The 144,179-nt window shown below is 39.9% G+C and overlaps 1 protein-coding gene across 8 annotated transcripts; it reads left to right on the forward strand.

The window, feature by feature from the left end:
* Positions 1-16,857: 16,857 nt before the first annotated feature.
* USP25 (ubiquitin specific peptidase 25) lies at positions 16,858-105,058 on the forward strand. 8 transcript variants are annotated; one of them, XM_083855400.1, is made up of 27 exons: positions 16,858-16,927; positions 37,377-37,454; positions 38,542-38,686; positions 47,689-47,812; positions 53,790-53,952; positions 59,146-59,250; positions 66,592-66,678; positions 71,139-71,276; positions 72,142-72,218; positions 72,943-73,016; positions 74,474-74,622; positions 76,851-76,978; positions 77,729-77,824; positions 78,112-78,273; positions 80,671-80,879; positions 81,093-81,163; positions 84,637-84,865; positions 86,135-86,332; positions 87,219-87,358; positions 90,112-90,225; positions 92,030-92,125; positions 95,605-95,783; positions 96,529-96,607; positions 98,373-98,452; positions 103,021-103,144; positions 103,824-104,019; positions 104,462-105,058. In XM_083855400.1, exons 1-27 carry the CDS (start codon positions 16,883-16,885, stop codon positions 104,632-104,634), a joined length of 3,459 nt encoding a protein of 1,152 aa, XP_083711526.1. In that variant the 5' UTR covers positions 16,858-16,882; the 3' UTR covers positions 104,635-105,058. The 8 variants fall into 8 exon arrangements, with proteins under 8 accessions (XP_083711526.1, XP_083711529.1, XP_083711531.1 ...); XM_083855401.1 differs by lacking the exon at positions 16,858-16,927 and adding an exon at positions 19,623-19,641; XM_083855399.1 differs by lacking the exon at positions 16,858-16,927 and adding an exon at positions 23,811-23,943.
* Positions 105,059-144,179: the final 39,121 nt, after the last annotated feature.

Genomic DNA, 144,179 nt, shown 5'->3' on the forward strand with positions numbered 1-144,179 from the left:
ACTGCCTTACCATCATAGTTTTGCTTTTTTTAGTAAACTTCATTTGACTTATAACCTCTCCCAAACAGATATGATACCCTTTTCTTGCATCTACATGCATACAATGGAGTATCTACAACCCAAATATTAAAGAATAGATTTAATTAATTATTAATAGCTTTAAATATTTTTTTAAACCATTTTATTAAAAGCAGCAGAGATAATTATTAACTGAAGAGATACAGCGTCACCACAAAATTCCAGAAGTGACCATAAGTTGTAGTTTAACTTGGGGGTTTGGGCTTGCTTCTGCCTTTCATTCCTATTAATAGAAGATTGTTTCTCAATGTTTTTGGAAATTATGTAAATGTATCTGGCTGAATATCAAATACTGATTTATTAGAATTTTTTTTTTTTTTTAAACTTTAGGAAATTGTCTACTTTGCCCAAGGGAAATGCTTTGAGGTAAGGATAAGGACTTCAGTTTCCCTAGCTGTGGGTCACTAATTTTGGTCAACAAAATTAAGATTTTAGTTTCCAAGGACTCCCTCTTAATCCACAGGGTGGAAGTGGATTTCACAGGGAATTCCTAAAGTCTATCTCAGATATTCTGTGCCACCCTTCAGGGGAGGCTTGTGGAGGAGAGGAGAGAGAAAATTGTCTAGACACCTTCTGCAGCATGTGAGGGGTGGACGTGCCTCGTGCCTCGGTGGTCCCAGTTTTTCAGTGCTGGAGGCTGGTTGGGTGCTCTCCTGACAGGCTGCCATGCACAGATGAAGAGGGAGGTGCTAGTTTCCACCTGCTCTTGTTTCTTGTCTCCTCCAGAGCTGCTGCAGAAGGGATGGTGAGTTGGAATATTTTGCGAGCCTAATACCTGAATTGTGGGCCACAAGTTCACAGCCACCTTTTCTTTGGAGTACCAGTCCATCCTTTCTCTTCTCTTACAGTTTCTCTGTTAACACCTGTCTTTTGTTTTTGAAAATTATTGTAGATTAAGTATCTGCCATTCTGGGGCAAGATCTTCTTGCTCATGCTTACAGTAAGCAAATTACATGACATTAAGTTCTGACTAATGCTTTGTTCCAGTTGTGGTTGTCAGCTGCAGGTGATAACGTCTGCATTCAGAAATCACTGCCTCTGCCTTTGCACAGAAAGAGTGGTCTCAGGAACATGCTCCAGCACTGCAGCCCCTCTGCACTGCCACATGCTGTCCCCACAACTGTCTCAGGCTGCCCATGAGGAGCCTGCTCACTTGTATCTATGACAGTGGAGCTGCTCAGCTGTTTGAAGTTGTGGGTGCATATTCACCTGTATCCAGGATTCAGATATTCAGAACATCAGTTTTGCATCTACCCAAATGGTTCCCCAAAATTCCTATTCAGGGGAATCACCAAGAGACTTCGAGGTGTACTGGCTGATTTAGACAGTTCTCAAAGTGGGCATTGACCTCCTGCATCTTTGTGATGAAAATCCTGAAATTTGATGTTCTTTTACATTGCACTGCTCCATCTTCTTAGTTTTTATTAAACTTTTATTCAAACAGAATGCTTTAAGTATCTGGATTCTGAAATTCATTGCTAGATTCTATTCTGTAGTATTCATCATTCTCATCCAATAAAATTGCTCAGCTCTTCTACAGAAATTGAGGCATATAAAACTTCCTTGATTTTGAAACTTTGGTGGGTTCAGAAGTCAGAAGGATAGTGTATTTTTTGACTGTAATTGCTGTGCTGATGTTTTTGCTGTCAGCAGTGTCTATTTATTTTTATTAATAGATACTACTTTGTTTTGTTCTCATTTAGCCTGGTAGCCTAACATTTAAAGTAGCAGAGAGATTTTACCTAAAGCACATTTCATTTATTGAAGGCTATTTGAAATCACTGGTTTAATGAATGTATTGCAACTTAGCCAATAACCAACAACCTCACCTTCTTTCTGTGCAATTCCAGTTCTGCATAACAAAGAGAGGGCCATATGTATCCAGGGGAAACTGAATCACTTAAGCAGAAAATAAAGTCTGTCAAAACACTATATAAATCCTGTACATGCATCTTTTTTAACTGAGTTGGGTAAGTTGAGAGATTTCCAGTGTATTCTGAATGTCTAATCCCTGGACCAAGTCAAAAAAAGATCTGCCACTCCTCAGGCTAAAATACATGTCATGAGTCAAACAATTAGTCCTTTAAAGAAACAGTGGATATGTGTGAATTGGTGGTGGTTTTAGAGCTCCTTGATTCAAGTCATCTCATGAATTTAGTTTATTAAGAAATGCTGCATCAGAAGCTTCACTGCCACCCTCCCCACAGAGATGAAAACTAATGTGCTGAAGTACAGGCTGACATGGAAGGAATTTGAAGTTTACAGAGCTAACCAGAGATGTGCCTGTATCGAAGAGTCGCTCTTATAGTAACTTCGCTCAGCACATGCAAAAGACCTCCAATATTTCTATCCTGTAATGAGGGCTTTAAAAACCTCTTCTCATGAAGAAAATACTTGAAGGGAGGGGAAGAAGCTTCTTAATGATTCCTTTCAGTGGGTCACTGCTCTGCAGTGGCTCTCTAAGCTGCTGTGGGTTTTAACATTTTCTTGAGCACAGCTGGGCTTTCTTTTTCCCTGGCATTTTTCATTCAGATATAAATAGCTACTAGACCAATATTACCAAGAATATCTTTAAAGAAATAACGGATGAAGCCATAAAGAAAAAATCTTGAGCTAAAGCTTTCCAAAATGACTGCTGTCATTTTCATGCCTCTCTTTTGGGTGCTCATGAGTTTGTCTAGGAACTGTTAATTCAGGGAGAGAAATAGAAAGGTGTATGATGAGTACAGCAGATGGGATACTTAGTGTATCTTTTTAGAGATTATTTTTCTTAATGCAGCATTATTTCTGTCAAGATTGAAATGCTTTGAAAAATACGCTAAGTTGTTGTAAGTCTATTCAAAGGAGAACTCATAAAGCATTGAAAAGTTCAGTAAAGAATATTTTGACCATTTTTACAAATTTTTCAAAAGTGAAATGTGTTATTTAAAAGAATAAAAGAAATCTAAATACTAGGAAATGTATTGCAGCAACAGAACAGCAAAATATATTTGGTTTAAATGGGAAAAATTGTAATTGGGGAAAAAAATAATCTGTGAAACAGAAAATCTAGTTCCTGGCCAGGTCTGTTTAGCGACAATTTCCTAAATCTGCAAATACTTTTGATTCATAGATTCATGAGTCATGATTCTGTAAATACTTTTTTGATTGATGGTTTTTAAGGGAGAGAAGATTCTTAAATGTCAACTCACAAATGCAAGTGGATTAAGATTTCCTGAGCCACCTGCTTGTTTCAGTGGGGACGGCTTGATCATTGTGAGGAAGCCCCGTTCCACATGTTCCTCGGAATGGCACCTCAGCACTGAAGCTTAGTTGTGCCCTTCTCTGAAAACTGGGTGAAGAGATTTTCCCAAGCTGTAAATATCAATAGTCTCAGACTAATGATGCTTTTGCAAAGCATAAGGCTCTCAATTATCTGAAGTATAGGCTGCTGTTGTGCAGGAGGAAGGAGGAATGTTTGGAGTGATGGTGTTTGTCTTCCCAAGTTACGTGTGACGGAGCCTGGCGTTCCTGGGGATGGCTGGACACCTGCTCATGGGCAGTGGGGAATGAATTTCTTGTTTTGCTTTGCTTGTGCACAAGGCTTTTGCTTTCCCCCATTAAACTTTTATCTCAACCCACAAATGTTCTCACTTTTACCCTTCTGATTCTCTCCCCTGTCCCACTGAGGGGGAGTGAGCATGTGGCTGTGCAGTGCCTAGGTGCTGGCTGGGGTAAAACTTCTGTACATTTTAAATTGAGTATTACCTTTGAAGCCTAAAGAACATGTCAGATAAGCTGTTATCACATCTCACATGTCACCATGCAGTGCTGCAAGATAGGTCTCACTGGGAGCTGGCCAGCATTGGCAGTGAAAAACTGGGAAACTTATTATAAAGACCATCTTCATAACTGGAAGAAGTGTTGGTAGAGGCAGAAGCTTTTAGTGTGAAGGAAGCACAGCCCATTCATTAGCTCTTCTTGCTATGTGGAAATTCAAAGAGTAAATAAAAAGGACTAGTTGTACTGTGCAACTCATCACTGTGCAATGAGCATTGCACCATGCTTTGACTATAACACCCACCAAATGTAATAATCATCTATTGGCCAGATTATCTTTTTCCTCTAGGGACTTTGACCTATTTCCTGTTGAAACAGATTTTTCTCATGTCACATCCATGCACTTCCCATCACTCTGTAAGCTGAAGAAGAAATACAGTCTGACAAATTAATTAGCTAGAGTTCTCCTATGTAGGAGACCATGTAGGAGTGTGTAGACCTTAAAGGAGTATTTGTCACCAAATGAACATGTCTGTGCTAGTTCAAAATGCCCTTCAAGCTATGTCTGAATTATTTCTCTGTTCAAATGAGTTACTCCTTCTTGTAGGTGGACTCAAGAATCTTGTCCTTCATCTTAATTTGTGTACAGCAGATTCATGGCAGAGTAACTTAGTCATATGAAGGAATGCAGATAACACCTCCCTTGTACACCATGCAGAGTTGCTGTAAGCCAAGGAGTTGTGCAGGTAACAGACAAGTAAAACCAGGCCTGGGATGTGTACCAAAACAATCGGGTTGCAAACTCTGCATAGTCAAGTTAAAAATCTAATTTAGCTCTTTGTATGGATTCTTAATCATGCCTGTAATGTGTACAAGTTCACATTAAAGTTAGAATTAATTACATCTTTCAACTCATCCATCTAAATGAATAATGCTTTGCTTAATGCAGCTTTGTTTTTATAAATATCCTCCCATCCTCCCATTATGCAGCAACTGAATATTCCTGTTTTACCTTGGCTTTTGTGTGTGGGAGGCACTCTGGAAACTAAATATATCCAGTATTAATTAAACTATGTATCTCAGAAGGACAGCAGGATAATTCTTCTTTGTAGTTTTATAATGAGATTTGTCTGAACATGAAAAAAGCTCGGCCAATTCAACATTTTTAGTTCAATTTTAGATCTATCTTTACATCAGTGAGAGTAAGCAACAATTGGCTCCTGTATTTTACAACCTGGTACTTAGGAAAAAAGACCGTTTTTGAAACTGAGTTTTGCAAATACTCAGAAAACGGGAAGAAATAATGCACAGGGAAAGGGGAAATGGAGAACAAAATATGGAGGAAATAATAGACATTTTTGTCTATTATTAATAGACCTAAAGAAATAGAAGGGATAGAAATGCCTGTGAAATATGAATCTGAACATTAAAGTCTTGCTGAATCCTAAGAATGACTTGCAATATGTTAGATCATAATTTTCCTTCTCTGTTATGTTTCTTGCCCGGCTAATGCCCCACAATATCCCATATTTGCTGGCCTTTGTGCTTACCTCCCTTCCTCGTGCCCCATATGAGCCAGCAACTTACCTTGGCTCCCCTTGAAGCCGATGAAGCTGGCATATCCCATGTTTTGTGCCACAAGCTGTTTGCAGAGGGTTTCCATCATCCAAGCTGGTGGCTCTGACTTGGAAATGCTGTGTTTTTGCTCTCACAAGGGCTGGTTTTTGCTCTCAGCTGTCCTCAGTAACCATGGAAAGGTTTCACTTCTACCTTGGATTTAACAGAATCCAAACCTGGAGGTATTGTGAACTGGATGATCTGAACTCAATGAACTAGAATTTTCCCACTGAATTACTCTACTTACTTCACTTGTCACAGAGGTACCCTGCTATTCATAACTTGTGTTAATTCCTTGAACAAAGCAGTTTAGCCACTTTTGCAGCCCAGGGACAAAGAGGGGGACAGCCTTGCAGATTGTGCTGAGGTTGTTAAGAGGCAGAACTTCTCCAGCTGTTTTGTCTGTCCTGTCTTTGCCACAGCTGGCCTGCAGGGGTGGAGCACCTGCACGTGTCTCAGGGCAAAGTCTTCTTTCTTGGCCCAAACAAGCTTTTGTCAGCACTTTAAAGAAAATTGCTGGACTTTGCAATCTGAGTCATGTACACACAGCCCCAGCAACTGCTTTTCTGTGGGGATGGTTTTCCCTGGAAAACCTGATAGCAAATTGTAGAGGACCCAGAAACAGAAGAAGGAAGTAATTAATGAGTTTACAAAGACTTGCAGACTTTTTTCCATGATATTTCAGAAGTCAATTCTTAGCCTTGTATAACAGACAACAGACATCTATTACAAACATTCTCAACCAAATGAAAAAAAAAAAAAAATATGTGGCAAGGAAGCACCAAAGATTACAAATATATATTTTGCAAAATTGCCTGTAATTATGCAAATTAAATTTTATGCAAAAAGCGGCGCCACCTAAATGGCAATATAATATATGCACACATTAAAAAAAGAGAGTCTTTTCAAACAAACTATTGCCACAGTCATGCAATAGCTTGAGTCTTCAATTACAAGTTAATCTATCCTAGTAAAATGAATTCCTTGATGTGGAGATTGGGGTTTTTATGTTTTTCACTACTAAGTGTTTCTACTCTTCCAAGCTGAAACAGTAAACATTATAGGAGAAGGCAGAGGTACCCCATGTGTGGCAACACGACAGTAGTTTTGCTGCAGCTTTCAACTTGGCAAGGTAAAAAATCCAGTTTTAGATGCCTCAGATGTTACCAAAGCAGGCCTATATCTAAAGACTTAATTTCTCACCTTAAACTCAGACACAAGCAGTAACTTTTGTACTAGCAACAACCCTGATAGTTACAGTTTTCTCCAAATTATGCTCTTTTCTGTGTTTCCTGGCAAGTAGAACTGGTCTCGGGGCATTGGTCTGCAGTGCTTTGTTGCATACTCAGAGAAAGCAGCACTGTTCCAGCCATGGCAGTTCATATGTGCTGCCTGCCCTTGTACCATGATGCATTTTCTTCACACAGCCCCCCCAGAGATCTGGGCTGAAATTACAGCACTGTTGTTGAGAGTGAAACTGCCTTAAAGAAGTAGAGGATGACACAAGTTTATATAGGTTGCAAACCCAGATTTCCATTATCTAGTTGGAGCAATGAGCTGGCTTTGTGTTTGCTTGTGTTTTGAAAGGTCCCAGAAAAGTCCATGGAAGGGGTTTTAGATGTGCTGGTGCAGCTGCAATGATTGCTGTGTCAGAACCAGGAGGTGTTGCAACTTCCTAAGTAGTAATAATAGATGGGTTGATGCCACCCACTTCCCTAGTTTGTCTTTTCCTGCTTTGTCATGAGGGTGTCTGGCTGGAAAGCGGAAGGCTCTTCGGTTTTGAAATATTTGCAATTGTAAGCACCCAAGAAGGAAATGAGTGCCTTGACAGAGGCAGAGTGCTTCCCTGCAATCTGAGTGACAAGCTGGGGTCTAAGCTCCACTACACAGAACAGGGAGTAGTGGTTTTGAAAGTTAAGAGTCTCAGTTGGCCTTAATAAGTTCTCCTGGTCATCTGTAGTAGTCTTAGGGATGTGACTATCAGTAAAGCATTAATGAACCTGAGTTTAGATCACCTTTAAAAGTATGGGAGGCATGAAGAACGGATCAAAATTGAATATATCAGAAGAAGCAACATAGATTCTGAGAAAATAAATTCCTTCATCTAGGGCCTTTCAACACTGATTCTGAGAAAAGATGCCTTCATTTAGGGTCTTTCTAGATGAGTCCCCAAATCCATGACAACTTGAGCCAAACTGACTCTACAGTCCATAAAATCTGGTCTTAAAGTAAAGATCCCAAAGCCAAAGTTTTCCTTCCACTGAATTCAGCTAGTGAAGATCCAAACTCATGCCATTGTGTGAGTTAGTAAATACACCTTTTGAATCACAGAACTTTACACAAAGATGTTGAATTTCTCTATTACATTGATCTATGTGTCTCCTCTGTGGTGACCAGAGTCCACTAAAAACCAGTTTGAATTCTTTTTATCATATAGTTGAAAGAAAACAAACAACAACAACAACAACAACAAAAACAAAACTCCCGTATCATAAAGATGTGTTTATCTGAACTTTTCACCTTACTATAGATGCACACTTGGTGGGATGGGTAGTCCTGAGTCTCTTGTCCTGTTTCTCTTGCTCTGTCACCATGTGTGTGTAACTCGTATTTCCAGTTCAGCATTGTGACTTTTTGACAGGCCATGAAGGTGTGTTTGCAAAGGCTCCCAGTGTGGTGGAACCCTGTATGCTGGCCACTTCCCAGGCTGCATTCAGCACAGCTTCTACACCAGTCATTTGCCTAACCTGGTGCAGAGAGCTGCTTGTCTTCATAGTGTGGGGTTTTCCCACAGCCCGTCCTTGTGACTGTGTCCTTCTACAGTTAATGCTTTGCCATCCCTGAGCTCTGTTTAGCCATTCCATCTCCCAGCCTTGGATAACAAAAGTAGAGCAAGCCCTCAGAATGAATAGCTTTGTCCACATTTCTACTTGGACAACTAAACTGTGTGACCTGTCACCTCCTTGTAGTGCTGACCAGCTACTGATGATAAACCTTCTCTGTCTCTGCCTTCACACTTAGCTAATCAGTCTCCATCTTTTCCACATAATGAACTATTTCATTGTCTCGGTTTTGTCCATTTTTTATAACAGACACTTCCCTTTGGTTTTTGCCTTTGGAGATTTTCTTGCTTCATTGACTCTCTGGAATACTATATTGAGCTTGTTTTAAATTGCAAAGTGTGCCCATGTGTAGCGTGCCTCAATGAAACATGCATGAACTGCTGTTCCAAGCGGCTCCTGCTGTCAGTCTGGGCATGGCATTTCTGAGGAGGCTGCTGCTCCCAAGTTCCCCAAAAGCACTGCCTAATATCACCGCTTCAGTTCCTGTCTCCATTTTAAGCCATGGATTCCCCTTCTCCAAAGTTAACCCTTGCTGTAGCTGTTCAGCATGGAGTCCTGGCTGGCATAGCACTCCCCCGCTTCTGCATGTTGAGTTCCATGGCAGCAAAGCTGACCTTGAGGCTGATTTTCTTTGGAAACATGTACCAAATGTGCAATAGTGTAAGAAGCTGAATAGAGTTTTACCAGTGAATGCTAAAGATCATCAATGAAAGTCCCCACTGAGAAACAAGTGCCACTGGAGATCATTTCTCAAACAGTCTGACTAATGCAATTTATGACCCTGTCTCATCTTCTCAGGCTTCTGTATGGCTAATGTGTCATCCTTTCAATCTTATGTTTTACCCCAGCTGTCCATGTTTTTGCATTTAAAGGCTTTGCATGAGCTGTGCTTGATACTGTAGTAGTAAAGGTCACTAAGCTGACTTTACTATTAGGTGGGTTTCATTTTTATATGCCAAACGTGATGAGGAAGAGTCACAGTGAAATCTGTTGACAAGATCAGCTTTAAATGTTGAACATATTAAATGGCTTTGCTTTCAGTTGGTCTTCTCAGGACAAGGGGGACTGGAAATCTCATTAGAATATATAAAGTGACAGATTTTGCGGTGCCAAGTGTATTCTTGGAGCCCAATATTGTCCCTCATGTGAGTACAGAAAGAGTAAAGTTGCATATTTATTTGGAGGTTGGCTTACAGCTATGTCTAGAGCAGCCACTGCCAACAGCCACAACCACCCTCAATGCATTTCTAACAGGGTTAATAGCAATAAAGGGATCTTAAAGGGCTATTATATATTGATTAAAAACTTCCTTTTTCTTTCTTTCTGGTAGGTAACCTCCCCAGAATTAATTCTTAAAATGATAACTTTTTAATCACCCAAAAGAACACTATGCTCAGATAAAACAAGTCAGATAGGTCAGGTGAAATTGTCTGCAACTGTCAGCATTCTTCTGTACCATTTAGGTAAAGTAGGCTTGCTGGTTAAAACCATGATAAGAAAACTAAACACTTTTTTGTTTTCTCTTATGCCTTCTGACTCACAAAACTGCTATTGTTGCAGTCAGTAAATGTAGTCAGACACCATGGATAGTTGAAGTAACACGGAGAATACATTCTTTTCTGCCAAAAATATATTTTAGAAAGCATTTAGTTTCTATCTGCCAGTAAAAAAGACAAGATGGTGTGAGCCAGACCATGCACACATGAGTAATATTTTGTATCTACCTGGTTTTTTACATATAATATCTTACAGTCAGTAATAAGATACTAACACTTACTTAGGAAAATTAAGGACATGTTGTCCCATAACTGGATATGAAAGAGAGGAAACCACACAGGGAATGTAAAAATGTAAACATGAAGTTCCTTTTGAGGAAATTTCTACACCTTTTACTCAGTAGTTTCATGTGATCCAGACTGAGAGCTATTAAGTTAAATATATATTTAAATAGGCTGAAGGCATGAAAATTTTAGGCTATTAAAATCCTACAAGATCCTATTAAAATCCTTTGTTGGGGAGAAAAAAAGAAAAAAAGCTGTAATTAAATCCTATTATGGAAGTCATAGTCACTTGTGAGGGACTGCGTGATCTTTCCTTAACTTTTTTACAGGATGAATACAAAGAAACTTGTGCTAATGCCCACCATGAAAACTGCCTGTCTACAGCTGAGTCGACTGAAAATTAAGATTTATAAAAGGAAAAAAAACCAAAAAAAACCCCAAAAAAACAAACACAAACCTGCAAAAGAAACACACAACAAAAGGCAAACTCCCATCTAAATTTTTAGAGAAACAAATAGTCATCAGAAAAGTTTTTTAAGTGCTGAGGAAGCTCTTTCTGGGTGTGTGCTTCACATACATAATAGTTAGGATCATTCCCTCAACTGGAAGCAATGGTATTCCCCAGTTCATCTGCCCAGAGAGCACTTGATAGCTGAGCTCCAAGCATGCTGATGGGGTGAATCAACATGGCATGCAGAGCCTTGGGTTCTTCATTTAAAAATACAGCCACTGAGGGAGGCAGTAATGATGTTTGTTCCTTATTTAAGATCCTCGTATTCAGAGTACTGTCCCAGTAGATGGAGGATTTGATGAGTGCTGCTCCCTCCTACACAGTCAAGGGTTTGGTGTCACATTCCCTTCATTCCAGAGGAGTGGCCAGGCAAGGAGGCTGCAGACCAGGCTGTGATAAGGACGTGGGCTGGTTGGACCTGAGCAAGCATCATTAAGCTTTAGTTGTGAAACATGAATCCTTATGTAAAACATCTTCCCACCCATTCAAGAGTATTTTCCCTGTCAGTAGCAGGGACAGGGTATTAGGCTTGTGCCTCCCTCAGCAATTTAGAGGGTTGTAGGTTGCTGGATGTTGTATATCCCAGCTTGAGGCATTCAAGGCCGTTCCATACCTAGGACAGGGAGCTTGGGTAACTAGCTGAGGTATTTTAATATCACCCTAAGAACTCAATACCTGAAACCTATGTGAAATTATGCACTCAGTCTGGGGCCTTTAATTTCTTTATCTTTGGCTGTGGGTGACTGGGAAGAAGGGCATACAAAATGATAGAGGCAAAACATGGGAATTTTGCACTAGTCCCGTCAGCTTTGACTCCTAGTTTTATGTGTGGATTACAGGATCCTGATGGAGAAAAACATTGTTTATCCACATAGACCATCAAATGTAAGGTCATTGTCTAAGAAAACAATTGTCTGTCATTATTCATTTAAGGAAGAGTGCAGCATGCATTTACATGACTGTCTATATGGGAATCTTGTCCAGGAGTTGTGATAGGCTGTCATCACGGTCAACAAGCATTTGCTTCGACAAAAAAAACAAGAAATGACTGAGAAGTTGAATGGGAGAGAAGAACAGGGAGTTTGCCACTTGAAAAAATACATGCAAAGTAAGAATGGGAAAAAAAAATGAAGACTGCCTTGAGTACTTTGTAATTCAAAATAAATTGTTTAGGCCTTGAAGTGTGAATGTTACACAGTTATGGTGCTAAAAGTTATAAATGTTTGAGCTGAAATAGTTTAAAAATAAACATTATAAGTAATCATTAGGTAAAGTCTAATCCAGGAGGGATGTTAATTATTATTTTGCTTAAAATTAATTCAGTGGAAATAGTGATTTGTTGTGAAACATGGTCATTTAAATGAGTTACCTTTTCAATGACAGAAATAAGTGTTTTGGGAATAGCTCTGTAACTTTCTACTCTTTGAAAAACACTGGGTAATGCCTATTGGAAGGACTAGTAGTTGTTGCTGAGCTCTAAATTACTTTCAGCCACGTACAAAAAAAATTCCAAAGGCCTCTCAGGACAGCTGTGAAAGAAATAATATGATCAATGTGCAAGAATGATCAAGAAAGTAAATCAAATGCAAAGACGGCTAGGGTAAAAAGGGTATTTTTACCAGGTTCTTGTAAAATCCATAATTTCTGTGAAATTCAGCTGCAATGACATGAACTCGCGAGTCTAAATCTGAGAATTTTTATTTTGAATGTAGCACCTGAGGTTAAGAAGGCACGTGAACAGACATCTGCTGTAAGGAAGCAATTAGAAGGTCGGGAACCTTCAATTTAAGGTCAATAAACAATGGAATATGAAATTGTGTTTTGTCGAGCAACAAAACCTACGTTCACCTCATTTTAGTTTTACTATAAGATTTTCAAATGGCTTTCAGACAATGATTGCTCTCTTTCCTGGGTTACAGCTTTGGTTAGTTTTTGTTTTGGTTCCCTTGGATGATAACCAGCAGGAGATTTTGCAGGTGCCAAAGCAATGCTTGAATGGTTACCAGTGACACAGAGAGTAATTGCCAAATGACGATTCCAAAAGTGTCATGCTATAAAAGCTGCTTGAATGGCCGTGGTTTTGTCAGTTGGCTGAACTATTTACTGCAGAGCCAAAAGCCCTAACTGAAAGTGCTCCAAGATGGGGTTTATAAATGTGAATCCAGGGCAGCTCTTGTCCAGAGTTAACTATACAACCCGTGTTTGTAGTGTTCACTGTGATTTTTAAAGCAGTGCTTTCTCATCCCCAGCATAGCAGGTTACACATTTGGGAAAAGAAAACCAAGAAGTCCTGACTTGTACTTCCCCAGCTGTAACTTATGCAGCCACAGTCTAATTAAAGCCCTAAATAAATGTTGCACTTAATTAAAGACAAACCCAAGTCTATTGAAAACGGAGCAAAATAATGAGCTATTTCTTGTTGTACATGATATTTGTATACAATAAAACGTGCTAAAGTGTTTCGTGGTTGGCTGATGTTTTGGCTGTTCTTTGCAAAAATGGGAAAATAAGGATTCCTGTGAGCAGGCACAGGCTTTCCCTCTAACTGGCAGATCAGGGAGGTGTCATCACTTACTGGTTTGAGAAATAGGTGAAATGAAACTTGATGGGTACTATCACTGAGCCTGGGTCACTCTCTGTTCTGGGCCAGCACAGCTGTTCCTGCAGCCGGTCAGTGAACCATTTTGGGGACCTGATGTAGCAGAAGAAAACAAGCAGTTTATAGGGGGGAGGGGAACCTGCTCTCCTGTTCTTGTATTTCGGGTGAATCACTTCTCCAGCATGGCTGGTGAGGAGGAGCCTTGCTCAGAGGACCAAGCAGCTGGAGGCAGAGGTTGTGCAATGTGTCACCAATTGTTTAACAACTAAACCATGCTTGGTAACACCAAAACCAATATTGTTAGAAGGTGAGGAGCAACTAAGGGGAAACTCAACAAACTTCTGTGAAAATATCCACACATATATATGTGTGTGTGTGTGTATATATATATATATATCTTCTTCCTAAACTCTGGCCCTGACAAAATCGTTAGCGTTTTCTGGTGAAGTACAAATTCCAGTCTTGTGCTCAATGCACTTCACAGAGCGCTTGAGCTGCAAACAAAACAGGGAACTCTGCTCCCTCTGGTTCCCAGCAACACCATGACAGAATCCTCATTTGCATGGCTGTGGTTCAGATTATGTATTTCAATGGCAAATCCCTGTTTTGGGATTGCATTGCTCAGCCTTTTTTTTTTTTTAATTTAAAGAAAGTTAGGAAGCCAGAGCCCTTAAAGGCGAAAATTTTATTGGGGGAGGGGAATTTAATGGAAGGTCATCCTATCCTGATTTAAAGAGAATTGAACAAAACTTATGATTTCTTCTTTCCTTTTGAACATATTTTAGTTTTGGAAACAGGAAAGCTATTAAATGAAACAGTGAAAACACTTGAAAAAATATTACAAGACAAATGTATTTCATTTAAATGCTAATTTGTTTATAATATTTTCAAATAATGTAAATAATGAATAGTTTTGATGAGAGTTATCTGAACGCAGCACATGTCAAAAATGTAGTGAAGAAGCTGTAAAACTGTATTTTAAAAAACATGATTATATATTGGAAGAGGACAGAGGAATTGGACTAGCAGTCCTACACAACTGCTACACTGAAGTTTTTTAAGAAAAGCCCCAAGCTGCTACTGTTGTCTTTCCTACATGTAGCCATCAGTCTGAGCAGAGAATTTCTGCTCCTATCTCCAGAAAAGTAATTTTCAAGCCATTTCTGATCCTGTTATAGTATCTACATAATTTCTTGTCTTTTGTACAATAAATTCTTTGGGAACATTAATTTTAAAAATTGTCTCGCATATTGCAGCATAAAAGGAAAAAAAAAAAACAAAAAAAATTTAAAACTGATATAATCTATGGGCAACAAACCTGAGAAAGGCAAATATTGATTACATTGCAACATCTCCTGCACAGAAGGTACCGAGGCATTGATTTAGAAGAATTAAAGACTGTAGTCAAAATAGTTAGTGCTGAGATAATGTAGCTAGGACTTCCCTTTTGCTAACAGAAGCCAGACTGAAGGAACTGATAAATCTTAGAAGGAATTAATAAATCAGAGAAGCTGTCAAACTAGGCTTTTGCATCCTGAATAATCAATAGACCCCAAGAATACAATACAATCATAAATCAAACAGTCCTGGAAAAAACAGGATTTAGCTGTCACGAACACTAAAGGTTAAAAAGTCAAGGGAGCAAGACCCATCTTACTTCATCATTTTGGGACCCCACCCTATAAAAAAGACCACTGACCCATTTTAAAGAACAAACTACGCATGCTTGATGGCTTTTTGGGCTAAGTTCCATAGGAAGCGGGGAATGGGAGGTACCAGAGCTATGAATATGCATTTGTAGTTTGTGTATTCAATACTCCTGTAGATAAAAGACCCTGTGATGATCTGTAAATTGCGCGTGTGTTTTTGGGAGCTATCCCGCACGCTGCCCGGCGTCGTAATAAACATACACTTTCTAACTTTAAACTGTTAGAGAGTCTTTGTCCGTCATAGTTGGATATTGGTATTAGATCAATATCCATAGTTTTTTAATAAATCAGTACAGTGAAATAAAGTGGTGCTTGCAGGTTGTCATGAGCTGTGCTTGTGTTTTACTTAAAGTCCAGGACCTTCCAGCGATGTTATTACCTGATAACCAGAGTTTTAAAAAGATCCATACTCTGTTGTGGGGAGAGGAGGGCCTTGAATTACAGTCTGTAAGGCTGCATGACAGACAAGCAGTAGCCGCAATTAATTTTGTTGTATTAGGCTCCCAGCTCATGTTTTTTAGGTACTTGGGGCTCTCAGAACCGTGCTGCTCTCCGCAGCTTTTTCTACAGACTAAGCTTCGCCAGCCTTGGAAATGGAACTGGGACACCAGTACCATGCACTGGGTAGGCATTCAAAATGTGGGGTGGGCTTCTCTGCTGCTGGGCAAACTTGTTTTGGCCACCCAAGTCTCTTTGCCCTGCTTGTGCTGATGCTCCAAGCAGAGTCCTTTCTTGCCCTTTCCTTGACACCCCAGAGCAGGGTGACAGAGGGACAATGTATTCCCTGTTACTGTTTATCTGTGGTGCCAAAATTTACTGTGGTCTGCCAAGATCAGCTATTTCCCCCCCCCCCCCCCCCCCCCCATACGTTAATGACATTCCTGTATAATTTGAATGGTGAGCACCATCACCTCACAGCTCACCCAGTCAGACTCAGGGAAAGGGAAGACCTGCAGTTTCAGGATGCACCATGTCTAGTTCTGGGTTCCTTCAAGAAGTTCCTGGAGAGGGTCCAGCAGAGGCTACAAAGGTGATAAGGGTGTGGAGCATCTCACTTATGAGGAGAGCTGGGCCTGGTTAGTATGGAGAAGACTGAGAGGGAAACTCATTAATGCATACGCAGATCTCCAAGGTCGGTGCCAAGAGGATGATGGAGCCCAGCAAGAGGAAGGAGCAATGACCATAAACTAAAACATAAGATGTTCCATATCAACACGAGGAAGAACTTTTTTCTGTTGAGGGTGGCAGAGCACTGGAACAGCTGCCCAAGGAGGGTGTGGAATCTCCATCTCTGGAGACACTCCAAACCCACTTGGACACTTCCCTGTGTCACCCGCTCCAGGTGACCCTGCCTTGGCAGGGAGGGTTGGGGCGGGTGATCTCCAGAGCTCCTTTTAAACCCGAACGATCCCGCGATTCTCTAATTCATCTGGCGATACGGTTTGTTGTCGCAAAGAGCAGCGACAGCGCTGGAACCGGCGCCGGCTCAGAAACTCCCTGGCGATGCCCTGGAGGAAAGCGGGCCGCTCCGAGCTGCTCTCGGTTCCACTGCAGCGGGGCAAACTTCGCTTTGCCCGGGGAAGCGGCGGGGCCGGCCCTGCAACCGGCGAAGGACGCGGAGCCCTTCCCGGGGGAGGAGCGCGGCGGCCAGGAGGGCTCGGCGGGAGCTCCCAAGATGGAGGCGGGCGGTGTGACAGGGCGGGGAAGGGGCCGGGCGGGGGCTGCGCCCGGGGCAGGTGCGCGGGGCGGCGCCGCCGGGAGCCGCAGCCGGGCCGAGGGCGGCGCTCGGCGCTCCGGGAGCGGCGGCGGGGCCGGAGCCAGGGCTGCGCTGCTGCCCCCCCTCCCGTGCCGAGCTGTGACTCGGGCTCCCCCTCCCGCCCCGCCTCCCGCCCCGCTCGCCCAGCCCGGGCCCGGCCCAGCCGTCGCTGCACGGCGCCGCCGCCACCCGCCGAGCCCGGGGCGCCGCCGGGAGCCGCGCGGGGGCCATGACGGTGGAGCAGAACGTGCTGCAGCCCGGCGGCGCCGCCAAGGTGAGTCTCCGGCGCGGCCCGGCCTGGAGCGGCTCCGCGTCCCCGCCGCGCGCCGGCCTGGCCGCGCCCGCTCCGGCCCCCGCCAGTCCCCCCCGCACCCGTGCCGAGCTTCTCCCGGGCCTTCCCCGTGCCGCGGCCTCGCCTGGGCCCTGCCGCTCCGGCGGCCGCGGAGCCGCAGCAGGGGCCGCTGCCGGCCCGGCCCCGGGTCATTCCGGCCCCGGGCTCGGCGCTGCCCTCGGGGGAGCCCCGGCGCGCTGCCCGCGGCCCCGGGCGGGCCTGTTGCGCTCGGAGGCTGCCGGGCAGAGCGGCGGGACCGAGGCCGGGCGGGAGTAGCGCGGGGTCCCGGCCGAACCCCCCGGGGGCCGGAGGGAGATGCTGCACATGCCTGGCGTGACCCCGCAGCGCCGGCATCCGCGCCTGCTAAAGGTGAACGCTATTTCCAGCGGGTGACGCGCTCCTGCTGGAGTGAAAAAGTGCCGGGTTTAGGGGCTCGTGTTAGCGTGCATCATGGAACGGGGTTAAGGGAATGACGGCGCTCACCGGTCTTTTACTGTGCGCCAGGACTCGGCGGAGAATGTTTCCCTGTCAAAAGAAGAAGAAAAAAATATACCTTCTATACCTTCTAAAGCTTTGCTTGAACTGAGCTGTCAAGAGAAATGTCTAAAAATTAAACTGCACTGCTTTTAAAATAATGTGTTTTAAAGGCAGCTTGTAGGTTGACACAACTCTTCTGGTTAGTGGTACGGCTGTTGCCTCTTCCCGGATTTTTATTAATGTTTTAATGGCATGTGCTGCCTCCGTAAGAGGATAAAGGTGTATGTATCTGTGATTTGGTATAGCCAGTGTGGAAGTTAAATGGCTGCAGCCGTAAGAGTGGGCACTGGGAATGTGCCGATTGGGGTATCTTTGGTTAAACTGGTACAACTCGCATTCAAGAAGCTCTTTTGGAGGGAGGGCGTGTCTGGCCGAGGACTGCTCTCATACTTGGAAGTAGTTAGCAGTGATTTTGGCTGCTTCAGCGGGAAGGCGAGGGCTGAGCGGACCGATTCTGTTCCTCTCTCAGTGTTTTCAGCCGGGGTGTGCTCGCAGGTTGATGTAGCAAATTTGCTGCTACATGTGCCTGCTGTGTTTGAAAACTGATTTTGCTGCTATGCATCTGACAACTTTCGTGAGCAAGTTTATCTTTTACAAGACCTCTTGTCAGTGGGTTACTTAATGTATTGTAATTATCACATCAGATACTCTGTTACACGGTGCGTTCTGGACCCTGATCAGTGCTGCCTATTTTTGTGTTTTCTGAGAATAATCCTGAAGGAGAAATGCTACTTTTCAGCTAAACTAGAAAGATCCTGAGTTTTCAGCTGAACTACTGCTTGTGGGTCAGTCGTTCAGATTCACTTGAGCTTCAAATCGAGGATAAGCCCAAAAGGAGGTTTAAGATTGGTTGTGGTGTATGCCAGCTAATCCATACTGCAAGTAAAAAAATTAAGCTAGCAATAATTCTGGAGTTGTAATCAGCATCTGTGGGTGGTGGTCACTTTTTTAAATGTCTAGAGAAATTGAATAAAATATCAAGGTTTTCATGGCAGGGATTTTTTTATTGTTATTTTATTATCTGCAGTCACTTGTTACCTGTTTTATCCCTAATTGCATGCATTGAGGGAATGAGGGAAAGGCAAATCCTAAAAGTACTTTGTAAAGTAGTTTTATTTGACTCCAAAGTGAGTATCTCATGGCTTAGTGAGACCCATGACTAGCTAATTGGATGACAGACTTTAACATTGATCAGGTATTTATTTGCATGTAAGAAGGCGAATGGTGAAGGTGCAGTGGGCTGATGGATAGATGAAAGGTGGAGAGGCTAGCACAGCTCTAACTTACTGTTTTCCCTTGAATGAGGAAAAACCTAATCTCCACAAATAAGGGAGTTTCTTCTGGAGACCTCAAAGTTTGTTACAATTGTTTAGTGATTGCGTGAGAAAACCACATACAAGTAGAAATATATTGGTTTTACAAGAGATGCCTGAGTCATCAGCATACCTTATTCGGAGCCGTGGTTCCCAACATTGTTCATCATATGTTTTCTTAGTGTCATACAGGAAGTGTGTGTCAAACTTCAGCAGCACTCGGAGATGTAGGTTTGGATTAATAAATGCTCTAACTACAAACAGCCTGTTTCCCACTGAAGCTATCTTTAGTTTATTGTGTAGTTAAAGCAGCTGTATCAGGTCAAAAGAAGTTTTTTCTTTCATCTCTCCTGGTCATCTTGACCCGTAGTTAAAACTTGTAATTTATGTCCCGAAGCAAATAATTAATCATATTTTTCTCGTTGCTCATGGCCCTTGTGTGCTTCTCTGACATTGTTCGGTGTCTGAAGGTTATAGGTTATGATCACAGCACGACTGAAGAGTGTGAATAAAGGTAAGCAACATGAGAAGGTAAAAAAAAGTAGCTTCTTGTTTTGTCCAATCTGTATTTCTGTCCCGTCCAATCCTTTTTTTTTTTGTCAGGCATTTTGCTGCTGAGGAACCGAGGCACGTGTGTGGTAGGATTTCCCGTCATCCAGGCAGCCCTGCATGGCTGGTGCCTGCGTACATCAATTTTCCTCCTGTAGGAGCACCTTCCCAGGCCGCCCTCATGCTGTGCAGACCCTTCCCTCAGCCAGTGTCCCCTGCACCGCGAGTTGAGGGGCTGGGGGAATGGGGATTTTTCTGGTAACTGGGAGTTGTGATGTGGGGAGGTCAAACGTGTTTCAGCGTTGTCTCAGCTCTGATAATTACTGTGATGGTCATCTCAGAAGGGCAGATTGAAGAAGCTGGGTTTTAATTGGTGGCACTTAGCTGGCCTCTCAGCAATATGTGTTACCAAGTTCTGCTGCTTCTGGAGAGAGCCTGACATTTGGTTGATACACGGATTTAAAGGCTGTTTTATCTGTCCTTTGGTTTCCCACACCCACTGTTATTTCAGACCTGTGATTCAGCAGTGCATTGGCAGTGTAATCTCAGGAATAGTAGAATAATAGTAGAACAGAGCTGTGCCAGCTCAGCTCATTCTTCTTTTTCTAAAAGAAGCACAAACTTTAAGGATATTTACCACTTGAAATAATGTGTGGCTTAAAGCAAGGTCTGATACTAAATTCTTCTCTCTTGCTGGTTTTTTGGGGTAAAAAGGTGAAAATTGTGCTAGCTTGTGTGTGCTTCTGCTGTGCTTGTTCCATGGTTTTGATGTACTTATTAGTTAAAGATTTAGCTAATAATATGGCTAAGTATTTTTTTTTCCTGAAAGCAATAGCTGCTTCATGCAGAGGATGATAGAGTCATCTGTCTCCACCAATTGACATGATGCAGTCCTGAATGGCAGGAAGTGATTGCAAAGTATCTACTGAGCACCTGGTGCACAAAGATGGTATCTTGGGAGCTGTGTACTCTTTTTACTCTTTTTGTTTTTTCCCCCCATTTTAATAGGTGGCAACTTTCCAAGGAGTTAAAATCCAAACCTTTAAAATATCTGTGTTTTGAGAGTTGAGTTCAGGATTGCCTGGTGGATCCAAGAGGCTGCAGGCTCCCTCACTGATCATGAGGCCAGAGACACTCTTGCCTGTGACCAACATGCAGGTGTCCCTCTGCACCTGAGAAATGGCCTCTGGGTAATGGAATGCAGATGGTTTCTGCATCTCCCCATGGATGGAGAGCTGTCTGTGTTTGGACTGTGTGACAGGCAGGCTTGGAGGGCCTGAATATGGGGAGTTACAGCTGCCAGTGCTGGTACCCAGAGCTTTAGTACCTCTGTGACCAGGGTGAGCAGAATAACCACATAGGTTTACTTAAAATGTTTGCACCAACTACTGAGTAATTTGCAAACGTTACTTGAAGTACTGTGGAGTTATGCTTGTAAATATATGCATCTTGTTCTGTATTTAAGAAGCTCATATCAAAAAACTTTATAATACTTGTAGTTATACCTTTGAAACAAATTCCTGTTGGTGTTTCTGAAAGCTAGAGCAAGGTGCGAAGGCCAGTGATTCAAAGTAATTTTGAAGACCCTTGTCAGACTGGTCTGCTGAATGCCTTCTGGTTTTGTGAGTGTTCGATGGATTTTGGTGAAGTGGGTGGAGATGTGTGTGTTTAGTTTTGGTTTTTTGGGGGTTTTTTGTGTTTAGTATCTATGCAAGCTTGTAGAATCTTGGAGGGTTGTGTTTATTGGTGTAATATGATATGAGTCAGCAGCCTTATGAAACCTTTAACAACAGTTTAAAACATTTTGCTTTCAGAAAACCTTTCACAGAAATCTGGTAATGATTTCGATTGTGTTTGCAGGAGTTTACAAGTGTAGTACTATCATTAGAATTTGTCTGAAATAATGTCTTTAAATATGTTCAGTCCACACCTTGAAAGAAAAACACTGCTTCAGAATTTGAAGGTGTAAAGTTTATAGATTTTCCTGGTAACCTTTTGTAGTATTATTTTAAAATATCTGTAATAAATCCTTACCACACATTTCCCCCTCCCTCCCTCTCCAGTATTTTTAGGATAACCCTGTATTCACAGCTACCATGAGCAGCAGCTAAAAAAGATGGTAAAACCCATCAGATACTATAAAAAGGTCAAAAAAGCAAATTATCCATGTCTTAAAATAGAAAAATATTTCACATTTTAAAAAGTGCTTCATAAAGATAAGTGGAAGGATAATTGAACAGTTGCCTTTCTTACATTCTTGTGCCTAAGAAGCTCTGTTGTGGCCGGCATCTCCTTAATTCTGTGGGTTCAGCTGGTGTCCGTGGACTTGAGTAACTGAAGGGGAGTGAAAGGTAAAATAAAAGATGGAATTGCTGTTCTGTTTCTGCCTAAGTTTTCTCTCCTTCCTTGCTGAAGGACCCATCCAAGAGTTGACAGCCCAGTTTTTCAGTCCCTGAGCAGCTGGCTCTATAGCTCTAGTGATGTGAACTATGAGGTTGAGGGATGTCTCAGGTGCTGGATACCAAGTGGCCAGGTTGGTAAATCAACCTGAGGCCCCAGGGGACCTGGAGGATGCCTTTTCAGTCTGGGCTTAGATCTTTGCAAAACCAGCAGGGAGGTCTCTGACACTCACCTGTGCTGGGTGTTATCTGAGGAGCTGTGTCAGTCACCCTCTTACAGCCAGTGCCAGTGACAGGGGGATTATTGAGGCGCCCACAGGTGCCTGAAGATATATTGAAATAATGCTGCTCTTCACTGTCTCTAGTGAAGATACTGATTTTCAATTCCCAGCTAGTCAAGAGTCAAATGTGACATTCCTTCGCATAAAAAGTAAACAAAAAGTTTAAGAGCTGTGTCTTCACTTACATATTTTCATGTAGGAATAATTTCCTTTAAAGGCCTGAATTTTTGGTTTTGTTTAGGTGGTCGTGTTTTTTGTTTGGTTTTTTTTTTTAATTGATTTTCTGTTCTTGTTAGGGAACAGAACTCTTAAAAACTTCAGGGGGATATGTTTGTGTGTGAGTTGCTGGAACCTGAGAGAGAAAAGTCTTTTCTGCTTTCTCTGAGTAGAAAAGCCACAGGTGTGGGATCAGATTTTCTTGGAAATGAAAGTGTCCTGATGGCTTTCACTTTCTAGTTCTCTTGTGATAACCACTGTGATTATTTTAAAGTGGGTGTAGGTTGCCTTGAGTCATAGTGAAGGATTGTGTGTATATAGGTTGTTTGTTTGTTTTGTTTGTCCGTGGGATTTTTTTTTCTTTTTGCTTGAGGTTTTTTTAGCTGGGTTTGTTTTTAAACTTCCCCATCAAATCGTGGTGACTAAGTTACCAATGTGATGGTCTTCAGTCAGCAAAGGGACACCTTTAAATAGAAAGAATTCATATTTTCAGCCAGGGGTCCATTACTTGTGCCTGGGGTAGCAGTGTAGCATCACAATTCAAATCACAAATTAGAGTATTAGGTGAGTAATGTAGGAGAGGATGTTGTGACAGTGTATTTCAAAAAGGTTTTATGAATTCAGGGTAGAGTTCAGTCTTTTTTTCACATTATGAACTAGAGATGGCTTTTGTTAGCTGATGATTACACTTTATCAGTTGGGGTGCTGTTAAAGAAGTCAACATCTGCTAAGAGTGGAAAATATTAGACTGGAGTGAAAATGGGCTCAGTTTCAGTAGTCAAGTGAATCTAATGTCACTCATGTGTGACTTCTACCAGGGAGCTGTGTGTGTGATACATGGGATGAAAGCTCCCTCTGTTCCCTTTGGGACTGTGATAGGTCCAGTGTTCTGGGTGGTCAAGCACAATTAATAGGGAAAAGCTGATACTGTGAATCACAGGAGTTAATTGTGTGCAAAACCATGTGAGTTGAAAGCTTTCTATAAGCTCATCTTTTTTATTAGTTAAAAAAGGGAGAGAGTGTTAAAGCTGTGGGGCTGAAGGAAAGATGAGGTGGTGAGATGCCTTCTTGCAGAGCATACCTTGCATGATAGTACCAGTCAGACTTTGTACCAAGTAAAGGTACAAACTTAGGCTTTGTGCCAAGCAAAAGGAAATACTTTTTGCTGTTTCCTCAGGCTGGCGAATGCCATCTCTTGCTGTTTTTTTGTGAACCCTTGTAACTCTTACTTTGGCAACACAGTGTATTCTGAACAGCACGTGTCAGATTTTTCCATATTAATTTACATTAATACTGTGCTGAATATAGATGTTATCATGAGCTGTATTGTTCCTGCCCACCTTAGCCAAGCTTGCAGGTACAATCGGGAGCAGCTGTAGTGTGTGCTGTGGTAACCATCTAAAATATTGCTTTCTTTTAGCATTGCAGTTTGCCCTCTCTCATTGTATTGCAGGGCTTACATTTTTTTATTTCTAGATTTCTGTAGGACTTCAAAACTTGCAATTGACTAAGAGCTCTACAGACCACTGGTGGAAAATTTTCATGGAACTTCTTTCTAAATGATCCTGTCCCATACTGGTGCTCTGTTAGCACCCCATTTTTCAGAAGTGGATAAAGTAGCTCTTGGCTGCAGAGGGTTAAACCTCCCTGCCTCAATATTTGAGGTAAGTACACCAGTCTGTGTTCTGGAGTGGCTGTGGGGGTGTGCTGACTCCTGCTGACACTCACAGGGCTCTGTCTTCTGGCAGAGGGGTGGTTTTAGCGTACTGAACTGCACAGTAGTTTTCCTGTGCTTGTCGTGCAGAATCTGTGGTTTTGGGCTTTAATGTGAATGAAATGTTAAGCAACATTGACTCAAAATGTTGAGGTTGTTCTGAAATGCTGTGGAGGAAGAACTGTGTCCTAAGATGGTATAAGGACAGATTGACACAAAATGTCATGAACTGGACACTGTGATGACTTCAGTTGTTGGTGACAGGCTTTCTGAGTTCTCTGTTTAGTTACAGAGTGGTTTTCCCATGTATTTAGTAACATCATTCATTCAAAGCATTTGAAAATCACAATGAAAATCTGTTCAGATTAGACTCTTGCAATTTAAGAAGGCACTGATTTTTTTATTTTATTTTTATTTTTATTTTTAGTTGAGTTTTTTAGTTTTTATTGTTTTGGAGATGTCATTGGATTTTCTTTGTCATAAAGGATGAAATTCAGGACTATGTTGAATGCCATCAGCATGAGAGTTTTTCTGAAATCTGGTGTTACCTGGTGATGGGACTTTAACAGGAACAGCATTGCTGTGAGCAGTAGCACCATTGAGTGTCCAGTTTTAAGATATCTCTCCTTCTAAGGGTGTTAGAGAGGTGGAATCCAAAGGAGATGTGATGTGGAACAGCTTGAATGCTCGAGTGAAATTAGTTTGACTTTGAAAACATCCCCTGACACAGATTCATGTATGTAAAACACTTTTTTTTAAGGGCATTGTAAATATTGATATGCAGATTCTGACTGGTTTTATTCTGAGATGTACAGCTTTGACTTGATGCTTTTGTTTATACTTGGTTTCTGAATTATTTTACCTGGTGGATTCTTGATGAAAAAAATTATACTCTGCACAGTATCTCTTCTAAAATGTTTCAGTTATCAGCTAATTTGCAACCGTCAAGCTTATCAAAGTTTAGGTGCCAAGAAAATGAAGATTGTGCCTAAAATAGCCTTGACTAAAGCTTTTTTAGCCATCAGGCAAAAGCATATTTTCAGCTTTACAGTAAGCAGAGGTAGACACAACAATGTATTTAATAAAAACTTGTCAGAGAAACATTAGTGTCTTCAAGGTGTGATCTAGAGCTATTTAAACCTAATTGACCCTGGTATCTAACCATATACATAGAATTAATGAAAATAAATGCACAGGTTATAATGGCATTTTATCCCCCCGTGGCTTCATCCTGTTAATTGTCATCATTTCAGTGGTGGTGCGCCCCAAAATGCAGAGGGCTTCCTGTAGAAGAGGATGTTCCCTTGGCATTAGGGTCTGAGTCTGAGATGTGGAGCCTTTGGACTGTGATTTATGCAGCTGTATTTCATACCAGTTTTTACTTTTGTTGAATAGTAAATTGTAGGCTTGAGGTCACACATGGTTTTTGTGATGACTGTCCTTCTCACAGCCATGTGACTCCAAGGAAAGTCAGATACCTGTGCTTGAAATTTCTATTCCTATTCTCAAACTAAAAATGACACTTTTTGATTTTCAATCAAATCTCCTTTAAAACATGAAGCCACTTTGAAAAATTGAATTTAGGTGTGTTTTTACTGGGATTAAGCCAGGAAAAAAAAAAAAAAGAAAAAAAGAAAAAAAAGAATGTCACATGGAAGTTGAAAATAGTATTCATTTACTTTCAGGTGTGTGCTGTGACAGTGCTTTAAAGTGAGCATCTGGAAAAGGTTTGGGTGTGCATTGATGCATGTTCTTCATTCTTTTCAGAAGAGAAGATGGCAGGAACAGACTCCTCCTCCACTTCCCTTTTGCTTTTGGTTTCATTTTATTCTTCTGAAAGTTAGTTACTTTGAAACAGAAATTTCTTCTGGGACCACAATAGTTCCAAGAGTACTTTTCTTTTTTTTCCCCTAAGACTTTACAGTGCATAGGTAAAAGTGGCCTGGTTAGAGGACTAAATATTATATTGTATCCCAGAAATATTAGGTTATGACTGCAAAAGCATTCCTATACTTTGCAGATTTTAAGTTTTCCTTTGTTGTGATAGAGAACCATGGGAAAATATATGAGAACATTTTTAAGCTTGTAAATATGATTTTTAAAAAATTAAATAGCTTTATAGACAGCTTGCGCAGGGGTTTCCCTTCTTGGTATTAACTATTTTCCTGCCTGTTAGCTACTTTTCTTCAGATTCTGTTTGTATTTCTATGTAATTTCCCACTTGTTTGAGGACCTTTTTCTTTCATTTAGAGACTTTGCCACTACTCTGTAGTTTTCTAACTTTAGAATCTTTTAATTATTTGGTAGTAATAATTGGCAAGTTTTATTTAATTCTTGGGTTTACGCTTATAACATTTTTTTAATGGGATACTAGAATTAAGTCTTCTCTGTCTGTATCCCATTACTTGTTTGGAAATTAAAAAATAACCAACAGCTTACTGGTAAATTTTGATAGTTCTCTCTGGTCTTGCATATGTTTGACAGGACTTAGTGTTGAAAGCCACAGAAGGTCTCTTGTGACAGCCCTGTCTGGACCATAGTTGTCCCCTTTCCTGAAGCTGCCTGGGCTGCCTTTCTGGGCACAGTCTGCTGGTGTACAGGTTAAGTTCTGGATTTATTAATGATGAAGATAGACAGATTTCCCCATCATCACCAGTTCCAGCTCTTGCTAAGTTGTAGTGTTGCCTTGAAGCTTTTTCTGGGGGTGATTTTAAGGTGACTGGTAAATGTGGCACCCACTGCTAGTGCTGAGTGCGGGGTGTGTGCAGTGCACAGGCTCTGCTGAGTTTTTACAGGCCAGGGAAGGTACTGAGTACTTAGTGACCTAACTAAACAAAAAGATTGAAGATTTTACTATCAGAGTTTTTCATCTCTGTCGTTTGATGGCGAATGTGTTGGCATAATGCTGCTGCTAAGAAGGCGGCACAGAATTCAAATTTTTGTTTCAAATAATTTTCCAGAAATGTGAACTCATTAGAGGAGTATTTTGTACTCCTTTTGTTCAAGTCAGCTTCTGAAGCTTCAGGTAGGTGTGGTGATGGCAGAAAGTCAAACACCACTGACACAGGGAAAACTGGCAGGGCTAAATTACAGTGAACAGTGCTTAGGAACCAAAGTTGTTGGAGATTTCTTGAGATCATGTCCAAACGTATTAGAATATAGCACCTTCAGCTTTCTGTGGGAGGTGAGGCAAATGTGCATTTCGATTACAGAAGCCTGTAACCTTCCAGGTGACCTGTTCAACACTGCCCTTGATTTTACATGGCTTAATGTTATCTGTAGGCTCGTTCTTGTGCAGAGCTGTGCCTTGTGTCTGTCCTTGCCCACGTGCCCCTTCCCAGGCTAAAAACATGTTTCTTCACACGATTTCTTTTTAGATGATTAGTGGAGGGCAGGATGAGCTATCAAATCATTTTACTGAATGCTGCAAATAGAGGTGTGTGACTTTCCTGATGTCATTTTGTCTTATAATGCACTAACAATTGTGGAGAGGGTGACCAATTGAGGCTGTAGGGTGAGTTCACCTCTGGCAGATCTCGCTGTGGTGGAGTGGAGCTGCTTCCCCTCTGTTCTTCTTCCCAAGCCCTCTGTGTTGTTCCTCTAACTTCTTGTGGCCCAAGATATGGGCAAGAGCAGGCAGTGTGATCAGGAGCTACACTCTGGCTGGCCAAGGTGCTAAGAAGCCTGGGGGTGCTGCTGAGGCTTTTGGGGATCCCTGGGGCCAGGCCAAGCTGCTGGAGGTGGCCTTGAGCTTTCGAGAGGCAGGAGGGCAGACGTGCCTGGGTATGTGCCCACCCTGTGATTACAAGGCCTGTTTCTGTAGGAAATCATGTTACTAATTTATTTTTTTTAATTGGACTAAATGGAAGAGCCTTTATTGAAAGGCTTTCTGTCAAGTTCGGTTGTTTTTTGTTTTTTTTTTTTCCCTTCTTATTCAAAACAGACAGCTGAACTCTTTCCCCAAATGTGTCCATTCTATTCAATACAGTAGACTCTTTGTAATACAAACCTGTCTGTGAAAAAAAAGGTGTAATTTAAATTTATTTACAATTTCTCTGCTGTATTATGTTGAATTTTGTGTGGAAAAAAAATTGCAAAATCTTCCTGGTATCACTTACCTAGGGCATGTAGCAGAGTTGTTTGACGTCAAGTGGAAGCTTTGATCTTTGTGCCATTAACAGCTGCAGTAAATGAAATCCTTCTGGATGTGCACACCTAAAGCAGCAAGTGGAGAACAGTGTATGGCATTTTGGCCCATGCAGGAGTGGGTCTGATTGTGTATGTTCATTTGTGAGAAGTGTACACCAGGAGCACCACATCTCTGGCACTGTGAGATTTTTAATCATCTCCCATTGGTGTAAGTTTTCTGCAGTAGTGCCTGAGTAAGGTGGGAACTGCAGGAGGCATTTTTCACCCATCAGTTTCTCTCACTAGATAAAAGAAGTATTAAAATAATGATAGAGAAACAACTCATAAGGCTGCTGCTCTACAACAGTTAAACTCAGTGGAAATTGTCTTATCATCTCCCTTGTTGCACACCTGGCTCTTATTAAGTTGGCAGGAAATCAGTGAATGCAGAGAGCAGCTCTCTGATGGTTTATTGAGAGCCTGGCCTGGCTTGGCAGAGGTTTGGTTGGGTGCTGGTGCTGGCTCCTAGGGGCAAGAGACATCTGAGCTGGCCAGCACTGGCAGGAGCTGCAGCCTGGGAAGAACAGCTGACTCCTCAGAAGCCGCTTGTGGTCTGACAGCCCCTGTGAGTGCTATTGTTTGTAAGTATTGTGGAGCCTGGGATCCCGCTGATCTAAGGACACTTGGAATTTCCAGAGTTGGTTTGTTTGCTCCTAGAATCGTTGTTATCATAACAGCAGAGTGAGGAGGATGAATGGGGCTATCTTGGTGTTTTCTTGGGAGCTCTTCTGTATTGTGCAGAGCAGGGTGAGGCTGTTATGATGTCTGTTTGGAGGAAAACAGCCCTATAAAAATGCTGAAGGTTTGAATGGGCTAGTGGGATTGCCTTTTCCACTTTAGAGTTAGGTCTGTGAAAAGCATCAAATATGAGCCATAATGGCTTATATTTGGTGTGATGGGTTAAACTGTGATTGGGATGCAAAGGAAATTATCTCAAAGTGTAAAAATGTGGACCTCATGACAGTATTGTTTTAGACCTGACAGACAAGACTGAACATTTTTAGTAGTGGCTACAGTAAAATTATACCCTAGGCAATAGTCATTCTGGTGAGGAGAAAGCTTAAGTCTTGGTTGTGCTATCTGGTCCGACTCTGTATAATGGGATGTTTATGCATGATGGTAAATACCTGTGAACAGAAGAAAAAAATCAGGAAATAAACTTTTAGAACAGAAAGTAGCCAGGAGGGAATATAAAAATGTCATAGAATTGTGGAATGATGTAGGTTGAAAATGGAATTCATTTTGTTCCAACCTCCACCATGGGCAGGGCCACCTGCCACTATCCCAGGTTTCTCAGAACTCCATTTAGCCTGGCCTTGGAGAGTCCCAGGAATGGGACATCCCCAGCTTCTCTGGGCAACCTGTGCCCACTGCCCTGACAGTAAAGAATTTCTTCCTAATATTAATCTAAACCTACTCAGTCTGATGCCATTCCCCCTTGTCCTGTCACTCCAGGCACTTGTAAATAGTCTCTCTCCATCTTTCTTGTAGGCTCCCTTCAGGTACTAGAAGGCTACAGTTAGGTCATCTTGAAGTCTTCCCTTTTTCAGCCTGAATAGCCCTGTTTCTCTCAGCCTTTCCTCATGTGTATATCTTGCTTTAGCAGGTGTTGATGATCACCAGAAGCGCCTCCCAACCCCTACCCCTGTAGTTCTGTGTATGTGTATTTATGCACACACAGTTTGCTGTGCATGTGTCATCATCCTCCAGCCTCATCCTCCTTTCTATCTGTGTAACTTTGCCTCTGGCTGACCCCTCTGGCTTTAGTTTGCCATGGCTTGTGCATGTTCTTGATGGGCCACTTGGTGTTGAGGTGGGACAGGCTGTGAACTACTGGTAATGTGGCACTGCCCAGCTGTTGTCCATGGGTGGGCTCTTGGAGGAATCCTCCTGATTTTTATGTGTAGTTTACAGATAATATGTGCTGGTGCTTTGAAAGACCCTTCCCACTGCCCCCAGTAATTAATCACCCAACGGATTTGAATTGGAACAGAGATTTTTGCTAATTACTGTCACAGTTACTGGGATATGTAAGAATCAAAAGCAATTTTTGTGAAGCAGATTTTCCCATGGAGGTTCCAGTGAATACAACCTGAAGTTTAACTTTTGTCTAGTTAGGTGAAACTGAAGATCTCATTGGTTTTAATGTAGTTAAATAACTTCAGAGCTCCTGTCGTTACTATTGGAAATCTCACTGTTATGCTGAACAGAGTATGGAGAAATTATGATCGTTTAAAACACACAGACCACAAAATTCTCAATAATTTTATATTTCTGACACCTCCTTCCGTAAGTACTAAGGTTACCATCCTGTCTTGATTATTATCTTGTCACTGAGGCTCATTTAGGACTAGCTATGAGTAACAACTAGAAACACAGACTCAAGCAACAGTGTTAATAAATCAATTAATAGACTAATTTTAAAATTTCCCCCTGTGAATTGAGCAGGTGGTTTTCCTTCTCATTGCAAGAGTATTCCCCATGCAGGTGATGATTTGGCTCATAACTTGTGTGTGATTTTATGTAAATAACTGTCAGAGGTGGGTTTGCCTTACATTTAGTGTCAGAAAATACAAACCAAACTCCTCAAACCTCTTCTTAAAATTTTATTTCAAAATCTTTAACTATTAGCTTGAATAAAGACAGATGTATATGCTGTGGGTGAAAAAGATTTTTTTTTTTTTTTGGGCCACATATGAGGCTCATAATTGTGAGTGTTTATATGAATGCATGATCTCATGTTGTGTAGAAACCTTAATATCAAACATTGAAATTCATTGTGAAGTCACCTGTTGAAAGGTGGAAATCTGGTGAGTTTTATTTGGGTTAGGCTGTGACTGGCTGAAAGTTCCTCCCATATGCTGTGTCCTTTTGCTCCTTGAAATACGTTTTTGCTCTCAGCCCAGTTGCTGTTTGTACAAGCTGCTGCTGTAATAGTCGGATTTTGGCAGCCTGTGCAGAGCAGTCCCAGACTGAAAATCTGCTGTCTTTGTGCATGTCCTTTGCTCTCCACTGGTGATTTTTGTCTGAACCAAAGCTGAGGTGCATTTTCCATTAATGTATGTATAAAAATATATCTTTACCTACTTTCTTAGAGGATACAATGTCATGTAGAGGTTTCTCTTTTCATACCTAGACAAATGGAAGCCCAGTTAGCAGATGCTGGGCAAGGGAACCTAGTTCTGTTGTGCTTTAAGGAACACCTTAGAGCTGGTGCAGAGATTAAACTTGGCCTTTGCACTAGCAAGATAGTGCTTTAAAATATATGCATACCTATAATGACTTTCTAATTTATGTATTTTTATCAATATGTTTATTCTGTACATACATGGAGAAAAATCTTGAGGACAGAGCTGGGAAAAGCAAAGCCTTCTGGAGCTGACTGTGTGTTTTCCCTGTGAAACTGAGTTTCCCTGAAACTCAATATTTTCATGGAAGGAATTAGATTTTATTTGACTATTTGGAACTTGACCAACAGCATATTTAGAAAATGGTTAATGTATCTGTGTTGCTGGAAGCTGTGATGTACAGCAGTGTCTCTGGGCCTTTTAACTATTCCTGGGAGATATGATTAATGTGGCAGAAAATGATATTCAGAGTAGTAATTGAGGGTCTTTAATATGCTTGTCCTTTGTATGTTAAACTATTTCTGTTTGTTTGTAGCAGAAACCTAAAGCCTGTTTATAGAGGATTACATTCCTCTAAGCTCTCAGTGTTCTTCTCATTACAGCAGCATCATATGAGGAAACTGGCTTATTAGCTACTTGTCTGCAAGCAATGCCATTAGCAGGTCCTCTGCAGCTTAGGCTTCATTAGAATTGTCTTTAATATAAAATATTTGTGCAATGTCATTTGAGTTTTCCTCCACTAAAGAGGTCTTATAAATCAGCGTTGCACTAGAAAGTTAAGAAAGTGGTATTTATTTGGAGGGCCTGAGTCAAGATGCCGTTCTCAGCATTTGCATTTTCCTCTTTCTTTCTTTTTGTCTCTAATAGAAGTATACATCCCTCAGGAATCAGAATCATGGCCTGAGTTGGGAGGCACCTTAAAGGTCATCTGGTTCCAACCTCTCTGCCATGGACAGTGACACCTTACACTAGACCAGGGTGTGCAGAGCCTCATCCAGCAGCCTGGCCTTGGATGCTTCTGGGAATGGGGCACCCACAGCCTCCCAGGGCAACTTGTTCCAGTGCCTCACCGCCCTCACAGTAAAGAACTTTTTCCTGATATTCAGTCTCAACATACTCTCTGTCAGTTTGAAGCCATTGCCCTTTGTCCCATCACTACAGGCAAAAATTCTCTCCATTTTCTCTTGTAGGCTCCCATCATGTGGTGGAAGACTGCAAGTCACACCTAAGCCATCTCTGTTTGAGGCTGAACAATCCCAATTCTCTCAGCCTTTTCCTATAGGAGGAGTGTTCCATACTTCTAAACAGCTTGCTGTCCCTAATGCATTTTCATTATGTACTATTGCAATATGAACTGTGTGTAATGAGGCCATAGATCCTGCTTTGTTTGCTAATGGTTGGATCATCTCATTCATTCGTGAACATACAACTTTATCTGTGCTTGGAAATGGAAAAAAGTTGTTTTATCTTCTGAGTTTGTGAGTACTTGTGTTGCAAATGTAAATATTTGGATGTTGCTATGAAAAAAGCCGAAGTTTACATGTGCTTCTTCAGAAGCTACAGAGAGGAGAAAATAAATGGATCAAAAGGTGGCTAATATTTCCCCCAAATTTATCTTCACTGTAATTCAGTATTAGTCAGTTTATGAGATTTGCTTGGTTCAATAAAAGCATTTGTGTAATTTCGCTTTTTGCTTTGTTTGTAGGAAGTTATCAGAGTTTACAGTACTGTTGTGGAAATAATTTGAGCACAGTATCTCCCTAAGCTGATAGTAGTGCAGACCCTTTTCTCTGCTTCACTGGTGCTGGTGCAGCTATTGAATATGCTATTGTGTGAGGTCATAAACCAGATAATCTTAATTGGGCATTTCCTGAGAGCAAGGGAAGGATGGCTGAAAAAGGAGAGACTTGGAAATAAGGGCATGCATTCCTAATAAACAAATTTGGCTTCCGTCCAGGAAAATGGGAGAATTTCCTGTTAGTGAAAATCTTCCAAGAGCTAAAAGCCTGAAGATGCATAGTGCATACCTCAGGGAGCCAGAGGAAAGGGAAAGGCTGGGAATAAATAGCTTGTGCATGAAAGCCCTAGGGAACAGACAGCTTCGTGCTGTAGTGGGACTGAGGGGTGTGAAAAGCTGGATCCCAGGGCAGCCATAGCAGCAGTGAACCATCTCCTTTGTGTGGCCAAGGACTTGGGGTACCCTGCAGCAGCTGTGCCAGCACAGTCTGGGCTCAGAGATCAGGTCCTGGGGGCTTTTAGAGTTAACTCAAATGCTGTTGAGGCTCCATGGAGAATGGGGGTGTGTGACATGTGTGCATACATCCTCACACTGTTCCTGGAGCCTTGACTCACTAAACTGGAGGATCTCTGCTAGAGAAAAGATACAGAATCAGTTGTGAGGATAGGATGGCAAACAGAAGTGGGTACAGGCAAATTTGAAAGAATGGAAGGGGATCTCTTAGCATCAGTAGTTGGACTTGGTTCTGTTGGAATGGTCTGGTTTGTGTCTCCATTTGAAAAGAGAGGCTGTTTGTTAAACTGAATTAAAGCACAGTTCTAATTATGAGTTATAATTCAGAATTTGAACCTCTGCTGAGGCAAGGTTGGAAAAAATAGGGAATCAGCAAAGAGCTGCATTGAAAAAAATACAATAGCTTTTTTATGTTAGAGCTGGTAATTGTGATCTGAAGCTACCCTCAGCGACCTGTTTTCATGAGCATACATTGGTGTAGGTACTTCAGACACTTGTAAATACTTGTCCGCTGCCTTCTTCATTTTTTAGGTTTGTTTTAGCATAGGGCTAGAAGCTTTTTTGGGTATTTTTGGTTATAGTGAATTATTATTGTAATTGTTTAATATATCTGTGGTTTTAGTCATTTGAGGGTTTATATGCTACAGTCACTTCAGCTCAAGTTAGCCCAAGCTTCTTGAGTTTTTAGGGTAAATGTCATCGGAATGACCATTAATAGGAGAAAGGAGGGTGGCTTGCTTTATGTGTAGAAGTCTGTCTGTAGTGTTGTATTAAATATTTCTTACCATACAGGAGAGACTTACCTGTTCAGCAGTTGCACTACAAACTCATCTCCAAGCTTCATTCATGGGTAACATAAGTTTCCTGTATGCCACAACAACCAGAGTTAAAGGAATAATATTCAAAACAAATAAAATTTAGCCATTTTGACTTTGCAAAGTAGTACAGATGCACTAAGTCAAGTCCCATCAGGAATTAAGTAATATAAATTCTCTTGAGTATGGTTGCAGTTGTTTCATAAGTGTCTTAAGTGAAAAGCAAAAAGAAAATTGAATCTCACCCTCTGGTAGTGAATGAGGAGAGGGTTTGATAGTTGCCTACTCTGTCACTTGTAATGAAAAGAAATAGAATTACTTGTGTTAATACCATTTCATGGGTGATAACACACTGTCATTATAACAGTGAAGGAGAATAATGACAAGTCAAACATCTGGTTGCAAAAAAGGTCAGTGCACAGTAAAGATGATGGATGCAGTTACATCAGATTTGTGAGGATGAGGGCAGATGGTGAATTTGTGGAAGAGAAGGCCACCAGTCAGAGTTTTTAGCTGCCTTATGCAGTTTTACAATTGTTTCTGAACGTGTTGATCAGGTGGAATTAATTTCAATTACACTCCTTCTAGAAAGGGAAGGTATCCATTCTTTAACTTCTTCATGATTAGAAATAAGTCAATTAGAAATTAGAGGCAACTTGTCCCCATTTAGCTGAAGAAACAGTAATGTCTAAACCAGACAAATGCCCCAAAGCTCCATTTAAGGTGTTCTGGAGAACTGTTAATTTTCCTCTTAATTCCTGTCACTTCTAACAGTGGTGCTTATGGATTCTCCATATTGTTCTTTTAGTTACCAGTTAGAAATTCTGGAGCTGAGTACCTTAAACTCTGGGCCTTAAAAAAAAAAAAAGTATACTTAGATACTTAAATCATCTCTTGATGAGAAAGGAGCATCTCTGGGTGCTTAGACATCTGTTAAATGTGTATGTCCATGGGAAGGGGGCCTTGAAACACAGCTTTTGCACTGGGGTACTGAAATGTGGATAGAAACTACAGGTGTCTAAGTTTATAAGTCACAGCTGTGCTCATAAATTAACAGCCAATATTTTGGACTGATAAGAGATTGTTTGTTGGTAAACTGTCTCTTCTGTCTTTTCCCAGTCTCTGTGAACGATAAATATCCTCCAATCAGCCTTTCCAAGTGTTGTATATACTGTGGAAGATACAGGAATCTGTTAGAACTTCTTGTTATAATGATTTATAGTGAAACTATTTTCTGTTTTGTCTATCATCATGTTGGTGGGAAGTTAAAAAAGAAAGCCACTTCATTGCTATGTCTCGAATTGCTGCTGCCAATTTTAATGCTGTTGTAATTATTTTTCCCGAATACTCTATTTCATTTCTTTGATTCTTGCCAGACTTAGGGGCAGGAAATCAACTTTAAAGGGGAAACAAGTGGTTTTGTACAGTGCTATGAAATGCACAGAGTAAACAAACGAGAGGGTGAGGGATGGGGATAGAGTGGGAGTTTGTTTTCCTGCATCACTTCACTTTTCTTGTGCCAACAGAAGGGTTTTTAAAAGGAAAAGAAAAAAGGAGGCAGATTGGATTGTTAGCAGTGTCTCTTAGGATCATAAATGAAGGGAAGATTGTGTATATAATTCAAAAACATCCTGAACTATACGCCTTCTATTTCAGCTTATTAGGGCATGAAGTAGTGCCTGCCAGGTTAATTTCTTTCTGGGGAATTCAGCATTCATGCAGATCCTAATTTCCTCCTCTATACAAAGCAGCGATAAAGGAAGAATAAGGGTATTTGAATATTTGATTCCAGATAATTCAGTTTAAAGGTAAGTGTTTTAGGAGTAGCCGCAAGACAATTATAGTTGCTATTTTAAAATTAATTTGGAGAATAGCAAGAGAATGTTTATTTCCAATAGGAAATATGCTTTTTGTCATGCAAACAAAACCCTGTACTTTACAAAAATTTTCCCTTTCATAGATGAAATTACTGTTTTGAGTTCAGGATGTGGTGGGCAAAGAATAAAAAAGAAGAACCATTTTCAAATATTTTTTCTTCATTTTCCATCTGCCAAAGGAACAATTGAATTTGTTAGTATGGAACAATGGTCAGTGCTCTGTGTTTTCATGGTGTTAATGGTTAAGATGCTTATAATGGTAAACAGGAGTTCAGGGATCATTCCAGCTTAGTGCCTGCTTTTTGCCTCTGTGATGGGAATAGATCATGAGCAGAGTGAATCATCTGTTGGCTCTAAACAGGGGTGGGACCAGATTTTTATTTAAATAAAACAAAACCAAGCCTCAAATTTCTTATGGAGTGAATATTTAAGAGACCCAGAACCTCTTGTTCTTTTTCTAATTCCCAATGTTCCTTTAAACTCAGCTGTGGGGGCTGACTTACGTGATTTGGGACTGTTGGATTCAACTGATCTAGGAAGGCAGTTTAGATGGCTTTCTAAAGTTCTGTCTCAGTATCAGGAAACTTGTTTTGTTTGGAGTTTTTGTAGTATTCCTCTTGAAACACCTCAGTGCTCAGCAAACTTGAACTTCCTGGTTTTGCGGTTGAAATGACTAGGAATTATTTACATTAAAGAAATAATGGGGTTGAGAATAACTGAGAGTTAAAGAAGTTGGTTTTGGTGGGAGTTCAGTCAGCTGTTTCCACAACTGCCTTTGGAGACCAAAGCTGTGGAGTTTTATTTGTTTAGAAGGGCCAATTGTGACTTTATATAGGCCTCTTAAACCCATGTTGCATAAGCTTACCCATTTTTTTGTTTTAAAAAAAATCCAAACCCAAGCAAGCCCACCAAAATGCAAAGTCATTACATTTGGGAATTAAAAATGCCCAAATTGCAGAAACTGAGACAAACTCAAGTAATGAAGATTCCCTTTGTGGTGTATAAACCTCATATGGAGAGGCCTTTAGTATTTGTGGAGGAGAGTACTCCGTTAAGAATTGGTTTTGCTGTTATTTGGCTCTAATCTTATTTCAAAGATCTATTTTGTTGGTTTTTTTTTGTAGCACCAGCAAACATTTTTAAATCAGCTGAGGGAGATCACTGGTATCAATGACATCCAGGTACTACAACAGGCACTGAAGGTAAGATAACTGACTTGTAGCTGAATGCATCTTAACTGCCTTTGAAAGCCATAAATCCCAACCTTGCTTACTCCTGTCCTTCTCTTCCTTCCCTTCTTTCCCTTCCTTCCTTTTTCCCTTCCCAGCCTGAATTTATTGTAGGGGGAAGAAAAAGCTGATAATGATGGCTTGTTCACTTTACAAGGAATCTTGTTCTCTTTCGGTACTGACCTAAAAATTAATCAAATGTTCGAAATTGAAAAGACAGGAATGCTATGACTTGCCTTTAGCCTTTGTGTGAATTGTTTTGGCATACATTGGTGCTACTTACAGGTGTTCAGCTCCTGAGGAGCCAAGTGGTGTCTTCTTGTCAAGGTGTGGCTGTTCTCTATCATGCACAGGCCTTGCTCACTGTGTAGAAGGAAGAACTCTGCTTGAACTTGCCAGCCTTTGCTAATTTGCTATTGTTTCAATGTTTTTTTCAACGACTGTAATTTATTTCAAGGAGAGTTCTTTGATGCAAATAAAAAATGGCAGATCTCTCTGTATTCTTTTTCTGTATACATAAATACATATAAAAATTTTAAACATGCTTCGTGTCCCTCAAGCAGGACTTTTTAGCCATTTATACATGGTAAATGAGGATATAGTAGTTTAAATCAAAAATAGGTTAGTTTTTGTTAGCATACATGTGCACAACTGCTTTTCAAAAGCCAGGATCTCTGGCTTTAACAATGAAACCCTGTACTTTCAGAAGAATTCATCTGACTCCTGTTGAAGCCTGACTCCTGTGAATGTACTGGTTATGTTTGTTGAGAAGTTGACCTACGCTACAAGACATTTTTTTTCCTTTCCTGAAATAAGTGAAACTCCACCAAAACAATTTTTATAAGATGTATTATCTTTATTTTGGTCAGAAATAGTGAAATATGCAGAATATTTGTTTGTAAACTTTCTTTTTGAGTTAGTGTTTTACCTGACAGTACAATGGCTATTGATTTGAAGTTGCTAATCACATCCTTTGCCTTTAAGAAAAATTAAAGAAAGGGTGAGGGAACTCTCACTTCTTGTTGTTTTGTTTTTTGTTTTTTTTTTTTAATGCTTAAAGGACAGCAATGGTAATCTGGAGCTGGCTGTGGCTTTTCTCACTGCAAAGAATGCCAAGGTTCCCCAGCTAGAGGAGGCAACTTACTACCAAACAGCCCTTCCTGGGAATGACAGATACATCAGCGTGGGCAGCCAGGCAGACACCAGTAGGTGTTTTTTCTTTTCATAAGTTTACTTTAAAGGCATGGAAAATAAAACCTTGCCTGTGAAATAAAACCTTAAAGCTCTTTAATCTGCAGATAATTCTTACTTATCATTTGTTAGATTATTATGTATTCTCTCTTTTCTTATTTCAGTGGGGTTTGTTGTTCTTGTGGTGGGGGTTTTTTTGTTTGTTTGTTTTCTTTTTTTTTTCTTTGTTTTCTTTTGGGTTTTTTTGTTTGTTTTAGTTGGTTTCTTTGTGGTTTTTTTGAGCTACCTTTAGGTATTACCTTTACATGTACGTATGGTACTGATCAAAGAGTGAATAACTGGACTTTCCATCTTTTTTTTTTCACTTCCCCCCTCCCCCATATTGTGGATTTTATTTTGGGGTCATGCAGTAAATAATTTTAGGCAAAAGCTGGATACTCTTCCATCAAAACAAAATTGGAGAAGGGTGTCACTGAATATTCTTCAGAGTAGCTTCTCCCTGACAGGAATGACTTTCACAAAGGGACAAGTGGAAGGTTAAATGTGAATTTTGTCCTAAGAGAGTAGGTATTTTATATATGAAATTAGCATTAAATATACTTGATTTTAAACAATTTCCTTTAGTTTATACAGGAGGTCCCCCAACCTGCATTTCTCTAAGTCTTTCAGGCTCTAATCCTCTGTTTTAGTGTATAGTTGTTTTTCTGGGGAGAAAAAATAAATGTGTTCTGCTAATAAATACAGGAAATGAAAGAAGTAGAGGTAAAAAATCAAAGGAGGTTTTGTAGTGGGATATATAAAATCCAAATTTCTTGATGCTGTAGTTACTTTACACCATTTGCAGTGCAGGTGGAGAATATTTTAATTATGTATCCATTCTATGGCCTTATATGTAGTACATCTATGTAGATTTTATTAAACAAGTGGAATTATTTAGTGCTTCCTGCGGTAGAATTTTTCTCCCCTCTGTTTTGGTCATGATGGCCTAAACGTAAGAGAGTTTAGTTAAATCTCTTTATCAATTGTACAATTATCTTTTGTCTGTAGAACCTTGACTTGAACTTTTTAAACTTTCTTTTATTAGTGATGGGCTCATTCTCAGCATGTCCAATCTGAAAACTGGATTTAAATCCTTGGTATTATTAGCAACTCTGTATAAAATGTCCTCAGTGGTAGTTGTGTGCTGTAGGCAGTTGTGTTATCTATGCACTAAACTGTGGCTGGGGTTTTTTGTGTGTTTTTTCTTTTCACTCCTTTGGAAAGAAAACACACACAACCTTCTCTGTGTGTCTAATTTTCAGTGTCAGAAAATTGCCATTGAGGAAATGAAGGCTATTAGGAACAAACTCACCTCTGTGTCATAGTTTCTAGTACTGACAACCTGCTATGGCAGTGGAACAGTAAGCTGGATTCTCTTGGAGTCTGTGTTTAATTAGATTTAATAGCAATCCCATTAATAGAAGTATTTAGTTTTGCTATCACTTACTGTGCTGTACAACTGTACTGAAGAAGTGAGGTGACAAAGGGTATGAATCAAACCTGCAAGAGCCCACATTACCCATGGCAGATGGTCAAGCTGAGAAGAGTAGGTCTTGAGTTGAACATGCCAAGGTGAATTTCAGGATTCTCTTTTCTGGAAGGCTGAAGGCAGATTCCTTACAATTACACAGCATGACAAGTCAGTGATCAAGAAACACCAACTGCTGTGGGAAAAGTAGGATTTTTAATTTATTTTTTTTTAACACCTTTAGTGTCTGGTCAGGTTCTTACTGGCAACAAAGATGAGAGCCCTTGGCCAGTCTTTGCTGTTTTAGGTAGACTGAAAACATGTTATGAGTTAAAGGCATCTTTGTGAACTTTTCATCATATTGGAGGACTTACAAGGCAAGAACTGAACATCTACAGCAGAACAAAAGCCTAAACCAGTGTGATCATGGAGCCCTCCCAGGCTCCTGTAGAGATCTAGTGACTGCTTCTGGAAGAAACCTACACTTTGCTTGTAACCTGCTTGCCTGTAATTATTTGGATTGTAGATTTAAAAAACGCAGTGCACCTAAAAGGCCAAGTCTCAGGGCTCTGTGTTAGTTAACATTGTCATGTAAGGGAGTGTGGAAGGGCAGTGTCTTGTGAGGAGAGCATGGAAGGGTGGGCACAGGATGGAAAAACTTCAGCAGATGGCTTTGGTCATCATCACTCCCCTCTGCAAAGCAGTTCTGAGTGGCTGTACTGAGTTGCTGACGGGATCTTGTCTCTCAAATTTGACTCCCTTTATTATCCTACATAGGTATAATTACATAAATTAATTATAACTCACCCTTACTATTCCTTACTGCTTAATTACCTCTATGCATTTGGAACTTGGGATGTTAAGAGTCACTGAGCTTTAAAGCATCCAAAGTTAAAGCATCCAAACTGGGAATGAGAAAGTCACAGATAAGTAACAGAGCTGTCTTTTATGCCATAGAAAACCTCCAGCCATTTCCAAAGGCTGTTGAATGTATTCCATGCATAAAGATTTGTCGGATATGTTCTGTGAGCTTGACTGACTACCTTTCTTTGACATGATTACTAAGTTAAGGGGTAGAATGAAAATGTTAACGTGTACTAGAACAGCCAGAATTGTGCACTGGCTTTTCCAAAAGTCACAGTGGTCATAAATGGTTTGAGGGTTGCATCCTGGATGGTAGGAGGTATAAGGAAACTTGGTTTGTCTTATTACCAAATGCAGCATTTCAGCAGCTGTAAAAAAAGAACAGGTTTTTAATAAATCTACTCCATCTGTTAAAGGAAGACTGACTTGCACAATCAGCGTTACTCATGATGCTTGCCTTTTTGTCTGTTCTCATTTGCACCTGCAAATGTAGTATTTTCATAGTCAACAATAATGCAAGCTTAATCTGATCCTTTTGCAAAGGTGGATTTAACATTTTGACTTTCTTTTCCTTCTTGCACTGTGTGAGGAGAAAGTGCCTTAAGCATTAGGCTTGCAATGTACAGATGCACACCTTTTGGTATAAAGAAATTTTAATGTTCCACTCAGTAGAGGAAATCCTAGGCATTATACTTAAAGAAAAACAAAAGTTTAGTAATACTTCCAGGTAGTTTCACTTCATTTATTTCTCTACAAACCTTTTTCTTCCCATTTGAAGTAACTTTGTGTGTTTTTATCAATGGCTGCACAACAGAACTGTTGGATTGCTAAGAATGTATCCATTTTCTTTTTATTATTGAAAGAACTTGAAGAACCCAGGGGTAAAGGAAGGAACAGAATGAAGAGATGTGTTTTGGAAGTTGTGGTTCAAGGAAACAGCTGTCACGACAAATTCTCTCCTTCCCTTCTTTTGAAAACTCAGTTATTTCTCATTAGAACTGAATTATTAGTCTTTGCAATTGCACATTCCATAGCCAAAACAAAAGATTTCAAGTCTTTTTATAAGGGCATATTACAGTGTAACTATGAAATGCCACACGCAGGAATTTGAAGATTGTAGATTTCATGGCTCCTGGCTTTTTATATCTTCCTTTTCTTACTTTGAGCCTTTGCGTATGTTTCAGAATTCACTCAGTCAGTCCTTTCCAGTGAGGTAGAGTTTAGACTCAACAGTACCTAAATCCTTCTGAAGTAGTGTTTATAAAACATTTCTTACTGTTCCATTCTAGAGACTCTGAAAAGTTTATAGAGTAATTTCTTTTGGAGCTACACTGTCCCTACTTTTAGACTCCTAGTGTCTTGCTAAATCCCTTTTAATTTAGGTTAAGTCCTTTACTCCTTGTGTGCCTCCTGTGGAAATTATAGTGCACTTTCATTCCTTTTATCTCAGATGAGGTGTTGCATGCTCCAAGACAGTGTACCGAAAGACTTCTCTCGCATCTAAACAAAACAGCCTAAATTCCTTCCAAGTATTTGGATGCATTTCCTATACCTGTTGTCATTTTTTTTTCTTCTCACCTAAGCCTTCTTTAGTATGCTTTTTTTCTGAGCTGTGGCACTCAAAACAATAATGAAGACATCAGCTTAGTTCTTAAGAAAAATAGGTGAATATAAATAACCACATAGTACTCTGATGGAAGTGTAACACTTCCTATTTTCTTCAGTGCTGTGATGATGTGAATTGCAGATTGAACATGAGTCGGCTGTAGCTCCTGGATCCTTTTTGGCACAGGTCCTAGTCAGTCCTCATACTCTAGTTGTTCATTTATTGTTTCTGGGAGTAGAATCTGACAGTGGCTTCTTCTGTCACCTTGCCTAACTCAGCTATCACCATGTGTCTTCATGACATTTCCTTCTATTGCAAGGATTATTTGTGTCATCTCCATCCAAGTTCCTGGGAGTTTTGCCAGGTTGGTATGTCAAGGTCCCTGCTTCAAAATTCAGGGGTCTTGTACCTTGAGGTCTTCTTTTCATCTTACAGATTCACTTGTTGCTTTGGGCTATGATTACCTCTCTCCTTCCCTGTCAGCATGGTAGTTTTAAGGTGTTATGATTGTAGGATGTTGTAGATACATCTGAGGTGAGGAAGCTGTGGGAGAGTGGGGGCCAATATTTACAACTCCTGTACCAGGACAGCAGTTAGAGTTGGCTGAATTGCTGCAGGGTTGCTGGGTGCTCTCCCCTCATCCAGTTTTAACCAAAATTGGCATATAGAGCCACTTAAATTCCTTTAAATCCTAACGTTAGGAGCCTGAGACTACTGTGAATTAACATCACAGAATCAGTGGCAGTATATATCTTGCTTAGCTCTGCTTGTAATAAATAAACCAGATGTAGTCTCAACTCCCTTTTAAAAAAAATTTCTGTTGTTGATGGAATGTTGCTGCTGGATTTTCATATTTGGCACTACTCTATTGAACCCATCAAGGCTGCCCTTTCATTTTTTTCCTCTCCCTGTACCAGTTTTTGCGTCACTATGGATGTGTTTTGCCTGTCCCTGAGTTCAATTGCTACTTCTGATCTGTCCCTCATGCTGAATTTCCCAGCCTACTTAAGTCTGAAGTTCCTACTCTCTGCCTCCTCCTCATATAAGTACCAAGTCAGCAACACAGTAATTATTTTAGTGACCTAGGCAATAACCAAGAAAGAACCATTTATTTAAATGATGATAGAAATTTCCAAAGTAAACAGATTAATAAACTTTTTTAAAAAGAGGCAGATCTAGGGGGATAGATAGATGTAGTGTGTGCATTTATTATACATACACTACTATATTTTGTCTCAGATTTCAATATGCAACTTAAAAATGTTTTGTAGAATTACAAGCAATGTCAAACACTCCTAATATTACATATCAGAAGGACACATTATTATATTATAATAATGTTATAAACCGAGACTATATTTCTTAGTAAAACAGATGATTAATTATGAATGCTAAATTTTGTTGAATAAACACACACGCGTTAAGCCAGACTGTGTTGATGAGTGTCTTCACTCATGGAGATTTTTTTCATAAGCAAACTTTATTTACTACTCATGGCCTGGTTAAGAATGTTTGAATTTTCTAAGGCTATTGGACATTAAAGTTATAAGTACCTTTATGAGGATAAGCCAGAGAGAACGGAAGTGTTCTGTGGGCTAAATGAGAGGAGGATCACAAAACTGGCATGCGTAAATTAAAGTCAGGTAACTAAATTTGGACAAGTGGCATTTTCTTACACCTTTTAGGAAATGCATCCTTCAGCCTATCACAGAAAAAACTTGTGTGTCTTATAAAAACTTTTACTCAAAGTCATCTTTTTTGTTTTTCTCCAAGCTTGCATTTAAAGCAGAGAAATCTGTTGGTCATATAGGAAACTTCAGCAGCTCAGTTTCATGAATGAGTTCTACTACTAATAGCTGTAACATTAACATCCCTGTGCAAGAATTTATAAAGTGTGAAGGTGTTTTAAAACAAAAATAAAAAAGAAAACTACATGAAATTAATGTATTATATGTACCCTTGTATAGTGTATAACTATCTGACAGGAATGCAAAATGTGGAGACAAGGCAATATATATAAAAAGATATGTATTTATTTTTGGTTTTTAGAACAAAGAGTTTAGTCTCAGACTTAACCTTCTTCTATGACTTCTACTGAAGTCTTCTTCATCTCAGGATTTAGGATTCAAGTTGTATGTGAGGTGTTACAACTTAAATGAGTTACTGTGTCAGCTGTAAATATGTTGGCTTAAGTGTCAAAACCATTTTTATTTTACATTTGCTATGGGAGCTGATGGATGAGCTGATACTTTTGAATGTGTTCTTTGACATAAGTTATGCTAGGTAAACCCTCTATGACATGAATCCATTGCACCACTCACATGTAGTGGTGATATCTGGCAGCATGTCTTCACTCTACTGTCTTTTTTTCATGGAGAGGAGGAGCAATGTATGAATAGAACATTTCTAAAGAGAATCCTGTGCATGCCAAAACCAAACTTGTGAGCCAAAACAAACTCTTCTGGTTCGTCTGCTTTTGGAAAGCAAAGAGAAGTAAAAGATTTGGGGGTTTGATATTAAAATTATGTAATCACTGGTAATATGAATGGTAATAAACTTCTAAACACCTAAGGTGGTGGTAAAGATTAATAAAAATCAGAGCTAGGGGATTGCAAAGAAGTTTACTATTTTAATGGAAGTGTGAGTTCTAGTTGATCCAGATAGATTTTTATATAATGGGGAAGATTTTGCTAAATACCTAATTTTCAACTACATTAAGAGTTCTTTTCTAGAAAATAGAGAAGCTGACTTCTTAATCTAACTTCCTTTACTGTCGTATAAAAATGTCATCACTCTTACCTGACTAGAGACTTGCTCAAGGACCATCCCCTCTCTGTAAGGAAGAGGCCAGAGCAATCCCATACTTGTCCATCAGCATGTGTGGCTACTGGGCTGTGGCCACTGTTCCTACTTTGAGAAATAAAGCTTGGCTCCAGGGAAGATGAGGTGCTGCATGTGGCTCCTTGTAAATGTGCAGAAAATACAACACAAGCACCACATTTTAGAGCATAATAGGTAGTGTCTGTGTGTGTGTGGTGAGGGGATCCTCTCAGTTCTGTCTACCTTTCTGGTCTCCTTCTGCTGTCAGGCTTTAGGACAGAGCCAGGTTTGCATGTGACACAGGCTGAGGTGGTATTTTTGCCCAAATTATGTTGTTCTCAGCATGGCAGCATATTTATCAAAACTTCTCTGGGAGAGACTTCTGCTGCTGGTGGTTGTAATTGTTTTAGTACTTCTGAAGGAGAATTTCAGGCATCTGAGATGAAGTACACTTCTGTTACACTGGAATATCTGAGCTGACTGTAGAAGGTCTAAGAATAAAATTAGGAAGTGCTGCTTTTATAGGAATAGTGTTTTTCCATACTTCTAGATCACAACAGATTGCCCAGTGTACTCTGCAGGTAAGAGTGCTCTCTATGAAGGCTCACTAAATAAAGTAGAAGTTCAACTGTTATTTGGAGAAAACAGGGCTGAGTTTAAAACTAGGTTCTGAAGATGCTGGTGTTAACAAAGAAGTTTCTTCACAACTTCTTTCTGGTTTCAGCTTTCTGCAAGGAAAGGTCATCCCATTTTCATAGTCATAGTCGTGTTTTCATGACACAGTCGTGTTTATGCATGACTATGGCAATGATTTTTGTGTACTAAGTTTAGTGTTTTGTTCTGATCCAATGAGAAACATCCCAAAAAAGAAAGCCCAGGGGAATAGGGGAAGCTACAGTCTCTACAATGGGCCAGCTCATGCAAGAGAAAAGTCAGAATGCAGACAGACAAGCTCTTTGGAGTGATTGGGTTAGCCTCTGGAAGGAGAAATAATGACAAGCCTCTTGTCTCTGGTTGTGAGCAATTGCCAGTTTCAAATCTGTATCTCTTTCTCCCAGAGCCTTTCAGCTTCTAACCCAGGCTGGAGACAAGTCCCTTTCATAACTCTTTGGATAAACTTTGCCTTAGAAGAGTGAGACTCAAACCAGGCAGTACTCCATGTGTGTGTCTGATATTGCACACAAAAGTCCCTTACACACTTTTCCTTTCTTTCTGTCTGTCTGACTTGGAAAATGAGACTTTTGACCCTTGAAATGATGATAACCAATGACCTTGACTTTTTTGAAGGTCTTGTGCAGCTGATGGACATTCCTGTAGGCTCTAGCTGCTCTAAAAGCTTGACTGTGCCTGATGGGGACATGATATGTGTTGTGGTGTGTAGTAGGATTCCACCTGAATTGGGAACGGGGGTGTTGTTGCTGCCCTCAGGAAAAAAGGCAGTTTATGGGGGATGTCAGACTTTCATCCTTTGTATAATAAGAGCTGGTGAAGAAGACAGAAGTAGAGCTGTTTTCAGTCAGTAGTCCATCCAGTATTCCCCATGTATCCAAGTATAGATCCTCATTTTGTCTCTAGTATTTGTTTTTTCTCATGTTGAGATGCGATACTTTTAGTGGATGGAATCGAATTTAAGTATGTTCAGAAAAGGAATGCACAAACAGGATAGTAAATAATTAGATTGAGTAAGGAACTCTCCCACTCATTATGAAACTGTGTGAAAGTATTTGGCTCACCAGGGTATGGAAATACATGTAGAATTTGGGGCAGCGTTGGGAAAACTCCATTACATGCTCCTTCATAAGGAGGAAAGTCAACTATGCTCAATTAAGGTCTCCTTTTTAAATAAGGTCCTCTTCATCATGTGTTCCCTGAAGCAACTGATCTCAGTAGCTGAAGTAATGCATTTAAGAGTATTGCTTTAAGAAGGCTTTCAGAAAACATGGATTCCTAAATTTGTCCCATAGCTTTGTGAAACTTAAGAACATTAGGAGCAAGGAGAACTCCAGCCCATCATATCAAGAGTGAGCTGCTGAGGTTTTTATCTGGCTTGGAGGCAGAAGGGAGCTGTTAGCATGGTTAGTGGTTGGAAGAGGATAGGGCATAGGAGGGATGGTCTGGAATGGTGCTCAGCAATCCACGTGGGCTCTCTCCTCTACAGTAACACTTACCTTTCATTCTGTTTCACTTTTAATTTTGAGAAAGATAGTTTTGCTTTTCAGATGTGATTGATCTCACTGGAGATGATAAAGATGATCTTCAGAGAGCAATTGCCTTGAGTTTGGAGGAATCAAACAGGGCATTCAGGGAGACTGGAATAACAGATGAGGAACAAGCCATTAGCAGGTAAACAACCAACTTATATAAAGCAGAAATTAAATTAAAGAGTTGAAGATTGGCCTGTACTGCTTTTTTCAACTTTTAACAAATAATAACTTGTTTACTTTTATTTGTGCTACTGATATGCCTGGCTTCAGGATGCTGCTTTAATGTATTGTATGTTCTACACTGGAAAATAGTCTATTGTGTGTGAATAAGGATTTAATAGTATGTTTCATATTTATGTATTTCTTTAAATATGGAGGAAGTGGATGGAGATAGAGAATGTGTGGTCATATTTAAATAGGACCTAAACTCTAAAGAAGTTTCTCTTGTGTACCAGGTAAAAAGCAACAAAAACAAATATAATTAAGAAGCTAATAAATACTTTGTCCTATTTTACTCAGTCTTCATTTTACAATATTATTATATATTAATTTTTCATTTTCTTCCCTCTGTGCTGAGGCAGTGGGAAGAAGGAGGGAGTGGGCATTAACATTATGACTTGAGGATACTAAGGGCTGCTGCTCTGTTTCAGCAGATAAAGAATGTTATTAACCTATTTAACAAATAAGATTTATAAGCTTTGAGTGAAGTTCTGTATTTAAAGTTTTGTGAACTTAATTCTCTCAGTTTGGGTGTGATAAGAGTCTTTGAGCTAACTTTTGATCAGATTTCATGATAACTGTTTTTACAGTGTATGTTTTTTGATAATGTTGATACAATTATGAAATATTTGGGACTTGAACTAAGCCTGGGTATAGGGTTGTGTGGGAGTGATGTTGTTTCTTTTTTTCCATCTGTAACTGGCCTTGGGAAGAAATGTTGAGTTTTTCATTTGTGGCTGGCCTTGTTCTAAGGGAAACAGGCAATGATTTGATCCTTGATGGGAGGTAAAGTACTACCTCCTTGTCAAAGACCAATTTTATAAAAAAATTATTTAGATGGGGGACATTAACCACAATAATTGTGTTTGACAAGCTAAATGGCTTATTAGAAAATTCCATCTCTGAGAATCTGCATATTTTAATGCTTTATTTGTATTACTTTATCAACAGTAATTTTCTTTTCCTTTTGAAAAATAAATATGCTAATTATGAGAATAAGCATACCCTTTTGCCCCCCATTTGTGATAAAACTCATCTTATTATATGAATATAAGAAAACATTTTAGGAGGGAAGAGTAGGATGAAAGGGGTTTATATTTTCATTTACACCTGGAAGAAGCATTTAAGGGATTGTTTTTTCTAAAACTTCAGTATGTGCGTGTGTACAAGAGGATGGTGGAAATTCGGTCCAGTTTTTTTTTTTTTTTTTCAGAAGATCAGCTCTTGCATGTTCCTTTTTGAAGGGCAGAATTGTTGTAATTATAGAGTTGTGATTTAGGCAGGCACTCAGAAAGATGGACCTATTTCTGGAGATGGAAAATTTTCTCCCTCTTTTTCTTTACCCAAGCTTTGACTGCTTCTGCTGTGTTCAATTCTTGGGAGCCTTGAAGATTTAGGATTTTTGCTGTAGACTTTGTTTTTCACTTTTGAAACTAAAAACTCCTCTTTGGTCCTATCTGCTTAGCCCATAACTTAGCATTTTAAATACTTTCTACTTAAATTATGGTGTAGATTTTTCTGGCTACAGAAAATAACAAAGGATGCCTTTTTTTCTCTCTGTACAAAGACATCTAGACAATCTCTTTGGTTATTCATAGAGAAAATGTTGGTCTTATGAAATAGAGACTTGCATCTAATAGCAAAATTGCACACAGTAGCATGTGCAGTATCAGATGAGCTTGTTGCAGGTTGTATCCCCCTTGGTGTGCTGCACCACATTTTCTATGCTTGCTGGAGGGTTCTTTGGACCATTTACTGCACAAATTCATTTCACAAAGCTATATAAAAATATTGACTGAAGGATCCATAGTATTTTATGAGTCAAGGAAGGGAATGGGACTTTGCTTGTGAATGGAGGCAGAGAAGAATGAGGATCTTGAAGGTTTTGGCAGCATTGAGACATTGGATCAGCTCAGTTATGTAGCAAAAAGCACCTTGAACTGGTGGCAAATTATGTGAGCGCTGAACAAATACAGGAAGTTCAGAATTCTTGAATTCTTGATCCAAACTGTTCAGTTGGTTTCCTTAAGGACAGAGCTTCAGACTGGTTTTATTACAAAAAAACCCAAAGCAAAACAAACCACCCCACTTTGTAGTTAACACCCCACAGAAGAATGTTGGCATTCCAATAGAAAGCACAGGATCTGTGAATAACTTCTCAAAACAAAAAGTAGAACACTGTGGTTGTAAACAAGTCAAGCTACAGCCATTTACTTTTGATTTTCTAGATAAAACAAGAAGCAGAAATCCAATAGGAGGTCAATAATAAGCAAATTTAAACTGTGGAAACATTTCATATTTTAAAAATGTAGGCTATGTGCATATTTAAATATTTTTTACTGTGGTGGATATTTTTTTCAAAGGTATTCATAGTGTTTTGGAACTTAATTTGTGGAAATTTTGTTAGGGTTTCCAAGGGAGAATTAATGGAATTTCTTGACTTATGTAATTAATGTTGTAATGCATGTAGAATTTGTCTTCCTGAATGTAATTGCTTTAGACTACCTAATAAGGACAGATCTGATTACTGTGTAGGTGTTGAGAGGAGTGCCTCTGAAATGTCCAAGTGTCCAAACTGAACATCTTGTCCATGGCACATCTAAAGTCTTTTCCTGTTTCCTCTTTAAATCTCCTAGAGAAATGTGCATGATCAGTGTATTTCTTGTTGTGAAGAAGTTTCTCCTGTTTATATTAGTTTTGCTGGATTGAAAGAGTCTGAAGCTGGCCAAATAGAGCTTCACTAGGGAAGCCAGTGAGATGTTACTGGAAGGAGAAATCAGCTGCCCTGTGTTGGATCCATATAAAAATGAGTTCATGCTGTCAGTGCAAAAAGGATGTGTACAGCCCCTGGGCTTTTTTTAAAATCAGGGTCATTGAAACTGCTGGGGACACTGCACTGTGGTTAAGCATTGTGTGTGTAGATCCAAGGTGGGGTTGTGGAATGTTGTAGAGTCAGGAATGTATTCCTGGATGTCCAGCTGAAAGGCAGTCCCAGTACATACACCTTCCCATGCGCTTTTTAGCTGAGCAACCTGAGAGAGTGTGCTTTCCTGAAGCTTCCTTAGAGTGGTTTGACTGAATCTTTTGTGGACTTGCTTTGCCTGGGGATTCCTGCTTTGTCTGGTGAGCCCCCTGCAGTTCTGCAAAGCTGCTTGGCTGTGCCCAGCTTGTTACAGAGAAATAAAGCCCTGCTTTCAAGCCTCATGCCAAGCCTGGCACTAACTAACCCTTGCTACAGCGTTTCCCTCCAAACAGAATTCCAGCCCGTGGGGATGGGGGAGCTATAGGTTCCCTGAGTCTGAGGGGGTGCCAAACCCTGCAGGTAGCTAGCTGATGGCTCTGTGCTGTTGTCCCCAAGGGTCACCAAGTGGGACTTCAGCTCTGTCATCAAAATTGCGAAATCTTTGTAATAAATCTCTGGAAGGATGCTTGTTTTGTCAAGAAGTGTAGGGTTCTTGATCCGGGTGATGTCCCAAATTTGTGACTCCGTGAATGTAAGACAGTGAGAATTTTATATGAGTTATCCTCACTGTACTAGTAAATACATTTATTTATATAGCTTTTGAGCTGATCATTAGGTTCCCATTTACTGTGCTCACTCTACTTTATTTCACTTTTCATTTTTGATGTAGCTGCTATCACAGCTATTATTATGTCTGAAAATTAATTCAGCACCTAGAATGTGAAGTTATTGCATGTGCTCTCCGAGGCCAGATAATGTTATAAGTAGAATTAAGGAAAAAAAATACTATGATGCCTTCAGAAGCAAATACTTCATTAACACATGGAAACACATTTCAGGTTGAGCTAGAGATGAATAAACCCCTTACCTGCTAAAGAAACACAAATACAAGAAAGGAATTTTAGTGAGTAATTAAGCTGATGAATGCTAGTACTCATGGGGTCAGGAAACCGTTTTCAGTTTGAGAGTATTTATTTTTCAGAACTTGAATCTTGAAATACTTTGAAATATTCTTGAACTTGTAGGGGGAACAAAAAAGAATTTTGATTCTTTCCCTGAAACACAAGTGGTGTGAAGTAGGTATTCTAGTCCTGTTACAACATAATTTAAATTTATTCCAGTCTGTCAATCTTCCTGCAAGTTTTATATGTCCCTTCAGTTCAGTTTAAATAAGATTTTAAGCAATTCTACCTCCTTGACAAACTATTTGAACTATGTATGACATTTTTTAATTGATTTTTAATGTCTCTGTTGACCAACTTTTGCTCTCAAAGCAGAGATATGCAGGTCATCTAACATTTTTGAAGGACTGTATTAGTGAAAAGGGAAAATAATTTGACTGTTTCTTTGCATTTTGGGGTTTTCTTAGTAGAAAAAACTATCAGAAAAGACTCTTAAAATAATCAGGGTCAGGTTCCATCCCTATGCAGTGTTTGAATAGATGTCAGAACAGAAACTCCTAGTGGATTATATGCCTGTCCTTTCAGCGCTGTTTACAAGATGATGTAAAAAACTGAATTGATTAATCCTTAGGAAATTACCAGATTTAGGTTCTTCCTGAGACAGATGCAAAAGTGGTATTTGTATCAAATGGCCTCTGAAATTTAAAATGCCTCTCTTTTACTGCATTTTTCTGAAAGGAGTTTCAATGACAAATTAGTATGTTCTCCAGAACAGTTATCTGCAGTAAATTCATATGATGCTTCATAGTTCTTGGTAAGATAGCATTACTTTCTTTGGCAGTAACATAGCTTGAAATAAAGATATAGGTGGGAAACTGAGGGAGGGGGGTTGTCTGTTTCTGTGTTTTTTCTAAGATGTCCAAACTTTATCCTTTAGGAGCCCCCTTTACAGACCAACCTAAACCTGCCTTTCTTTGGTGCTTAGTGAGTCTAGAACTGTGAGGGGCCAGCTCTTCATGCTGCTCAGACTGCTTAGATGCTTGTGATGCAGCTTGTGAAATCTTGTGCTTGGGGTAGGAGAGCAGCTCAGCCTTTTGTCTGGGAATTGCCTGGAATGGCTGGGGACAGTGACTGTGATGTTATTAGTGCACATACCAGACTCTTGGCCTATGAGTTAAAGCCACTGTAAACGTGACCTCAATTCATCCATCTCCATCTTTCTGTTTAGAATACACCACCACAAACTGCTTTTAAGGTGCATTTTGTCACCAGGCTAAGCATACCTGCTGCTATAGAAATAATGTGTTGAGTGAAGCTTGAGTTGGAGAGCTTCACAGTCATCAGATCTTACTGTCATGTGAAATATGGATATTCAGCATAAATCACGTAGGAATGGTTTCCAGCAAAGAAAGTGGTCATTGAAGCATACAATTAAAGTGTTAGGTGGCATTTGAGAAACTGCAGGGAGATGTCTTTCCATGGCTCATAAAGTAATTACTTGCCACGTAAAGTGATTAACATAGTTCCGTAAGTTGCAAAAATGGAAACTAAGAAAACTGCCTTCGTGAAAGTTGCCTAGCTAGCTTAGGCTTCCTGTCAGTAAACAAAAGATTGATGTTTCACATAGCAATAAAAGCATTTGAGGACGAAAGCACTGTACTATTAGTGCTGCCTAAAATTTGTCCATCCTGTTTGAATCTGGTTCTTAAATAATTGATGACTTGTAAACATGACTCTTGTATCTAGAGCTCTCACAGGAGATTCATGCACTAACCGATACCGTTTTCCAAAGGATAATGGAATTGCTGTAGCATAGCTTAAAGTGAAATAGTATTTTTGAAGATTATTGCATATAATATAATATACTTTCATATAATTTCATATACTGCTCAGCAGCAATAAGTGAATGATGCCGTTATAAGGTCTATATTGCTGCCTGAATGTATTTTCCTACTTGGTGGGGGATTTATTGTTTTCTTTTTCTGAGATTTCTGGTTTTTTCTCACATTTTTCCCTCCCTTCTGTTCCCGAAGAGTTCTAGAAGCCAGTATTGCAGAAAATAAAGCGAGTTTAAAGAGGACGCATCCAGAGGTCTGGAGTGACTCTCCCAACCCTTATGATCGAAAGCGGCAAGACAACTGCCCAGTAGGATTAAAGAATGTTGGCAACACGTGCTGGTTTAGTGCTGTCATTCAGGTAAGCTCTCTTCAATTAGCTGTGTGTATTCTTCATTGTATTTATTAGGAGGTGAGTCAACTCATTTTAAGTGAATTATTTACAGTAATCTCTTTTCTTGGAAGTTTAGGCCACTCCATGAGATATTTTTGCACATTACTTATTTATTGCATCTCTTAAAGTGTGTATCTGTAAGTCAGATTGAAGTGTAGAAAGTACTGGTAGCTTATCTAAGTGAAGCTTCAAAATGTTTCTTATTAAGAAGTTGTTGAAGACAAGGAGTTGACTGTCTGAAGATCCTGGGTGTATGCAGCTCATGCTGACATCAGTGACAGTTGTGGATGTCTAAAAACATGGGGAAACTGGGTTACAGATGAGGAACTCGTTTTTTTTACATTAAAAAGGACATGTGCAAATGACTGAAAGGGACTGGCTGACAATGGAGGTAGGTGGAAGAAATGAGATGCCTCCAGTGCTTACTCAAATGGCTACAGCTGGGTAGGGTAAAAGGAGGAATAATTGATAAAGAAGGAAACTTCAGAAGAATAAAGGGGAAAGTCTTATACAGATGCAATTGCAACTGGTTCTGGTTGTTTTATGTAATGTAATCAATATGTGTGCTTTTTTTTTTTAAAGATAGGGTGAGTAGGGAAATGAATACAGATACTGCAACTTGCCTAGTGAGAGCTAATGTTCTAATATCAATAACTGATGTACATAAACTTTATGAATCCATCTTTTAGGAGATGTATGTTTCTGTAAATAATCTCTAGATCCACTGAAAAGCATTTTAACCTGCAGAAAACTGAGGGTGAAATGAGAATACGACAATGGGAAATTTATTTTTAGTCTACTAGAAACAAATATTTTAGTCTACAAGAAACAAATGTATTGTAACTTTTCACAGTCTGAGGTTGAGAGAAAGAAAATAAAATATTTAATACCCGTTTTTAACAAATTATTGCCAGGCTGAAGCACTTCAGATAAACTAATACTGTTACTTTTATACTGGCTGTTAAAAGATGGCTGTTGTACTTCAGGCTGAGTCCATTTAGATCAATGTTCTGCCCAGCAATTTCCACAGCTGGATGCTTATGGGGGGGTGGGGAAAAGTATGCATGATACTGCTCTAGTGAAACACTCCTGAGCTTCCCATTACTTCTACCTTGGAAGGGGTTTTTTAATCCTCTGCAGTTTATATAGTCCCAGGGGACCTCCCTTGTATGTTACTTGTCTTCCTTGATCCTTGCAGAATGGTGCAGAGTAGGAGTTCCACAGTTGTGCTTCCTATTGCATAAAAAACTGCCATGGTCTTGTGTGGATATTTGAGCCTGGCTCCCACTGTCTTTGTCCAGTAGCCTTTATGTCTCCTGGTGGGCCAGACAGAAGCTGATTGCCATTGCAATTCTGTGGGCTGCTCTTCTACTCTTTCAACACCTCAGTGGTCTCTTTTTTCCAGGCTGGATGCTCAAGTGCCACCCGTGGAATGTGTTCTAAGCTCTGATCCACTTTCTTGCTGTTCTCCGGATCCTTTCTAGCTCTAGTAGCACTTTCCTTGGGGGATGAGGAAAGCTCCTAAGATGTGAGTGTGCTGTGAATTGGGGGTGGTATGAGGGGGAGATACAGATTCCTCAGGAGACAGAAGTAGGGATGATAAGGAGAGGTACTGCCTTTCTCCTGAAGGAGTAGCTCAAATGTGTGCAGGACAAGGTGGCAGTTTAGGATGAGAATCTGTGGATCAGGATCAGAGGAGAGGCTGGTAGAATGATTAGTCTGGTACAGACTACCCTCCTCCTCAGCATGAGGATGTGCACACAGCCTTTTTGAAAGGCAAGGAAGTCTCTGGATTACAGTCTGTGCTTCCCATGGGAAACTTTAATAAACATCCTGACCGTTGCTGGGTTCAATACAACAGGACACAAGCAAACCAGGCTTCTGGAGGGTATGAGGAACAGCTTCTTGGTATGAGCACTGATGGGCCAGCCAAGGGTGATGCACAGCTAAGTCTGCTGCTCCCCTAAAATGGGAGAGCAGAAGGTAGAGTAATGTGAGTATACTCTTGACTGCAGCAACCATGAAACAGTAAAGTTCAAGATGCTGATGGGAGCGAGAAAGGAGTAACAGGACTTAGTGTTCAGGAGAGCAGACTTTGTTTTCCAGAAGTTGGTATCTGAGCTTCCATAAGTGGCAGCTTGGAAGGGCTACTGAGGAGAGTGGAAGTGTTGTCCAGGCATGAAGGAATGATATTAGTGAAAGTTGACCTGAGTTGGTACCTCAAAGGTTGTCTAGGGTAACAAGAAAAGGTTTGGGTGTTAAACTGGTCGTAAAGGGCTGAGCAAGGAGAATGTTGCTGAATAGAGCAGGTGAGGTACTGAGTGCCTTGCTTTGCCTCAGTCTTCACCAGTGAGATCTCCAAGACCATTGTACATAGTTGAGGAAACTCTGAACAGAGGTTAAGGATTTGAGTGAAAGTTTACTTGGGGAAACTTGACTCAAGTCCACAGGACCCACTGACCTGCAAGCAGTGGTGATGAGAGACAGTGGGAGGAAGTCTCAGCAAGGCAACTCTCTCTTTTTGCCAAGTCATGGAGAATAAAAGAGTTTTCTGATGTACTTCAGCCAGGCTTTTTAGAACAGTGCATATTGGGAGGATGGGAGGCAATAGGAGTCATTCAGATGAGGAGGATTAAGCCTGGATATAGAGAAGCATTTTTTCCTATAAAGACAGGCAGTCTTTATAGGAAAAAATTTAGCAATTTTCAGGAGAAAGAGCAGCAGTGCAGAGTGTGTCAAACCTTGGAAGGTTTTAAGATGCCTGGAAAAAAGTCCTGAGTAGCCTGGTCTGATTCACAGGTCAATAATGTGAATAATCCTAATTAGTTTGGTGTACACACAGCAGTCTTGAATTTAGCTTTCTTCTTAAACAGATGCTCTCATATGATGTTTCTGTCAGTCCATGCTTGCCAACTCTTGTTTTTACTACACTACAATTCTCTTTACTGAGCAAATATGGTCAAAACTTGCTGTCCATTTTAGATCACTTCTGAATTTTGCTTAGCAGTGCAGAGTTGGTGAATTTGCAGTAACCTGCCTTCAGGCTGGAATAGATGGCTTGCTCTTGCTCCTCTCTGAATTTTTGATTGCCTATTTGTTGGTACCTGGACCTTCCATATCACCTCACTGGTGCTTAGTTAAAAGCTTTTGTTGAATGAATTCTTCCTAAATTGCCCAGAAATCCCAGTAGACTGTATAAATTTGGTTACTGTTATGCATGTTCTGCTTGGCTTGGGGGTTTATGGTTCAGTTTGAGGTGGGTCATTTTGTTTGTTGGTTTGGTTTTGTTTTTGATGGGAAGGATTTACTCACCTGCAGGTTGCATGTAGGTAATGCTGCAGGTAATGAAATTAAAAGATTTCTTTAATTGTTCTATGATGGCCCCCCTTTCCATTGAAGTTTTTACATTCTTAGGCCTCTTTCTTTCAGCATTTAGTAATATAACAGATATTTTAATTTTCTGTGTTCCTAGAGATATTTGGATGTTTCCCTTGTTCATCTGTCGTCCTTTCCTTTTTCCATCACGCTCATTGCTCTTCTTGCAATAGTAGAAACGTTGTCTTTGTCCTAACAGAAGGAAACATTTTATTTCCACTAAGTCTTTATGGAGCTAATGTGACTTAGTGTTTTGCCTTTTGCCTTTTCTGTTGTGTAATCAGATATTACATTCCTAGCAGTCCCAAATCTAAAGGACTGATTTTACGTGCATGTGCATTTCTGTTAAAGATTTTTTTTAATGTAGGAAACTGAAAAACCTTTAAATAAATATTTTTATGGAAAGTTGAATTTTTGATTTGTTAATCACAGAGATAAGAGCAGAGGGCAGAGAATGTAAAAACCTATGCTAGACCTATGATCTCATGTTATTTATACCCAGTGTGCAACTTTATACCTTGAAAACAGATTAGAAAGAGACCTAGCTAGTTCTTATGGTCACCAGCCATACCATGTGAAAGTCTGTGGTGTCTGGAATTATTATGGCTTGATCCTAAAAGATAGTGAAACTTCTGGAGTTAGTTCTATGGAATGTAATTCAAGCAAACCGTTGAAAGATTTATAACTTCAGTTGGTTGAAAATTTAGGTTATTAGTATTATCTGTCAGCCAGGAAGATTTATGTTTCAAGCAACCACCCTAGGAAATTCAATGCATGTTAATTTAGAACATTAGCTAATACCTTTATTTATCCACAGGGCAGATATTGACTACTTGGGTTGCATTGACTATGTAGAAGTATTTTCTTGATTTCTTTGGGAGGCTTTTGTAACTTGACACATCACATAGGTCAACAATATCTAAATGTTAACTACTGTCAGTCACAATGATATATTGTGTAATGTAATCCTAAACTAAATTGCAAAGAAAGAAAAGTCTTCCTCCTATTTAAGGAATGCTCGTTAAGGAAAGAAAAGGTTTTGACATTTTGATGCTTTCCTTTTGCAATGTGTTTTTTTATAGGCAGCAATTAGCTGACTTAGTGAAATACAGTCAGAAATGGTTTTGTGTATTTACATTAAGAGTATGAAATTACTGAAGAGACTTTGTAGTAAGTGACAGCAAACTCTTACAAGATTCAAACATTACTGGTAATGTTGCCTTTACCCTGTATTTATTTGTGCCTTAGAGAAATAGGCACATCTGGAAGTCATGCTCTTCTGCAGGGGAAGAAGTGAGTCTCTTTTCAGAGGGCTCCAAAACAGTTTTGCTTTCAACAGTTACATTCAGGAGTATTAGAATGAACAGTAATATTTTTCCCACAGCATAAGTTCTAAAGGTCTGTCTTGCTGCTGAGGACTTTCTTTAAAAGCTTCTTTAAAGAAACAAAACACAAATATACCACTGTATATTTTCACTTTTCTGCAGCAAATTTTAGTGGCCTCCTTGTGAAAAGGTAATGTCACAGTTTTTCTTGGCTGTAAGAGTTTACAGCCTGAAAATGGCTTAGAAATAATAAATGTATGGAGCCTGTGGAGTGGCTCCTTCATCTCATGCTGAGCACAAGTTAAGAGTTTTCAGGACATGGGATGTAGAAGGCAAGTAACTCACAGGACATGATATGTTGCTGGAATCATGTCTTAGGCTTCCTGCCTATGCAAGTTCTCCCCCAGATGTTTTGGTTTCAGACACTGCACCAGACTCACTCTATCTTTTGGAGTCCTAGGTGGGGTTCTGGTCATGTGCAAGAAGTAATGTCCTGGAAGGATCTGCCCTGTGGAAAAGGTGCCATGGGAGATGCCCAGATCGTTCAGAGAATGTCACTGACTTGGTATGCGGAGGTGGATTTTTGTGGGAGAAGGATAGTCTGTGGGGAATCAGTGCAAACTGTGTTGTGAATGTGCTGTTTCCCTTTGCTCCAGTCCCATTCCTCATGAATTCCTCACATTCCTCTGTGTGCACTCTGTCCCTCAGTGTCATGACTTCCAGAAGGCCAGGTTGTAGCTCCTCCCTTTACCAAGTGAGGTGTCCCAACAGGACAGCTGGGGTTTGGCATCCCCACACTCTGCTTTCTCTGAGTCTATCAGAGTCTGATATTTTTTTCCCCTAAAAGTGTGTAGCTTGCTGAATGAAGTTAACAAGCATAAATCTCCAAGGGTGCTCTTTAACTTTTATTTTCAGTTCATTTTATAACACCACTTCTGGCATTTTACTCTGTCATATTTTGTTTGGGAGCAGCCTTCTTGTTTTCCTGATGTCAGTATATTTGGGGTTAGGATCTCCTTTGATCCTAGACTTCTAGTTCTGGGAAGAAGTGAATCAGCTTGATGGGTGAGAATCAAGCAAGTATTTTCTTCCCAGTTGGTGGCACAGCCCTTTATCAATATTGTTCTTCTTTAAAGCAACCTACCACAAGTATCTAACTTTTACATTATTTTATGTTTCTTATTTGTCAGGACGGGTGGAAAGGATTGTGATGGATGATGTGGTAGTGCATTAATACCAAAAAGCCTAAGATTATATTATTAAATGTGCACATTTGTACATTATACATGAGTCCCTTGCTTCTCTGGGCATGCAGTTCAGTGTTGTAGGCTGAAGAACATTCAGTGCTCAATCTCCATATGAATTAAAACAGTCATTGATGGAATATTTTCTTTCCACTATTTTCACTGTGGAACAGCCTGAGAAAGGGGTTGGTGGAGAATATATTCTATAAACTGCTCTGTAGAGTTTCATGGGCAGAGGAATAATGATGTTGGAAGTCTAGTTTCTTGCTTTCCATTCCTCTGTCACTCCCCCTGTTTCCCTGTAAAGTGAACCTGTCCCTTCCAAATTTAGTCATCCTATGATATTTGCTGACAGATATTTTCCTGCTTTTTGTGCTTCTGTAGTCTCTGGTTCCCTCAGGTTGCTTGTGTGATATTTCTAACTCTTACCTTACATTTAGTGATTTGTAATATTGCAAACTTTGTTGCAATGGTATGGAAAGCTTTAATGGATCATGACTTTCACTTTGACTCATAAATAGTTGCTCATTTAATTAAAATAAAGGGTACAGGATGCATTGTTTAGGTGTGTTATTCAAATTTACATTACTTAATTTGGGCAAGAAGTTGAAAACTGTAGCCATGTAAGGAAATGTTGGCTGTGATTATTTTGTCCTAACAGATTTTTTTCCTTGCTTTGACCATGTAATAGAAGAGTGGTTGGATGGCATTTCTTTGTATGTGCCAAGACACAAGCATAAAGTGAATTCTTCTGGACACATGTCATACTTAGCTGTCTTCTGAATTGCAGTAATGTTCTGAGTTTGTTGCTATAAACAAGTAAATGCTCTCTAAATGCAGGCTGGTAATTCCATGGTGAGCTGTTTGTTTAAAATGTTGACTTAACCCAAGCCTGCTAGAGGTCTTAGCTTTACTTTCTAGCTCAAACACTATGCAAGCTGTTTTCCATCTTCTTCCACATTGCACCTCAGCCTTGTGGAGATGTAAGACATGATAGCTTAAAATTGCAATTTATACCTAGGTTTTCAGCAGTTTGGAATGCTAATTGATTGTTTATTTATAAAATAAAAGTGTCCTTTTAGAGGTACTTTCTAAAGATCTTGACCCTGGGATTGAATCTGTGATTCTCAAATTGCTAAATGCTTTCCTCATCACTACCACTGTACATGTGGGGTGGTTGTGCTAAAGTTCAGATATCAGGCAGTATCATATCTGTTTGTAGGAGTTTTTGTTTCAAAGGGGAAGAGAAAAAGCAAACTCCACTTCTTATACTTTACAGTGAAGTTTGAACAGGAACCTGCTCAAGTCCCAGCTTTGAAACTGCTTTGCTCACTTCCCTTCTGTCTTCCCTACATGAAATTTTCTGGAGAATGCAAGAGAAGCTTTGGACTGTGCCAAATCCTCAGTGTATATAAAGAGGCACAAAACTATGTTTTGGGTGACTTACTAATTTTCTTAATGCCTGTCATTAGTCTCTGTTCTGGAAACAGGATTTACCACTTAACAGGAATAAGACACAAACAGGTGGAGTGGGAGACAACCCAAGAGTAAGTAAAAGGGAGTGTTGTGCCCAGCAGAGCAACCGGTGCAGTAGCAACAAGCAGCCACTTTATGAACTTTATTGTGAGAAAGTACTTTCAAGAATATGAACCAAAAAGGAAAAAAAAAAAAATCGATAAATAGGCAAGGTCTAGAAAGCCTTAAAGAGGAGAGAGAAATGATTTTTCCAAATTAGAGCCAAAGAATGGTGTGGGTTGGAGGGGATGGTGAAGATTATCTGTTTCCAACCCCCTGCCATGGGCAGGACAACCTTCCACTGGACCATGTTGCTCTATCCAACCTGGCCCTGAACACTACCAGGGATGGAACTTGTGCCAGTGCATCATCATCTTCACAGTAAAGAACTTTGTAAATTTGTAAGTAAGATCATGTCTGATCTAAACCTCCTCTGTGAGTGTGAATCTATTCCCTCTTGTGCTGTCATTCCAGGATAGTCTGTCTGTAGTCTCCAGCTTTCCTGTAGGCTTACTTCCGGTATTGGAAGGCAACAATTAGGTCATCATCAAGCCTTCTCCGGCTGACCAATCCCAATTCTCTAAGATACAGGGATATAGAGTCCAAAAGGCTTGCAAGTTTGGTGAGAACTGGACTCAGTTGTCAGTGAAGTTGCTCATTTTTTTGCAATATGGAGCTTTGGACACTTAATACTCAGTCAGAGGCATGGAGGAGTATTAAATCACTCATTTGTGCAGTATTTAGGAGTACTTTCACTTTGAACCTTAGCACTTCAAATATTGATGACGAGTAAATTTCAAATTCTTTATTCTGTTGGAGGAACCATGGCAATGCATTCAGGTAGGACCATATATTCCATAGCTCTGTGTTTTTCTTTGATTTGAGTTATTAACATTAATAAAATGTTAACCCTAATAATACTCAGTGTACCCCATTAAAACTGGCTCTATGTACCTTAAACCACCAAAATTGTTTATAAAGTGAAGTAAGAACATAAATCTAATTTGTCATGTTGGCAGAGACAAACTATTTGAAAGAATATACTTTAGGACATCGGGCTCTATTTTTGCCTTTTATTAGTAGAATAGTAATGATGTATTCACCATTCAAGATTGCTTTCTGCTTGTTATGGAAAATGAAGGTAGATATGGTCTTGACTTTGTGGCTTTAAATAAAAAATGAAATAAATGAATGTCAAATTGGAAATGCATAAAAGGCCCCAGATGATTAAATGAGGAAAATGAGTGTCGTGATGTACTACTGCATATAAGTTTTCAACTTATACAAGATCATGTTTTAACTAAATGCCAGTACATAAGGGATTTGTTGAGGACCTCTGTAGGAATGCATGCTTTTCTTTTTCCTTGCCAAGAGTTGCTTTTCAAGCTCTCCTAGTAAGATATGTTTAGTTTTTGGGTTTCTTCCTTCTGTCATGTCTTCCCTCTGTCCTTCCAAGCTTAACCATTGTAAATTCAATTGGAAGCACTCTGTGTTCATGGTGTACGAACTTTGGATTTTCATGCACGCTTGTGTAAAGGTGATGATACATATTAAAAATGCACATTCCTTGTGGAGGTGTTTTTTTTGCCTCTTGTTTTTTGTTCTCAGTGCTGGAAACAAGTACAAAATTGATAGTCAAAGAGAACCAAATGTTGCCTTGAATCTGTTAGTGAAACAGCTGGTTTTAGTGCCCCATGCTTACAAACTAGCAAGAATCCACCAGAGAGCCTGTGTGAAGCTTTCTGGGGCAGCTTGTTGGGTCATCTTGTATCTAGCCTCAGAAACAATGTTTTCCTACTCTCTAAGTCAGTAACTTTATTAATTTGGGACTCTGCGGGTGGCTTTTGATGACCTGTGTTGCATGCCAGGCATTTGTAGATTTAATGTGCTGACTAATTTATGTTCTTGCAGCATTAATGCAGCATCACAGTTCTTGAATGTTAAGAATTAATCCTTTACTCAGTCACCCTAAATTTTGGCCAAGTCCTTATGTTTGATCATCTTAGACTTAAAGCTGGAAAAAGGGACAAGCAGAGTGTGTTAAAGGAAACCAAGGCAACTTATATTTAGAAATTGTGTTTGAACTCAATGTAAGCAAACATTACTCATAAAAGTGAATGGTTTAGTATCTTACAGTATAGAAGCTACAACTCCGCTTAGTTCTCTCTGATATGACTGAAAACACATCATAACCACCTATGGCAGGGGAAAGCCACAATGTCTTGTTGCTATTCAGTATTGGTGGTGTGAATGCCTCAAACTGAGACTGGATTTCTGTTCTTGCTTCTTCTCATTTATTCTTAACTGTCTTGTTCACCCCCCGAAACTGACAAAAGGCAAGGCAGTATTCTAAAAATTCGTTGATCTTCATGGCAATTTGAATTGATATAACTTAGCTTGGCTTGGTCAAGTTTCCAGATGACAGCTTTTAAATGATTTAAATGCACTGGGGAAAAAAAAAAAGCCTGCAAGCTCACCTCGTAGAAAGTTTTTCTTTCATGCAAAAGTTTTGCATACTTTAGTAAATTGTAAAGATATTTGATAAAGGACAGTAGACGTGAAGTATCCACCTTTTAGGTGCAGCCTGTTTTCTTGCACTGAGACTCCTGACACCTTTGTGCAGCTGAAGCCAAGTGGGTGAGAGGTGAGGTGCTGCTCCATGCAGTGTATTTAGAAAGAAATGTGTTTGGAGCTTTAGGCTAGGGCTAGTGCATGGCGCTTGGGCCAGGGACAGTCTCTGCTTTGTCTCTTGGTGGCTGCAGAAGAGCAGCTTCTGCCTCATGGGCCACTTACCCTGGGTGCAGGGAGCCTGGACAGAGGTCTGGAAACTGGAAAGTCAACAAACTGGAAAGTGTTTTGCCTCACCCCTTTCTCGACTCTGGGGAAGTCTCTGCTGGGCTTAGGTGAGCTCATTTTTATCTTCTTACTTCAGGAAGAACTGCAGGTTTCTCACTGAGGGACTTCAGGCACAAAAAATAGTTGGTTTCAGGTACTTGTTTACACTTACACTGGGAAATGATCTTTTTAAAATAAAGGTAAGAGTTTGCTTAAGTTGATTTAGCTCAGTGTAGGAGAGCTACAGCATGACACTGTCCTGTGGTGTTGCCATTAGTGGTGTTGGCAGCAGATAACTGTGAGGGTTCTGCTGCATCTCAAAACAACTATACACAGTGTAACCTTTCTGGGCAAGAAGTTGAACAACTAAACATCTTGCATAAGAAATATTGAATAGTACAAGACTGAAGAAGAAAAGAGCAAATAGGACAATCCTCTTAATTACTCTCAGCAGATTGCACAGATAGGTTTGTTCAGGTCAGTTGGAAAGCATGGAATTATGTTCAGTAGAGTTCTGAATTAAAGAAACTGAATTTTTGTGAAAAACTTGTTGGATTGCATGCCAGGCAAAAATGCTAAACTTGAGCACCGTTTGCTGTGCATAATTTGTGTGTTTGTATTATGAAATTAGCCTGCTCAGCTGCTTGGCACTTTGATGGCACTTGGATTAGTTATGGAGAGAATTCAGCCTTTGGACACTATATTTCAGCAGCTGGTTTATTTTGTACATAAAACATTGCTATGTTTTGCTTGATGAAGAGCCCAACAGTGGAATGCTGTTACATCATGAGACATAACTTCAATTAGTATCAGCTTCTAGACTGACACTTGAATTAAATATTAACATTTTCTGTGCTTTGAGTAAGCAAACAAAGGACTCTGTTTTGATTTCCCTTCTCTGTAAGGATGGATAAAAGGGGAACATGTATTTTGAACAGCAGAACAGGAAAAAAGTTTGATTACTCAGTTGTCTGCCTTGATTCAGCAAGGTCAGAAAGGTCTTTTCTCAGCTGATTTTCTGATACTTTTTAAATCTAAAAAGAGGCATGACAATGGTAGCCTCTTTGCTTTGTTGGGGATACGGCATGATATGGGATATGGGAAAAGGTTAGACTCTGTACAGGCTCTTTCACAAGGAGAATCAGGAACATGGCAATTTTTCACAAACTTTTTTTTTGCTACCAATATGTTCTAAATTACTGGAAGAAATGCAGGGCCTCTTCACAATTTGCATTTCACTTATTTGGCGCTGTGGTGTTGAAAACCTATTAAACTGATGGAATCTGTGACTTCAGTCTTTACATGAGTAGGACAAGTTTTGGGATCAAAGTCTATTGCTGGGGTAAGTAAACTCTGCCTTTCCAAAACAAATAGCTAAGATATGTGATGGAGTGGGAGGAGAGTTAATTATAGACTGTAAACCCAGGAAAGTACAAATAGGAAGGCAGATTTTTCCTGTGCTCCTCTGATGAGCATGTTTAAGGTACTTCAGACCTTCCTCCTACCTCGTCATCATCAAAAGGCTCTTCTGTAATGAAGTGATTTTTAGTTAAGATGCTTTTTGTCTGTACAGAAAAGCAGTGATGCAGTTTCACAAGTTCTGAGGTGTCCAGTTCTCAGCATAATGTGTTGGAGTTTTATTGTTTGCAACTCAGTCATCTTGCTCTTGTGCCCTCTTGGCTCCAGGCTCTGTGTTACACTGTGGAGTTCTTTGTGAGTGTTCCTGCAGTCACCTGTTTTCATGTCCTAGACAGACAGATACCTGTCTACTCATGTGTCCATAAAATGGGAATGTTATCAGTCCCTTACCTGCAAAGTTGTATAACCCAATTTCCTTACTCTAATATGCATCCCTCAGGTCATACAGGAATGGGAGGACAGGACAGAATGCAAAATACTCAGCTAATGCAAGTGGAATTACGTTCACATTCAGAGATGTACTCTCTGTGCACTGAGGAGTAGATGACAAAGGGCCTACATAAATTTTAGATGGCTAAACAGTGTTTCATGTCAATTTGAAAACTGACAGTTTTACAATTCATAAAATTCTTGTTGTAAAATGTAATTTGCCTATCATGTAAAATTATTATTCCTTTTATGTGATTAAGTGCAGAGTTTTATTATTACACTATTTTCTTGACAGAAGTGATTGTCTTCTGGTGAAAATATGTTTAGCAATAATCTGCCTTCTGAAATAAAACTTAACATTGCATATGTTTAACACTTCATTTGTTTTGCTAAGGCTTATTTGGAAGAGTTTTGTATTGTTTGTAGAAGTGCTTAAAGGTTTTCTTAATTTTTTTTCTTTTCAGTCATTATTTAACCTCCTGGAGTTTCGAAGACTAGTTTTGAATTTCAATCCTCCTGCAAATGCTCAAGATTTGCCCCGAAACCAAAAGGTAAAACAAGAAGCTGACTTCCTCTTGTGGCTGATGAGAGCGTTTCTGTCTTGTAGTTGAATTTTGCAGTTGTTCTCTAGCTCATATCAGTGTGGGTTTTAGAGGTGCCAGTTAACAGTTCTGAGCTTCCTGTTGTGGATCTTACATAAATGACATCAACCTCATAGCAGAGTATGGGGCAGGTGCTGAGAGAGGCAGAGCATCTCTCATGTGAGTGTAGCTTGTCTTGGCAAACGTTTTTTATTCCAGTTCCCTCCCACTCATGATCTGACACTGAGCTTACATTTATTAGCTTGTCTCTTCTGGCTTTTTATGGAGGTGATCGTAAGTATAAATTTTCTCATGTTTATCGTGGTACTCATATAGGACTGGGGAGGGAAAGGCCTTGGCTTTGGTTTTTTGTGATCATGGAGTGGGGGACCAGAGAGGCCAGTTTTCCTTCTTTCATGGGCATCCTTTGAGGAGAGAGTCAATGGGAGCCCCTTGGTTTCTATGCTATGAGATGGGAAGGAAGAAATGGAAAAGGAAGTGGCTGTATGAAATGTGGAGACACTTGGTTGCCTGATTTTTAGCAGGGACTTATAGGCAATGAATTTTTTATATCCAGAATCATAGAATGGTTTAGGTTGAAAAGAAGCTTGAAGATGAACTAGTTCCAATGCCTGTGCCATGGACAGGTGCATCTTTCACTAGATGAGGTTGCCAAGCTGGCTTTGAACACTCCCAGGGATGGGGCATCCACAGCTTCTCTGGGCAACCTTAAGCCAGTGCCTTACCACCCGCACAGTGAATCAGACTTGCCTGTTGCCCCTTTCTGTCAGATTTAAGGAAGGGAGTGTGTTGTCAGCCTGTTCTTAGTTGTTTGTCCCTTCAGGCTTGTCTGGAATGTTCACTATCAAAAGTAAGAGTTGTTATTAGAGAAGCAAAAGAAAACAAAGAGAAAACAGTGCCCATTTTCTAAATCTCTGGATATGTTCCATAAAAGGGAAGTTGAATGTTCAGTAAGGACCAGATAATTTCTCCCCTGCTCTACCCTCTTCTTTCCTCACCACATTCAAAGTGCAAGAAGTCACTTTTTTTGGTTGGAAAGCATATTTGCATTAGGTCATGAGCTGGTGTGAAAATAAAACATGAGTAGTGTTCCCAACACAAGGTAGGGATGGAGCAGTGTATTTTAATAAGAAACATTTTTAGATTGACTTTCTGCCCAGTATTTAATTTTTTGTCATATAATCTGTTTTAATGATATCCTTCACTACTCAGAAATTCTATGTTCATTTTTCAGCATGTAAAAAACAATTGGCATCTAAAAAGTGGTACAAAATAGCTGAAAACAAGCAGCTGTCTTCATAAACATCTTGCCCAAGCATTGACACTTGCAGCCAAATGCCTTTGCCATTCCAAAGTGCTTTATTTTAGAAATTCTGACCATGACAGACAATAAGTTTGTGTGCAGTGATGTGACACCAGGCAAGTGCATGGTTTTGTGCAGAAACCTTGCTTTCTGCAGGCCTGCTAGAAGGAATCTCTGGCAGTAGTTTGTGTCCTCTCCTTTCTTAACTTGCATTCCAGAATGAAGTAGCATTTATTACTTGGTGTACTCATCTGTCTTATCTACAGCTGAAAAAGGATCGAGGAGAATTTAGGATAAGGGATCGCTTCACTAGTTGGAATTTAGACTGAAAGAAGTCATAAGCATGCATGCCCCCCAAATATGGTGCCTTTAATTCTTTATGAGTGAAAGCAATTAGAGGCAAATTGATTTAGAGTTGTAATATAAGTTGCCAGTTCATAGTAGAAAAAAAGTAAAGCCCTGAAATTTATTTCCGACTGCTTACTTATTTTGAAACTATTTTGCCTTAGTTTTTGGGGTTTATTTTTATTTTTATTCCAATATTAACTGCCATATGTGACTGACATTCTCGGGATCAAATTTCCATGCTAATAAAGGACATGTTTTAATAATCCCAGGTTTTGCATACTTGGGTTTACATCCTGTTCTTCTTCCAGTTGCTGAGAATTAAAGTTTAATGCTGGGGTGATGATAATCTCTTGATTTAGCATTAAAGCATGTGGTTGTACTTCAGGGAATATTGCAGAGCAGGGGGTTTGTTCTTTCCCATTAATATATTGAATCCAAATGCTATGAATAATTTGGCATGTAAACTTCTTGATCCAGAAGTCGTTGGTATAAATGTTTACTTCAAAAAACCCCAACAAAACAACAGCCCCACCCTATTTGTCTCAGCTAATTGGGCTATGATTTTCTGAATTTGGGCATACACTTAAAATCTTCAATTTGATCTTGATCTTTATAATTTGGAAATAATTTGTCTTCATTGATTTCCTTCTGTAGAACAAATGTAATTCTGTGTAGTTACTGCAGCTTCTTTTCTGTCCCAGTTCTCTTGGCTCTTGCTGTCATATGAACAGATCTTTTTGCTGTGCACACTGAGACCAGTTAAATATTTGACCTCAGTGGTATCTTCAGGAAGCATTTTATTTTCAGAGGAAAGGGGTTACTGTGCTCCAGGTTAGCACACCCTTCCACCTGTTCCGATGTTATTGTAATATTATCATTATCTCACTCTCCTGGCAAACTGATGTCCCATAATGAATGTTTGCTATGTGTTAAATATGTAGATTGCTTCAAAAGCATTTATAATAATAAGTCATTCCAACATCTATTAAGAAATTGTTTATGCAGGCAGGAAAGGTGGTAAAATCGAGAATGCCGTAGATTATGAAATTTCCATACAGTGCTTAGTTAAAAATATTTTAATCTTTTTTTATGTTGGTGCATGTACAGGATGCTTTCGAGGTGATAGCTATATGCTGTGCTGTGATCACTTTATCAGTTCTTTGTTTTGATGTGCAAGTCCTTTTGTGGAACTCAGGACTGGCCCACCTTATTTTGAAGATTTTAGGGTTTTTTCTGGTCAAGGATCATGTCTAATGCAGTAAGTTGAGCTTTGTCAAAAGCAGCAAGGATTTCCTTAGTTTTAGAGAACTTTGGTAGCCTTTGGAGGTGTTTTTTCTGAGTATTCCTACTGACACTTGCAGGCAGTTGTTCAAGCTAAGGCTACAAGTATGGCTAAAACTCAGCCAAAGTGGTAGTGTAAAATTGGGTAATGTAGTAATGTACTATGTACATGATTAACAAAAAGAAAGTAAGATCTAGACTCTTCTGTGGTTAATAATTTGTATTATGCGTATGAACTATCACTGGTACTGAAGCATCTTTATAAAATTTATCTAAAATTTGAAAATGCATTTGTTTTAATAGAACACCTTATGGAAACAGCAAGAAAAATACAACTTTTCCAATCTGTTTCCTTCATTATATAGTGCTTTAAATGGGAGACTGATTTTGTTCTTAAATCAGAAGGATTGGATGCTGAATTAGGGTGGAGCTTGAAGTGCAGCCTTTTCTGTGAACAGTGTTTATAACTGGCAGGTGTTTTGCAAGGTGGACTAGAAGAGCAAGTTAAATTCAGAGATTTACATGACTAGAAGTTTTTCCTAGGTATTACATGGAACACAGCAAATTCACTGGGCACTTTTTAAATCTGAAGTAAACCAGATTTTCCATAGAAAAAGCTTTATGCCTCCTGGATTGATGGCAGAAGTGACTAAACAAGTCTGTTGTTTGATGATCATGGGAATAGTTTGTCATCAGGTAATTCCAGTTTGACCAGTATCAAGACATCTGTGCTGCCTTTAAATGATACTTTGTTCTAAAAACAAGTGGATATTACATGGAGTTTGCCAACTATAAACTCAGGAGTAGATATCCAATCTCCACAGCATTGGTAACCTGTGATTTAATCTATGGTATTTGTGTTTCAGTCTATTTGTTTTTCCTTATGCAGGCAGAAAGTATTTCTTCTTTTCTGGAAACCAGCAAAAGAATGCCATAGTCACATGAACTGTACTTCAAAATTGGGTAGAGAGTAGGCTATTTTACTTGTATCAAGAGAAATAATAAAGTTTCATGTAGACCTTAGAAATCTAGCCTTCAGTAAAAATAAGCTTAAAAAAGGTGCCGAATACTCTGTAGGCTCACAAGAAATTCTTCTAGAGGTACAGAGGAATACTAATTTGAATAAAATAATGCATATTGTTGCAGTGTGTTACTTAAGGCTTTGTAAGTCTTGAGAGAAACATTTCTGTCCTAAATGCAACTCTACTTGTCCAGTTGTCAATTCAGGCCCACTTCAAGACAAACAGTATCATCTAGATGTAATTTCAGGGGGTTTTTAGTTTCTGAAATGGAATTTTCTTCCCAGAGATCTGCATTATTTTGTAACCCTGACAAGTAAGAGGCATGCAGCATCACCTTGGTAATACTAGAAGTAACCTTATATAGTATTATGATGTTCCTCAGTTTATTGGGTAATGCTTCTGTTTAGTAGATTTCTGTTATCAGTTTGTTAAATATTTGTAATCTTCACATGCAGGAACATAGGAATCTGCCTTTCATGCGTGAATTGAGGTACCTGTTTGCACTTCTTGTTGGTTCAAAGAGAAAATACGTTGATCCATCAAGAGCAGTTGAAATCCTTAAAGACGCTTTTAAGTCAAATGATTCCCAACAGGTAAATTCCATGTATATTCAATCAAGTTTATGCATGTTTTTATGTGGTCATATTGTAATAGGAAATACTTACTGTGGACAACAGTATTTCCTAATATCCACAGATAAGCAACTTCTAATTATCAGTCTTTACCTTTTCCTGTAATATTATGTGATTTCTGGTTACTTTTATTAGAAAGACTAAAAAAATAAATCCAGACAGCAGGACTATTTTAGTCAATACACTTTCTTTCTATTATTTTAGAAATTAGTTCAATATTTTTGCTTTTAGGATTTAGTTTAGCTTCTAAGTCTGTGGGTTTTTGAAAGAGAAATACTTCTCTGATCTAACAGTACATCCAGGGCTATACTGTTAATGTACAATCCCATTATAGGGCTTCTTTAGATACTGGCTTGGAGAATCTAAGTATTCATATTCAGGATTATTACCCAAATGTTAATGTGCATATTCTGCTTTTTTTTGGAGAAACATTCTGTTTCTTCAGATACTTTGTTTTTCCACATGAGGTTATATGGCTGGTTATATGGTTTAATTACAATAGTACACTGAATTTAGTGCTTGATGAAAGTAATATTAGTCACCACTTGCGAGATACCAAAGGGTTTGAACAATGGGATTCATGAGATGCCTTTGGACTAGCATGATGTGAAAGCTGAGCCCAAGTAACGAGGATCACAGGAGAGTGTCACTGCTGAGGAACACCAGATCCACTCATAAAAAAATGCAATCATGGCATAGTCTTAGACATTGTGTGATTTCTGGAACACTGGTGGAGGGGGAAGGGAATTCTGCTCAACTGTGCTTGTAAGGGGACACTTCGATGTGTTCTGTTACATATGTGAACTGATCACTTTTTTTTTAACAGCAAGATGTTAGTGAATTTACTCACAAATTATTAGATTGGCTAGAAGATGCCTTCCAAATTAAAGCTGAAGAAGAGAGGTAAGATTTTTTTTTTCTAGCTCTGCATGTTGAACATTTGGATGAGTGAAAAGCAAACCAAATGACCAAAAATCCAGTTCTCTGTATGGCTGAAAACATTTTGACTCTGTAGCTTAGTTTTCAAGTGTGTTTTTTTTTTCATACATGTCAGTACTTTTGGGTTTTTTACATTAGTTGTCTTTTTTCATCATCTTATTTCATGTTAGAAATCTAGCTCCATGAAGTCCAGAGTACATAAAGAGTAGAGGTGTTTTGTAGATAATCAATTAGGCTTTTTTTATTTTAATGCCATTTTGCTTTTTGATCCTGTAGTTAAAGTACTTCAAAACCTTGCTCCTCTTACTCATCTCTGAAGTAAATACTCATTGTTTTTATTAGTGAGCATCTGGAAACTCTTTTAAATACATTATTTTTTCCTAGAATGTTTCACTAAACAGCTTTTACAAGGGTTTTGTATAGTTCAACCACTCATTAGTGAATCCGGTTTACATAGATTGTCTTAGAATGAAACATTTCTGAAAACTAGTTTTCAGAATATGCTTTTCCCTGCAAATATTTGAATCATTGTTATTGTCATTAGAGGGAAGTACAGAAATAAATTAACAGTAAAATGGGCATCATTTCTATAATGAATTCAGAATAGTTTGTTCATAGTTTAATAAATCAAAGATTGTAGCTTTGACTTGGAGGTTTTTTTCTGTAACACAGTTCCTATGTTTTTTAGGGATGGAGAGAAACCAAAGAACCCAATGGTGGAGTTGTTTTATGGACGATTTCTAGCCGTAGGTGTACTTGAAGGTATGCATCAGAATCTATTTGGACTTCTCTGGTCATGTCTGTTCCGTGCTTGTCCTAGCACACAGGTGACTGATGCAGTTTTAGGATTTTAGCTGCTTCTGCAGAAGCAGAAGTGGAGAACACACATATATACATTTTTCTGTGACAAATGGTTTCTTAGGTATGAGACTGAAGAGAAATGCAGCAAGCTGCAGGGATCCACAAAGACTGTTTTCATAACTTTCAGGTGCTGAGTGTGTATTCTCAGTGCAGCAGAAGTTGGGGTGAGGTGCTGAGGGAAAAATGCTTGGAAGAAATTATCAGGGCACTGTTACCACTTATTAACGGAAGGCAAGATACTCTATTTCACTGAGCTGTTCTCTCCTGCTCCCTCTGATTCATTTGATGCAAGTTAAAACTTCAGTTAATTGCATTTCCTTCTGCACAATTTCTCATATGGAAAACTCACCCTCTTAAAAGTACACTTTGTTGGAGAACAAGTCAGTGGAAACCTGCTCAAGGGCACTGTTGGAGAGCACTAAGGAGGAAGAGACTGAACAACAAGCTTCACTTTATCTTACGTGAATGTAATTAGTAGATCTGCAGAATTGTACTGCTCTCTATTTCCAAGAGGCTGTGAAAGTATTTTTGAGTAATTTTAATGTTGGTGCTCCTGCCTCTCATCCAAATGAATTACTTTTGCATTTGAATGAAGCAGGTATAGTCTTTTAAGTGGCTTCCAGGTTATTCCGTGATCTTGAGCATGTTTTTAATGAGTTGTAAGATTTCAAAACTGTTCTGCAGATTTCTTGCTCCTTTATATTTAGCTACTTTCATCCCTTACATTCTCATTTTTACTGAGGAGATATGTAAAAATCAAACAAATGAAAAGAAACTAGGAGATGCAAGACTTATTACTGAGTTTAGGTTGAAATAAATTGAAATTCTAGGTTGAAATCACTCGTCCCCCATATTTGTTCTCATGTTTGCACTTACATCTTAATACAGTGTTACCAAATTATAATCTTATTTTTCAGGACAGAAATGAATGTTTTCTTTCGTGGCTTATTTTTGCAAAATCTACTTACTCAAAGGGCACTTTCATACCAGCAATTCCACTGACTTTGTTGATACAATTTACATTTGTATTATGAAGCTCCTATTTGCAGGGGAGGACTTTGATTTATATGTGTAAAACTTCCCATATGTCTGTGGTGCCAAGCAATTTTGAGGTTCGCTTATTACCAAAAGATGCTAAAACATTAAAAAAAATGGGCTGAAGAGGAAAACACAGTAATTTTCAATATTGTTTGAACAACATTTTAAAAGAAATTGTCTTTGGACATATAATTAAATTGTTCAATGAGAAAATGTAGGTATCATTCAGTAGACTAGATCAATTGACCTAGAATTGATACAGTTTTTTTCAAGGTAAATATTTGTTCTAAAACATTAACTATTTAATTTTTCATGTGAAGGTAAAAAATTTGAAAATACAGAAATGTTTGGCCAGTATCCACTACAGGTTAATGGCTTTAAAGATCTACACGAGTGCCTAGAAGCTGCAATGATTGAAGGGGAAATTGAATCTCTCCATTCAGAAAACTCTGCAAAGTCTGGTCAGGAGGTGAGTTAAGGGCTCCTGTGGACTTCTCTTGGGATGTTGTTGTCGTGTCCTTTATTTTTTCTTGGGGTTTCATGTCTGGTTTTTATGGTTCATGGCACTTGCTGTATAGATGGGAATCCCCATTGCCTGGAAAGGCTGAGCTACTTTCTCTTTACACAGCTGTTCATGTTTCATCACAGTGATTTTAAAGTTGTGAAATCTTAGGAGGTTTTTTCCTGCTTGCCTAAAAGGTTCAGGTGTAATTTCTTCCTTGATGTCAATCTTTTGCAGTACTGAAATGTTACTTCCTTAAATCATATCAAAGTATACATGGGGTTTAATTGTGAAGCCTAGTGATGCACTCTGAAATCATCCCCCTGTCTGAAGTTCTCGTGCCAATTCTGTGTTTTACAAAAAATGTTTTATGGCATCTCTTTTACAATGAGCATGTATCCTGAATTGGAATTGGAAGAAAACAAAATCTCGTAAGTTTTTTGTACAATCCAAGTTTATTTCTTCATGAAAGGTGAAACCTTGTATGTACTTAGTACAAGAGTACAATTGTTCATCTTATGAACTGAAGGTGGTCTTACAGTGAGAACCTGTGTGTATTCATGCATAAAATGTCAGTTCTGTTATAAATGCTTGACTAGAAATGTCAGAGTTTGGTGTTGTGGGTTTTTTTGTTTTGATTTTGAGACTTGTAATATTGGGAAACTGGGAAACAGTAGGATACTGATATACAGGTCTACTCTTAAGCTTTGAGTTTTGTGAAGTTGTCAGCTTGGCTTCTTAGCATGTGGTAATAGAAGTGAAAGAGTTGTATGACAGATTGACAGTGGTGGAAAACCAAGAAAAGTAATGTATTAAGTCTCATTCTAGAAAAAACATTACATCATTATTACCAGGGCCAAGTAAATCGGTTATGTTTCCCTGAAATAATCCATAGTGATATTGCTTCTTTTAGTAGTTATGTTTAAATATAATAGCTGAAAGATGTTACAATGCACTGGAAGGTTTGGAAGTACTAAAGAATTCTGAATTTCTTGTAGCTTTAACATGGTCTGTCTCACAAAGACTTCAAGTAACTTTTCCCTGAGCTGATTGATACCAAAGCCTAAAGAGAATAATAATGTGCTACTCACACGTGTTGAAAGATCCTCAAAGCAACATTCTGGGTTTTTTCCTTATTCCCACCATTGACTCTAATGGGGTATTTAGCTTGACTAGTATTAGTATTGTTATCATACCTAAAAGCTTCAGTTACAGAGCAGGGTGTCAGCAAGTGAGCTAATGTAGGAACAGAAAAAGGAGACATTCTCTGTCCTGAGGAACTTAAATCCTGCTTTAAGAGAATTTTAGCCATGAGCACAGGAAGATAAGGCTGCATGCCAGGTATTGTATAAAAAGACTATTCAAGACATTTGACTGGATTATGAGAACTTGAAGTGAACCCTGAGTCAAATGCCACATCTGGGCTATGGCACTGATGACAAATGTGTCAATGGTGTCTGCAGTAATCAGAAAAACTTCAGGTGATGTTTAGACACCCAAAATTTATTAGATGGGTAGACCGTGGATTTTATGTTTGAGAATGGAGAGGAACAAAAATATCTTCAGTGCTGGAGCTGGAGCTAGATTTGTATTGTAGTTGGGAAACAATATATGTAGGGACTAGGGATAGACCTCTGCTGAGCAGTCAAAGACAAATGGGGTAAGATGATGATAGCAGTGATTAGAGACATGACTAGAAACTTTAAGCTGCTAATATGGAGGAAATGTCAAACACTCGCTGATCGTGTTTCAGAGGGGGTTAGAAGCTTTGAATGATGTCAGGTGAATGAAATGATCAGAAAGTTGAGTCTGAGAGAACTACAGCAGGATGAGCACTTGCTAACAGTGTAAACAACCCTTTCAATATCTTTGAGGAGTTAAAGGAGCAGAACAGTTGGCAAGGCAGGTATGCTCAAGCATGAGCTGACTTTATATAAGCAAAATAAATGTGAGTGGAACAAGTATTTATCAGCCTCCTCTGCTGGTATGTAGATAGCAAAGCTCTTATGCAGCATGGGCAACAAATGGTCTGTGTTTACACTGAAGGGAGAAGGTGGTAGCGTTGGAAAACTTATGCTGACCCACCCTCTAAAACCAGTTTCTTTCACAGCTGTGTGGTCTGCAGGTATTGTATCATTATTACTGAATTTCTATTGGAAGGTATTAATTTTGGGGATTTCTGTTTCTTCATCCAGCACTGGTTCACGGAGCTTCCTCCTGTCTTAACTTTTGAGCTATCAAGATTTGAGTTTAATCAGGCTTTGGGGAGACCAGAGAAGATACACAACAAATTAGAATTTCCTCCAATTTTGTATCTAGACAGGTATGGTATAATATTATCAACAAAATTCTAGTGTGAATATAAAATACATCTTGCAAGTTTGTTAAAGTTGATGATGTGTCTTATGCTGACTTGAATCATAGTAAATTTATGTTCTATTTATACAAGTTAAAATTTTCATGGGCTTCTTGTGTTTCAGAAAATACACATAGATCACAATTTAAGATATGCTGCTGTTTTATGTCAAAAACCTGCTTCCACTTTCATTTATTGCTAGGTACTTGTGTACACAGGCAAAATACTCTGAAAAATCACACCGTTTATGGATCTACTTGGGAAACAGGGTGCCAAGTTGGATATTTTGGGGTATTCCAGATACTCTTCAAGCATGCAGTGAATTCTCAGCATGGGTGCATGCAGTTTCTCTCTAGAGCTAAAATACCAGGATGACTTTCAGCTAGCTGCTGAATGTTATTTATGAACCTAAATAATGAAACAGGAGTATTGCTCTGTGGTTGCCACTTAAAGTGCTTAATTTGCAATCTCTCTAATAGTGGCTTTCTAATACATGTTTGTGATCCATGGTATCAACAGAGCTTTTGACACTGGGGAAAAAGCATCTTCTGAAAGTTGTGGAAGGAAAGGCTCATTTTCTTCTCAGTTCTGTTTTAGTGCTGAGTATGTTGTAGGTTTTAGAGGGTGAGTTTTTATTATGGCTGATGGAGACAGACTTCAGTTTCACTGTTGGAATACTATGGGCTGACGCTATTTTCTAAATCTCATGTTTTACAGGTATATGCACAAAAACAGAGAAATAACAAGAATTAAACGAGATGAAATCAAGAGACTCAAAGAGTACCTCACAGTTTTACAACAGAGACTAGAACGGTATTATAGATAACTGTGTAAATGCAAATAGTATTATGGGCTACATAGAATAACTCTTTGCAATTATACGCTTTGTTTATAGAGATTTCTATATCTCTTTTGTTTTACGCTTTCTTTGGAAGATACATTCTAAGTGTTGTAATTCTGATTCATGAAATGTACTAGGAAAGATTTGCTTTAATTAATTGCAGTCAATCAGAAAAAAATATAATTTTATTTTTCTTTTTTTCTTTTTGTTGTTGTTGTTATCTGTGAGTCATGGCATTAATACATTTTGTGGTTAACAGATATTTAAGCTATGGTTCTGGTCCTAAACGATTCCCCTTGGTAGATGTCCTGCAGTATGCCTTGGAGTTCGCCTCCAGCAAGCCGGTGTGCACGTCCCCCGTGGATGACCTGGGTGCCAGTGCCCCCGCCAGCAGCACCCTGCCACCACAGATCCCCCCCAGGTAAGGGCACAGGCCAGAGACAGCCAGCCCCTGGGAGACAGGCAGCTGCTTTGTTCACCAGACCAATAAAGCTGGGCATCTCCTAAGGGGGGTACTGTAAAGTTTCTGCTTTTTTGTTTAAGGCTTAAATAAAGAAAAGTGTTAATAATCTGGGTTTGTCTCATGCGCTTACAAAAATGTCTTCACAAGGAGATTACCATTTTCAAGCACAGCACAATTCCATCTGCAGTTCTAAATAGACAGAATATTCTGGTGAGGTCATTGATTCCCATGTGTATTGTTTAAGAATCTGAGTTGGGCAGTGTGTATGTGCTGCATAGCATCAAGGTTTCTAGTGTGCAATTTATCTGTTACTTTTTGCCTGGGAGCTAAGCTCCTTTTCTGCCATGCAGTTTGCATATCTTACCAAATTTGTCAGGAACCTAAATAATCTGACTTCTCAAATGCAGACTGGCTAAAGTACCAGAGAGATAAATGTCCAATAATGTTATTTTTCTCCCTATTTAAGCTAGTAACTTAATATAGGGGGTTGAGTTGTATGCTCAGTCAGTTTGCAGATGACACCCAGCAGAAAACGACCTGGAGGTGCTGGCCAACAGTGGCTGAACAGGAGCTATCTGTGCCCAGGTGGCCAAGAGGGCCAAAGGCACCTTGCCTGGACCAACAGTGGTGTGGCAGCAGGACCAGGGCAGGGATTGTCCCCTGTGCTGAGCACTGGTGAGGCCACACTTCAAATCCTGTGTTCTGTTTTGGGCTCCTCGCTGCAGGAAGGACATTGAGGGGATGGAGCATGTCCAAGGAAGGACAACAGAGCTGGGGAAGGGTCTGGAGCACAAGGCTGATGAGGAGCAGCTGTGGGGGAGCTGAGGGAGCTGTGGGGGACTCAGCCTAGAGAGAAGAAGGCTCAAGGGAGACCTTACCACTCTCTACAACCGCCTGACAGGAGGGTGTAACCAGGTGGGAGCTGGCCTCTTCTCCCAGGTAACAAGTGACAGGACAGAAGGAAACAGCCTCAAGTTACACTAGAAGAAGTTTAGATTGGATACTAATAAATATTTGTTCACAGAAGGGATTGTCAAGTGTTGGAACAGGCTGCCCAGGGCAGTCATCCCTGGAGGTATTTAAAATAGGCATAGATGTGGTACTGAGGGTCATGGTTTAGTGGTTGACTTGGCAGTGCTGGGTTAATGGTTGGACTTGATCATCGTAGAAGTTGCCTCCAACCTAAATAAATCTATGATAATGGACTATAACTTTGGATAAGTGGACACTAACAGTTTATATAACATAGCTTTGTATATTGTATTTAGACAGTAGGGTTCTGTCTTCTGAGTCAGTCAAGACTGTTAAATTTGTCGCTCACAGAAGTGAAGTACATGAATCTAAAAAGGCTTTAGAAAGATTTCCAGTGCCTTACTGCTATAATGCCAGCAGAAATCATGATGATTGATAAGAGAAGACAAACTTTTAAAAAGGTTACTATTGCTTGCATGAAATGCAATATCAAAAGTAATAAACTGCTCAAATTCCTGTATAGGAAGTTTGTTCTGTAGAAGTGTAAGTATTGTGGGGTTTTTTGTCTATCTGTAGAAACACCACAGCATGTTATATGGAGTGACATTTTCAGCTCTTAATGTTCTCAGAAACTTTCTAAACTCCTGAAGAATCCAAGTTCCTCAGGCTGTTATCATGATGCTGTACAAAAAGTAAAAATTCAGTGGCATACAAGAAAGATTTTTAGATTCCTCCTATGCAGTATAATTGTCATCTTGCTGATGGGAAGAGAAAAATCTGTAACAAGTCTTTGTTTTTATTATCCTGCTGCTCTTGCAGAATTCTCCTAAGATGGCTGCTTTGCAGTTAGAGTGGTTTGGAACAAATCTAGATCAGTTAGTAGTGCATTTCCAGTGTGGCATAAATATCAGATGTCCCTTCATTATTGCTGTTCAGCTAACATAAGTTGTAGGTAGGACATTGGAAAAAAATGTCTGCTAGGCATAAGACACATGAAGGGAGTTATTAAACTGAGAATTTGTGCTTTTTGGATTTTTATGGTCATTGGCCATAAGAGAAACTGCTGTGATTTCTCTGTCTGCCATTTGGCTGTAAATGTTTCAAACCACAGTTATTTATGTGCATGACATGATTTGAAATTATTCAGTAGTGTTTCACATAAAGCAAACTTCGTTGGGCTAATATGTAATACACCACAAAGCTTTCAGAATTTAAATACTAATTCCATGTTGCTATTGTAGCTACCTGTTTTGGATTGCGCTTTAGGAAATTGTTACCTTTAAAATGCCCATTTTCAGATGAAAAGCTTATTTTTTTGGTGTAACTTCTAGTCTGTCTATGTGATGATTCAATTTTTCCATTTCGTGTTTTGAATGAATGCAGCACAATAGAGCAGCAGGGGCCTTCATCATCAGATGTCCCAAGCACATCTCCCGTTCAGAGATCAGTAATCCATAAACCATTCACACAATCACGGATTCCCCCTGACCTGCCGATGCATCCTGCACCAAGGCACATCACGGAGGAGGAGCTGTCTGTCCTGGAGGGCTGCTTGCATCGCTGGAGGACTGAAGTAGAGAATGACACAAGAGGTAATGCCACATACTGGGGAATGCATTCACTGTAGGAAAGGATTTGTGCAAGTGGGGGAAATCTTTCCTCTAAGGTTTAGTGTTTGGTGTGTAGATAGATGTACCACGTGTGAAATGCACCCGATTGGCTTTTGGTGAGATAAAGATATATGTAGTCATGTGCAATTAAACAGCTTTGTGCAAGAGAGGTTCTTTCTTCTCTTTGTCTTTCAGATTTACAAGACAGTATATCTAGGATACATCGGACAATTGAATTGATGTACTCTGACAAAACAATGGTCCAAGTAAGTACAGTTTTGGCATGAGATAATTGAAAATAGATCCTTTTTGCACTTTTTGGAAGTTCTTAGATGCCTGAAAACAGAGCAAGTATACCGCAATTATGGAGTGTTTTGAGAAATTTCATTGGAAAATCTTAATGGGTTTTGTAAGCCTTTGAGTTGTGCACAGTCATATGAAAGGCAGCGTTACAGTATTTTACAGGTGACATGCTTAAATTTAGGCAACTGTGATGAAAAGCCCAATTATGTTCTATCTCTGATCCCCATTTTTTACCTGAATGAAGATTCACACAACAAAATTTTCTTGTCCTGATTTGCTCATATTGCTCAGTAACCTTATGGCTTTAGGGTGGTGAAGCATTAGACACATGAAAGTACTATTTACTTTGCTGCTTAGTGCCACTGTATATTGCAACTTCCATGCTAATGCATGGAAATTCCAGGCTCCTGATTTTTATTTGTAGTTAATCCCAATGAGAGGTTTTGTTGCTATTGGCTTGGTTTCTTGGTTTTGTTTTTGGGGGTGGTTTTTGTTGTTATTGTTTTGTTTTTAACTTTGTCTAAATTAGGTATCAGTCACAACTTTTATTATTAGTCTAAGCCGTCTTCTACCAGATTCTCATTCTGTGTGATCTGAACAGTGTTTTTAGAATGTTTTACTGTGGAGTTGTGGCTCCTCTGCTGTTTCCTATGTTCACATACTCATGTTCTCTCACTCTGACAGGTTTTAAGGTTAAGGAATACTTCCTCTGTTACTTTCTATTAGTAAAAATAACTATTTTCAGTCCCAAGTAGGATCTGTTCAGCTTAGTTTTCCTTGAGGTATGTTTTCATTTTGTACATGGCTTCTAATAGTTACTGGCAGCTGAACTTGATGTTAAGGATTTCAGGCAGATTTGCCTAGATGACTTTCTTTAAGCTTCCTACTAGCAAGCACATTTTTTTTTCCTTAATACTTGTGTTATATATAACAAGAAGGCCATAAGCCATGTCATCTAACAGTAAAATGAATTAAATTGGTAACTTCCATCTGAATAGTCTACCCGCGTTGGTTTAGGTGTTACAGGAGGAGATACTTCTGGGTAGCAAAGATACTAGTCAGCTGTCATTACAAAAGAAAAAAGACATTACTTAGTGAAACACAAAGTAGGTTCTGAACCCATCTGAAAGCACAGGTTGGAAGGGAAGCTGCCCTTCTGCAGCTCAGCTGGTTTGTCTCTGTGACTGTTTTGGCACAACAGGAAGGAGGCAGTGTGCAGAATGTCCACTTTGCCCTGCCTACCTCTGTCTCTGGGTGATTTGATAGCTGGGTATTGCCCCGTTCCCTGGGAGCAGTTTCACAGTGTTGATGTTTCCCTCTGCGCAATACAATTGCAGGATTGCAGTCTTGAAGTCAGGTTCTGGGCACATAAAACTAGACACATTTTTAAGAGAAACATATAATATTTGCAGGCTGCTTCCTAGTGTATTTATGAACTATTTGAGCAGCTCTTTGTTATCTCCTGTTGTCCTTTCGGATTCTAAGGAGATACAGCAGTCCATAAAACCTTCGTCAAATTGTTGTATGAAATACATTCCCAAAATCTTTGTTTCATTCTCCTGAATGGGTGTTTCATCAGCTGTTATTTATTTTCTTCCTTCTGTGAACTTGCTGTTGGGAAAAAGACACAACTGTTTTTTCTTGGATAAAGCAGCTTTCACACACCTGTTCTGTACCTACATGTGATGGGGTTGGTGAAATTCATTCCTGCTTCAGGAGTACTAAGTGTAAACTTAGTACTCGTGAAGTTTAATGCCACCTATGTTTGTTTTGCGCTGTGCTATTAATTGGTGTTGATATAATGGCTTAAGGCAAGAGATGCCTGTTGGCACTGAACTCGCCTGTCTTGTGGTCACAGACCTCTGTGGGGAACCTTCCTGAAAGCTCAGTGTGGGTGACTGACAGCTGCTTCTCCTGACTCGGAGGAAAGGGTGGGGAGAGACTCTTAAGCTGACCCAGTTAGCATGGTTTTAAGTAAAACGATTTAAATTCAGTGGGGATTTTAGTTCTTGAGTTTAGTGTAAGAAGAATTTTATTTTGACACAGTCTAAAGAGACACATTTTTTTTAAATGTCATCTGCATACATTTTTGTGCATAGACAGAGGCTTGCAGTCATTTTAAGGATGACTGCAAGCCTGTGTACATGCACAAAAGATTTTAAGGCTTTTACACTGGTTTAATAAGAGATGTTAAAAACCTCAGAGCATTCAGATTTAAGGACTTGCCAGGATTTCTTCTGTGTGTACTTCTTGTGTTTGGGAGATTTTAGAGTGCAGTTTGGTCTCCAGAATGACGGGCTGTTTGATTCCAGCTGCTATGCAGTCACTCTACTTTACAGTTCAAGAGGAGCTGCAATATCTCCAGCACTTGCATGTAGCATGGAAGAGAATGATCAGGTTAAAAATAACTTGAAGGAGTTTCTTCAGTCACAGTTGTGTGTATTTACGAGTGCTGCAGCACTCAAAGGATATTTGCAAAACATTCTAAGTATACCTTGAGTTAGAGTGTGTTTATCTTCACATTGTGACACCAGTACAGGCTGGTTTGGGGTTTTTCATCCCAGCTGAGCTGTTGTCATTGAGGCACACTGTGCATAGCAGGGAGGCTCAACTTTTCTCTTTTATGTTGCATGTGCTATTTCAGTAGGTAAAATGAGTCAATCACTAAGATGTTTTCAAAAGACTTGTAAGAACTCATTCATTCTGCTTCTCTCTCCCCTTTGGTTTTCCATTGTTCTTACTGGTTGGTTTACAGATGTAACAGGAATTCATTTTACACTGATCCTAGAAACTGCTATTGTCCTTTGCCTCAGGAGGAGGACAGGACCTTTTCAGGTCTTCCATGCTTTATTCAGCTTTCCCTGATATAGTTAAAATACTGGAACACAGTTGTATTCCTATTCTGATGTAGAAATTCTATTTTTGTGTAACTGAAACAGATATTAATTTAAATAAATTCTTTTGCTGTCACACATAAAACACTGAGTTTATTACTTTGAATTTGCATGTGCCTTTCCAGACTTTTTGACAGGTTTGCCAGGTTGGAACTGAAGCAAATCATAGACAGTCAAGGCTGACTTATTTGAGGGTTTTTTTTGGCAGATACAATGAAGGTAGGAATATTAAGGAATTAAGAAAAGAGGATGCGTGGCACTAAAGACAGCAGAGTAAACATTTATGTCATACACTAATATTTTTAACATCTCCTGTAACTAGTAGTGGTAAGTAACATAGTTCCAAGTCTTTACGTTTAGTAGGTTACTAGTTTTACTGGTTTTTCCTCTGTGTTGTGTTTTGATCCTGATTAACTTTATTTCATTTATTTCAGTTACTTTTATTTCATGGAGCACTTATTGCTGGCATACAATAGGAACTAAATGCTGTTGAGGAGGGTTTGACATTTGTTTATTTTCTGCTTTGTTGTTTTTTTTTTAAGGTTCCTTATAGGTTGCATGCAGTCTTAGTTCATGAGGGTCAAGCGAATGCAGGACACTACTGGGCATATATTTATGACCACCACCAGAACAGATGGATGAAATATAATGATATTTCTGTGACAAAGTCAACTTGGGAAGAGTTGGAACGGGACTCTTTTGGTGGTTACAGGAATGCCAGTGCATATTGTTTAATGTATATCAATGACAAGGAGCAGTACTTGATACAAGGTAATGTTATTGACACAGATTCTGCGTGATCTAGAACAGCTGAATACATTGGTAAAGCAAACTTCTTTCAGATGGATTTCCAGATTTTTGACATGTTTTTAATAGTTACTGAACGGTTTATTCTTGCTCCTAACTGACGTTTTTTGTGGGTGGAACAATTCTATTCAACTTACAGATCATTAAAGATAATGCTAGTGTTTCAGCATTATTAAGATAAAAGAACCAAACTGTTTGCTGATTTCTAAATATTTTAGAGAAGGGATTGGAGAATTTTAGAGCCTTTATCTCAAGATTAGATGAGAAGTATGGAAATAGAGAAATGAGCCTTTTGACATTAAAATCCTCATGTAGCTGCTTTTTTTCCCCCTAAGCTTCAGAGCCCTTATACACTCTACTGGAGCGTAGAAACTTGAAAGCTTAGGCAATAAACTGAAATGTGAATAACTTAGCCCTACCCAACCACACATCAAACCTAAGAAATACGTGGGTTGGGTTGTTTGTTTTTTTTTCAGGTCATGGAGGAATATGCAGCTGTAAGGCTTTGTACAGAAGTGTTTAAAGAGAGGACAGAGATCTCTTGGCACAAAGTTTTTGGTAATGTTAGACAGAGTCTAACAGACAGTCTGTGAAAGTGTTCAGAGATTCAGTAGAAGGCCATGGAAAACATTTGGGTTCCTGTTTTTTCATAGGGCAGAAGGCTCAAGTGCTCGTTTGTTCAGTTTTTAAATGAGAGCTGATAATACCCTTGACATTCCTATGTTGCCAAGTTGGTGGTGCACTTGCAGTCATAGAGTGTTTGGGCCCTTTAGGCTGCCTATGCCATTCCAATTAAATCTGTGCCCTGCGAACTGTGGGACACTTGCTGCTGGTGGATCCACTGGGATCTGGGATACCCCTGCAGACACCATTCTCAAATCAAAAGGAAGATGACTCAATTTAGCTGGTGTTCATATCAGCTGGCTTTCAGAATTCCTGTAGGTCCACTCTCCCACTCTTCTTCCCCTTTTCTCTTGGGAAGTTTAGTTGTGTCCAGCTCTCTGTGGCAGTAATATAGTCAAGCAGTAGTGGGGATTTTGTGAGTATTCTCTGAATGTTTACAAAGAGTGTTCAACAGATAGTAAACCCAGTTAAAACTAATATAGTTTTGGGGGTTTGGTGTTACACTGTACATTTCTGGTAATTCACTTGAGGATATTTGTTGAACATACTCTCTACTTTCTTTTGTCCTATTCTTTCTGTTTCTGAAACTTATATTTCATGTTCCCACAGAGGAGTTTAACAAAGAAACGGGGCAGGTCCTTGTTGGAATGGACACACTGCCTTCTGATCTAAGGGATTATGTCAAGGAAGACAATAAACGTTTTGAAAAAGAACTTGAAGAGTGGGATGCAGAACTTGCTCAGAAAGCACAACAGGAGAAATTGTTATCTCAGATACCCAGGGCACCAGCACCCTCACCTGCTCCAGGTTAGCTGCTTCTACCTCTTTGGAAAGGGAGTAGGACCCAAAATCTCATTATAAACCAGAGCTGCCAGGTTTTTGGTAACCTTTTGCTCCATTGCAGTAGGCTGTGTGTGTTATGTGAAAGATGACATGATGAATTTTCTGTTCAAATGTTCTCACTGCTGTATTTGAGTCCTAAAGATTGAGCATACGTTTCTCATAACTGTGTATGACTGCAAAATGAGTGTAAGAAGTGCAGTGATCTAATGGCATTGTCTGTTTTGCAAACTCTACGGAGAGTTGATTCATCTTCTGTTACATTTAGAGTTCACAAACACTTTGAGATTCACGCTATTTCTTTTGTTAGTAATGGAAAGTACAAAATGAATGCTTAGTCTGCCAAAATTTGGGTTCATCATGTAAGGAATATGAGACACTATTTTACTAATGAATTTATTGCTCTCCAGTGGAGGAGGCTGAGATCTCCCTTAAGGCAAAAAACCAAAACGTGTTTATTATTTTAAAGGAAAAATAAATCTTGCACTCAAGTAGCTGGAGATCATTCCATATGTTGAGTCTGTGTCCCACAGAAACTCCAGCTAAGATGTCACCTTTGTTCTCAGTCATCCCTGATGATTGATTGATGAACACCCCTCACTCAAGAGCCTTAGAGGGTCTATAGACAGGACAGGTCTATTGTCCCTAATATAAACTCAGAGATCCATTTGTAGGGAAGTGTTTAAAATGTGACACAGACTGGTATAAAGTTGTGTTTGTGAATTGTGTGAGCTACCCTGCATTTTCTGTGTGCTTACCTTATCTATGAGAGAGTGATCCAAATAAAACTAATCAATTTAAAATTCATGCTTATTTTAACACACAAAATTGTTATCTTTTTTCTGTCACTAAGTTCAAGCAGGAGAACCAGAGTATTTAGAGCAGCCATCAAGAACTGATATTTCAAAGCACTTAAAAGAAGATTCTGTACAAGCAATCAATAAAGCTTTAGCTGAACAAGAAGATAGAGGTCCAGAAGCTATAATGGATATGGTGAGAACATTTTGAAGCTTGAAATACTTCTTTTGCTTTTATTTTGCAAGTGAAAATGATTAAAAAAAAAAACAACCTGATAAAAGGGTGTGAGTCTGGAAACTTTGAACTGAAATCTTTTTTCTTCAAGGACTGTCCAACTGAAGTCCATCCAGAAACTGTGTACAATGGTAATGGGTATAGTGCAAAAAAATTACTAAGATAGGTGTTCTTTGTGATACTAAAGTGCTTGTCAGGAGTTCAGCATATTCTTCAAATTACAATCAGCTGTTTGTGCCCACCATCTTTTAAAAAAGTTAGGTGATCCCATGTACTTTTGAGGAGTAAATTTTGACAGTTCATGCTAAAGACTTGAAAAATATTGCTTCAGACATTCAGTTTTTTATCTGGGAAATGTAAGAATATAATTGAATTCCTTTGACAGACCTGTGGAAATTAATGTAGCTTTCAAAAATAAGGGTTTTTTCAACAGTATTCTGTAGCTTTAATGCAGATTCACAACTTGATGAAAATAATTTTTTGTGATTCATAGGATGCCTATATTAGCATAAAATGTCTATAATAATCAGTGTTAGGTTTTTCTGTTTTCTCTTGGCACAAAGTATACTAAGAGGAATGGGATATTAATTATTTTATAGATTATTAATGAAAGTAATATTTGACTTTTTTTCTTTCAGCAAATATTTTTTTCCTTCCCTATCAGTATGTAGATAAATGACAAATGTGTTTGTCCCAAAATTAATATATTCAAACAATATATGCATCTGTCTTGGAACTATATCCATAAATGTACAGTATGGCTTCCTGAGGTGTCCCTAGTAACCACTAAGGATATTAACAGTTTAGATCTGTGCAAAATGCTTCCCAGGATCAGATGAGAATCTTCATTAAACAAAAGCAGTCTGGCCTCAGATACTTTACAATCTTTGAAAATGATGTCACAGCTTGTTGGCACCCTGTTGACCTTCTGAGTTTTCCACCCCTCCTGTGGTGTCAGGAAGGCAGGGAAGCACACTTCCTCTGCTAAACTGAAATTGAAGCTAACAGGGGAACTCATCTAACTCTGAATGAAAAGATACTCTGCCACTAAAGCCTTGGGCTGCTGCATATTGACCTTTTTTGAGTTCTCAGAACAGCTTAGTGGAGGCTGTTCAGTACATGTTACTCCAGCTAAAAGGATGGCTATGAAGATACTAAAATGCATGATAAAATGTCTTTCATAAGGCTGTTCTCCTTCCAGGGTTTGTGGACACCATCCCAGTGGGATGTGAGAGGCTCTTAGACTTTTTTCCATGGATCAAGTGTTGTAGTTCAGGATAATGGCACTTGGCACGGTGGTCAGCCTTGGGACTTCACAGGACTGTGAATGGGGAACACCGTATCTGTATAATGAGACAAAAGAAAAAACCCAAGCCATACAAACATTATTTAGAAATAAATATACTTCAGCTGTCAAAATGGAAAGTAAATTTCTAGTCAATCTGAAGGTACTCTGTTAACATTTAAAAGCTGTTCTCTGTGTCCCCAAATTTCACTTACGCCGAATTGTGCTTCCTTCTCAGTGTTACCAGTATGCTTTCTAATTATTCTGCTTCCATATGCATTCAGACATGCAGACATATATTCCATTGCTTCACTTTTTGTTTGTCCATTTTTAAAAAAAGGAAAGCCAACATCAGCACATGTTAACAGGATTGTAGGTTATTCACCACATGTTCATTTTGCCCATTTTATGCCTTTTGTCCTTGTTTTATGCCCCCTGATTGCACAGCTTTTCTTTGTATTTATACAGTATTGGGTGTAAATAGATACTGAATATGTTTTTGGACTCTTTGTTAAAAGATGAGGCTATTGTTACAGTTGCAGAACAAGTAGCATAGCACTTTTAGTCAAGGTTTAAGTTCTGCAAATGTTGCAAACTACCTATTCAATGACCATGGGAACCAAGATTTGTCTCCACTGTTGTTTAAAACTCAGTTTAACATAACAAGAATTTTAGTTACTAGGATAATTGTCTCCTGATTTTCTGTTTAATTGCTCTTCTAAAAAATCAACCAGTTGAAAGTAATGCTTCTTTAAATAATCTTTAAAATATCTTGGTTGTTAGAGGCTTTTTTATGTATATATGGGGGTTTTTTTCTCACAGAGCATGGAGAAATGTTAGCTTTTAGTTTGTTTCTATCCTTAATGTGACTTCATCAGGTATTTCAGAGATGAGGTATCTGATCTGGCCCTGTTCAAGGCTAGACTGGGTGGGTCCCTGAGTGACCTCATCTAGTGGGCACCTTTAGGACTAGGTGATCTTTGAGGTCTCTTCCTAAACTATTCTGATATTTTATGCTATACTTAGTAATTTTGGGGTGAAATGTACAAAAAATGGTGGTTCACAGACATCCTTAGCCAAGTAAATTAAATTTGTAATGGATATTAGAGTTGTAATACTGGCATACTAACCTGGAAAGATGGAATTAGTGAATAAAGAACAAATGAAATAATTTTAGTAATTATGGCTTGTAATTTTAATTTGTTATGGCTAGTAATTTTAAAATGTACTGCTTAAAAATTGTAAATATCACTTATATTCTTTAATTAGATACAGTTTCTGAATTTTTTCAGAATTTCGACAGTGGACATAATTGTACTAGATCAGTCTGTCAATTTGCATCTCTCTATAATTTTACTGTTTCATGATGATTATGATGATTATTCTTTTTTTTCCCCAAGCACATACTGATAATGGTTTTCTTCTGCAGAGCTCTGATAATGCCCCAGCTCAAGCAGCTCCTACCCAGCGAGTGGTAGAGGTGGCGATCCCCGATGTAGGGACTTTTGTCATTGAGTCAGAGGAGGGGGGTTATGACGATGAGGTACCTCCAACTGCAGTTGTGTGCACCGCTCCTCCCCGGTGCTTCCTTGTGCTGCCTGATGAGAGGTTTTGGCATGTTTTGCACACAGTGACATCTAACAGACCCCTGCAAAACTAAATGCTTAGCCTTCTGTAGTCTTTAACAATGTTGTAGTTTGTCGTGAAGTATGGAGGGAAAGCACTACAAACTCTACTTGGGCACGCTTTGCATGGTACCATTTACACTGGAGGTGTATTTGTCTCTTCAGCTGTGGAGGTTGAATGTTTGTGTTAGGCCAGGTAGCCTTCCAAAAGCTGGTGATAGACGGCACACTGCTGCATTATTTAAAAGGTGACAGGACACTGAGGGATGTTCTTAATGTTTGTGCTTTCTTGTCAGTCCAGTAAAGCTAATGTTCAAGTCTGATCTCTTATTTGCCAAGGTTAAGCTTTTCAGGCTTTGGGGATTAAATGAGCCATGGAAATAAGCTGCAACTGATATGGCTTGTAGAACTGAATCTTGCAAATCTTAAAAATAATTCAGACTCAGGCTGGTACATGTACCTGCAACTACTTGAGGAATAATTGAAAGGCTCATTGTTTTTTCTGAGGGACATTGTGTTTTGCTGCCCAGTTTCAGCAGTAGAGAACAGCATTGCTGGTCATCAAAATGCCCTGCCTTGTCACTGTTTACTCCACGTTTGTTTTGATTGGGAATAGGGTTGGTGCAGCCTGTATTCTCATGGGTTTGAACATGGGTTCTTGTGCTTTAGCTTCCCTAGGCAAATGGATATTTCAGGTCATTCTGCCCTGGAAGCGCGATCAGTTATAACTGGGAGGATGGCGTGGGGAATAAAATGGTTTAATTGACATCATCACACCTAGTTTAGCTTCTCACAGATGTGTAGTCTCCACCTTGAAAGAAATGGGGATTTAACCTCATATAATGACCTGCCTGTTTGTTTTTACTTTTGTCCCCATGCTATTGTCTTTCTAGAGGATAACTTTCTTGCCTATTTCTCCGTTCATTTTGTGAGTGTATTCACTTGTTTTTAATGTTTTTATTTGTGGGAGACTTGCAGGGAATTTAAGATCCTTCATCATTTGTTGCTGTGCCAGCAATACCTTGGGCAGGGAGAGAGGGAGCATTTTACTTTGCTTACAGATAAAAAGGGTGAAAGGCTTTTCTGAGTTGTTTGAATATATCAAATTGTGTGTAACTGATGTGAATAGCAGTGAGAGATGTCTTTGGCTTGGTGTTTTAAGTTTGATGTTTAAGAAATTGTCTGCAGATGCTTCAGGGATTGATTGCATTTGCAGCAGCAAGTCTCTTATTTTTGACCTTAAAATATGCATAAAATACAGGTGGTGTAGTTTACCATTACTTTAGTGCAGTATATCTGAAGTGTGATTGGATGATTTTTCTACTTGAAACTTTTTTTTTTTTTAGATTAAACTCCTTAGATGGCCATGGGTAGCACTCATTCAGTGTGCAGTTTCTGCTTGGTACTAATGCTGAACTGTGCATGTTCCTTTCCTGCAAAGTTTGGTTCATATAACCTTTTTGGCACAGATTTTTTCCTTTTTTTTTTTTTTTTTTTTTTTTTTGTAGGGTTCTTTTAATGTTGTTACGGTAAAATTATATATATACACATGCCATGATTTGATTTGCAGAATATGCTCACCAGATCTGGACTGAAATATGCCATATCAATGTATGCATGCATTAAGTTGCTTTTTCATCTTGCATGAGACTAAAAGCATATTGAATTTAGTCATTAAAATATTAATCATTCAAAACTTTTACCTTCAATCCCTTGTGGCAGGTCATGCTGACCCCGAACATGCAAGGTATTATCATGGCTATAGGTAAAGCCAGGAATGTTTATGACAGGTGTGGGCCAGAAGCAGGGTTCTTTAAGGTACAACTTTTTCTCCTCTGACTTTTCCTGTTAGATATGCTTCTCCCTCTACCCTTTTCTGTATATTTGTGTTATTTGTCTTTTACAGCCTTTATACATACTTGTCTATATCAGTCCCTCATTTAGATATTTCTCCCTTGAAAAATAGACATATATTTTCTCTGTTGATATCAGTAGCTTATATATCTTTCTGCATTTTAGCTTTTTTAATAATAGTAGTGAGTAACGTAACAGTAACATGAAACCCAGATGGGTAATCAATAAAAGTATATGGATTTTTTTCTCCTGTTACTAAAACCCATGCCTTTGCTAGACTGTGGGACATGATGATTTTTTTACCCAGGAACTTTTAGTCATTTATTGTTTATTTCAAAGAGATGTACTTGGTTTGCACTCCTTAAAAGATTATTAATAAATTTAAATAGTTTGCTTTTGTGTAACGGCATGGGTGTCAATACTATTTATTTAAGCAGTTTTTTATTACTGGGAATTAGACATTGGGCTTTTTATGGTGATTAGTCTTCACCGTGATACTAGATTTAAAAATTAATTTCAAATTGTTCATTTCTTAAATGCACAAACTTCTGAGCACCTTTAACGCGTGGCCTTTTGAATTTTCATGGTATTAGAAAAGGAATGGCTTTGACATGATGTAAAATGTAAAATCCTTTCAAATGTGATTTGGAGAAGAGAAAGAAGTTTCTTGCTTGTTGTTGAGTAGAGATCTGTTTTCTACTTAATTGTACTTCCACTAGAAGAAATTCCAAAAGCCACAAAACCCCCAAATGAGCAAAGGAACAAAAAACCCTAACATCACCAACAAAAAGTTCTGCAACCCCTTGGCAAGAAAATTGAAACCTCATGGGTGGGTGGGTTGGTTGGTTGGTTGGTTGATTGGTTTGTCTGTTTGCATGGGTGTTTGAAGTGGATACTTAAAGAAGAGTTACAACCATAATGTGTTTGCACGGCTGTCTCTGTTAACTGTGCCTGATCTCAGGCAAGGGAGAGACACCTGCACAGCCTCTCTTTAATAAAACTGGGTTTGTTTGGGATTCAGTGCTGGTTGGTTGTGTTGTGTTTTGGTGGTTTTTTTTGGTTTTTTTTGTTTGTTTGTTTTTTTTTTTTTTTTGGTTTTTTTTTTTTTGTTTTGTTTTTTTTTTTTTTTTTTTTTTTTGTTTTAATATGTATATATTGTTGTTGTTGTTGTTTTTTGGGGGGGGTTGGTGGGTTTTTTTGGGGGGGGTTTGGTTGTTTTTTTTTTTTTTTCCACATTTGTTAGTGAAAATATGTAAAATTTTTAAGTTGAAAAAAAATCCTCATTTGATCAAATCACTCCTAAGCAGAAAGTGCAGTTATATCTAATTATATTTTTTAATATGAAGGGGGGTTTGATAATTTTAAAACAGAAACTTACTTCAAAATAAAATTATTTTTAATGCTTTAGAGTTATCAAAGCAATGCTCAGTTGAAATGATTTTCAGTCTTTAATTTTAAATCCTTAAACATTTACACTTCACGAGGGCAGAATGTCTTTGAGTGAGAAAATGTTTTCACATCAAGTAGAAAACTTTCCTTACTCATTTTTTGCTGAATCGTGTTTGCAATAGCCTGGCAGAGATGAAACATTTTGAAGGAATACATTAGTGTGATGGGTGCAGATGAAGTGAGGTTGTTTGGGAACAAAATTTTTGGTTTGGGATGCATCAGATGAAATCTCACATTTTCCCATAACTTACTGTAAAAACTTCTACGATGTCTTTGAATACTTTTACTGTGTTCTTTAAAGTGTTTGTTTTTGATTAGATTAGTGTTTGCAGGAAACTGGGGGGGGGGGTGGTCTATATCTTTATCTTAATGTTACTCAGGTGAAACTCCCTTGGTGTGAGTCATTGTCACTGCTAAGGTTTCACTCGCCCTCTAGATCTCAGGTTTAAGACATGACTAGCATTCAGATATTCCTTGGTCAGTGATCTCTTCAAATCTTTGTTCTTTAATCTTTATAGACAATTCCTTGCAGAATGTTTCCTTTAAGATCTTTATATAATATTCTCAGCGAGAAAATGAAAGCATATAAATTTTTTTGTCCCTTTTTCTGTGTAGAGAAAAAGTGTTTTTTCATTTTGTGTAAGATTTCAGAATCTGTAGAATACCACATTATTTTAAAAAGTATTATAAAAATACAGGGTTTGTGTTGCATTTTTTCCTACTTCTAAGTAATTATATAAAAATTAAATGTCTAATAGCAGTTTACTTTTATTTCCTCAATAAACAAGGTTTAATTGTTAGCCATGTTGACTTTCTAACAGTAGAACTCCTGATGAAGGATAATAGAAACTCTGTGGCTTTTGGCATTTATAATGTTGTACTAAACATCCTTTTTAATGGTAATGCAAATCATGAGTATTTAAATATGTTGATGCAGAACATTCTCCTAAGTTTTAAAGGTCTCCACATGCTCTGTGTTGAAACCTGTATGATTATTACCCTACGTGTTTAGTCCTGGAACAAAATGTGTTATTAGCAGAGGATGAGAGCCTAAATTTCTGGTCGTTAAATGTCAGCATAAAGGTGTTTGGAAATACCGAAGAGAGTTGTTTGCGGGTTTTTTTATGACTGCTTTAGTGCTTTATTTTGTGCATACGTTGTATTGAAACTTTGCTAATGTGTTAGGAAACCATCTGATCACTTCCCTGTTTTCAGAGGGAATTTATGGAATGTGTGTTAACATTTGTCACCATTTTTCTAATTCTTTTTTTTGTTGCTCCTGTTCGTGCTGTACAGTTTTAGTGAATAAAATCTAATGAACATATCAAATGATGTTCATTAAAAACTAATGTGCTGGCAAAGCTGGAAAAGAAAATTATTGTGGTGACCTCTAAAATTTCTCTAAAATATTCAGTGAGGCTGCATCCTGCCCTATAAGACAATACTGTTAATACTGAATTATTATTTTCTTCAGATATCCTATCATTTGTTTTTGATTGAAAGACATTTTATTCTGACTTAGTATTTTCCAAATCATACATTTTCACTAAACTTTCTGTAGGGTATTTTTCGTTCATGTCTTTGCATTCAACCATGTATTAGAGGTACTTTTTTAACCTTATGAGACTTCAGAAAATTTCTTATGGTCCAGAGAATTCTTATACTTGTCTTGGGCTTAAAGAAACCTCTCTAAGGATTGGATAAATCTCCTCTCAGGGAGAGATAGCACAGGATTGGAACTGCTTTTGAAGGGAGGGTTTCCTTGGGATTTTGTCAGGCTTAACTGGTGAGAGAAAGTACCAACTTGACAATTCATCTGTGGTTTTGTTCATTTTCATTTTAAAAAAAATGTTTTAGACTTCTTAGAAGGGTGGTCTGTGGAACTGCTAAAAATTTTATAGGCAAAACGCCATTGCACATAAAGTGTCTTGTGTCTGCAGTGTTTGAGTTAAAAGCCAGAGGAATTTATGTCCATTTTTTTTTTAATCATGTAGGCAATTAAATTGGAATACACACGTCTGCTAAAATTAGCCCAGGAAGATCCACCACCTGAATGTGATTATCGTTTGCGTCATGCAATTGTTTACTTCATCCAAAACCAGGCACCAAAGAAGATAATTGAGAGAACATTACTGGAGCAGTTTGGAGATCACAATCTCAGCTTTGATGAAAGGTATTAAGATCTGCACATTTCCTGTGCTCATGAATGTTCTCTGATGTGTGGAAACACCCCTTCATATTTGGATGTGCGTTTGGCTTCATCTCCAAGTTAATAGCTTGCAAGTTTACTTTGTAAAACAGATAATTTTTATAAAAATCCCTGTTAAAAGAATAATTAAGAAGTTGAGTTTCTACTAATCTAAGTAGAAATGCTCAGTGTTCATAATTTTGCACTTAGATTTCTGTAACTTCTTTCACTGTGTTTCCTCACTGCCCTGAAAGTCAGCAGTAGGGATCAAAGCCTTTCCAACTGGTCGAGTGACTGGCTTTGAGAGCAAGACAATGTCTCTCTTGCACTCAAAATTCCATCTACTTACTTATATAAATAGGTTAATTACAAGTTAGAAAACAGTCTTATTTCTGTGTAGGGAATAATCTTCTAAACTTCTGCAAAGTAACTGCCAGGGAGTTTCAAACTCTCTGAAATTTAAAATTAAAAGACTGAGCAATGTGACAATTTAGTGAAATAAAAGAAATAATCCTTTAAATAGCACAGGCCTCTATCACACATACTTCAAAAGTATGCCTTCTCCTGCTGATTATACCATGCATAATAAAATGTAAAATTTCCATGGCATTTTCATACTGGTTTACATAAGGCTGTAGCTCATACTGTTTGCGGCTCCTGTCTTTATAAGGATAATATCCTCTGTGAATTTCCAGTAGTATTTAATGACTTTTTTATTGCTTTTTGTAAGGTGCCGTAACATAATGAAGGTTGCTCAAGCCAAACTTGAAATGATAAAGCCAGATGAAGTAAACATGGAGGAATATGAGGTCAGTATTTCCTAGGCTTTAAATTAAGTTGTAATGTAAAATAGTTATCAGTAAAGCTGAATTTCGTCTTCACAAATTTCTTCTTGTCTCAGACTGAGAAGTTAAAACTGGCTATTTATTTAAAGATCCCTCATTTGTCCAAAGGCTGCTCTTGAGCTAAAGCTGTCTTTTCCACATTTGTAATTACAGTGTTTGAACCATAAATAAGTGTCAGGTTGGAATCTGTCCGTGCTTTGTTAAAGAGGCTTGATGTCACAAACAGTATTTTGTAATTTACCACCACATGAGCCACATGGCTTTTTCCAGGCAGACACAACTGGCAGGGAAAGAGGAGAGTGGTCTGTGTCCAGCCTTGCTCATCTTGCACAGCCTACACAGTCCCATTTGTGCTTTTTCCTCCAGCTATCTCTGCAGCCATTCCCATTTTCTTATGAGCAGGAGATTCTGTTCTTTGCCAAGACCATGAAACCAGCTTATGCATTTAATTTTTCCTCCTGTGTTCTTTAGAAAAATTTGAGGGAAAGTGAAGAGTGAATCTTGGACATTAAATAATCGTGACTAATAGTTGCTAAAATAATTAATCTCACATTTAAAGCTAAGCCTGTAGCTGATTTTCCAGCATCAGTTTCAAGTCTGAGTAATACTGTTCATTAAGATCTCTTAACAGTGGGTATTTCCTGGGCAGATTCCAGTGCACTACCTATATATCCTTGTTGTGCTGGTAGGCTCAAACACTTTGATCTGGAGGATAATGGGACTAATCTTTCCCTCCTAAATCTAGTGGAAAATATTTTAATTGCCACTTCTCATTACCAGGTTTATGACCTACAGTAGATGCTACTGCATTACAGTGTAATTACAGCCTCCCTAGTCACTGACAGGGAAGGAGCCCCAGAATGGCATTTTAGTTGCATTTTCTTGGCTGTGCAGGGCTCAGCATTTTACCATTTTCTGAATTATGCTCCCCAGGGAGAACAAACAATTCTGGGCTTAGCTCTAAGAGTGGGGAGTTGGGCAATCTTCTGCTTCTCTGCAGAAAACTGCCCCTTTTTTAGCTCCTGCAATAGATACTATGGGGTTTCTTCATAGATTGTGTCAGTCCACTATAGTGAGTTGGCATTTTATGGATGCTTTCTCAAGCTCTTTCTGTTGAATCTGCTGTGTCTGTCCACTATTTTATCTTTAATGAACAATTGTCTTTAAACCCTCTGTAGAGCAAGTGCCTTTTTCACCTGGAGCATTTACCTGTAAAGTGAACCAGGAATCACTTGGTATAAATGGTGATGCAGTAAGATAAATATTCTGCTTCAGCACCAACATGTCATCTAAGCTACATTTGGGGGGTTTTTTTAGCACTTCCCATGTAAAGTGTTCAGGCTTCCTCTATGTCATACTTGTGTTGAAAATTAGGCTTAATATCTGGCATATGAAAAAGCTTTCCAACACTTTCTGGGTAATGTAGGGAAGAAAAAACAAGATCTCATATAATTTTACCTGTGGTTCTCCAAAGATGTGTTTTGTTCCTTTCAAATAAGTTCTGTAAGAATAATCTCATCTACAAATGTTTGAGACATTTAAGAATTTTCTTTTTATCGAGGGAGGGTGGATTCAGGTGGACTTTCCACATTTGCAAGCCTACTGGCATCCTTAGTACTTGCTGTAACTATTGGACACTAAATTTAAGTTTGGGGCGGTGTGTGTTTAAAAAAGTAAATTATATTTCATTTTTGTGGATGAAGTTCTATTTACCCTTTCTTACATGCAGAGATGGCATCAAGACTATAGACATTTCAGGGAAACAACCATGTTTCTCATGGTAGGATTGGAGTTTTTCCAAAAAAAGAGGTAAGTGGTAGTATAGAACTCAAATGTAGTAGAACGATGTGAGGGCAAAATGTAATATTGATAAGTAAAGCTATCTTTTAACTTAAGAAGCATTTAATGTATTCTTCATTTTAGATAAGTATTTATTCAGTCTACTAGTATCTTCAGTCTTGCGTCTTCCTATTCTTAATTTCCATTTCCAATCTCATATCAAGCCATGGGCTCTTTTCAGAGCACCCTCTACGTGCACCCCTATTCTTCCTTCTCTTCTGTTTTTAAGTGCTCTGGGTATCACTCAGCCATGAAAATCCTCTTTCTCTGGCACCACCTGTGCACATACATTTATCTGCTTTCATCAGCAGACACAATTAGTTAAGTCCATCTCTTTTCATGCTTTTTGACCAAGTCTTCCCACTGATGCAGTTTTACCCTCATTAGTCTGAGCCAAAACTCCACCTATGGTGGGCTCTAAAGGTCAGGGAAACAGAACATATTTGAGAGAAACTGTCATGCACATCTGTCATAGTTGTATCTGTTTGTTCTTAACTCCATGGTGATTCATTCTCTTCTCTTTTTGAACCAAGTCAGAAATTGTGGCTGTATAAAATGGGTGACATTTATATTCTTAATTCAAAACAGCTCAAATTTATTTTGATCTACACGTGCAACAAGAATGGTGATTACAGTATAAATGTTGTCAATCTCTGATTTTTCACATATAAAACAATAGGGAAATTTATAGCAGGAGTCAAATTTAATTCTTTGTGTCTGTGTTGTGTAGTAAATGGCTCCATATTTCTCATCTTGTATCTTCACCAAAAAAGAAAGCCCCCAAACAATACAGGAAAATTGATTGCAAAAGACACAGCCTTGCCTTTGTGACATGATACGTCTTTTTATACTGGCTAACACAATGAGCCCAGGGTCTTGGATTGTCTTTGGGTTGCCACCATGTAATAAACAGTACATTTACTAATGATCTAGAATGAAATATGTTACACTATTGGTCTTAAACAGTTTGTGTACAAAGCTTAGTCAGAAGATTGCCTGGCTTATTTGAAAAATAAACACCCTGGTGTTACTTCATTCCTTAAAGAGGCAAAAATGTCAGAGGCATTGGTGTGGTTTATACGAACCCCTTCATGCAATCTCTAAGATTGCAGGCAGGGGGGAAACATCTTCAAGTTCCTTGGCACTGAGACTCCAGAGTGGCACCTTCAGTAGTAAAATACCAATGTTTTCAATAAATTCCTTCTTACCATAACATATTCTGGAGAGAGAGAAGCACAGGTTTCTGCTATGTGCTAAACTAAGTTCTCCATTATTTACAATAAGTTGCAGAATTAGGGTGAGGTTTGTTGTCTAACAATCTATTGTTTCTAAGAAAGCATCTTCATAATTTAGAAATCAAGTCTATTGTCACCTGTCTTAACACTCTAATATGGATCAGAAATAAAAGGTACAATTTCAGAAGTGCTTCACTAAGTGTTTGATGCAAAAACAGTAGGACTGAAATATAGTAGTGGATGAGTGTGGAAATCTGGGTATCCAGTGACCAGCTCCAATGGCATCTTGTGCAAATATCTTGTGTACCTGTGTTTCAGCTTCAGGTTCCCAAAGGACTCAGATTTACTGAGGTTCCCACCTTGCATACCTGAGAGAGCAATGGTACCATCCTTATGCTGGAAACTAGAGTATGCTGATCCCTGTCATTTCATTTAACACTAAAATCATAAAAACATATCTTTAAAAATATTCAGGAAAGGATAGACTTTCATAATAGAAATATGATCTTCATTAGTAGGACTGTTTTGAGGCTTTTTCTTTCCCCACAAATCCACCTCTCTGTTGAAAAACTTTCCTTAGCTTCAATAACACTAAGTGGTAACCTAGCAGCACTCGATGTCTTGATGGAGCCTAAAGTCAATCTTTATTCAAGTATTTATTTATTTATTTATTTGTAATGTATTGAAAAAAACCCACAAAAATCAACATTAAGGTAGTTGGGTGTATCTTTCTCATGCCTACTTTCAGTGGTCACTCATGATCCCTGAGGATGGGTGACAAGGCTCACTTTTCACTGTAGGTGGAGATTTAAGGGGTCTTTCAGGCAGATCTCTGACTGCAGTGTGCCAGTCAGCTAATGAGCCTTGCTAGGAGTTTTGCCTGCAGCTCACTCTTGTGGCAGCAACTTAAAAGTGAACAAACTGTATGCTTTACCAGTTGCCTTTTAAGTTTCTTGGAAAGCCAATAGAGCTTTTTGGTTTTGATTGAAATGCCTTTTTCAAAGCAGTGCTAAAATTTCACCGTTCTGTGTATTCTGCATCTTTTCCAAAGCCTCAACCTAGTGAGCTCCAGAATTTTGTGAGCAGCTTCAGTGATTTTAGGCTTAGGCTGCACAGGCTTGAGCTTATGTGCAGTTCAGGTGTGAAAAGGCAGAAAGCCAACCATGTCCTGGGCTGCATCCAAAGGCCCGTGGGCAGCAGGGCAGGGAGGGGATTCTGCCCCTCTGCCCTGCTCTGCTGAGACCCCACCTGCAGGGCTGCATCCAGCTCTGGGCTCCCAGCACAACAAGGACAGGGACCTGCTGGAGCCAGTCCAGAGGAGGCACCAAGGGGATCAGAGGGATGGAGCAGCTCTGCCCAGTTAAGACAGGAGGAGAAAGTTGGGGCTGTTCAGCCTGAAGGAAGAGAAGGTTGCATGGAAACCTGAAAGCATTCTTTGAGTATTGAAAGGAGCCTACAAGAAAGATGGAGAGAGACATTTTACAAGAGCATGGAGTGACAGGATGAGGGGGAATGGCTTCAAAATGATAGAGGAGGTTTTGGATTAGTTATCAGGAAGAAATTACTTACAGTCAGGGTGATGAGGCCCTGGAACAGGATGCCTAGAGAAACTGTAGCTGCCCCATCCCTGGAAGTGTTCAAGGCCAGGTTGGATGGGGTGTTGTGCAACTTGATCTCTAGTGGAAGGTCCCTGCCCATGGTACGGGGGGTGGAACCAAATGACCCTCAAGGTTCCTTTCCAACCCAGGCCACCCTATGATTCTATGGATCTGTTGGTAATTTTTACTTTGGTAGTCCCATTCCTGAGACCCAAGATATTTAAGGAGCCTGAGCTTGGATATACAGTCATGATAATCTAAAATAACTTACCTTGGTGTTAAATGGCACCAGAATTGTTTCAAGAAAGGGTCACACAAAAGTGAGGGAAGGAGCAAGAAGAGGCTGGCTGGAAATAAGGCCACTACCACCACTGAGGTTTAATTTGCCTCAACAGAGTTGTTGACACTGTAGCTTCAACCTTAAGTTTCACAAATAACTGTACTAAGAACAGAAGGAGAAGATCCTCCTCCTCTGCCTTTATAACCAGCAGTTTCAGTTCTTGTAATTATCTTTTCTTCGCCTCTCCTTCTACATTACGTTTTCAGCTGTCTGGTCAGTTTTATTGGTGACCAGTGGTATGATGAGTTTTCTTGGCTAGAAAGAATGGACTTCAAGACACTTTCACTTTTTTTTTATATTGTCTCATTAGGAGGTATTACTTTACATCTTGAGTTTTTTACTTTGGAAAACTCTTGACTTGTATTCAAGTATGCTCTGTGTGTGCACATAATTTTTAGCCTTTTTGAGAAGCTTGGTAGTTTGATTTTGGTAGTTTCAACTTGACCCATGAGCTCATACTCTCATCAGGAGAGAGTGCAAAATTTGATGTTCTCCCACTCCCTTAGGAAATTTCTCTTCCTAGATTTTTTTTTTTAATTTGAATAAAAATGAGATATCAAACTGCCTGTTTTTAGGGTAGCTAAAAACAGGCAGTTTTTACTGCCTTCAATGCTTGTCTGTCATAACTGGTTCTTTGCAAATCAGAGAATTAACCATTTCAAGTGTTTGCAGGACACAGTGTGCAGCAGTGTGAGGGGAGATTGTTCATCTGTGCGTGAAAGGATCTTTGTGAATTATTAACTGATAAATTCTTGGGTGCTCTCTTATTCCTTCTCTACCCATTACCCTTGCCAATTTATCTTCTGTATTCAGATTACCAATTTATCTTCTGTATTCAGATTAAAGACAGAAATATCAACAGTCTAACAGCACTTCTGCTTTTGAAACGCTGTGATGGCTTCTTCCATCGCATCAGGTTTCAAGTAACTTACAGTTAGGGAAGCTTAAAAATTCACAGTTTTTGTTTTAGAAATAAGGTGACAGCTTTAAATCTTATTTGCTGAGGTGTAGAATGCTATCAAGATATTCATGGCAACAGAAGCTCAAATCCAATGTGACATAAATGCAGTCAGGAAAAAATATGTTTTCATGGATATTCAAGGCCACTCTAAAGCTGGCTTTGAAGTGAGTGAATTGGTACCCATTGGTTTCAGTGAGCTTTGGATCAGACTGTGTGCAATGATCTAACCAAATAATAAAATAATTTGTTCTAATGTATGTAAAAGACAAAATTGTATGGTTTAAAAGAAAAGCTATGAAGATTGGTGGGAAGGGGGGTTACCTGTCCTTTGAGGAACACAGTAGTTACCTTGAAGCAGGTGGTATGTGGATCTTGTGCCTAATGCTTTTGTTTCTTCACTTCAGTTACATGGAAGCCTTGCTCTACCTTATCTATGCTTACCAGAATAACAAAGAACTCTTGTCCAAAGGCCCATACAGAGGGCACGATGAAGAGCTGATATCTCACTACAGACGAGAGTGCTTGCTAGTAAGTGAAGGGGGAACTATATGTCTCAAAATGATGACTTTGCTGCTTTGCTCTAATAAAATTAATTAATAGAAAAGTGTTGCCAGTCATTTACAACAAACCCAAAACCTCCCTGCTTTAGCAGTTTAATACTGAGGCTTGTAAGGGGGGAAAAAAAAAAGCAAAAGTAAAAAAGAAAACATTCTCTCCTCTTTTTTTGAATACTTAATAATTTTCTTTATTATTTTAGTGGGCTCAGTGCCATCATGTCTGGGCTAGGTGGGAGCAGCGTTTGACAGTGTTGGTGAGCAGACTCACCCTGCTGCCATGGTTTGACGGGGAGACAAATATTGGGAAAGCAATGATGCCTTGCCTGAAAAAAGGGATTTTTTCCTTGTTATGTCACTATTAACAAAAGTGAAAAAATAAAAGCGGGTGATAGAATCTCAGCCTTAACAAAACAGCTGCAAAATTGGAGTTGGCAGGTATGAAATGAAGTGGCTTGAGGAACAGCACAAGTTCAAGTGGATTAGTAGAGCATATGGCTCATGGAGTAAATGTTAAAACACAGCTGTGGTTAATATAAGTTTCCAGGTAATTCTGTAGGAAGACTGTGCTTTAAAACAAACATAATGATGCATTATAGACTGTGAAATGCTGGGTACTTAAAGCCTTTCCTTTTTTGTGGTGGTTTCTGAAGAAACTAAATGAACATGCTGCAGCACTGTTTGAATCAGGAGATGATCAGGAAGTAAATAATGGCCTGATCATCATGAACGAGCTAATTGTCCCATGTTTGCCATTACTACTGGTGGATGAAATGGAAGAGAAAGATATTGTTGCTGTGGAAGATATGAGAAACCGTTGGTGTTCCTATCTTGGACAAGAAATGGAACGTAAGTCATATATTATTAAGGTAAAAGGCCCTTGTGCACCTTTTTTATAAGTATGATGTTTTCAATGCCTGGAATTAAACGTGCATTTTTTGTGCCTTAGTAATGTTTTTTTTGAGCTACCATGAATAATCCTGTATACATTTAAATAAGAAGTTTTTCCATTTGTTGTACTGGGGTATCAGGCTGTAAAGGAAACATGCTTTTTGAATGGAAAAACATTTGTGGTATTAGACCATCTAAAGGGGAATTTATATCCCCATCTTACTAGGAATTGGTGTGTCCTGGTTATTGCTGGTAGGTCTAAAGAATCTGAATTATTCCAAATGAAACTCCTCCTTTTCTACTCACTAATTAAACAAAAAAGTCAGTATTGGGCAGAAAAAGCACAATTTGACATGCGGACATAAACGCTTATGGTTTGTTTTTCTGGTTTGATTTGCAGCCAACTTGCAAGAAAAACTTACAGATTTCCTGCCAAAACTGCTAGATTGTTCTACAGAGATTAAAGGTTTCAATGACCCACCAAAGTTACCCTCCTACTCCACACATGAACTGTGTGAAAGATACGCCCGAATCATGTTGTCACTCAGTCGAACTCCAGCCGATGGAAGATAAATTCTGCAGACCTTCCTAAGCACATTGTATAAACTTTTTTAGTTCTTAAACCTTGCCTTCCTGTCACAGGGTTTGCTTGTTGCTGCTATAGTTTTTAACTTTTTTATTTTAATAACTGCAAAAGAGAAATGACTGTACAAACTTTAGCCAGACTGCAAACGATTAAAGCTGAGAATCGCATGGCGCTCAGCTGTTTCAACCAGAATTGATGCAACATGCAAGTCTGATCATTATGGCAAAACTGCTTTTTTGCCATTTATCTGTTACAGTATTACTTTGCTTTTATCTTAAGATCCTTTACTTTATCAACAGCTGTCTGGATCATTTTGTGACTGCAACTACTTTAAGTGTCCAGTGCTGTGTAAATACACGGTACTTGGTAGCTTGTAAATGAAAAGAAAGAATAAAGTTTTATTTATGGCTACTTCTGTGTTTGCAAGCAGATACCTTGTATATTATTGTAAAATACAGGTATTTTTAGAAGAGATACAGGATATTGATGGGTTACTCAATTTTATAGACAAGGTTCTTCAGGATTTATGGCCAGTTTCCTTTCAGGTACTTGGAGATTACTGTATGTGAATATATTGAAAAACTGTCACAGTATTATACACAGTGATGTTTTGTATATTCTTCACTGGTCTGTATGATACTGCACCTGAGCACTTTAGTGTGTGTGTGAATGGCCATGTCAAGTCTTTTCTAATAGTAGGGACTGGCTTCTGAAGCAAAACAATAATGGCACCTTCCTTCTATTCTTAGAAAAAAAATTGAAGTAAAAAAATTAAAAGTATTTTCAGTATAAATATATTACACCCTCTAAACAAAACTTCTAAAAATTTGTTTAAGTAGAGAAAAGGTTTTTAAAGAACTAAATTTATGAAGCTTAAGGATTAATCCATTTTTAATTGGTTTTTGAGTCATGTAATTGGCCAGAAATAAAATCTTAATTTTAATTCTTTACTTGAAATGGGTTGCTATGGTTGCAACAAAATATCTCAAACATCTTTTATCTGTCCTAATTAAATTTCTATTGGAAGCAAAAGAACATATCTATTGGACTTGTTTTGTAGAACTGAAATACTGTCTGGTTTTAATGAAAAAAAACTTAATTATTTTGTTGAAAAAGAGATCTAATGCATCCTTAGGTAATGCTGTTACCTGACACTATTTTGATTCCTTCTCTTTTTAGAGAACGTTTTGTGTTAGATCAGTAAAATATGTGAATATTGATTTGTATGTTTTTATTGGAGCGACACAACTTTTCCTTACAGGCTTCCAAGTGGTGTTTGAATATCTACTAATAAAAGGCCACAGAGGGAAGGAGTGATGAAGTTCAGACCACTAGATATGCAGTGGGCAGAAATGTGGGCATCTCATATGCAGGAGGCAGCAGAGTTCAATCTTAGCAGAGTTCAATCTTAGTGTCAGTCTGAGAATTTGTTCACTCTGGATCACAATGTACAGGATCACAGTAGAATGTGGCCTTCAATTCCAAACCTGTTCAGGGCTCTTCTTCACTCTTCTTTTCAGTATTGTAGTGCTTAGGTTTTCAGACCACCCATTTATTTTATCAAATTCTTTTTTAAAAAAAGGATATTCACCTTTTACAAGTGAAATTCTGCATAGGAGCATTATTCTAGGTTCTGAGGCTGTTGATGTGTGAAATATCCCTTTTAAAGGAAAAAGGTATGCTTACTATGAAATGGAGAGGATACATTTTAAAAGCTTTTACATTTTGCACCTGTTCCACTTTGATTTGAAACTCAAGATATCCCTACTTAGCACTGTATTTTTATACAAGATTTTGTATAAAAACAGATCAGACTTCCAACTTTTTTAGTAATAGTAAAAAGAATTCGATGTGAGCAACTTTATTTCATTATTGCTTATTTCATTATGGCTTACAGGTTTTGAGTCTGAGTATTTGTGGAATATTTTAAGGGTAGCTCCCCTCTTACCCTGAGGGAGCCAGTTACCCTCATCTGTTTAATTGGTCACAACAAACATGGGGAAAGGCACTCTGTCTACGGTAAAAAGAGAAATAAATTATTTCATTTGGGAAGAGCACCTAAGATATTTAAATTAAAAGGAACCAAAGAAGGATAAGACTTGGGTTTTGTTTGGGTTTTGTTTTTTTTTGTATTCAGTTTATGAAAGTATGAAAATAATCCGCTGAAGTTTGTAGTACTGAAGATAAATGTGTATTCCTTCGCAAAGACAAATTTTTTGAGTTGAATTGAGAAGGCAGAAGAGCAGAAATATATATATATATATATATATATTGCTATTTTAATATAATTTAAATATCGGAGTTTAAATCTTCAGTGAAATCATTAATGATCACATTAATGTGTAATCATTAATGGTTACATTAATTTTGCCTTTAAAGCCGTACTTTTCTCACTGCAATAAGGCAGTTGATAGCTGTGGATTCACAATGCCCAGCTCAAAAACCTCTGTAAGGTAGCTCAAAAACCTCTATAAGTAACTGTAAGGTAGTAAAGCATACAGTCCCTTTGGCTACCTGATAATCTGCGACTGAATTATGTGAGCAGGTATGGTCTCTTCAGGATGGGGATTTTGAAGAGTTTCATCGGGGGCTTTTTTCAGTTAATGGAACACATAAAAAGATTAAGGAAGTTTAACAAAAATTCATTTACAAAATCACCTGTACTGCCGAGTGAAAGGTGAGGATTTTTCCAGATGTTGCTTCATAGTGAGAAAGAGCTTGAACTTACCCTTTTTCAGTTAATTTCCTTTTTATAATCTTTCCCAAACATATCTTCATTTTAGCTGCCTGATCCTATTGCTTTACTTAAAGTGATATTTTGGTAGTATCACGAATCCTGTTGTTTCTAGTTCAAGCTACCCTAGCAGGTCTGTCAGCCTCAGCCTAGCAGAAAACCATGAGGAGCAGCAGAACTGAGCTGAACAAATGAGGAGGGTGGATGGAGTCAGTTTGTACTTCTTAGCTGTGGGATATTTGGAATCACACCAGACACCAAGAACTTGACCTTTGCTAGTGAGTCAGTGTTGCTTTGTGGACAGTCTGTGCTTTACTGCAGGGAACAGGTTTGCTTAAGAAAACCTGAAGTATGAGCAGAGCCAAAAGCACGTGCTTTGTGTTCAAGCATTAACACACTAAATTTTCATAATATTTGCATTAAGTATCTTTCAGGTCATTTTTAGGCTACTCCTGTGAAGATTGCAGCTCCTGGATGGACCTAGACACCACCAGTAGCACACAGGAGACATCGGGATACTGTCCAACAAACAAAAAGGTTCATAAAGGGACACAATGGTGGCTGCCCATAATCTTCATTTTGTCTCGTTTCCTTCTCTCAATCTCCAGTGAGTCCAGATGTCTGTGGGAGGCCTTATATAAGAACAAGGTAAAGAATTTTTAAAGGAGCAATGTGCCACTCCAGGTCTACAATGAGTCACCTCATCTGTGCAGCATTTTTCAACAACAATGTGTGTTTTTTTTTTAAAAAAAAATGTACTCTAGGTTTGAGTCTATAAGAATGCAAGAAAAGCGAGTACCAGTCTGGGCAGTGAGAGAAAAGTGGTTGCATCTTTCTCTTTTCTAGAGAGGACAATAATAGAGATATGAAAATGCTCTTACCTAGAGGTCTTTTAGCAAAAGACAGTAGGTAGGATTCCAAAGGGGAGTGATTCAAGTGAAACAATTATTTTTCATGTGCTCGAGATCCAGTTTTTCTTTATGTATTGTGTCCTTGAAGATTTTTTTAAAGTCCTGGACTTGGTGGATAAGTTATTAATTGGAAACACTTTTAACTCCTAAAGAGCATCTTTCTTTATAGGCAAGAATCAGCAGAACATTCCTCCTTGGTTCAGCATTTCTTGTTCCATTCTGATCCATATGGAGGCAAAGCCTCTGAACTTTTGCAGACGTGTCTGTCGCTGCCCTACACTCATGTGCTCAAGCTTTATTACCATGCCCTTAAAATTTTTGACTTGGCCATGGAATGTCCTCAATTATGAATTTTAGATCTTTGCTATAAGTTGCAGGGAAGAACTCATGCTTCTCAAAAACTGTTTCTTGAAGTAGCACTTTGAAACAACAGCTTGACTTGCTTTCTGGTGATCAGGATCAACCCAAATCCCCTTCTCACAGGCTGGGAACTGCATAGTGGGAAAGGCTTGTTTTCAGGATGAAGGGCACAGGATGGATTCATCAAGAATGCCAGGATATGGTCATTCTTCATCACTCTCTTCATATCTAAACTGAAGTACCTCTTAAATAAAGTATGGCTCCATGGTTCATTCTTTCACTTTTTATTTCTCCTTCCCCTGTTGTTCCCCGGTGAAGCCACTTGAATATTCACTTTTTAGGCTTTGTAGTTGGTTAAATCTTTGATTCACCATCAACTTGAACTAACCCCACTGTACCTTCACCACCAGGATACAGAACCAGGATTCCTCTGCTTCCATCTGATTAGTGTGAGCTTCAGTTTCTGTCTTGCTTTTCCTGGAAATGTCTATGCAGGATCTGCAGGTCACATAACACTATCCACACGCATACTGTCTGGCATCTCAGCATATGAGAGCCTGAAAGAGGGAGCTTATGGATAATTAGCCAAAGCTAAGTAAACTGCAGAGTTTTTCTGTACCATGTCTTGGCATGTCAAAAAAAAAAAAAAAAAAGAAAAAAGGAAATAATTTGTTGGAGCCTGACTTCACTGAGCACTCTGAACTGAGCAGTGTGTGAGGGGTGTCTTGTGCACTGTATCTCAGCACTATCCTAGTTTATGAAGGCTGTAGAGGCTGTTGCTCTTGTGTAGTAATTTTCAGTTTACCCTGATCTTTTTACTTTGTCTTGAATTACTAAAACTGCATTCAAACATAACTTCTGGCAAAAAGCAGCTTTTCCTGCTGTGCTGATTTCAGTCAGTAACTCTGCAGTCCTTACTCTTCTTCCTTGACACATATCCCCACAAGATTAGGAAAGTAGAAGTTTCTGGGTAAGATCTGGTAAGTGTTTGAACTGGTCACAATCCCTTCAGGAGGGGACCTGCATGGATAATGTTTGTCCTTCTGTCTTTGTTCTAAACATACTGATTTAAAAGTATTTATGGTGAATTTTTATTTGCTCTGTAGTAATTTTATGTTTTCTTTGGATAGGCTTGTTTTGTAAATGCCTAATGTCAGTTCTTGGTGTTAAGCAAGAAAGTATTATTCATTCCAATGGGAATTTTCTGGCAGTTCAGTGAAGTTGTGAAACTTTGCAGTAATTATTCTCAGTTATGTCTATGCTATTACCTGGCTAACTCCCTACAGTCCCCAACCAAGGCAATTCTAAAACTAAGTAGTTGGTTCAGGGCAAACTAGAATTTTGTTTATTGCTTGGGGTTTTTTTGGGTTTTTTTCCCTTTGTTTTTTTTTCCAAGGAAAAGACCAGTTGTGTGGCAAAGAGAGCTACAGGAGGTTTAAGATAGATACCAAATACTGGTAAGCTCTGACTAAGAGAGGAAGAGACACAGGTAATACAGCCAGGTTTAAACTTGTATGTCTTCAGTTATTTCTGCTGTCAAGAATGAATAATTTGGAGTGGTTGCAAATGCTGTTCAAGAAGCCATCTATAAAAAGGGTGCTGTGCAAAGAATGTCTACAGAGAAGTGCTGGACAACAAGTAAATTTTGAGGGCTTCTAAGAACTGTAGTCTAACACCTCTTTCCAGAGGGAGGAGAGTGTTGTGGATTTCAATCCCCGCAGAGTTCAGAAAAGATGTGGCACGTGGTGTCAGCTACAGACACACACTCAGAGATGTGAGTGGACAGAGCTACTCCATCAGGATTTCTGCAGATTAACCGCAGGCTCTTTGGCCAGAGGAGACTCAGTGCATCTCAATAATGTAGGTAAAGCTGAGTATGTCCATGAGAAATGATAGAATGGGGCTCTCTACTGTGGAAGAGGGGAAGTGTGTATTTTGGACAGTAACCTTAAGGGAATAGGCATGCCTTTTTTTGAAATAGGGACAGCTGAAAACAGTTGGACAGAACCCCATCTTTTCCACTGTAGTCACTGTCTGCACACTGGCTGTTCCCCTCCTTGTCACCAGCTGAGTCTCAGCCATCTGCTTCCTCAGCTGAGTGCCAGCTTTGCCACAGTCCTGTGTAGTGTCATACCTGTGAGCTCATTTTTAGTTCAAGTCCTTTCTGAGCCTCTCCTTTCATAGGGTACAAGCCCTGTTGGGTAAGGGAAGGATGGATGGCCTGCTTATATTTCAGCTCCCTGATGAAGAGGTCTTTGCAGGGTGTGACTCCTTCCCTTCACTAGTAGTGCTTCCTCTGGAAAGAAGTTCTCAGTAAGAAACCTTCCTGTCATGACATCACAAAAATGCCTGTGGGATAAACAAAAATGCGTGCCCTGCGGCCAAGGAGGCCAATGGGATCCAGAGATACATTGGGAAGAGCATTGTCAGGAGGTCAGGGAGCAATCCTTGTCCCTCTGCTCAGCCCTGGTGAGGCACATCTGGAGTGCTGTGTCCAGTCCTGGGCTCCTCAGTCCAAGAAAGACATGGAGGTCCTGGAGCAGCTCCAGCAGAGGATGACAAAGATGATGAAGGGATGGAGCATCTCTTAGGAGAAAAGGCTGCGGGAGCTGGGGCTGTTCAGCCTCGAGAAGAGAGGGCTGAGAGGGGACCTCATCAGTGTCTGTCAGTGCCTGAAGGGAGGGCTCAGAGCATGGACCAGGTTCTGCTCAGTGGTGCCCAGCAATGGGACAAGAGACAAGGGGCAGGAACTGATGCACAGGAAGTTCCACCTGAACATGAGGAAGAACTTTGTCACTGTGCAGTGACCAAACACTGGAACAGATCAACCAGAGAGGATGTGGAGTCTCCGTCACTGGAGAGAGCCCAGAACCATCTGGATGCAATCCTGTGCCACGTGCTCTGAGATGATCCTGCTTGAGCAGGGAAGTTGGACCAGATGACCTACTGTGGTCCCTTCTAACCCAGCCCAGTCTGTGATTCTGCATTAAATCATAAGTTTTGGTCTTGTGGCCATCTCAGACATCATTAAAAGGTGTAAGATTGTATTGGGAAAGCTCCTCTGATGATTAGTGGTCTCCCTGAAGGGAATGATGGAGCTCCGTGTCTCACCTGGTAGAGCTGGATTTGGCACTAGGCTTTCTTTGACACCAGCACAGTGTCCTCTCACGGAACACTGTGCACAGGTCTGCAGTGATAGCAAGTGTTCCAGCAGCACGTGCAGCGGGACTGCATGTGGGAATCTACTTTTACATGTTAAGCCCCAGAATTATAAATTTCAGCATCCGTCCAACTGATTCAGGTCTCCTACACTGAAGAAAGATAGATTTAAATTACATCAAACACATTGCAAATGAACACAGATGTGATGAAACTGAAACCTTTGCTGTCTGAATATCTTACATAGTGAAAAGCCTAATGATGAGGAATGCAACTAAAATACTTGAAGTTCTGTTTTGACCTGAAGTTCAGTTTGTACTACAATATTTTAAAAGTTTCTATTTCATATATGGCCCATCTAGTTAAACTAAGAATCTGGAAGTCTTCACTGGAGGGCTCAGTGGCAGTGTACATACTTTTTGATCTTTTAAAAAAAAACTTTTGCCGACTTTTTCCTGTGACCTGCATAGGAAATAGTTTAAAATCAATGCATTCATTTGGACAGCTTTTCTTCTGTAAATATATAGACTATGTGTGCTATTGACAATCCTCTTATATTGTGGATTTTTCAGAGCCTCGGGGTTTGTCTGGGCTGGGGTTAGTTTGCTTTTATGCCTTTTTATGTTTTCTGAAGAGCCTAATGCTGTTAGTGATCCCTTCAGAGCCTCTGATGGTGCAGTGTCCTGGGGGATAGGGGCTGCTGGGGGCCGAAGTGTATGTGCCATGCTCCCTGAAAAACGGGAATGCTGCCATCTAGAAAGGCTGTGGCGACCTCCAGGGTAAAAGGATTCTGGAGTACTCTGAATTTCTTCAGGCTATGTATATTTACTGAGAGTATTGAAGTCTGGATTTGGGTGGTGAGGAGTGTGGGCTGCCCAGGCAGCTTGTGCCCGCCCCATCGCTGGCACCATTCAGGTCCAGGCTGGATGGGGCGCTGGGTACCCTGCTGTGGTGGGAGGTGTTATGAATAAAAATGGGCAGAGAAAATATTAATCTCCTTAAAACGCCTTTATTAATCAGCTCTTTCAATATTTGCTCGAGGGGTTTTTGGCTGCCCGTGCACCGTGAAGGAGGAGGGTCCTTTTCAGCTCTGCTGCAGGCAATTCAACAGAGTTGGAGAACTCGCCCTCGCTGGGAGCAACCCCAGAGTCCTAGTTTCCTTTGTTTTCTTCAGGGGTCTCACCTCTGGTTTGGTCTTTTTAACTTACAGCTAGTAAGCAAAACCGGAGAAATTAGCTCTTTTGATCCTTCAGGGTCTACACGGCATAGAATTGGTTTCTGTGCGTTTCAATTTTGCTTGGTTTTTATTTTATGAGGGGTTTTTTGGTGTTAAACCTTATCCCGAGATGCACTTGGAGTCTTTTATTTGCATGCGGGATCAGCTGGGGCGGGCGGAGACCGGGGGCTCTTGCGGCCGCGTGGCAGTTTTGCCGCAGCCATGGCGTCTTGGGGTCTCACGCTGCTTCACAGCGGCGGCAACGTTTGCGGGGGTTTGGGCCAGGGCTTGTGCGGTGGTGGTGGAACGTGGTGGGCGTGGATTTCTTTCTTTTGGAACGGGGCAGCGGTTTGGCCCGGGGCGGGCGGCATGGCGGCTGCGGGCGGCCGGGGCTCTTCTTCTCAGCTCTGGCACGGGGAAACGGCTGGGGGCTGGGGCTGCTTTTCCCCTCTCTGGTTTCGGCGGGGGTGTCGGCAGCCTCTGGGTCGGCGGCTGGCTGCGGGGGTCGGGGCGGGAGGCTCCACAGGGTCTGGGATCCCCCGCTCTAGTTCTCGGGCTGCAGGCTGGGCTGGGAGGGGCTTCTCCGCGGCTGCGGGCGGCCGGGGTTTCTCCGCGCCGAACCTGGGGGGACGGCCGGCTCTTTCTTCTCCCGCTCCGTCGGCGGCAGAGCCGGCGGCTCCGCTGATCCCTCCCGCTCCGCCGTTGGGGTGGGGGGGGCGCGGTGCTGGGCGTCTTTGAAGGGAACAGGTTCTTTTTGTTTTTAAGGTGGTCTGGGAGGAAGGTGCCACGGAGGTGGCTTTTCACTGTTACATTACAGGATAAACATTTTAAATTTCATTTTTATCAGGTGTCCCTGCCCATGGTAGGGCTTGGAACTGGGGTAGTTCAGGTCCATTTCCAGCCCGTTCCCGGTCCCTGCCCGTGGCCGGGTTGGAATTGGGAGCAGTTTAGCTCCATTCCCAGCCCAGCCCGTTCCCGGTCCCTGCCCGTGGCCGAGGTTGCAATGGAGGCAGTCTAGGTCCATTTCTAGCCCAGCCCGTTCCCTGCCCGTGGCCAGGTTGGAATTGGGAGCAGTTTAGCTCCATTCCCAGCCCAGCCTGTTCCCGTTCCCGCCTGCCCCGGCCTGGCGGGGCCTCCCGCCGGCGCACAGCGGCCCCTGCCGGGCGCGGCCGGCACTGCGGGCGGGACCCAGCGCTCCGTGAGGAGCCGAGCTCTGGGGCGGTTCCTGCGGGAGAACCGGAGCCCTGCGGGCCCCTCAGGAGGTGGGCGGGCCTCCTGGACGCTCGGTGTTTCCCGCAGTCAAAGCTCTACTGGGGCTGAAGGGCTCTGGAGAGGTGTGTTATAAACACAGTGGCAAATATCAGGTTAATAAATGACAATTTATTAACAACAGAATATCGAACACCAGAAAAATGAGAAAACCACAAAAATAGGAAAATGTCAGCGCCGCGCTGGGTGGATAGGGGTCCGCACCGATGTACAAGACGCCCAAATCCACGCCTGTGCAGCTTTCAGTCCACCGTTTTATAGGATTTTTCTGCCCTTAGGCAGTCCAGGTGTCCAGGGTGGGCTGAATAGTCCGAATTTCTTTTCGATGGCCTTCCCGGATCTTGTCAAGTCTCGTTGTTTCATTCTGGGACGGTTCTTTTCTTATGTCAATTTCACAGGTCAGTCTTATGCTGATTTCATTTTGCTTGTCGTGCCAGAGAGTTGATGAAATCTGCATCGTTGTCAAGAAGGAATTTTTCCTTGCATTGGCAAGGAAGTGATTTTTATCAAGGTTGGCCAGAGTCTTTGTCTAGTCTGATTCTTGTCCTGTCTTTGCAACTGAGATTGGCAGGCTGGGGGGGGAAACGATTAGCCTCCTACTGGATTTTACATTTTATTAACATTATTCTTATTACACATCGGATTATTATTTCACACACGAATTTTTACCCTAAATTTATCACAGTCCCCCGCCTAATAATTCATCAAATTAGAAATTCGTCTCTTTTATTTGTTTCGACCTCAATTCCAGTTAAGATCACACTCTTCCCAATCCTCCTGAGAGGATTCATCACCTTGTTGGAGCTTCCACCCCTCTCCGAATCTCCTTAGGGCCTCTGCGGCCCTCCCTTTACCCTTTTCTTCCTCAAGCTTCATTATTTTGGACACAGTTTTCCCTTGGGCTGCCTCTGGATCCATGGAAAGGGAGACTATTTGCATCCCCTGGATGACTGAATGTATCAGTCGAATGAAACAAGAGATCAGACACAGGAGGAAGATGATGCCCACGATGGAGCATGTTATGAAAAACACTACCTTCTTCCACCATTCCCCCTGTCTGAACAGCTGGTCCCACCATGAAGCCTGAAGGATTGAATTCCATTTCTGGACCGGCACATGGGCCACCTTTTTAATTTCCTGGGCTAGCCCTTTGATAGTCTCCCCATAGTCATCGATCTCAATGCAGCATTCTGATTCATTGAATCTGCCGCAGACCCCTCCTTCCTCTGCCAACAGGTAGTCTAGGGCAAGCCGATTTTGGTACACAAAAGCCCTCATCTGCGAATGCTGTTTTGCCAGGAGTTCCAAGGCATCTGAGGTGTGATTTGAAACCACCTCTACCACTGCTTGCAGCCGAATCAACCTATTCAAGAGGTAAATGGGTGTTCGATATCCCCAACTACCATCGTTCGCCCAGGTGGCTGGCCCATAATACTCAATGATTCTTTCCACGGGCCACTCCTCCTCTCCCCATTGTTGGTTGCCTCTGGTTACGGGTAGCTCGCGCCTTATCTCCCTTCTTTGTCTGTTCAATGTTTCAAAAAGAGGTGCTCCTAGCAAATTGCTTTCGGCCCTGGGCAAGGTGAAGAAAAAGGGTCTTATCATGCCTAGGGTACAGGACCCCTTCCATTTTTGGGGAAGTTCGCTGTAAGCTTTCTTTCCACAAATCCAATATATCCCGTCTGGAGCTTTCCAGCCTACATTGGTTCTGCCTGGCTCGTCCCAGTACTCTCTCAGTCCCACTAATGCCTGAAACGGATTAGCCCCAGGACTTTTATGCCAACAAAGTACCATGGTCTCAAGCCATTCGCAATCCTTCTCTCGAATTTTGCTCCAATATCCGGAGGGTGGTTCAGGTTGCCAGACCCGTGTCTGGTCATTCACTGTTAAGGTATTTATGCAAGGAGTATAACCTACCAGATCGGTAAACTCCTTCCCTTCCCGGCTAATGCAGGTAGTGCCGACTATCCTTTTTTCCAAAATCCATCCCTCCGGTCTTTTTACGATTTTTGATATTTTTGAACTCTCCCATTTTAGAAGCTGTTCCGGGGCTAATCCTTCTCCTTTCCAAGGCCACCTTTCGGCTGACTTTAATCCCCCAAAGATCCAGCAATCCGCCAGTTCCAACTCAGTGGCTATCTCCTGCATTAGTTCTACAAAGAGGTTTTGGTTAGGGGCCGGAAATCCCCCGTCCCCATATTGTTTCTCCAATTGCTCATATTGTTCACTGAGCGATTTCAATCTTTCTTGCTCAGTCCTCCTCTTTCTGGCCTCAGCTTCCTGTCTCCTGAGTTCCAACGTTACCTGTTTCATTTTACTTTCAGGGTCCATCCCTTCCTCGTCTCTTGAAAAACAAAAGGCCTGGTCAAACTGCAAACACACACGATTATCACCCGGAGGCAATAAATCGAAAATGATGGGTTCAGTATCAAAGGAACCTATTTCCTCATGTTTGAGATTCTTCCCTTCCCAATACAATTTTCCACCCATATTACATATTTTCAGTTTCGTTTTGTCGTAACATAGGAGATTCACCTTGTAGTAGGCAAGGAAAGTAGATTGCCTTTTTCCTCCCACCCATACAGTTTTGTTACATTGCTGACATGTTTGTACCGGGTAAGGAATTTCGAGTTCGCGCCTCTGTCTAACGAGTGAGTGAGCAGGATCCCTGAACAGTCCGCCCTTAGGACTTGCCCCTGAGCGTTGGCACCAGACCCTTTCTTCCAATTCACAAAGGTGAAATTGAGTGCCATTGGCCCAACAATCACCCAACTGCCTTTCCAGAGGACAATCCATTATCTGCCCTGTTTCTGGAGCTGTTAAGCACCATTCACACTTAGCGGGAGGATTCTTCCCCAGGAGCGCCCCTGGAAGGGCCCCCTTGACCCAGCACACGGCTAGGCTCAGGATCGTCAGGATTCCCCACTGAAATACCCCTCTGCCTTGCCCTTCGCCCGTATGTGAACATACGGCGGGGTAAACCATCTTCTCGGCAGCAAGGGTGTGCTTCAGGGGCCCGTGTGGTCCTGATGGCAAACCTTCTCTTGTAGGTTGCCCACCGGGATAATTTGATTGTATCCCCTCGGCAAGGTACTTTGATGGTCCTCCGGCACTCAACTGCTAAAGGCTCTGCTTTAGCGTCCAATTTTCCCTTTATTCCCTTTTCGAAAATTTGGTACCACTCAGGAGAGTCTAATTCCAAAAGTCCGGCCCGAGTGGCAAGTATTAAGAGACAGTCTGTGTTATCCTGCTCCTCAACTAGACAGTTGGTACACAAACCTCTAGGTCGATTCCCTCCGCAACAATGGGTGACCCAAACCTGTTTACAGTATACACACTCAAAATGAATGAAAGGAAAACATTCACAATCTGGGGTATTGCAACTTATCTGACTGGTCATCTAGGTTGACGCCTGAGTTTGATTTTGAGTTCTCCGGGAGGAGTGGTGACCTTCCAGTTCGAGGCTTTTGGGTCCTCGATCTTTTTCACCCTTGACGAATGAGTCCAACCCTTCTCAGCGGTTCGAACTGCAGTGTCAGTGGTGAGCAGCACCAGGAACGGTCCTTCCCACTGCGGGGCAAGAGGAATTTCTTTCCAAGTTCTGATTAACACTTTGTCTCCCGGCTGAATCTGATGGATTGCAAATCCGAGAGGGGCACTTTGGGGAATGAGTCCACGCCTTCGAAGCTCCTGTAAATTTTTGTTAACAGTGATGAGATAAGGTTGCAATTGCACATCCTCGACTCGGGGATGTCCCACCGGCATTCCGTGTTTGTATGGCATCCCATACAACATTTCAAAGGGGGACAGCCCCGCATCGGAGTGGGGCATGGTTCTCACATTCAACAAAGCAAGGGGAAGGCATTTCACCCAACGCATTTTTGTTTCCAGCATGAGTTTTGCCAGTTGTGATTTTAAAGTCTGATTCATTCTCTCTACTTGTCCTGAACTTTGAGGGTGCCAGGGGGTGTGATATTGCCATCTGATTCCCAAGGCCTCGGTTAATTGTTTTATGATTTTTGAGGTGAAATGAATCCCTTGGTCTGAATCTATGCAATCCACGATTCCATACCTGGGGACTATTTCTTCCAGTAACACTTTGGAAACTGTTTGAGCCATGGCTTTTGCCCTTGGGTACGCCTCTACCCAGTGTGTCAATTTGTCCACTATAACCAATAAGTACCTATATCTTCCGACCTTTGGTAATTCAGTGAAATCCACCTGGATCCTTTCAAACGGCCGGTACGAAAGAGGATGACCTCCCCAAGCCGCTTGCCTGGATCTGGACCAGTTCACTTTCTGGCAAGTCACGCACCCCTGTACCTCTTGTTTTGCCAATTCAAAGATTCCCTTGCACCCAAAGAACTTCAGAAACTGGTCAGCCAATGCCCGTGTTTCCCAGTGGGTCTGTTCGTGCAGACGTCTCAGGATCCCTCTGGCCGCACTTTTTGGGACCAATTCCGTCCTGTCCGGCAATTTCCATTTCCCCATCTCCAAAGCCCCTCCCATCTCCTTGAATCTTTCAATGTCCTTTTCTGAGGGACATATTTGGATCTCGGAGTCCTCCTCCCCGACCACTTCAGGGACGCTCACCGTGAGCAATGCTGCCCTTTTTGCCTCCTAATCAGCCAGGTTATTACCGCGGGTTTGAAATTGCAATCCGGTCTGATGCCCTTTCACATGCACCACCGCAATCTCTTTTGGTTCCCTGATTGCCTCCAAGATTTGTCGAATCATTTCCCCGTGGACCAAACCTTTCCCCTTCGTGTTTATCAGACCTCTCTCTTCCCAAATCTTCCCGAAAGTGTGAACCACCCCAAACACATACCAAGAATCGGTGAATATGGTCCCCCTTTTTCCCTTCAACCTTTTGAGAGCCCTTAGGAGAGCATAAAGCTCACAAGCCTGGGCCGACCATTTGGGTCTCAGGGGGCCCAATTCCACCACTTTTCCCGTTCTGCCGTCCACCACTGCGTACCCTGATTTTCTTTTTCCTTCCACTACTCTCGCCGACCCATCCACAAACCATTTTTCTCCCCCTTCCAATTCCTGGTCCTCCAAATCTGGTCTTACTTTTGTCTGGAGTTCCACGATCTCAGCACAATCATGCAGCAGTTCCTCAGAGGGGTCTCCAAACGTGAACTGTGCAGGGTTCTGTGCCAAGGTGGTTTTTAACTCCAATCCCGGGGAGCTGATCAGAATGGCTTCATATTTCAGAAGCCTGGAGTCAGTCAGCCACTTTTCTGCCTTTTGTTGTAGAATGTTTCTCACATTGTGAGGGGTGTAAACTATCAGAGAGGCTCCGAAGGTGATTTTCCTCGCCTCTTCCACCAGGAGTGCCACCGCGACTATGGCCTGCAAGCATGTAGGCCATCCCCGACTCACAGGATCCAGGATTTTAGATAAAAGTCCTATGGGTTTCCTTTTGCTGGCCCATTCCTGAGTCAGGACTCCCTGTGCAGTTTGCCCACTGACATCTACAAACAATTGGAACTCTTTACTCACATCTGGAAGGGTCAGTACTGGGGCCGTCATGAGGACCTCTTTCAATTTATGGAAATCCAATTCATCCTGCTCAGTCCACTTCACCCTGTCGATGTTCAATCTTTCATACAGAAATTTCACCTTTTCACTGAAACCTTCAATCCACTGTCTACAGTATCCCAGGAGCCCTAACACTTGGCATATTTGCCTTTTAGTTTTTGGAGCGGGCAATGCTATGATTCCTGCAACTCTCTCAGGGTCCAATTTCTTTTTCCCTTGGGACAGCCAATGACCCAAATATTTCACTTCGGGCTCTGTGAACTGCAGTTTGGATTTTGAAACTTTCAGACCCTTAGCTCCAATAAAATTCAGCAATTCCACAGTACATTCCCTCACACCTTCCTCAGAAGGTCCAGCTATTAGCAGATCATCCACATACTGCAACAGTTTTGTCCCTGCCTTCAGGGTAAATCGAGTCAAGAGGTGTTCCAGAGCCTGCCCGAACAGATTAGGGGATTCCACAAATCCTTGGGGAAGCACTGTCCATCTCAACTGCTGTTTTCTGTTGGTATCGGGGTCCTGCCACTGAAAAGCAAAGTAATCTCTGCTTTTCTTATCCAAGGGGCAAGTCCAAATGCATCCTTCAGGTCAATCACACTATACCACACATCCTCGGGCGTGAGATGATTCAATAAAGTATATGGATTGGCCACTACCGGAAATCTAGTCCTGGTTCAAGCATTCACTGCCCTCAAATCCTGAACTAGCCGATAACTTCCATCTGCCTTTTTCACAGCCAGTATAGGGGTGTTATGGGGGGACATGCATGGCTCTATTGTTCCTCCCTTCAAAAGGTCATCAATTACCCGTTTCAATCCCTTTCTCCCTTCTAGGGGAATGGATACTGTTTGACCCGTATAGGGTCCTCGGGGTTCTCAATTATGATGTGAATGGGGTCTATTTCTAGCTTCCCCACCTCCCCTTTAGAATGCCATACCTCTGGATTGATGTCTGCCTCGTCCTTCTCGGTGAGCCTAAACATTTTCACGAGATTGGAACTTTTTACAACTATGCTAATTCCAAGGGCGATAATCATATCTCTCCCTAGCAAGTTGTAATCAGCTTCCTCCACCAACACCAAATTTCCCAAGCAAACTTTATTCTCTGATTCAATTTCTACGCTTTTTATCACTGGTACTTTAAAAGGATCCCCCTTTGCCCCCACCACCACAACTTTCTCTTCACTGACCATGCATCCCTCTGGTAAATGCTGCAAGGTGCTCCTTTCTGCCCCGGTATCCACCAGAAAAACGATCTCTTGACGCTGGGGACCTACTTTCAATTTTACCAGGGGCTCGTTAGATGTCCTGGTCCCCAAGGTGAAGAGCCCCTGACACCCCTAATCCTCTTGAAACATCTTTTCATCTTTCATCCTTTTCTTGCAATCTCTCCGAAGGTGTCCTGCCTTCTTGCAATAGTAGCACTCAGGCAGTTCCCTTCTCGTGTCTGGGGTTGCCTTGCGGGGGCCTTGAGGCTTTCGGGGTAAGGTTTTATACTTACCCGAAGCCTGCTCCTGTCTCTGGACCTCCCTCACTGCTGCTACCAAGACCTTAGCTTGAACTTTCTGTTTTTCGTCCTCCTTCCTCATGTACACTTTCTGGGCTTCCCTCAGCAATTCTTGCAAGCTTTTGTCTTGCCAGCCATCTATCTTTTCCAACTTTCTTCGAATGTCCTCCCAGGATTTTGCTACAAACTGTGTCTTGAGCAGCACTTCCCCCACAGGGGAATTAGGGTCCGTCCCAGAATATATCTGCAGACTTCGCCTCAATCGCTCAATCCATTCAGTGGGGGACTCCTCTTTCCTCTGACATTCATTGAAAGCTTTACTGATGTTCTGACCCCTTGGGACGGCTTCCCGAATGCCCTGGATTATGATATTTCTCAGGTCTATCATGCTCCTTCTCCCGTCCTCTGTTTGTGCATTCCAACTCGGGCTAGAGCTGGGCCACTTTTGATCCCCGGGTGTCCCTTGTAGGTTTCTCCTGTCCCAGTCTCTGATACCCGCCTGTTTTATCATCTCTCTTTCCTCATTGTTGAACAGAGACCTCAGGATTGCCATCAGGTCTTCATAAGTATAAATGCTGCTCCCTAGGAACTCATCCAATCTATCTGCCACACCAAAAGGATCATCCAACAATCGCCCCATTTCCTTTTTGAACGCTCTTACATCTCCTGTGTTGAGAGGTACATTCACAAACCCGATGACCCCGGGGGCCGTTGGTACCTCCCTTAGTGGAAGTAAATTGTGTCCCTCATTCTCACTCTCTCCCCATTCATCACCCATCATCCTTGCTTTCAATCGGGTTCTGCTAGCAGGGGGAGAACTGGTAGCAGTGGGTTGTCTCCCTTTTCCGGACTGCGGGGGCGGAACTGCCGCCTGTGCGGCAAAGGGGAGTCTCTCCTCCGCTCGGACCAACCCTGGTTGCGGCGGAAAAGGTGAACGAGAGTGCTCCCATGCTTGCGCAGATGGGATCTCAGAGGGGGCTCCCGTGGCCATGGCATCTGTCGACAGGGGCGCCACCGACGGACCCAGGCCGGACGGAAGAGGCAAGGGGGGGGGTGGCAGCAAGGGAACTGCCAGCGGGGACAATGGATGGGAGGCATGGCTCCCCACCTGGGATGCCTGTGCCCCCAAAAGCTGGTTTGGAGGATCCAAAGGAGCCGTGGGCACCACTTGCTCTGGAGAGAGTGGGGAATTCAGCCCATTGTAGGGAGGTGGGAGGTGATCCAGGGGTTCCCAGGGCTCGGTCCCAGTTCCGGGCTGCCCTTTCTTTTTCATCGGGAACAAACCCGCTCGGGTGTTTAGCCAAAGCCGGGCGTATTCCCTCTCCTCGGGGTCTGAGGGGCTCTTGTTTTCCACGTAGCGATTTAACTCACTACATGTCCAACTTTCAAATGATCCCATTACTGGCCACGTAAGGTGGTTCCTCAATTCTTCACCACCCCACACATCCATGCAATAGTAAATCATTCTTTCCTTGGATTTCTCTTTTCTCTGTGGACAATCTCCCCAGTGTTCCAACATCCACCCCAAGGGACTATTTCGAGGGATCTTCATGGTTCCCTTTCCCTTACCAGAGGGGGGTTTTTCTGAGGTCTTTTTCTGGGGCTTACTCTTTCTCTGTCCCATGTTTCGTGAAATTCGTTACCAAATCTTCAAAATTCCCTGCAAGTTGACTTTTCTGCCTGTGCGTTGTGTCTTTGGTTCTTTCTCAGGGGATGGGGGCTTTTTCAATCACTTACCCCTCTAGCGAGCTGTGCCGGGGGTTCCTGATCGGTTCTCAATCCTTTCGGATTCTCTTTGGACCCTTACCTTGGTCCGCTGGCAGAAAGGGTTTACCAATTCCCGAGCTCAACAGGACATACCCTTCCCCTTTTTGCCCACTCCGTGATCGGTCCCCGAGACTTCCCTAGTCCCATTTTTGACGAGCGATGTGAGAGATTTTCACACGAAATCGCTTCCTTCTCAGCCAACCGTTCCCCTCGCGGGAAGACGGAAATGCGACCTTGAAGTCCACACCCGCTTCGTGATCAGATCACGTCTCACACACTCGCCCGATCACCCGCTCAACCAGCAGTACTTACAGCTCCTTTTCCTGCGTGGATGTCTTCATGCACTTAGACGTTTTACGAGCAATTGCAAGCCGCGGCTTTTCCGAAGGCCCTTTGCCTTCCCGAGCTCTCTTTGCCCCCGGATCCGTTCTTTCCCCTGTCCTAATTTGTGGTTTTCTCGTTCCTAAATTTGGTTCGGAGGTTCGGATGGAGCCGCGGTGTCTCCTCACTCACCAGGCCACCAAAATTGGCAGGGGTACCCTCCTGGATCGCAGGTCCCCGCAGCTTCCTCTGAATCCGAGTCACGGCACCAAATCTGTTATAAACGCAATGGCAAATATCGGGTTAATAAATGACAATTTATTAACAACAGAATATCGAACACCAGAAAAATGAGAAAACCACAAAAATAGGAAAATGTCAGCGCCGCGCTGGGTGGATAGGGGTCCGCACCGATGTACAAGACACCCAAATCCACGCCTGTGCAGCTTTCAGTCCACCGTTTTATAGGATTTTTCTGCCCTTAGGCAGTCCAGGTGTCCAGGGTGGGCTGAATAGTCCGAATTTCTTTTCGATGGCCTTCCCGGATCTTGTCAAGTCCCGTTGTTTCATTCCGGGAAGGTTCTTTTCTTATGTCAATTTCACAGGTCAGTCTTATGCTGATTTCATTTTGCTTGTCGTGCCAGAGAGTTGATGAAATCTGCATCATCGTCAAGAAGGAATTTTTCCTTGCATTGGCGAGGAAGTGATTTTTATCAAGGTTGGCCAGAGTCTTTGTCTAGTCTGATTCTTGTCCTGTTTTTGCAACTGAGATTGGCAGGCTGGGGGGGAAACGATTAGCCTCCTACTGGATTTTACATTTTATTAACATTATTCTTATTACACATCGGATTATTATTTCATACACGAATTTTTACCCTAAATTTATCACAGGTGCGAGCTGCCTTTTCTCTCGCAGCCCTTCAGACCTGCGGCAGGGGAAAATAACTTTACGCTTTTAGTGGTGTGTTCGCGTCAATCAGGACGATTCCTTTCTTCCCTTCGGCTGGAAGTGAGCTGTGGATTTTACCAGGGAAAGCCCGAAGTGATTAGGGACTATTTTAGGACAGGCAGCTTCTTTCAATAGTTGGTTCTAATGGCTGCAGTTCCTGTGGCAGATTCGCTTTCTGAATTTAAAACAGCCTGGGGTGGTGATCTTAGCAACTGGTCTTTTCCCTGTGAAATTCACTTTGTCATAGGTACCACTGCCGTGGCTGTGGCAGCACGCACCAGCTCCCAGGAGGCATTCCTTGGAAAATCAGTGGGGCTTTCTGAGACTCAGGTGTACCTGAGAGCAAGAGAATTTAGTTTAATATTAGTTTAGTTTATTAGAAGACAGTTTATTAGTTTATTTATTATTTATGATATATTGTGAATTTAGCCTTTCAACCATTAAGATTGCATATAAATGGGAGATTCGGGATAGCCATACACTGGAAATTTTCAGGAACTTTTGTTCTAGGTCATTTTCGTTTTGCTTAAATGTCTATGAAAATAGTAACTTTACTTATTTATATATTCACTTTTTATGTCTGCTAATGATGTCTAGCAGGAAAGAGAATAGCTTAATGACATAATGAAATAAGGGTTCATTTGGATGCCTAGAGCAGGTTAACTACTAATTAGTGAGCTAGTAACTGTTAGTAACTAATAGTTTTTCATTAACTGAGTTTTTTGCATGCTTGGAAATATTTGGAAGTATGTATGTGTGAAGAAGCAACGGGGCACACAAGATGATCTGGCTTAGCTGAGGTCTCAAATAGAAAGTTCCACAGACATACTTGAGTGAGAAAGAAAATTGCCAAATTTTTTTACTGCTACTCTTCCTAGCAAATCAGGTAATTTTGACTTTATGTGCCCAAGAATGGCAAAAATAGCATGTGTGGCAATGCTTGTCATGATTGAAGTATCAGTAGCATGATGTCATGACAATGGAAAACACAGTTTGTGGCTTGAGTTTTTCTGCTGGCTTTGAACTTGCTCTGATGTTCAGACCTGAGCTTGCTCAGGTCATTCCGGTGCCCACCTGAAAACTGAGGCATTCAGAAGCTCCAGCATCCTCTTTGCTACCTGCAAAAGGATGAAGAACAGAAATTAATCTTTATTGTGTTCACCTAGTTTGAGATTCAGTAGGCAGACCAAAGATTGCTTTAGCTAATTAGGCCCTCTAATTGGATGTTAAAAGTTATTAACCTTTCAAGTAGGCTCTCTAGAGTGGCATGTCAGCATGTTCTGAGCTAATGTGCAGCCAGCTATTGGTTCCACTTGCAGGTCTGACAAGCAGAGGGCAGGCAGGACTGAGTTGCTCCTTGGGGAAGGGAGGCCAGGGAAAACCCTGTGTCCCTGCTCTGCAGTGGCAGGGTTGCAGGAGAGGAAGGTGGTACAGGTTCTCAGCATGCCCAAGTAACTGCTGGCTTACATTGTCCATCACTTCCTGCTCATGGAACCAGCTGAGATTTTACAAGAAGGCTGAAAGAAGAAATAAAACTCTCACAAAGAAAGTGGGGGTTTTCTCTTTTGATGCTGTCTTGCCTTTGTGTTTGCCCCTTTTGGGGCATATGTTGCATTTTTCATCCCACAGGCAGTATGTAAGGGGTTCCCCCTGAAACTCACATTACAGAGTACTAAGAATGACTCCAAACTGGAGGGGGATGTGTGTGGGGAAAAGGTACAAAATAGAATGATTTTCTGGGCATATTGGAAAGTATGATTAGCCTTCTACATACTTCGGAGTTGGTGACTTTTTAATTGATCAATTTAAGTGGCTTTCAGCGTTTCTGCTCCTGTGCTCCTCAGCCCGTGTGCAAGACCAAAATAGCCCTACATGAACATATCATAGATGACCTGAGATGTTTAGATATTGTGACTCTTGATCAAAGTTATAGAGATGGATGAATTTATATTGCTGTAGCATGTCTACAAGAGCTTTCCTGCAGGCGTTTCTCCTTACCCAATGTGCTTTAGGACTTGTGAAATTTTCTTTTTTCCCAGTGCATGGTGTATGAAGTCATATGGGCAAGAAAGAAGATAGATGTGTGTTTACTCAAAGCTGCCCTATGAAATGGAAGCTAAAGTACAGGAGATAACTGAATATCAGAGAGACTTTCATATAACAAGAAATTTAACCCCCCCAACTCTCAAGACCCATTGCATTTTTCTTTCTTGCCCTCATAATTACTTTTCCATGGCTTGCAAGTTACTCTGGAGACCTGAGGCCAGCACTGAGCCATTTGAGTTTATGCTGAAGTGCTGCCATTTGATGGATTTAATTAACACAGCAGCTGCTCCATGCTTGCTGCTCCCCTTCCTGGAGTCTGGAATAAAGCTGATGCTCTACCTGCTCCAGAGTGCTCAGCCTGACTTTCCCAGCTGTGTCACACGGTGCCTTGCTGGCAGCACATCACAGGCTGCCAGCCTGGTGACGATGGGCTCCTGTCAGTGCTCAAAGCTCCAGGGCTGACAGCAGCCCCCAGCTGCCAGACTGCCCTCTAGCACAGAACAGGAGGGAATATGTCATGCTTCTGGTGCTGAGCATTTTCCATGATTCCATTTCCAAATGCTTTGCTGAGTAGCGTCAGGAACTTTCCTCAGCTGCACTGAGGAAATAACCACTGTGAAATATTCAGAGAGAAGAATGCCAGAAGTCAAGGATGCAGTTAATATGTGCAGTAGTAGCACTCAGTGATAACGCTCATTTCTTTTATCTTTGTCCTGTTTATGCAAATTTTCCAAGTTCCACCTCGAGTGAGAAACCTGTAGCTATGGACTTGCAGGCTGAGATGTGAAGTTTTTCTTAATAGAGTACCTACAGTGGTGGAAGAAGTAAAATAAAAAGGGAAATTTTCTTAATATAAACTCAAAACCTCCAGTCTTTTGCCTGCCATTACATTATTTCCAGTTGTATTGGTGTCTTGTTGCAGAACTAAAGCATGCAGTAAATTGGGTTTTTTGCCATTATAGTCCTTAATCTTGTAGTTGCTAAACCTTTCTAGAATATTCCAGGAAATTTCTGACCTGATTAGTTGTCCTATATGTTAAAACTAACATAGTGCAGTGCTATCCCTCTCTCACATATCAAGGCTTGCCAGTCTTCTGTGTGGTTCATTCAGCAGAGTTTGTGCTATAATGGAAACATTCGCTGGGAATATGTAGCCATGTCCTGTACAGTCTGAAATGACACACACTTGGAAAAAATCTTAACGTGATATGTTGCCATGAGGGCTTATAAATGCATAAAAAATAGATTGCTGCCCTATTCCTCCTCTGAAAGATTGATTATACGCTTCTTGGAAATGTGGTTTCAATTTTGGAGAGCCAAGTCGTGGTTTATGACCAGGTACCCCAGAGCAAACCTAAGGCTGCAGCAATTGGACCTGACACTCACTTGAAGTGGGGAAGGACACAAGACTTGGGGATGTGTAGTCTCATCATCACCTTCTGGTTTGTGTTAGAATATGTTCTTGAAACCCCAGCTGAGAGGAAATTTCTGCTGTTAGTGTAGTAAAATTAGTGATCCTAGGAGTGAATAATGATCTTGAACATCTTATATTTTAAAAGACAGAGTGGAGAAAGACATGTCCTCCCCAGTGTGGGGAAAGGAAGTTGAACAGAAATAAAACAAGGGTAAGGTTGGGCCATGTGTTTGAGGACTGTATTTCTATTGGGGGTGCTGTCTTCTTTCTAGAACCACAAGCTTCTACTGAAACTGGTTGAATTTTCCTTTTTTCCAACTCAGGAAAACTGAAAATATGTTTTAAATGAAAATGTCTTGAATATGTGCTATCAAGTCAGTCTTCCTCTGCTCCTCCTTATAGATCAGACAGAACAGTTGCTGTCTGTAATCTGGAATTGGCACAGATAAGTTTGTATGAATAGACCTATATGTATGCATGTCTTTGTGTGCTTATTGTGATTCTTTCTCTACAAGGGAGAAAGTGGAATCGGCTATGTGTTCAGAAAAAGGCAAAACCCTTCAGACTTGCATTTTAACCTGTCCTGGGTGGGTGTAGGCTGCCACTCCAGCAGATTTGTTTGTGAGGGCTTGGTAGACCCACTCTGAAAGCTGATAATCAATATTTTAGTTCAAGGCTACTCAAACTTCTGCAAGCACACAGCCTTAAAATAACCTTAAAGGTCTTTTTGTTTGTTTTGACTTCTGAAAAATTAATACTTTTAAAAATTACTTTCAAAAATAATGAACCATATAAAAAGCATAAAATAAACTGAAAAAAAAAAGATTTGTAGAGATCACAGCAAGCAGAAGTGTCCAGGTTTTAGAGTGCTGTATGGAGTCAACGCTCTCCAGAATGTTAGTTACCCAGGGTATCTGATATGTTCACATCATGAGGGTATTTGATATGTTCACATCACACTTATTCTGTTTTCAACTAACTGGCAAGTAACATTTTCTTCATAAAGTGACAAATTATCACTGTGATAATTTGTCACTTTATAAAGAAAATGTTACTTACCAGTTAGTTGAAAGCAGAATAAGACTCGTTTTAGGGTAACTGTAACATCAAAGTCAATTAAAATTCAGCTTTATTATGCGGCTGTTAAAAATATTGGAGTGAGTGCACCACAGGGAATTGTTCACCCATTAACCAATTCTGTGCTAAATGGAACTTCAAAAAAGCTATTTTTGGGGGGTAAATGCTAAAGATAAAAGTGGACTTAAGCTGTCATTTCCAGCTTTTAATTTGTACCTTTTTTCTCTGTGTTAAAGCCTTTGAGTTCCAAGTGAGCTGTAGAATTTCAGTGGTCAGAAGTGTTTTGTGTGTGGCTTTTTGCATGGCTATCATGGATCTCTGTTTGCACAAACATCAGCAGCCACTTGGATACCAATGCAAAACATCCTTGCTCAAATGACCATTTAGTGGCAACTCTTCCAGGATCCAGCTTTTAGTCCTTATTTAGTTGTACTTCTCCTGAAGGAAAAAGAGGGGAAGAGGCTTTCTGTCATCACTCATGTCAGAACGAGCTGCTTTCCAGTCCTTTCAGTCCTGTTTCACATTGCACAGAATATTGTGAGTTGGAAGGGCCCCACAACGATCAGTGAGCAAGTGCAGCTCTTACGTATATGACCTTGGCAGGGATCAAAACCACAACCTTGATGCTATTAACACAGCTCTGCCCAGCTGAGCTACTCTCAGGGTCTTGTAGTAAATCAAACCACTGTGCGAGCTTCTCTTGGGAGCATGTGGAATAGAGAAATCCTCAATAAACAATTCCCATCCCATGATCCTTGGGAAGTTGAGGGGAAGCAGAATTGAATGGAGAGTTGCTGGCATGGTACTGATGATGAGGCAGAAACCAGAGAGGCTCACAGGAGATACTTTCACACAAGGGCTGCTTGTTGCAAAAACTCTTCAGCACTGTGCTGCACAATTACTGGTAGCAGTGATACAGTCACAGCAATAGTAATTGCAGTTAATAGTCAGGCCCATTGCCCCACTAGGACTCCAGGGACTGATGAGTAAGGAGGATGGGTCTTAGCAGTTTTTAGCCCTGATAGTTTTTGGTGCTAAGTGCTCCTTGTAAAGTAATAGTAGTGATATTGACAAAAGTTATTACCATTTTGCTTTACAAGCCAGTGCTGAATATACTCCTTTAAATCCTTTCTCCAGTCTTCAGAGATAAATGCCCTACTTGGTTTGGAGGTGGAGGGAACAAGCAGTTTTTTGAGTGCTGGCTTTGGAAATCCTGTTCTTTCTATAATCGTGGAAGGAAGGAAGGAAGAGAGCAACAGTAGACACAAGTATAAAACATGACTTTATTTTCCTTTCTTTGGTGCAGTCCCAACTGCTTTTTCTAAAATCCTTTCAGCGCTTTGAGGAAAAGTTTTAAGTGTCAGAAAAATTTGAGCACAAGGTGAAAAGCATTTATAAAAGGAGTGCCCAAACTGGGAAAATGTGTAGCAGTGACAATATGAAACTATGGATATATTGCTGCTATATTTTCTATAACTACTATTCTGATTAGTATTATTTACAACTTATACAAGATAATACATCTCATTGTAAGAAAAGGTTATTAGAAAGTGCTATTACTGTGGTATTAAAATGAATGAAGCACTGAGGTTTTTAACTCTCATTACTGCAAAATAATTTCAATGCTCAATCATACCCACCTTTTTTAAAATTTGTTTTGTTTATTTGTTTTTGGGAGAGTTGTTTGTTCGTTTGTTTTATTTTCATTTTGTTTCGGTTTTTACAGCTGTTTATCTCATAAGTCTAAATTTTTACATTATCAGGTTGCTTTTGTTTGGCTTACACATTTAAGTACTGTGAAAAAGATGGAGAAGAATGAGTGAAGAATGCTAGATTGCTAAAGATTGCTACATCAGTGTCTATGCCTTTCATATTTTCTTTTTAATTTAAGGTGAGCTTTCAAAAGAGACTACTTCAGTAAAAACATTAGCATCATTGACATTTGGGAACAACACTCAATTGACTTAAACCTTTGAAAATCCAAATGAAGTGTTTAAGCAATACAATGCACAAAACTATCTGCTCTTCCTTTAAAAACAAGAATGTGATCTTGTAATAAATGCTTTCATAAATTTGTTCCTCTTATGTAGGTCTGCAAGTTTTGGTAATATGTAAACAGTGTGGGTGTACTGTTTTATAGTGTTCATGTGAATGTACTCATCTTCTAACAATAATGGAGTGCAGAGGAGCTGTGGCTGTACTGATTTAAATACTGATTTATTTTTCTTTAAACTCCTGGGCATCTGAAAGTCAGACCTGAAAGTCAGACTTGAATTGTGCTTTTAAATACTGACTTTTCAGAGCCTCAGTCAATCATTTAGAGACATTGAGGAATTTTATCACATAGGCTTGGGAAACACTGTACTCTTAATACGTCTACAATATTGTGTTTTACTACTAGTTCAAAGATCTGATGATCCTATTCCTTAAAAAAGGGTTTGGGATGGTGGTTTTTTGTTTGTTTGTTGGTTTTTGTGGTTTTTTGTTTGTTTGTTTTTGTTGTTGTTTTTTGTTGTGGTTTTTTTTTTTCTCATAGGACTGAGGAGACAGTAGGAAAAAATGGAGCAGTTTTATTAGATGAAATCTTGCTTTTCTCATAAATATATTTCGTTGCTCCTCTGATATGAAGCAAGTGTTCATTAGGAGTGTAAACAGCCAGTTTTTGTTCTCATATTCAGGTAAAGTGTCTTATGGATTTTTTTTTGCTAGTAGAAGATGGAACTGGGCATCCTTTGATCCTACATAACAGAACATTTGCCTGTTGAGCAAACTGAGACTTCAGAATATACCTGCATGATTTCTGGGAAGTTAAAACTACTTTGGAGCATTCGCAGTCAATCAGTGAAACTGATCATAGTATTAAAATAGCCCAACTTGGTTAAGATTCTCCTATAAGCAAACATTTAAAAATGTTTTTATTACATCATCTTAAAGCTTAAGACTGTATAACATACAGCCAAAATTGTTTCATTGTTGACCTCCCCACCAACTACTTCTTTAGGTGTCATATGCTTTGGTTCAGTTTCCAGAAAAAGACTCCTCTTCCTAAATGTGTCAGGTGCTGATGAGATTATCTGATGTAATTTCTTCACTTTTCCCCTCCCTCTGAATTCTTTGCTCTATGAGGGACTTTGCTTGTTGAGGTGGAGATAAATGATTCTTATAAATCCAGGAGGGCTTTAGCCCTGCTGTAGCCCTGGAAAGAAATGCCTGCTGGCTCTGTAAGCCCCAAGGCTGCAGGGTGCTGGGAGCAAACAGTAGAGCAAAAATCATTGTGTGATTTTTTTGTCCTAAGGGTAACCTGTGTTACCCTTAGGACAGCATTTGGGACAGGATGTGGGGCTGCAAGAGCTTTTGACTCTGGCCAGTGGAGACTTTTTAATGTTGTTGTTACCTGAGGGGTCTGAGCCATCTTGCCTGCTTTATCCTGCAATGTGGACTCTGTGGTGGGTCCTCTGACACACCTTGGGATCCCTCCGGAAGGGCTGGCCTGGGAAGCCTCCCTGCACTTTCTGTGCCTGTTCTCTGCCCATTTCTGCAAGAGCAGGTGCACCTGTGCTCAGTCTTCCATGCAATTTGCTGACCCTCTATCAACAAATGAAAACCAATCCCAGCAAGGTATTTGGACAGGGGAGGAACAGAAAATAATTGAATTGAGAAACTTCTGTGCCAGCTGTGCTTCTCAGTGCCTCTCAGGAGAAAGCTTTTTTTTTTTTTTGTCTTTCTCCTGTCTAAACTAAGGCTGAAATTTAATTTGAGTGTGTTCTGGTCATGCAATACCCTGGGAAGGAATCTTATAAAACAGCCTGTACAAATTGTAGACCTGCTTCATCTGAATGAGCTTTGTTATGTTAGTACAGAATAATTAGCAGAACACTGAAATGCAATTTTGTCTAAAAGAATGGCAGTTCTGGGGCTTTACCTCACCTATAGCCTTGCAAGGCTTTTAGTGTCCTGTCAAGCAATCTGTCAGAGCAGGAATGTTGAGTGTATTCATTTTTTACTTCAGTTCTTTTCTTACAGGAGCTCAAGTGACTCCACTGAAACTCTGGCATTTATCACAGACAAAATTAGGTCAGAAGAGAGCACAGAGGTACTGAACTGAAAAGAGATAAATTCATCTTTAGAAAAAAAAAGAAAGTCTCAAACTGCAAACTTGGGTTTAATTTGTCTCCTCCATGTAAGGTAAGACTTTTCCTAAGGGATTTTCCAAGGCATGGTAATGGTGTCTGACATAAATGTACTATTAAGTTTTGTAGGAAGAATATTCATAATTTTTTTGTTGAGCTGTATAACTTAAAGTAACTGGGTTTTTTTAGGAAAAACATTATTTTTCCTAAAAGTAAACAAAAACAGCCTAGGGAAGACTGTCCAGTTTGGTCTTGTGGTTAGTGTCCAGTTGTGGAAGTTGCTGAGCACGTTTAGGTAGCAGAAGAGTGGTGGGATTTATTTCTCATTATCACAAGACCTCAGTACTTGTATTCTGGTTACTGCCAGTCTGGTGATAAAGCTGATAGATAAAATCTGATTGCATGTATGACTGACTGGTGGTGTGACATTATCTGATGTGAAAAACTGCAGCTTTCCAATTTGCATTTAAGGAAACAAATATTAGCATCTCTGTTATGGAAAATGTTTCTTGTTTGAATAGGCTGTTACAGTGTAGATAAGGTTTGAATTTTTTGCTGGGCCTGCCTAATGGAATATGTAAGTACAGAAATATCCCACTGCCAGGAAATAACCTCTTGAAGAAGATGCCTTTTGCTTTACCTAAATATCTTTCAGAACGCACTGGTGTTTTTGCCACTTGCTCTTCTTCTCATGTAAATCTGGTATTACCCAGATTTTATTTTTTTTTCCTAGAGGAATTCTTCTTATCTAAAAGTTTTTGCAAACAATTAATTTTCCTTTGATTTCACTATCTAAAGCTATAATACTATTGCCTCTATTAATAAACTAAGTGAGAATGGGTAACTCCAGATTTATCTGTTACTTTTAATACAAACCCCCAGTAATTATTGAAAACTTTCTTACAACAAACCTACAACTCTCTGCAAGAGGGGAATCGTGGTTCACACTACAGCACTACATCTAACATTTAATATTCCTGGTGAATCAGAGTCTTTTGCAGCAGAGAGGATTTGGGGAAGAAGATTGGGAAGGGCAGGCAGGATACACAGGAGATGGTTTCTGACAATTTTTCTAGTGCTAATAATTTGTGACATCATGTACTGTGTACTGGTTAAAATAAAAGTATTTAAATCCAGCATGAAGAAAGTCAAGAAAACACATGTGGTTCCAGATGTTTTGTGATTTGTATTAAATCAAGGTTATGAAGAGAGCCCACGTAGTCCAAGTGAAAATAGAATAGAGGAAAATTTGTCATTTGGACCTTAATACTGGTTCCTCATAGATGGGGTTAAGTATATAGGTGTTTAGAAAACCACATAGATCTATTTTGAATACGAAATAGCTAGTAGTAAAAAAAAAAAAAAAAAAAAAAAAAGGTTTATCTGAATGGAGATCTTGTTTTCCCTTATCTCTTAAAAAAACTGCATGGGAGTGCACTGCTGCTATGAAAATTGTATTTGACAAAAGCAGTAGGTGTCTGTTTAAGAGCATCTATTATCAACAAGTCATTTCTAATAATAACCTTTGATATTCTTCGTACTACAAATACTTTTCATAAATATTTTATAACAAGCTGTCAAATCCTTATGTAAAAGCACTTACTGTATTTGCAGCCATATCTTGGGGTGTAAGGCAATACATTTTTTAGCTAATTTATTTTAAGAATTATTATTCTCATTTAGCACATCCCATGGTAAAGTCAGATTCTGAAAGATAAGGACAGACTTGTTATAAGACTGGTAAATCAAAGTTAGTCTGTCAAGATCCTACTGATATTGCTAAAACATTTAATTAACCAGCTTCTAAAGAATTACCACATCTGCATATGGGGAGAATAAATCACTGAGGTAGAAAGCACAAGACCTTCTTAATGTCCTTGTAAATAACATGAAAAATCTGAAGATTTGCCTGGAAGCTGTTGTAAAAGAAAAATTTGGTTTAATGTGCTGACCTGATTCTGTTCCTCCTGGTAACTTTGTTATAAGGTTTTAAGTCAGATGGAGCATATCTGAGAATGTAACAGAAAGCAGAATAGGTAATAAAGCGTTTTAAATGAAATGCAGAGAAATATTGGTAACTTTTGGTTTGGGGTTGGGATTTTATTCTTCTTGTTAGGGTTTTTGGCCTTTCAAGTATGGTAAATGATTTTAGAGCATAAGTATATACATCAAAGTGTGTTTGTTTTCATATGCTGTCACTTAAATTTAAGAAAGAAAAACCTGTGTTTTTGTGCATCAGCATGCATATGTATGAGTGTGCACACATATTTCATTGAGATGAAAGATAATGGTTGTTTTCTTAAGGATAACAGATTGCATTTTAACACAAGCTTTAAGAACTTAATGCTGCTTTTTATCTATTCCTACCCCAAATGGATGCAGCTCTTATTTTCTTCAGATTTAATGAAAAGAAATACATTAAACTACCTTTTCTTCCTCTGAAGTATCTGCCATGTAGGTACCACAGCTTAAAAATAGGACTGAGAAAATAAAGTTGTGTGTCTTGCTAAGAAATAGTATATTTTTAAAGAATATGATAATGGGGAATTACAGTAGCTCAAACTACTTTCTCTGATACCAAATGTAGAGCATTTCTCTTTTAAATACTCCCAAAACTGCAGTTGCTCAAAGGCTATAAGGGGCAATCGATTGAGACAAGGACAAGTCAAATGTCTCTTTTGAAGTGCCAAATTGTATTTTTTTCAAGCAGTATTCTCCAAATGGAAGATAAAAATTCAGAGTCTTTTGCAGGAGAACTTCAGTGCAATGTGCACTTTGGAGGAAAGTCACTGCGGTTTAAATGTGAGTGATGAGGACTTTTTGGTGTACTAAATGAAAGAGCAAGACTTCAAAGTTCAGTGTTTGCCTTGCAACAATTGCCAGTTTCTGATGTCCAGACTCTGAAGTGAGGTTGATCTTTGCTCTCAAAATTACTCATTTTGTCTCAGCGGTTAAAATTGTCAGGGAGAAGCCAGACCCCCCTAAAGCTGAATTCTGTCTTTCATTTCAGCAGACTTCTTCCAGGTAGGAATTGTCAAGATGCCTGCACAACTTTGCCCTGTACGAGTGGAGATGATGGGAAATTTTCTAGTTAAAGAAACCTGATCTGATTGATAAGAAATCTTCCTGACCACCCTTTGGGTGAGTGGAAGAAGAGAAGAGGGAAAGGTTGGGCTGTCGAGTAGCAAGTAGCACCATTGTGAAAGCTCCTACCAGGAAGCTGAGGTTCATGTTGAGGTTTCTGCCTTTCCTGCATGAGTGGAGGGGCTCCCCAGCCACCAGCTGTTCAGACAGAGTCTTCTTGCACTGTTTATACAAAGTGAGATAGCTCCACGCAGAGCCAGAGGTACTTTTCCCAAAATAAATGGTGATCAGGTTTCAGCTTTGGGATCCTGGAGATCAGAGTTCATAACCTCCTTCTGAATCACTGAGAAGAGTTCACTCTTGGAACAGCTTGAACACAATGTTTCTCTGTCATGTAAAATCACACTCTGAGCAAATGAGATTTGTCTCTGTGCTTCTGTCTCAGAAGGCCAGATTGAGCCCTGAGAGCCAGGCTGTTCTGAATTTGGGGCCATAACTGTGAATGAATAGTAAAATTTGAAATTCGTTGATTTCTGTCCTGATGAGACTCTCATTGTTTAGCTGTCGACCTTCCACAGGATTTCTCTGTTAGTTTGTAGGGCAGTCTGTAATAACACCACAAGGCTATTGCTGACAGGGTGAAATGGGCATGACCTTCTCCTACCTCCCTCCTGGCTCTTGCAGAATTCTTGCTAAATGCCAGGCATTGCTGCCATCACCTGCTAGGAGTGAATCAGGGTTGTGGAGGGTGTTACACTGTCTGTGAGATCCTAGCTTTGCCCTGAAAGGTATGGAGGTAAGGAGGCAAGTGCAAAAGAAGGCAAAGAATACAGATAATTTAAATATTATCCCACATACAGTGAATTAAAAAATCCTGCCTAAAATGAGGGTGATCCCCACTAAGTGAACCACAATTTGCTGGCTAAGTAGAAGATGACTGCATGATAGTGGGCTTCTGTGAACTGATTCTTATTTCAGCAGTGGCACCCACTGTCTTCCTACAGATCAATCAGTTGTGAGACATCCATGTGATTTTAGCCTTGTTCTCTTTTCCTTTTCATTGCATCCCTCTTGCTTTATTCCCTCACTGTCCTCCCCAGGCCTCTAATCAAACTGCTGCCACTTGCTCCTCACCTCCTTGTCTGCCCTGCCTGTCCTACTGCTGTCAAGGCCCACCAAGCTGATCAAAGGGATGCAGCACCTCTCCTATGCAGAAATTCAGAGTGAATTGGGATTGTTCAGCCTGGGAGGGCTCTGAGGTGATCCAGTTTCAGACTTCTGTTACTTGAAGGGAGTCTACAGAAAGGATGAGGACTATTTACAAGAGTATGTAGTGACTGCACAGGGGGGAACAGCTTCAAACTGACAGAAAATAGGTTATTAGGAAATAATTCTTTGCTGTGTGAGGCACTGGAACAGGCTGTCCAGGGGACTTGTGGATGCCCCATCCCTGTGGAAGTGTTTGAGGCGAGGTTGGATGGGTCTCTGAGCATGGGGTTCTGGTCTAGTGACAGGTGTCCCTCTCCCTGGCAGGGGTGTCGGAACAAGATGAGCTTTAAGGTCCCTTTTCACCTAAACTGTGAAATCAGACTGAACAAAATTTTCTCATGCTATACTCAAGTGTGTGTTCAGGCCTGCTTCAGTGATTGCAACAAAATTAAATTAAATTATTACACTTTAAGTTGCAGAGGACTTATAGATCAGTTGGGCTTTCTGTCTCGCTAAGGGAGGCGTATTTGGAAAATTATCTCAGAATATTTTTAAATGTCAAAATATACACCTAGATGAAGACATATTTCTTGCACTCAGAGAAGCATGTATTCCAGAATATATTGAAAAAAACTTTTCCAAACCTTCAACAATTTATAGTCAAGGAACTTTATGAACCAAGGGCAGTGACTCTGCAGTGAAAAACCAAATAGCTACACATTGAGTATTTGTTGTGAGGGGATAAACACTCATTCAGCAAATGTTATATGAGCACATAAAGAGAGTCTGTTCAGTCTATATATACAAATGAGATGGGGAATTAATTTCCTCATTTCCTGCCTTAATGTTTTACTTAAGAACATTTGTACTATTTTTAGTGAAGTTCTGAAAACAAGGGTGAAATCCCATGGTAATAAGCAATTTGATAGGGAAATCAAAGAGTCATATTATAAAAAAAAAGTTAAGAAGTGTTGTGGATATTGTGAATAGTGAACTATTCCCATTGCAACTCTAGTGTTTAAAAGTGAGCAAATTCTTTTGAATCTTGGGCTTGGTCATTCATTTATAGGTGAATTGATTTGGCATTACTAGGACATTCAATCCAAAATGTAAGACAGTAATACAGAAGTGAAGGTGACCAATTATTTTGTTTATGTCATTTCGTTGCAGCTACTGATACACATCTCTGAGGAATACTTTCGGGCAGCCTGAACAGCTGTTTCATGCAAAATTTTTTCATGTCCTGTCTCTAAGGATCTTCTGACAGATAGGTATCTATTTTTAGCTCATTACTGTTCAAGCTTTTACGTAAAAATATTCAACAGAGAACTATTTCTTTGTTGTTATTGTTGTTATTGCAGAGATGCAATGAAATGTAATAAGTAAAGATTAGTTTGGGGGTTTTTTGGTGAGTAGGATGTAGAAAATGCATGTAATTTAATTCCTAATGCAAATCTTTCTGTATGTTGATAATTTCATAACTGTATAATTGCAAATCTTTCTGTATATCAGTGCATGATCACGTTTGTGATCCAGTTTTAGACTATAGCTCTAAAAATTCAACCATAAAAGATCACAATAAGAATATTCTGCGTATCTGGTGCTTTCAGCTCTGAACAAACACTTGGAAAATCTGTTCAGGAATTATTTTTTAGAGATGCCTGGAGATCTTTCCAACTTAACCTATCTGGAATCTGAATCTTTTCTAGCAGGGAAGAGATTTGTTCCAGGTCTCACTTCAATGGTGACTATTTATACATTAGTCTGTTGTCTAAAAAGTAGAAGCAATATTGGAGTTTAGATGAGTTTATATTATCTTTACTTCCTGCTCAGGAATGGCAAAAGGCTGGGTCCTCCTGCCAGCGATCCTTACAGATCCACTAGTTTTCATCTCCCAACTGCACACTGGTACAGGATGGAAATCACTTCTTGTGGGAAGGGTGTTCACTTGGGTTGTAAGAGTGTATTGTAAGATGGGCATGTGTCTGAAATCCAGTTGTTTCAGTGCCTAAGAAAATGGTCTAAATGTGATACCCTTTCCATGTAAGAAAGATGCTGTTGGCTTCCACTTCCCTGAGTGACACAGGTAGAGATTCAGGTGTCTGTTCAGGTTTGTTTCTGAATCAGCCTTTTCAACTCATGCGTGCCTCAATTCTAGTTCATGATTTTTTTCTCCCTTTAGGGAGAGAAGATACCTAATTTGTCAGTAGATTTGGCCTTCAGTCTGCTATGATAACTCTTGTCCATGCCAAAGTCCCTCTCCTCACACTTTAGAGTCGTTTTGCAAACTCCTGTAGATGAGATCTACACAAATGTTAAATTTGTGTGGTTAATTTCCATATTACTAGAACCTCTTGTGGCCGGTTTATTTGTGACTGTTAAGCTTCTGTCAATGAAGAATTTTAGACTAATACAGGAAAGCCATAACACTTAGAGACCTGTGAGGTGATGTGGATGGTCTGAAGCTGTAGTGTTCCCATTGCCATGCTTGTTTGCCAATCTTCTCTCTTCTCTAACTGGAGCATAACAACCGTGGCCATTTTTCATTAGGCATTGCAACATCAGTCTCTGGCCTTTTGCTGAACTCTGAAGAATTGTGACTTTTCTTTGAACTCTCAGCTTTTAGTTCCACTGACCCTTTGGCCCATTTATAACTGCTGTGCCATTTATCACTCTGGGGCTTAGAAATATGGCTGAGGGGAAAGACTCAAGTGCAATCATTCACACCTATGATCTCTTTGTATTTGGACTTCACAGTTTCTGTGTAGTGTAACTGATAGGGAGAGATTAGTTACAAAACTGTAATTCCATTGAAGGATTGTGATAATACCCTACCATAAACTGTATAGATGCTCAAGGGGTTTGACAGCATTGGGGTTCTGAGATTAAGTTACATCATCTACTGTTAGTCTCTGCCAGTATGTGTTTTAGAAGAGGGTTTTTGTGCAACCCCAGTGTAAAATATAGGATATTTTCTGAGTTAGGAGACTTGCTGTTACATTAATCATCTCAGAGTCCTGTTAGTAGTTAAACTATAGCAGGACATAAAACAGATTTGGTACAAAAAGACAGAACTATTTATTTTTCCATGCTACAGAGGAATTGTCTGTACTGGCTGCTAACAAGGTCTTGGGATATCACTTTGAATCAGAACTTCTTTGGCATTTTAACTGTTCTGAGAAAAAAAACAGCAGCAAGCAGCATGTAAAACTCAGAAAAGAGTTACTGGTGAGCCTAAAGTATCATTTCTGGAAAGAAATCAGTGTATATTTTATAATCAAAATGAACTGACTCATTTTTATTAATTTACTTTACTTTTTCCCTGTACAGCTTCTGCTATTTACACACACACACACACACACACACACTTACTGCTCCTGTGCCCCTAGGAAACTATGATTTCCCTTTCCCCTTAAGCCTTTCTTTCCATCTTTCTTTTATCTATTTTTATTCCATTTCTCCATCCCTCTACTTTTTTCTTGTAAATTTTTCCACCACTTTTGAGACAAACTGCTGAGAATGCTGTGCTTTATTATGATTCTGGACAAAGAATGCTTGTTTTTAAAGTGATTTGCCCTTGTGTAGAAGAAATTAGAATTTTAAAAGCCCATCAAGGTATGAAGTTGTGAATATGGGTGAGGGATCTTTTCACAATTCATATGAGGGAAAATAGATAAGGGAAGATTTCAGACAGACGAATAGCTCTAAAACTTTAGGAAGAACTTTATTCTTCTGATAATAACTCCTGTTATGAGAAAAAGATCAGGGTATTATATCAAGGTTTGGAATTTAATGCCATGGAAAAAAAAAAACAAAACAGTTTCTTTGAAATGAGAAAAATGTTTATTTATTTCTTCACTACAATGTGAACCACTCAAAAGGAGAATGATGAGAATAATTGTTTCACTTGATATTCTCTAATCAAAGACAACTCCCACTTTTATGTAAGAATCAACAAGTTTATTCACTATTCTTCCTTATGCTTCATTTTGCTTCCCATGTCCAGGCTTCCTGGTTGGGTGGTGCCCTCTGCCATTCCACCCCTTCATGAACACAAACATTCCTGTGCCATCTTATGATGTAAGATGGAAGGAAGGCTGCACAGGTGCTTGAGCACTTTTTCTGGTGCTTTCATTCAGTGCACTTTTTTAGGATAGAGAAATGCTAAGTTCTCATAAAGATTTCAATTTATGCCCAAAAAGTAATAAAACAAAATATTTTGAAATATATGTCAAATTTTGCAGTAAAACTGTGTTGAAGCATCTGACAGCTTTCCTTGCATTTTCAAATCCACCTTTCTTTTGCTATAGAACATGGCTCCCTCTCTGGTGCAACTTGGTTTTGTATTAATTTTATGGAAATTTCCAAGTTTATTAGAAGAAAAAAGTGATAAGATATGAGCTATCAAAAGGACCAATTAGCCAGAAATCCTCAAGCCACAAGAAAAACTGTGGACATATTTTATTTTTTTTTCAGCTTTGGATCCTCAGTGCATATAGATATTTTCTTGAAATTCTGATTAAAATACCTGTTGTCCTGGTGAGACATAAGATTGGAGAGATGAGATTTTTCTTCAGTCTCAGCACTTCCTGTCACTCAGCTGTAAGTAGTTACTCACCAACATTCAAACTTTTCCTCCTCAGCCTTACATTAAGCTTTGCAGTAATTACCTTTTAGAATAAAGAAATCTTGTGGTATCCCAGTGCAGCCATTGGTAAGGGTGCAATGCTATTTATGTTTAATTAGCAGATAATTGGTCATTAGTAATTGTAAATGTTGTATGCCCTGCAAACCTCTGCTGTGTTGAAAGGGTTTCAATTTTCATCCATTCAGGACAAGGCACTTAAGCCACTTTGTCTCTGTATTCAAAGTCAGCACTCAAATGAAGCCCTGTAAATCTTTCTTCCCTACAAAGGGGAAAATGTAAATGATATGATCCAATCACCATGAGATGTTTTAGTGCTGGCCTGTTTGAGATGATGTCGTTTATACAGGGTTTCATAAATCAGTTGGATTTTAGTGTCATTTTAAATACTCCATTTGGTTTTAAAACTAAACTGAAGCAGAGACATAGAGGAAAGGGAAGGTTATTCTGGTTTAAATGTAGAAAAACTGGTCAATTGTTTGATTCTTGTGTTATTTACTGGAAGCTTCTCTTGCACTTCCTTGGCTCTCTTAAGTATTGGTCAGCAGTATTTAGTTCATATTTTTCTAAATTTCTGTTTCACAAAGATTGAGACAAACATTTTGGTTGAGACTTCAATAGATTTATTTTGGATCTTATGTATTGCATGTAAAATAGAGTTAATATTACTCCTCTTTTCTAAAGGATAAGACACTGTGTTCACTCATAAAAACAAAACAGAAGAAAATGAATGTTCTTCTTCAAGACTTTGGAAAAGGGATCTTAATTTATTTTTGTGGATGATTGAGAGTTTGATTTAGTTACATAAAAGGTGGCTCTCCACAAGAGTGCTGACTGCATAACTCTGCCTCTGTAACAAAAAAAATTGTCTGTCTAAGAAGTAGGTGCATGCCTTTTAGAGATACCTGGGTGAAGTGACTTCCAGTTTTTCCTAAACAGTTCAGAGACCATTGGGTATTGGTGTGTGTGTCATAGTGATATAACATCATACTTTTCAGGTAGCCTCCACACATGCTCTTCTGTTTGGGGAGTAGCATTAACTTTTTTATTCCTGAGGCAGTAAACCCCAGGGAATTTCCCTCCCAAGTGTGTGCACAAGGAGAAATTTGGACAATTAAGTTCCTTGTATTTTTTGTTAGGGTTTGTTTGTTTGTTTGTTTGTTTGTTTTTTTCCCTCAGTGGTTTATGAAAAATTAAATAATTAAAATTGGACTATAAATAATATACTGATCTTGCTCTGCTGAGGGGTGTAATGTTGTCCCTCTCAGTAGGAGAAGAATTTAGACTGTAAATAAAATGAGTCTGCTCAGTTGCCCAGGGACTGAAAGGGCAAGTGGGAAAGGAGGGAGCAGCAAAAGCTGCACCATGGTAAGACCCAACTTTTAATTCACCAAAGCCACCCTTGCTTCTGCAGCTCCACAAAATTTAAAGAGGTGTTTTTTTTGTGGTTTTTTTTTTTTTTTTTTTTTTTTTTTTTTTTTTTTTTTTTTTTTTTAATATGGTTTATGTGATCTATAATAGATAGTATTACCCCCTCCCCCTCAGATTTGAAAAAAAATTGTAGTGGCTGCTGCTGCTGTTTTGTAATGTGCTTTTTTAACATCCTGTTCTTCAAATGTGAAGTTCAGGAAAAAATCTTTTATTTTAGTGGCAGCAAAATGCCTGCAGCTTGGATTCCTTGAAAAAGTGAAAATGCTTTGTGACATGAATGCAATTTACCCTTAACATTCTCTGTACAGTGCTCTCTGATCTGCTTGCTTCCCATGTACTTTCAACCCCATTGAAAATGCCTTGAGGTCCCACTTGATAACACTCATGAGCCAAAGTGTGCTGAACTTCTGGAGGATGATCAGAATGGTCTGCAAAAGATGAAATCATGCACCTCAGTGTTCAAAAAGGCTTGGGAGAGATTGCTTTCTTCCAGAGCTGGCTTGCAGTTCAGATTTGATGATGGTTTCCCTGCATGGATTTATGTGTACATATTGAGGATTCATTTTTACCAGGTCTCTATTTCTGAATATTACAGTACATGCAAATTCAGACATGAAAATCTATTTTGAAAGGTGGTATCTTGATTGATATTTCCTTGAGTTAAACTATTGTTGGAGTGTAAAAGGAAGAAGAATAATGATGAAGCAAAAATGATCCTACAGCTTTTATGTGGGAAGTTGTGAGGATGAGATGCTGCCTC

Source organism: Zosterops lateralis (assembly GCF_965231275.1).
Source record: "Zosterops lateralis genome assembly, chromosome: 2".
NCBI lineage: Eukaryota > Metazoa > Chordata > Aves > Passeriformes > Zosteropidae > Zosterops > Zosterops lateralis.

Excerpts from the sequence above, each read along its gene's own strand:
- USP25 (XM_083855399.1), top strand. The coding sequence starts at position 23,839 with ATGATCCTGTCCCATACTGGTGCTCTGTTAGCACCCCATTTTTCAGAA. Across the intron at positions 53,953-59,145 it reads GGTTTAGTGCTGTCATTCAG|GTGGGGTTCTGGTCATGTGC; the intron begins GTAAGCTCTCTT and ends TTGGAGTCCTAG. Across the intron at positions 80,880-81,092 it reads AGTAGAGAATGACACAAGAG|ATTTACAAGACAGTATATCT; the intron begins GTAATGCCACAT and ends TTTGTCTTTCAG.